Source organism: Tachypleus tridentatus, chromosome 9 (assembly GCF_004210375.1).
Source record: "Tachypleus tridentatus isolate NWPU-2018 chromosome 9, ASM421037v1, whole genome shotgun sequence".
NCBI lineage: Eukaryota > Metazoa > Arthropoda > Merostomata > Xiphosura > Limulidae > Tachypleus > Tachypleus tridentatus.
The window spans coordinates 34,052,154-34,174,049 of NC_134833.1; the positions used below are offsets into that span (position 1 = coordinate 34,052,154).

General features: G+C 35.0%; 1 protein-coding gene across 1 annotated transcript; it reads right to left on the reverse strand.

Annotated features, from left to right (window-relative positions):
* Positions 1–1,464: 1,464 nt before the first annotated feature.
* On the reverse strand, positions 1,465–121,514 carry LOC143225036 (glutamate-gated chloride channel-like). Its single transcript, XM_076453698.1, has 9 exons — positions 120,916–121,514; positions 16,230–16,335; positions 14,480–14,559; positions 13,446–13,510; positions 12,103–12,323; positions 9,983–10,065; positions 9,369–9,509; positions 7,316–7,725; positions 1,465–2,367 (listed from the first exon to the last, which is right to left on the reverse strand). The coding sequence occupies exons 2-9, from the start codon at positions 16,325–16,327 to the stop codon at positions 2,056–2,058; spliced, it is 1,410 nt and encodes a 469-aa protein (XP_076309813.1). The 5' UTR covers positions 16,328–16,335; positions 120,916–121,514; the 3' UTR covers positions 1,465–2,055.
* Between the last annotated feature and the right edge of the window lie 382 nt (positions 121,515–121,896).

Below are 121,896 nucleotides of genomic sequence, written 5' to 3' on the forward strand. Positions count from 1 at the left end.
TTGTAGGTTTACAACACTTACATGAATTTCAAAATTCACATTTAGTATTTTAACAGCATAAATAAACATGGCGTCATCACTTTATTATGTTCCTATACGTTCACTGTTATTCATCAGATACACTTAGCTTCTTATACAGAAGCACTTTAATTATAATAATTAAATCACTGATTTCTTCTGGGTTGTAAAGTAAACGTAACAGGCCCTGAAACTATAATCAACACATACGCTTTTACGATTCTTAGTCCTCGCTTTTCATCTGTCTGAAAGTTGGACATACGTTGCCTATTGTCAACAACTAACTTTACCTCCCTATCCTTTGACGTTTCCCAACAACTATTTCCATTTTACTACAAAACTGTCTTTTCCTTAACTCTTTCCAGAAACTAGTTTTATCTGGATGAAAGTTAATTTTCACGTGACTTTTACAAAAACAAAACACAATAAAACAAGGACTTTTTCTTATGTAGCTTAGGGCTGCTTTTTTTTTATCCTTGTCAATAACGACCTTAATTTGAATAAAAGCTGACTATATTTTAACCTTTACCAACAGTGATCTTTAATTGGCTAAAGGATGGCTATACTTTAACCTTTACCAACAGTTTTTATCTGGCTTAAAGTTGGATTGATTGTAACTTTTTCAATAATCATTATCTCTCTAAAAGCTGTTTATCATTTCACCCTTGCCAATAGTAAACTTTATCTTGCCAAAAGTTGGTTATTCATTGGCTCCAACGAATAATAATCTTTATCTGGTTAAGAGTAGGCTATTCTATGATCTTCACTAACAACGGCCTTTTAGATTATTTGGCTATTCTTTGCTAGTTATCATTTTGATCATTGCCATCAACAGCCTAGAAAATAGTCGGTTTGATTATTTTCCAAAATTGTCATCTTTTGGTTAAATGCTGGATATCTTTCTAGCATTGCCAACAAGAATACAAGAAATCTTTCACTCTAAAACTATTTTTAGTAACATTTTTTAAAGAGGGTTGTTTCAACAATCTTGTCAGATATTACATTATTCTAATTATAGTTGCTAGGAGCCTATTCACGTCAGTTTATAGTATATGAGTTGGAGTTCGTGTTATGAAAATCACTCATAATATAATTTAACAAATCACTAGCTAATAAACCTGAAATACAAAAGAGGTATTATATTTATCATTATGTGTATGTTCTGCATGCAACAGATGAACATTTTTTATTTTATATCGTTATTTACTGTTATTTCAGAAACAACGCTGCCAAGTTACATATACATAGATATATTTAGAGAGCAATAGAGTTTCAATTCATTCTGATACCTTAAATATAAAAACAGCAACAAAAAACACGATAATTAAATAAATCAGTTCAATTATACTTGCAACATGCGGACCTTTTAAAAATATATACATTCAATAATATACATGATGAAACTGTAATAAAATAAGCTAATCTTCTCTGACAATTATGATTATCTCGGGGGAATTATATAAGAAAAATAAATAACTAAAATTATTTAAGTTCATAATATATAGGTAATTTTTGTCGTTGAATAATTTTAAGGGTTTGAAGTGTTTCTTGTGAAATTGTTTTTCAGTGCTTAACGTTTAATTGCTAGACAATATCTTCTTTAGTTACATTGTGAACCACGCGTATGTTATTTAGAAACTATGGTTAATAGTGCTTTACGAATAATAAATAAATAGCTGATTTAGTAAGTGAATATTATACATGGTCACCTAGTACAAGCTAATATGCGATTGAATGCAATGTATAGGCACCTGATGAATAATAATGCATAACTCTAAGTCATAGCAGTCCTAGAGCAGGGAAGCAATGACTGCTCCTAACAGGAACATCACAGATCCTGCACTATTGAAGTGACTTAATCTTTGAGTAAGTGACCGGGAATGAAGAAAGAATAAACCTCGGTGAGTTCAGTCACTGTCAAGAGGAACGCGCTAATTAGAATGCCAGTTGATTTACATAAAGTTGAAAGGCCTAGCATTTATCTGCCAGTAACATAACATTTTCCATATCACAAGATGTAGACGCCAAACCTGTATACTATTGAGTGAGAGTCCAGTTTTCTTCTTGCATTGGTTCAATCACGGCGTACGTTAAGAAGAAACAGAAGGCAAAAGAGAAGAACAAGAGCGGAAACACTACTTTGGAAATGTTGTCTATCTTCTTGGCAAGTTTTGGACACGTTCCCATTTCTGACTCTAACGTTTGAGGTCGACGCAACCAGGCAAAGATAGAAGCGGCAGCTCTGGCCTTCACTCCATCAAGTCGATTATTGTCAAATGTGGGAACCTCTGGATGCGTGTTGTTAGTTTCGTGTCTGTTTTCTTCACGTTCAACTTTGTGAGCGCTGCCCTGTTTACAATAAAATATGATCAACGGCGAAACAAGAAAACTTTAAAAAATGCAGATAGCGATGAAAAATGACCAGAGGTATACTGTTCATATAAACTGGACCATGATCAACGATAACAAAATAACAATAATAAAAATAACAGAAACTGATATCATAAAATTAATTACTAGTGGACTTAGACCTATTGTTGTGCCAACATCTAAAGTTTTGTTCAAAAAATACCGTATGAAATTAAATATTATAATTGAAAGGTTTCATAAAGAATGTCGTAAGATGATATGAATTCGAACACTATAACTAATACGAAAAAACATTCTCCAGAGGTTCATTTGTAAACTTGAGGGCTTGTAACGCTATAATTTGATATTCGAGAAACATAACTGATAAAGAGCTTATAGCTCCATTATGTAGCTTTACGTTAAAATAAAACAAAAGAGACCATAAACCGAAACCTAGTAAGATATTAAGTTCTTAGCTCAAGATTTGAGTGTTTTCTATTGTATGTTAGTAATAAGGGGAATATTTGGTTATTTATACAGTCTACCAAGATGGACTGGCATAAGTTAGTGGTGTTTAAAACTGTAATTTATAACATGGTATTGGTTATCCAGTACGATCAAGTATATTTCACGTTACAGTCTGCACCTTCACAAATAATGAATACAACTGCCTATTAAGTCTAAAGTTTTAAATTTGAAGGGATACTTAGATAAGTTTGCATCGCTAAATAAGTTAGCAGCTTGTATGAAACCTAGAAGAATTGTGTAAATTACAATCGCTTTGTTTTGTAGCGATAAAGTGCTATAATTGTATCCATAGTATAAAAGTAACATGTAATAATAAACGATAATTACATATAACGCCCTATCGTGACCATTGGTTAATATAGACGACTGGAGATGCGAGGTTCTCAGCATTGGTTAACACACGAGACTGGGGATCCAAGGTTCAAGATGTGGACATATCAAAATATAGGATATTAAAATCACTTTAAAGGGTGATTGCGTTATGAACGCGACAGTCAATCTCGTTATTCGGTTTAGATCAGCCTCTAGAAACAACTGGTTGGATATTACTTTGAACCGCAGCTAAAAGTTGGCCATAGCTATACCTGAACCGTAGGGGATCTCTTAATTGGTCGTTTAGCCAATTTTGTGTAAAATATATCGTTCAGGTGAAGAACAAATTATTACACATGGTTTACAGCTTTCTATGTTGGCAAATATAGCTACACTAGTAAGTTGAGAAAAAGTTATGGATGTCAATATCTGACTTAGTATACTAAGAGACAGTGGAGGATGTTAGTAACCGAATTTATATTTTGAGAAATTGTATGGGATGTTAATACCTGACGATTTGTTGAGAAGCAGTTGAAATAAAAGAATCTATTTTGATATGTTGAGAAGTGGGGATATTAATAGCTATCTTGATATGTTGAGAAGTGGAGATATTAATAGCTATCTTGATATGTTGAGAAGTGGGGATATTAATAGCTATCTTGATATGTTGGGAAGTGGGAATATTAATAGCTATCTTGATATGTTGTTAAGTCGAGATATTAATAGCTATCTTGATATGTTGTTAAGTGGAGATATTAATAGCTATCTTGATATGTTGAAAAGTGGAGATATTAATAGCTATCTTGATATGTTGAGAAGTGGGGATATTAATAGCTATCTTGATATGTTGGGAAGTGGGAATATTAATAGCTATCTTGATATGTTGTTAAGTCGAGATATTAATAGCTATCTTGATATGTTGAGAAGTGGGAATATTAATAGCTATCTTGATATGTTGTTAAGTCGAGATATTAATAGCTATCTTGATATGTTGAGAAGTGGGAATATTAATAGCTATCTTGATATGTTGAGAAGTGGGAATATTAATAGCTATCTTGATATGTTGAGAAGTGGGGATATTAATAGCTATCTTGATATGATGAGAAGTGGAGATATTAATAGCTATCTTGATATGTTGTTAAGTGGAGATATTAATAGCTATCTTGATATGTTGAGAAGTGGAGATATTAATAGCTATCTTGATATGTTGAGAAGTGGGGATATTAATAGCTATCTCGATAAGTTGTATAACATGTCTATTTTTTAAAATTGAGAAAAAATGCGGATGCTCACAGCTGTAATGATACTAATCCAGATATGTGTGTTTTCTTATAGCAAAACCACATCGGGCTATCTGATGAGTCTACCAATGGAAATCGAACCCCTGATTTTAACGTTGTAAATCCATAGATTTACCGCTGACATTCAGTTCTATTAAAACAGAGTGAGAGTTTTTTTTCCTGGCAATGTTATACATTAAGTGACTTGTGGGAAACGAGAAGAGTTATGGAAGGTTTTGAAGACGTGGTAACTGAAGACAGGGGTGTCATATTTGTTTTCTTTATTATGTTGATATCCATGGTATCAGATATATTCAAAATACTTCACATTACATGATTTTCATTTTTTTACAAAAATTCTTTCACATAACACTATTGTTTCTTAATTAATTTTAATTAAAGATTCCAGTAAAATACACTAAGAGTGTGGACAATATTTTTTATTATTATGAACCCTTTTCTGCCGGCCTATTAACTTATGAATATTACGTTATTCATATTTTAACATCAGACACTAAAATATAAAATGGATTAGACAGCGAACGTAAATTAACTATCTGTCGGATTAGGTGTGGTTTTAGTTGAATTTATTGATATATCTTATATCTGTTAGGAACTGTAATTTGCAGATCAGAACGTACAGATTTAAAAAAAACTAACGCAAAATTTGTCGGAGTTTTGTACAATATGTTTCAAATACATTACGTTTACTGAAGTTTCGTGGTTATTTTGTATAAGTTACATACTAGGACATTACTAAGGTTTGCCACTTTCAGTTATGTTTCATACGAGTAGGAACACAAGGAAGAGGAGAATGTTAAATGCCAGTCATTTTGTTTTCTGTTTCAACTCGTACAACATGGACACGAAATATGATTCATTTACAGAAATTGCTTTTACTCGAATATTTCAAATCTGGATTATTGAACTTTAAAAGTTTGAATATAGAAGTGACAAATTATTCAAAATAGTATTTTTTTCTCTCAGTCGCTGTAGACAAAGACATACGTAGGTTCTGTATCAAAATAAAACGAACCACTGATAGCTTGGAATAATCTAGATTTAGTTTACGAGAATAAAGTACTTTGAGAAATTGCCGGATTCCCTTCTAAACCGTCTTTAGATAATCACTTCTTTTAATGTTCGTCCTTCGTAATGGTAGATTAATTTGACACTTTACAGTGTGATCTTGAAGTGACGTCACATCATAATAATAGATTAATTTGACAGCTTACAATGTGACCTCTAAGTGACGTCTCATCATAATGGTAGATGTAATTGGACAGCAGCTTACAATGTAATCTCTAAATGACGTCTCATCATAATGGTAGATGTAATTGGACAGTTTACAACGTAACCTCTAAGTGACGTCGCATTATAATGGTAGGTGTAATTTGAAAGTTTACAATGTGATCTCTAAGTGACGTCGTGTTACAATGGTAGATGTAATTGGACAGCTTACAATGTGGCTTCTAAATGATGTCGCATTATAATGATAGATGTAATTGGACAGTTTACAATGTGATCTCTATGTAACGTCGCATCATAATAGTACATTAATTGGAAGTGCACAGAACTACACAGTGAGCTATCTGTGTTATGGCCGTCACAGGTATCGAAACCTGGATTTTAGCGTTATAAGTCTGGAGTCTTACATTGGTTTAGTGGTTAGCGTGTTGGGCTGCGGACATAAAAGTACATGGTTCGAGTCTTGATATGTCTCTGGATACTTTTCACACTTTCAGCTATAGAAGTGTTACGATTTTAAAGAAACTTCGTCTACGTAGTTTAAAGTGTCCACAGATGCTGCTAGTTGTTTCGTCTCCCTCTGATGAGCAGTTATAAATTATGGACAATTGTGGTGTGTAACCTGACTGTTTATTTGCCCATGTTTCATGTAAAGTGCCATTCAGATTACTTGATGTCTTGTGATTAAAAGCTGTTACGTTGCCGCTTTGAGAAGTGACATAGTAATTCAGAAGAATATATGTCGTGTGTAAAAGAATCTTCAAAAATACAAATCAGTTACGTTTACAAATACATTCCAAAAATTTCCCACCGTTTCGAACCCTCCTTGTTTTGAAAGTACCTCAGGCTATTTGTTTTATAAACCTCTAATCATTTTTATCTTTATAAACACAGAGCTGTTGTACAAACATCAGTGACTGAACTCCTAATTTTAGCATTATAAGCCGTCAATTTTATTACTTGGAGAGCTAAACACACAGGAAGATATATGTTGGTATGATTAAGTTAAATGTATTTTTGACTGTACACTAAATGGATTAAAAGCCTGGTGGAAACTGTGTGTTAAGAAGAGTCTTAAGAATATGAACTCAGTACAATGCATAGGAGTCAGTCTCTGGTACAGCAGTAAGTCTACGGATTTACAACACTAAAATTAGGAATTCGATTCCCCTAGGTGGACACAGCAGATAGCCCGGTGTGGCTTTGCTATTAAAAGCACAAACCAACAAAGGAGAACATTTCAAACAGAACGATTGTCTAAGACTTGAGCTTTAAATACCACAATCACTCAGTTCATTTATGTTAAAGCTGTAAATGAAAAATGTATAAGTTAAAAATGTTTTAAAGAGGAGTAAATAGCGTTAATCAACAAAACGCTATGGAATAAAGTGTAAAGAAAAAAAACACTTTAAGATTATCTGATAAACACATTATTGAATATGAAGGGTAGATGAAGCTTCATAAATCAGCACATCTATATTGCATGCAAGATTTTCATGTTTCACGCCCTGCAGCACACACATAAACCCCAAATGAAGTTAAAATCGTACCACCTCATATTTCCCAAATTTGCAACTTACTTGGGCCAATGCAGAATTGCCTCGATTCGACTCCGACACCAGCTGGGTACCTGCTGAACTAGGATGACTCGTTGCCGACTGATGACTGGGCCGTTTTCTGTGGAGATAGTTCACAGTTATGAACTCTAGCATGGAGGCATAGATAAAAAACATGCACACTCCGTCCCACATGTTCATGGCAGTTATACTGGACACGACTGGTAAAGTTGACCGGAAGCTGTTAGTGGTGGTGCAGAAGTTCAACATGGTTGTCACACCGATCATAACGCGGGCAGGGACAGCGTTGATGTCCAACCAGAAACTGATGAAGGAACTGGAAACCAGGATGATCCCTGGGACAAAGACGGTGCTGAAGTAAAACGACTTGTCTCGGGTAAAGACAAGCAACACCTTTAAGCAGCTGTATTCATCTACGGAGATTCAAAACAGTTGGCATAATGGAACATCTCCATTCAGAATGTACATTATATCTTGCACTGATCTGATGAAAATACCCACCATAGACCCACATCTGATTGCTCCATAACAGCGGGATAACCACATGATGAGAGAAAACACTTTGGTATTCCAGTTCGTTACATTTTAGTCAATCTTGTTAACTGAAATTAAAACTAGAAGCGACATAGAAAATAAATTTTATGAACATTCAAAGCATTCTAGGTACTCAATAAACTCCACTTAAGAGTATAATATTGTGACTTTACCTGTCTCCAGTATTGCAACAGCCAAACACTAAGGTGCTATAGATCACATACTAAACGCTTTGTTTTATAAATATGTAAGTAAACGTAAGTACTCTAATGTTATAACTGAGTATGAAAAATGCTTATACGTTTCAGTGTTATCTCTTTATGTAAGACAAATATTAAGATATCTTGGCGTTATATCACTAATATTACACAATAATGTATTTTTTAAATGATTCAACTTTACAGTTCACTTTCTCAATTCATAGCTGTTGTTATTTTGAATTAAGCACAAAGCTACTCAATGGATTATCTGTGCTCTGCTCACCACGGGTATCGAAATCCGGTTTTTAGCGTTGTAAGTCCGCAGACATATCGCTGAGCCACTGGGGGGCCAATTCATAGCTAAAAATTTGTTCTCCATAAAGTTAACTGAACTGTTAGTACAACTGGTCTTGAAATATAACTAAAATGCCACAATAAATCATATTTAAACATAAACTTCACAAATCAATCAATCACTGACATGAAATTACTTTGTAAGATCAAAACACAAAGTATCTCGTCATCCACTCTATTCAAAACATTTTATGTTAAAATGAGTGGTTGTAATTTATTCAAACGCGACGCCTTGTTAGTCTGTTAGTTCTTTTCCAGCTCTAAGATCTCGAATTTTTTCAGCAAAGGACAATTAAGTTTAACCGGCATAATTTAAAAAAAGTAAAAGTTTGGTTTGTTTTTGAGTTTCGCGCGAAGCTACACGAGGGTTATCTGCGCTAACCGTCCCTAATTTAGTAGTGTAAGACTAGAGGAAAGGCAGCTAGTCATCACCACCCACCATCAGGGTTATCTGCACTAGCTGTCCCTAATTTAGCAGTGTAAGACTAGAGGAAAGGCAGCTTGTCATCACCACCCACATCCACATGCCCCCGCAGTTGAAAGGGCGAGCATGTTTGGTGTGACGGGGATTCAAACCTGCGACCCTCGGATTACGGGTCGAGTGCCTTAACCACCTGGTCATGCCGGACTTAAAAGTAAAAGTACAATCTAAATTTGTTGAGTAACGAAGAATTCGTTAATTTAGTTATTGCAATGTTAACAAACATCAAAGGTTAATTTAATAGGCCAGAACATCTAACACTAAGAATGAAGGTTTACAAAACAATATGCTAAAAATTAGATATAAGTTATTTTTTTCTAAAAAACATGAATGTCTGTATGAACTTCGTTCCATTTATTAGATTACACGACCAACAAGCGTGACGTGTTAACTTTTTGTATTTGGCAGCATTATGTATTTGATTTACTGTAGTGTTGCATTGGTCAAATATATCCTGTCGTTTCTATAAACGAATGTTATTACTCACCTCTCCAAGTGTATTTTCTATCACAGTCTCCAGTGTCGTTCTTTACTAGGTAGGCATTATGTTGTCTCAGGGAACTTGCATTGATTATATTTTGTTCTGAAGGGGACCACTGTAATCTTACTTGTGTCTTTTCACTGGACACTAATATCAAGATACAAAACCTGTAAGTTTCACGTATTTCTTACGTCCTCAATATTGAGAAAATATACTAGCCCGTCCTCAGAGAGGAACCTTTGTTATAATTTGAAAAAAAAACTCGTTTTAAAAATTGTTGCGATAAATGTGGAATTAACCAAAAAAAAACGTAAACAAGTAGCTCCATCTAGACCAAAATACATATAGTTACTTATTGAAATGTATACAAATAGCTTTAATTATACTGAAATATGAATCTTTAAAACACTGATATAATGGATATTTTTTTTTGTTTTACCTGCACACGAAGGAATAAAGAGTTAAAACAAAAAATAATATCGGGTCTTAAATTCTGGAGTTAATCATTTGCTGGTTTACAAAATTTCACTTTTATTTTAGCATGTTATGAAACGCAAATTACGAATGAAGATAACTAAAACGCATTGACTACGAATATTAATAAATAATGCTATACTTGCCACTTTCATAGGCAAAAGGACACTTTGGGTTGTCAAATGGGAATATTCTCAGGTTTCCTTGACAGTTTATAACCATCTCTCTTCTACAAGAAAAATTAGGAACGTTCAGCCATAAAACGATATCCAAGTACAAAAGTCTATGTATTGAAACACAGCAAATGAGACATAAAGATATGGTAAAGTATCGGTATTCTATAACAAAATATCAATAGTTTAGACTCAATTATAGAATTTCTCAAATGTCCGTGACAGTTTTTCTCATATACATGTTCTGTGTGTAATTTGGCTGAGTACAGAAATTTTAGGAAAACTACAATTCATTGTTCTGTATTACAAAACCAAATGGACTCATAATTTGGTACATATAGAATGATGACTTCAAACAGTGTTGTCAAACTCATATTAAAGTGAAGTACAATGTTTAAGTCCAAGTTACCTGGTAAATTGGCTCATTGCTGCATTATATTTGGTTTGGTTTGTTTTGAATTTCGCGCAAAAATACTCGAGGGTTATCTGCGCTAGCCGTCCCTAATTTAGCAGTGTAAGACTAGAGGGAAGACAGCTAGTCATCACCACCCACCGCCAACTCTTGGGATGCTCTTTTACCAATCAATAGTGGGATTGACCGTCACATTATAACGACCGCACGGCTGAAAGGGCTAGCATGTTTTGTGTGAGGGCGATTCGAACCCGAGACCCACAGAGTACGAGTCGAGCACCTTAACAACCTGGCTATGCCGGGCCATCAGATAACTGGTAAACGAGAAAATTAATACATGTGGTCACGATTCACAAGATTCTTCTGTTAGTGAGTGATCACGAGTTAAAAGATCCCTCTTTTAGTGAGTGGTCACGATTCACGAGATCTCTCTTTTAATGAGTGGTCACGATTCACAAGATCCCTCTTTCAGTGAGTGGTCACGATTTACAAGATCCCTCTTTTAATGAGTGGTCACGATTCACAACATCCCTCTTTTAGTGAGTGGTCACAATTCACAAGGCCCCTCTTTTAATGAGTGGTCACGATTCACAAGATCCCTCTTTTAGTGAGTGGTCACAATTCACAAGGTCCCTCTTTTAGTGAGTGGTCACAATTCACAAGGTCCCTCTTTTAATGAGTGGTCACGATTCACAAGATCCCATTTTTAGTGAGTGGTCACAATTCACAAGGTCCCTCTTTTAGTGAGTGGTCACAATTCACAAGGTGCCTCTTTTAATGAGTGGTCACGATTCACAAGATCCCTCTTTTAGTGAGTGGTCACGATTCACAAGATCTCTCTTTTAGTGAGTGGTCACTATTCACGAGATCTCTCTTTTAATGAGTGGTCACGATTCACAACATCCCTCTTTCAGTGAGTAGTCACGATTTACAAGATCCCTCTTTTAATGAGTGGTCACGATTCACAACATCCCTCTTTTAGTGAGTGGTCACAATTCACAAGGCCCCTCTTTTAATGAGTGGTCACGATTCACAAGATCCCTCTTTTAGTGAGTGGTCACAATTCACAAGGTCCCTCTTTTAGTGAGTGGTCACAATTCACAAGGTCCCTCTTTTAATGAGTGGTCACGATTCACAAGATCCCATTTTTAGTGAGTGGTCACAATTCACAAGGTCCCTCTTTTAGTGAGTGGTCACAATTCACAAGGTGCCTCTTTTAATGAGTGGTCACGATTCACAAGATCCCTCTTTTAGTGAGTGGTCACGATTCACAAGATCTCTCTTTTAGTGAGTGGTCACTATTCACAAGACCCCTCTTTTAATGAGTGGTCACGATTCACAAGATCCCTCTTTTAGTGAGAAAAGCAGATATTGGAAGGTGATGAATATTTTTACTCTCCTTCATGCTTTCCCGATGAGTTTATCCAGTTTACTAAATACCACATACCCTCAAGACTTTCAGCAAAGGACAATTAAGTTTAACCTGAATAATTCTGAAAAAGTAAAAGTACAAGTCAAATTTTGTTGAGCAACAAAGAAATCGTTTATAATAAACAGAAAAATCAACTAATATTCCTTATCATTTTTCCTTGTTGTCTGTGTGTATTTTAGAATGTTAACATCAATAATGAAAAAAAAAAATGTATTTTTACTAAGATTCTAATTGAAAGGAGGCTTATACCTTTGGGTGTAATGGACAAAGCCTTCTGGAGTCACACGGAGAGTTATATGGACGGGAACTAGCGGGTACTTGAAATCGCCATGTTTTATAAAATACGTCTCTGGTAACCAGACCTTCCCAGCATGCGTTAGTGCATTCAGATATCTATGCCTACCTCCGTCATTATATATTAAACGAGGGTCCTCCCAAACTTGGTGTAATAGAAACTCCACCTCGTATCTCTGCCAGAAACAACAATAAAATGATGATAAATTCAGCATAATAATAAAGTAAAATATTCGCAAGCATTTCGTACAGAAAGGTTTAAATGATTTAAATGAGATACTTTCAATGGTTTATATTGATGCCTCTTGAAAAAGTTTAAGTCATGCGTAAAAAATATCGTTTACGTTTCAGTACCTTGTTTTTTTCTGTCTCTTTTAAATGCAGTTGAATACTTGTCAAAGAGGAATAGATGAGTGCATTTTAGAATATTTCTTGTTAGGTTAGACAGACATATTCCCTCACAGTAGGACTAGTGATTATATCCACCGCCCACCACCAATAGATCTTTTTTGCTATTTTTCTCGCAGTTACCATAAATGCCAATTATCTCCTTATTTCAAAACCGTAAAAATATATTAATTAAGCTATGCTCCCCATCTTAGAACATCCATCATGATTATGGTATGTGAATTAATTTTATTCATTAATTTTAGGCACAGGGTAACAACGAAACAAACCAATAATCGCTGGTTTGTCAAAATGTATCAGATTCAAATTCCATGGATACCATTGGAAAATAATTCCAGTCCGGTTCAGGAAAAATATGTGCACGTAATTCATATTATTAGAAAATGGGATCCTAGCCAGCGACTGTGTGAATTCAACAAATTGTCTCTATTCAAAATTATTTTTTAAAAATATTCGAATTAATTTTTTGGATATAGTTTGTAAAACAAGTTATTGGTTGTTGTTATGAAAGATTTGTATTCGCTTCTTTAAAAAATATCGATTTTAAAATTTTATCCCTAACGCCAATCAAGTTCATTCTTTTACTGTGAACATGTCTGTGTACCTAAATTGTTCAAAACACATTGTTTTATGACGTCAGTCCGCGTATTTTTTTGAACAGCCCTCGTATTTCATACTTTTCAGAATTATTATATTTGTATCATATTTGAATATTAAGATAGCAAATGCACGAACTCATGTGACAAATATAATCAACAGTTTTCTGTTGGTTTTTATGTATAAAACTGTTGGCAACTGACTGATTCTTGATCATCGCAGGTAAAATCTATAAATAATTTGAGGCAATAAGAAATAGTTTTAAATATTGACCTCTTAAATAGATTACATACCAAACTAGATTCATCTGGGGACGAGAGTGTTAGAATTGTTACTGTGACGTTCACGATCGTTTGGTCTAGATTGAAAGAAGAAAACGAAATAATGAAATGATTTTAATACATTTATAATGAAAAGAAATTGATAATATAATAATGGGTACGGAACAAATTATAATTACCTTATTTATCTAGTGGATATCTAAAACTGTTTGTATGTTCTAGAAGTTATAGTTGGCTGCAAGGTGTAAACTAAATACAAGAACATATTAAATGGACTTCTAATCAAATCAGGCGTCTTTTCAAATATTTCTGTTTAATTTTAGTGTTACAAGGAGAAAAGATCGTTCTATTACTATTGAAAGTATTGCAAACAATAATTTTTCGAATAAAACGGATCACCAAGGTGCGTGTCTTTTTGATATTTTTAATCGCATGAACTAAACAATCTAGTCAAATACCAAAATATTTAATTAAGCCTAACCATCCTTAAATTAGAACTAGAAAGAAAGTTTGTTTGTTTGTTTTTTGGAATTTCGCACAAAGCTACTCGAGGGCTATCTGTGCTAGCCGTCCCTAATTTAGCAGTGTAAGACTAGAGGGAAGGCAGCTAGTCATCACCACCCACCGCCAACTCTTGGGCTACTCTTTTACCAACGAATAGTGGGATTGACCTAACATTATAACGCCCCCGCAGTTGAAAGGGCGAACATGTTTGGTATGATGGAGATTCGAACCTGCGACCCTCGGATTACGAGTCGAGTGCCTTAACCATCTGGTCATGGCAGGCCGTCTTCTTAATAATGAAAACACTTTCTAGTCAACAGAACACTTATAATGCCTAAGAGGTTTTTGAACTATTCTTGGATGTTTTGGAACACAAATTAACCAGTAATCACTAAACAATCTCGTTCGTGTAACTGACGATTATATTCCATCATAGCAGTCATTCGATATATTCTATGACTGAAATACAGCAATACGTACCAAAATACCCTAGTGTCTGTACAATAATTAAATCAGCATTCGAGCTCATAAGTACACCTCACCTTTTGGTCTCATTCTTAAGTCATACCTAGTGGGTTCTAACAGATAGTCCAGAATAGATTTATCAGAAGCGTTTTGGAACCTGGAAAAGGAAAACCAAAAAGTCAGAAATAAATAGTTGTATTTGAAACTGGAACTTACAAGCTTACAAGAGATGAATTATATTACATATTCTGAGTATATAAACACTAGAAAACATGAAATTTAGTAAACGTAACAAGCGTGGGGAGACATTATTTCCAAACACTCAAGACAGGCTGAACTAACCAAACTAATTACATTCTGACATTAATTCTAATTAGAATATTACGTACTAATTAGAGTATATTAAGTCATAAAATATTTCTGTCCATTACACACAGTTGGAAGTGAAATACATCGTCAAAATCAGAAGTTTTTTAAAGCAACAAAACGTTTTTTTAAACTTTTAATCGTAACTTTAAGACTGATGTAATTTCAACTTTCTTCTGTTGAAAAGAGCAAGTCACTAATACGTGGCGCCATCTACGTTATCTATAAGCTCTCAGTCTACAAATTCATCAAAGTTTTACTGTAATTATAAAGAAGAAATTTGATATTCCTAACATAACGTAAGTTACCGAAATGATGGTGTAACTTATTTAATTCTCAGATGATTTAAAGTAGGCTCACTATCAAAAAATAATGTTACTATTTCCTCGACAATGTGATGACCTATCTAATCAACAACAAATAAAAATATAAAATATACTATTGAATAATTATCTTAAGTTATTCATCAGTGTTAAAATGCGTGGCAAATGTGGATATATGTAAAATTATATTTTTTATCATGACAGTTAGAAGAAAGTTAAAATTGGAATTTCATCAAGATAAATTTGATTCAGCGCTTTCAGCGAGTACTGTTGGGCGGACTGAATATACGATTTTCTGTTACAGCAAACCAAATTATTTCTTAAATATAGTCGTTACTGTTATATATATATATATACTAAAAAATAATGTTTTGTTTTTATGATTCTAAGAAATAGATTTTATCATGATTTCTAATCATATTGTGTTTTTACCCGTTAGGCATTTTAACTGTTGGCTTGAATATTATATACCGCATTGTATATTGCCTGACCAGGCATGGCCAGGTGTTTAAGACGCACGACTCGTAATCCGAGGATCGCGGGTTACGAACACGCGTCACACCATTTCAGTCATGGGTCGTTATAATGTGACAGTCCGTCCCACTATTTGTTGGTAAAACTGTAGCCCAAGAGTTGACGGTGGGTTGTGATGACTAGCTGCCTTCCCTCTATTCTTACATTGCTGAATTAGTGATGGCCATGGGAAATAGCCCGCGTGTCGCTTTGCGCAAAATTTAAAACAAACAAACAGACAAAAACTGCTAACACATATATCCAATTTAAAATGCTGTCGGGCCCGGCATGGCCAGGTGGTTAAGGTACTCGACTTATAATCCGATGGTCCTGGATTCGAATCCCCATCACACCAAACATGTTCGCCCTTTCAGCCGTGGGGGCGTTATTACGTTATCGTCAATCCCACTATTGGTTTATAAAAAAGTAGCTTAAGAGTTGGCGGTGGGTGGTTATGATTAACTGCCTTCCCTCTAGTCGTACACTGCAAAATTAGGGACGGCTAGCGCAGATAGCCCTCGAGTAGCTTAGCGCGAAATTCAAAACAAATACATAAAATGTTATCGATATTGAATAACTAATTACAGTTTGTGACCAAATATCATGATGAAAGCTGATAACTTACTTCAGTAGGTTTTGATCAGTGAAGGCACCTCCAATCAGTTTTAGACTGATCGTGAACAATGTCACGAGAGGAAAAATATCTTTAACTTTGTGGCTCATTTTGGTACCTGAAATACATAAAAAGGTAAGAGAAAATAAACGAAAAAAATATAATATTCAAGCAAAATTTTCATGCCACATATTTTCAACTTAAACTAATAAAATTTTATCTAACAAATAACCGCCGGGTTCAGTGGACAAATCGCCCGGGCGAAGCATTTGTTATTTGCATGTTTAGTATAAAGTTGCCGTTAAAGAAGTACATCTAAAGAAACACATTATCACCTTTACAAGGAAAGATGTTTGTGTTCTGAATGTTTCCAATGGTATTGGAAACGGTTGTTAAAGTGGATAACTGAAAGTTAAATAGCCAAAGTGTTCATCTTTCTTTTTTATTTTCCCACTTGAGCCAAAAACGTGCGAATGTTTTACAATGACTTTAGTATGACAGTGCAAAAAAGTCACGAAACAATTAATAAAAAAATGTGTACCTGTAGAATGACTTCAGCGCCAAAAAAATTCATATGTAAGTATAACACAGCTATACGTTTGCCATATGTTATTTCTATACTGTAGGTTCATCGACAGCAAGTCCATAGAAGCCAAGATTATGAACAGTAATGATTAATAATCTATTGTAGCCAATTATGTGTTATAATCTTAATATCCGAGGTTGTTCTGCAAGTGCAATGAAGAAACTGGTATGATATTAACAATATGCCATTGTACTAAAACAATAAAACGAATGTTTTTTATGAATCTACTTCAATGAAACTATTTAAAAATAGAGAGTAAACTAGTAATAAAACATTTTGGAGAAACTAATTATGATGTACGTGTGGTAATGCCATAAACTACAGAAACGAGGTAGGGTTTAATGCACAAAACCATACAAACATCACCAGGTAAAGAGCCAAATCTTTCCAATAATGCCTTTCATTTACAAATAAATGTTGAATTAGTGTTAGTTGTATGGATTCAGTGACTAATAACCATAAGTTTGTAAGACTGATTCAGTCCTTACTGGCTACTTATGTAGGGATTTTAGTATTGTTTGATGTATTCATTCTTACCTTATTTCTGTACTTTTTGGGCTTGTCGTTCCCACTTTATACTTATTGTTTGTTGTAATCATTCTTACCTTATTTCTGTATTTTTTGGGCTTGTCGTCCCCACCTTATACTTATTGTATGATGTATTCATTCTTACCTTATTTCTGTACTTTTTGGGCTTGTCATCACAACTTTATACTTATTGTTTGATGTAATTATTCTTACCTTATATCTGTACTTTATGGATTTGTCGTCCCCACTTTATACTTATTGTTTGACATATTTATTCTTACCTTATTTCTGTACTTTTTGGGCTTGTCGTCCCCACTTTATACTTATTGTATGATGTATTCATTCTTACCTTATTTCTGTACTTTTTGGGCTTGTCATCACAACTTTATACTTATTGTTTGATGTAATTATTCTTACCTTATATCTGTACTTTATGGATTTGTCGTCCCCACTTTATACTTATTGTTTGACATATTTATTCTTACCTTATTTCTGTACTTTTTGGGCTTGTCGTCCCCACTTTATACTTATTGTATGATGTATTCATTCTTACCTTATTTCTGTATTTTTTGGGCTTGTCGTCCCCACCTTATACTTATTGTATGATGTATTCATTCTTACCTTATTTCTGTACTTTTTGGGCTTGTCATCACAACTTTATACTTATTGTTTGATGTAATTATTCTTACCTTATATCTGTACTTTATGGATTTGTCGTCCCCACTTTATACTTATTGTTTGACATATTTATTCTTACCTTATTTCTGTACTTTTTGGGCTTGTCGTCCCCACTTTATACTTATTGTATGATGTATTCATTCTTACCTTATTTCTGTACTTTTTGGGCTTGTCATCACAACTTTATACTTATTGTATGATGTATTCATTCTTACCTTATTTCTGTACTTTTTGGGCTTGTCGTCCCCACTTTATACTTATTGTTTGATGTAATCATTCTTACCTTATTTCTGTACTTTATGGATTTGTCGTCCCCACTTTATACTTATTGTTTGTTGTAATCATTCTTATCTTATTTCTGTACTTTTTGGGCTTGTCGTCCCCACTTTATACTTATTGTATGATGTATTCATTCTTACCTTATTTCTGTACTTTTTGGGCTTGTCGTCCCCACTTTATACTTATTGTATGATGTATTCATTCTTACCTTATTTCTGTACTTTTTGAACTTGTCGTCCCCACTTTATACTTATTGTTTGACATATTCATTCTTACCTTATTTCTGCACTTTTTGGGCTTGTCGTCCCCACTTTATACTTATTGTATGATGTATTCATTCTTACCTTATTTCTGCACTTTTTGGGCTTGTCGTCCCCACTTTATACTTATTGTATGATGTATTCATTCTTACCTTATTTCTGTACTTTTTGGGCTTGTCGTCCCCACTTTATACTTATTGTTTGATGTAATCATTCTTACCTTATTTCTGTACTTTTTGGGCTTGTCATCACAACTTTATACTTATTGTTTGATGTAATCATTCTTACCTTATTTCTGTACTTTTTTGGGCTTGTCATCACAACTTTATACTTATTGTTTGATGTAATTATTCTTACCTTATTTCTGTACTTTTGGGTTTGTCATCACAACTTTATACTTATTGTTTGATGTAATCATTCTTACCTTATTTCTGTACTTTTTGGGCTTGTCATCACAACTTTATACTTATTGTTTGATGTAATTATTCTTACCTTATTTCTGTACTTTTTGGGCTTGTCATCACAACTTTATACTTATTGTTTGATGTAATTATTCTTACCTTATTTCTGTACTTTTTGGACTTGTCATCCCAACTTTATACTCATTTGTTTGCACATGTTTTGTATAACTTGCTAATGACAGGATAAATAAACAAAGACTTCAAGCTCAGGTAAGTTCACAAATCAATGTGCAGAAGTTAGCAACAACACCTCAAAATCAAAGTGATGAAATTGCCAACAGCACTTTAAATCAACGTACACAAATTTTACAAAACACATCAAATTCAACGTGCCCCAAAAAACCCAGAAGAAAACTGGAAAGAAAAATATTCCACAAGACCAACATTACGTAATCTTGGTCGCACAAGTTGGAATGAATACGACAACAATGAAAGAGATGGTTCTATGAAAAGCACACAACAGATACCGTGCTTTCAAAGTATTACTCGTTCTGAGAAAGCAAATCACACTCGTCTTTGTATTTATTTTTCTTACGAAATATAAAACAAACATAGTTACTAAGCCATACTAACAGCTTAAAAACAGAGTACTTCTTCCGCAATGGAAACCAATCATTATGTTAAAAATACAGGTCAGTTAATTACAGGACAAATTCTGCTATTTTAAAACAGAAATGTAAATTTTATATAAAAGGCAATGAAATGTTTGTAGATGGTTAATATCACAGTATACATCGCGTATTGGACACATGTAAAGAAGTATTCAGTTTCAAAAGTATTTAATGACAGAAAACATTTACAGGACCGATTTTCAATAAAAATATAGTTCCAAATGAATTCAAAATTAGGAACGTTTATTCGTAGATTTGCTCGAAAATTCTAAAAACAGACAAATACACAATTTTTCTTTTTATTATCTCCCCTTTCGATGCTTCAACAATACTTATTGCAAAATAAGGCTGAAGATATTATGTCTTTAATTAACATTATAGACGCATTCGTTTTTATTACAATCTTTTCTACACTTACTTCTTAATGAAAAATTAATTAAAAATACGTTTTTATTTCTGTAGACAAACAATTTTATGTCAAAAATAGCTAAACAAACGCTTTCCAGCAACTGATATGACGTAGCAGAACAATCCAATTTTAATGCCACGAGATCTCCTACATATTATTTCCTTCTTCCATTACGTGCAGGATGAATGGAACGATTTCGTGTTATTCTTAGTACATAAGTCACTCTTAGAAATGTAAACCTTCACCCATAAAGTTTTGAAACAAATTTCGATAAAGAGACGTAGACTTTCTTCAGAAGAAGTTTCAAAAAGAGATTAATCGAGAAACAACTCCACCATTTATGTTTGTAAGAGGAACAGGAGAGTTATTGATTTTCCCTGACGTAGTTTGGTCGAAGTAGAGCACGCTGTATTTAACGAGCAGGCTCGTAGACAAACGGACGATAACTGAACGTGGGGAACTTAAAATACTGAGTGGCCCTGACTTCAATATTTGGCCTGGCATGGCCAAGCGTGTTAAGGCGTTCGACTCGTAATCCGAGAGTCGTGGGTTTGCGTTCCAGTAGCACTAAACATGCTCACCCTTTCAGCCGTGGGGGCGTTATAATGTGACGGTCAATCCCACTATTCGTTGGTAAAAGAGTAGCCCAAGAGTTGGCGATGGGTGGTGATGACTAGCTGCCTTCCCTCTAGTCTTACACTGCTAAATTAGGGACGGCTAGCGCAGATAGCCCTCGAGCAGCTTTGCGCGAAATTCAAAAGAAACAAGACTTCAATATTAACATTCTGTAGATGTTGAAATATGTATTTAGTTTGAATTAATTTGAAACTAAAGCAATGTAACTGACAGAGAACTTTGAAACTCAAAATATGTTAATAAAAACCAATACACGATAAAATATCTGAAAGACGACACAGGAACATAAAAACGGTCATAATGTGGGTTCACATGTGCTTCCACACAATTCGCCACTTATCCTTGTGTAAAATGTGTGTGATATTTGATAATTACATTTATTTATTTAAATATATATTATTCAATATAATTACAATATAATTTAATTATAATATAAATATATTTATTTATTTAAATTTAAGTTTTTTTTTCCCTGGAAAATACAGCTAATACGGTGAGAAAAGTGGTTTTACGGTTTTCAGTTTGTTAATACATCGTATTTAGAAGAATCAAACCTAAATCTATATAATATAGTAAATACACATTTGAAGAATGTATGAAAGTAAAAACTGAGTTCTTGTGCTTTATGAGAATAAAGGTGAATTAGGTGAATCTCAGTGACTTACGAACGCTAGTAAAGTATATGTGAGTGTTATTTAATTGACGATATAACTAACGAGTTGACATACTTAAAAACAAATAACCTCATGCATTCAGATTTGCTTTCTGAATATCGGTATTTTCAAATCAATACTTTTTGAAGGGGAAAACTAGTGCACAGTTAATTGTTATTTTTGTACGTAATTAAATCACCAGGTTCAGTACGAAATCTAAGTGAAAACAAAATGTGAATAAGTTACATGTAGCATACAATGGTCATAATTTAACTTACAATATTAATATCAAAAACCAGAATATGCGAAAATTTCACAAGTGTATATCGTTATAAGAGACTTTGTAAAGCAATTGTTTGTTTGTAGCTAAGCGCAGAGCTACACAATGAATTATCTGTGCTCTGATCATCACGGATATCGAAACTCGGTTTTTAGCGTTGTAAGTCCGCAAACACTGGTGGGTTTGTGAGGCGAGAGATTTTGTTAATCCCGCTATTCGTTGGTAAAAGAGTAGCCCAAGAATTGGAGGTGAATGGTGATGACTAGCCGCCTTCCCTCTAGTTTTACACTGCTAAATTAGGGACGGCTAGGGCAGATAGCCCTCGAGTAGCTTTGCGCGAAATTCTAAAACAAACAAACAAACCAACAAATACTTATTGGGCGTCAGTTTAGGAGTTAGTTTGATATTAAACGGGGATTCAAGGACAGGTTCTAGGGTTACGATACAATAATAGGATTGGAGATAATCCATTTTTACCTGAAGTCTATTATTCGTAGGGGTATTATGTGAAAAGGTTAATATTTATTTACACTCAAACTTAGATAATAAGTGATCTTTGATGATTGCTAAAACTTAAAATTAATTTAGATTTTTAGTAGCATTTTACGATGAATATTTATAAATAGCACCTCTATATTAAAAAATAACAAGATAAATGCAGGATCAAAGTATCGAAACTCATTTTATCATTATAGCCCCTCATACTTGCCACTGAACCACCTCTATTAATAAATGATGCAGATATACATCACTGACATCACTGATGCAGGTGTACGTTAAACATTAATATCTGTGTTTTCTTTTAGCAAAGCCACATGGGGCTATTTAGTGAGTCCACCGAGGGGGATCGAAACCCTAATTTTAACGTATTAAATCCGTAGACTTCCCGCTACACTAGTGTTATAAAAGTTGCATCATTAGGGACAGTCGTAATGTTACTAGGTTCTGATGGTGCAAAAAACTATTGTGATCTGTTTTGTAAGAAGTAAAGTATAAGTAAAGCCACGTGACACATAAGGACAAACAAGCAGTAAACATCCATGTCACAACTGAAAACCAATTTATGTCATAATAACAAGTCATATGCAGCCTGTTTGATTGCTACTCAAACTTTATCTTATTTCTGCGTCTCACCCGGTGACACATAAGCGTTATCACTGACAAAATAAAATGTCTGATGATCGAGTTTCTCTTGAACATTTTCTTTTTATTTTAGCTGTTGCTGTCTCAACAGCAAGTCTGAGGCTTATAATGCTAAAAACAATTGGGTTGCGGTGGACAGAGCACAGGGAGCCCAATGTGTAGTTTTGTGCTTAACTACAAACGAAAATTATTTTTTTGAGTAATACTGTACATAATCATCACACTCTAATGGAGTTCATGATAACCTGACTTGGTTTTGTTTGTTTTGGAATTTCGTCAGTTTGATATAAATGACTGTTTACACGTGTTTGTGGGAAGATTTGTTTGTTTGTTTTTATTTTCGTACAAAGCTACACGAGGGCTATCTTCGCTAGCCGTCCCTAATTTAGCAGTGTAAGACTAGAGAGAAGACAGCTAGTCATCACCACCCACCGCCAACTCTTCGGCTACTGTTTTACCAAAGAATAGTGGAATTTACCGTCTCATTATAACACCCTCACGGTTGAAAACCTGATTTGGAAATTCGATCAAACTATAATACTTCCTTGAAAGGAAAGGATTCGATCATTGCGCGAAAATTACACCCTAGGAAACATGACCAAATGTCGACCACGAGAAGTTATTTGTTGAATGTCTCGAGAAACCGTAATTGACTTTCGTTACACATAACATCTAATGTTATTTCATATATTGAAAAACTTGGTTCTATACTAAATATTCTGAAATGACTTGTAGATATTTCAAAATACGGAAAAAGTAATTCTCTCGACTGATCATAATAAGACTTGTTCTCTGTCACGTTACGAAACATACGTTAATACATGACGATCAAGTCACGTTCAATATACTCCACCGTTTCTCTGCATACTATTGGTTAAGAAACTTACGTTAATACATGACGATCAAGTCACGTTCAATATACTCCACCGTTTCTCTGCATACTATTGGTTAAGAAACTTACGTTAATACATGACGATCAAGTCACGTTCAATATACTCCACCGTTTCTCTGCATACTATTGGTTCAAAATTCGACGCAAATTTCTTCTTTTTGTCTTTGGGGAAGAAAGAGGAAACTAAGAGAACTAAGTAACTTTGTAACCACACTATGTAACCACATAGTTACACGTTTACTTCACTGATTATAAATTTATATCCAACGAGGTAACGAGAAAGGTCACTAGGAAAAACCTCGCTTCTTTCTGGCCTAAAACGTCCATACACATGTTACTAAATATGAAGACAAAGGCGTGCGAGGAGCAGCTTGGGTTACCTTAAATTGATATCAAGAATGACTGTCAGTTTATAAACGGGTCCGGTATGGCGAGGTGGTCAAGACGCTCGACTCGCAGTCTGAGAGTCGTGAGTTCCCCTCACCCGAACATACGCGCCATTTTTATGGCCCAGCATGACCAGGTGTTTATGGCACTCGATTCCTAATCCGAGGGTCGCGGGTTTAAATCCCCGTCACACCAAAACATGCTCACCCTTTCAGCATTATAATGTGACGATCAATCTCACTATTCAATGTAAAAGAGTAGTCCAACAGTTGGTGGCAGGTTATGATGCTAGTTGTCTTACACTGATAAATTAGGGACGGCTAGCACGAAACTTAAAAAAACAACAACATTTTATAACACCTTTACGATTGAAAAGACGAACATGCTCAGTACATTAAACCAATCATTTATATAGTTATCAATATCATTATAAATAACACACTGTAGGTAATGAATTATTTCAAATCTTCTAACTAGTACAAACAATGAATAAGCCAGACACTGTTAAGGTAATTAATGAGAGATCACGTTATAGTAACTAAGGCGATCTCCCTAGGGCATGTAAATATTTTAGATAAAAGCTCAAAGTATTCGTGTGTTTGTTTTATAGCAAAGCCACAATGGGCTATCTGTTGAGCCCACCAAGGGGAATCGAACCCCTAATTTTAGCGTTGTATATCCATAGACTTACCGCTGTACGAATTCGTTGTGTATTATTTCTGGGGATTGAAACGTGTTCATACGTTTTATTGTGTTGAGATGCTAATATTTAAATAAGAATTATACTTCAAAAACGTTAGGTGTCCCCAATTTAGCAGTGTAAGACTAGAGGGTAGATATCTAGCTGGTCATCACCACACACCGCCAGCTCTTGGACTACTCTTTTACCAAAGAATAGTGAGATTGACAGTCACATTATAACACCACCACTGTTGAAAGGGAGGGCATGTTCTGTGTGATGTGAATTCGAACCCGCGACCCTCAGATTACAAGTCGAGTGCCTTAACCACCTGGCCGTGCCGAGCATTTAATAGGATACCATAAAAAAGTAGTCAAGATACTGTATATACAGTGAATAAAGCAATTTGTCAAAAAAAACAAGAAATATACAACTGTTTAAGTTTGCTAGTGGTATTGCATGATAAGAAGTTTATGAATCAAGATAGAAATATTGATTTACTCATACATCTTGTGTGATAGAGTAATACACTATTTACATCCCAATTATTCTTTATTCTTGCAAAAATAAAATTATTATGTTACGTTTCGAATCATGATTTTTGGGGCCAACTTCAGTTCCATTATTTTGTTTGTATTTGTGTATGTTGTGGCTAAAGGGGGATCCACTAGGGGTGTAAGTGGAATTAGAACTCAGTGTATTGGTACACGAAACATGGGATGACAAAATGATGGGAATTTTTATTATTTTCACTTCATTCCAAACAAAAATCTAAAATATTCGAAAAAGTATGATAAAACGAAAGAGTTTGAGATTATAACTCTTGTAATGTTTGTAATAAGTATGATAAAACTAAAGAGCTTGACAATGTAACTCTTGTAATGTTTGTAATAAGTATGATAAAACTAAAGAGCTTGAGATTGTAACTCTTGTAATGTTTGTAATAAGTATGATAAAACTAAAGAGCTTGAGATTATAACTCTTGTAGTGTTTGTAATAAGTATGATAAAACTAAAGAGCTTGAGAATGTAACTCTTGTAATGTTTGTAATAAGTATGATAAAACTAAAGAGCTTGAGATTATAACTCTTGTAATGTTTGTAATAAGTATGATAAAACTAAAGAGCTTGAGAATGTAACTCTTGCAACGTTTGTAATAAGTATGATAAAACTAGAGCTTGAGATTATAACTCTTGTAATGTTTGTAATAAGTATGATAAAACTAAAGGGCTTGAGATTATAACTCTTGTAATGTTTGTAATAAGTATGATAAAACTAAAGAGCTTGAGATTATAACTCTTGTAATGTTTGTAATAAGTATGATAAAACTAAAGAGCTTGAGATTATAACTCTTGTAATGTTTGTAATAAGTATGATAAAACTAAAGAGCTTGACAATGTAACTCTTGTAATGTTTGTAATATAGTAATGTTTGTAATAAGTATGATAAACTAAAGAGCTTGAGATTATAACTCTTGTAATGTTTGTAATAATTATGATAAAACTAGAGCTTGTTATATCTTGTAATGTTTGTAATAAGTATGATAAAACTAAAGAGCTTGAGATTGTAACTCTTGTAATGTTTGTAATAAGTATGATAAAACTAAAGAGCTTGAGATTATAACTCTTGTAATGTTTGTAATAAGTGTGATAAAACTAAAGAGCTTGAGATTATAACTCTTGTAATGTTTGTAATAAGTATGATAAAACTAGAGCTTGAGATTATAACTCTTGTAATGTTTGTAATAAGTATGATAAAACTAAAGAGCTTGAGATTGTAACTCTTGTAATGTTTGTAACAAGTATGATAAAACTAAAGAGCTTGAGATTATAACTCTTGTAATGTTTGTAATAAGTATGATAAAACTAAAGAGCTTGAGATTAAAACTCTTGTAATGTTTGTAATAAGTATGATAAAACTAAAGAGCTTGAGATTATAACTCTTGTAATGTTTGTAATAAGTATGATAAAACTAAAGAGCTTGAGATTATAACTCTTGTAATGTTTGTAATAAGTATGATAAAACTAAAGGGCTTGAGATTATAACTCTTGTAATGTTTGTAATAAGTATGATAAAACTAGAGCTTGAGATTATAACTCTTGTAATGTTTGTAATAAGTATGATAAAACTAAAGGGCTTGAGATTATAACTCTTGTAATGTTTGTAATAAGTATGATAAAACTAAAGGGCTTGAGATTATAACTCTTGTAATGTTTGTAATAAGTATGATAAAACTAAAGAGCTTGAGATTATAACTCTTGTAATGTTTGTAATAAGTATGATAAAACTAGAGCTTGAGATTATAACTCTTGTAATGTTTGTAATAAGTATGATAAAACTAAAGGGCTTGAGATTATAACTCTTGTAATGTTTGTAATAAGTATGATAAAACTAAAGAGCTTGAGATTATAACTCTTGTAATGTTTGTAATAAGTATGATAAAACTGGAGAGCTTGAGATTATAACTTTTGTAATGTTTGTAATAAGTATGATAAAACTAAAGAGCTTGAGATTATAACTCTTGTAATGTTTGTAATAAGTATGATAAAACTAAAGGGCTTGAGATTATAACTCTTGTAATGTTTGTAATAAGTTTGATAAAGCTGGAGAGTTTGAGAATGTAACTTTTGTAATGTTTGTAATAAGTGTGATAAAACTCGAGAGCTTGAGAATGTAACTTTGTAATGTTTGTAATAAGTTTGATAAAGCTGGAGAGTTTGAGAATGTAACTTGAGAATGTAACTTTTGTAATGTTTGTAATAAGTTTGATAAAGCTGGAGAGCTCGAGAATGTAACTTTTGTAATGTTTGTAATACGTTTGATAAAGCTGGAGAGCTTGAGATTATAACTCTTGTAATGTTTGTAATAATTTTAATAAAACTAAAGAGCTTGAGAATGTAACTTTTGTAATGTTTGTAATAAGTTTGATAAAGCTGGAGAGCTCGAGAATGGAACTTTTGTAATGTTTGTAATAAGTTTGATAAAGCTGGAGAGCTTGATAATGTAACTTTAGTCATTCTTTTGCTTCTCCTCAACGTATCTTAATACATTTTACTGCTTGAAACGTGCGGAGTCTGGCTTCCACTTCCTACACAGCTGAAAGTTGTTTCTCAAAAGATGGCTCAGAAATAGATACACGTAGAAAAAGATTAGAAAATAGTAATATGTGGTGAGATACTTTGATTCTCAGAGTTGCAATTCGTTGTTCCTAGTTTGGGCGACGTTTAACTAATTTAATGTATTTCAGCTCTGCACGTACATTCCAGGAACAGCAGTGCTGTCAGTATTTTGAGAAGTGATTAAGCGTCATACACGCTGCTGAGGTTTTATTGTAGCTTACTTAAACAAATTTTTAGTGTGAAAAGAACATGTAATTTACATGTTTTTTCGTTTCTGTGTGACTTCACAAGGGTTCGAATCCCGGTCGCTCCAAACATGCTCGCCCTTTCAGCTGTGGGGGCGTTGTAATCCCACTATTTGTTGGTAAAAGAGTAGCCCAAGACTTGGCGGTGGGTGGTGATGACTGGCTGTCTTACACTGCTAAATTAGGGACATTAGCACAGATAGCCCTCGATTAGCTTTGCGCGAAATTAATAAAATCTAAAAGTATGGACCAATAGCCATCTTCCATCTGAGTTACACACTTTTATTAAAATAATAATGTTAAAAATTGTTTTTCTTTTAGAGTAATAAAGTTACCGGTTGACTTGGCGAAAATCGAAACGCATTTCGTTCCTTGTTATGTTGATACAGTATATTTTTACTGACTAATTTCAAATAAACGATATGTTAAGTTTTTATTTTACTCTTAACAAGACAGTGTGATTTGGAAAACAACCAGTGTAAACTGCAGATATTTTATTTTTCTGTTTCTCTGAAAATCTGCTATCAGCGAAAGCAGCTGGTAAACTCTAATCAAATAGTGGAATTTGATCGCCACTTTTATAACGCATCTACGCTTATGCAGCAACAGAACGCACACCACGTTCACATGCCCGGCACTTTAACCACTTTGTTTATTTGTTTTGAATTTAGCGCAAAGCTACTCGAGGGCTATCTGCGCTAGCCGTCCTTAATTTAGCATTGTAAGACTAGCGGGAAGGCAGCTAGTCATCATCACCTACCGCCAACTCTTGGGCTACTCTTTTACCAACGAATAGTGGGATTGACCGTCACATTATTATGCCTCCATGGTTGAAAGGGCGAACTTGTTTAGCGTTACAGGGATTCGAACCCGCGACCCTCAGACTACGAGTTGAGTGCCTTAACCACCTGGCCACGCCAGGTCTAACAATTTTGTCAAATCAGCCCCAGTTATTTCAATACTCTCCATTTAATGTACGTATTGAAAATAACAAAATCAATTACCACGTTGAGAGAGTTAAAGCTCTTGCAAGAGGTGTTTTTTTATAAATGCCGTTAATACTTCAAAGTTCTGAATTTTTGTTCTTAAGCCATGGAAGGAATGCTATGAAATAGCTGAGTGAGCGATGAGTAATTTCTCACGAGGGCAATGGAAATAACTAACTCTTCTCTCTAATATATGAACGATATTTATCGGTCAGCTGTCATATTAATGTGTTTCTGAGAGGCTCTGCTACCGCCAACATAATTATGAAAGCGCTAGCGATCCAAAAGGAAGAGAAGTAATAATTTTAAGGATTATTACGTTATCAACATCAATGAATTATGATAAAAATTGTTTGTTTACGACAAGAACCTCGCCTTAGAAGTTTTCTTACTATTGTTTAATTACGCATCGTATGTAACCTGATTCAATTACAGGCCATTACGTTCAGTTATGTATAATTCTAAGTCTACAATTAAGAACTAAAACATTTTCACTTACACAATCTAAGCATAAAGCTGTATCATTAATATTATTCAGATTACGCAGGTAAGATATACTGGAAGACATACTGCTGGTAACGGATAATTTCAATGTGAGTGGCATCTTATGCTCTACATGGGATAAATGACAAGATACCTTAAGACTCACACATGATCATCCCATATATAGAGCTAATGACCAATAGCCATCCTTCATCTTAAACTACTAACCAATAGCCATTCTTCGTCTAGAAATAATGACCAATAATCTTCCCCATTTAGAATAAATGATCAATAGCTATTCTCCATCTATAACTATGGACAAATAGCTACACCCCATCTAGTATTACTGATCAACAACTTAACTGAACAGCTGAATTTGCTTTCAGAATTATAGCCGAGTTGAAGATATTGGGAGAGTTTAATGACATTTTGTGGCTCGAATCTTGAGAATTTTGACCTGAAGCCTGAATCACTACTCATATATGACATAAAATGGATATTTTAATCAGTAATAATCACTAACTGTCTTAGGACAACTGTTAATAAATAATTTTATACTCTTTTCTATAATTAATGTAAAAGGTCTTAACCACTAAAATCAACGTTGTGTGAAAGAGTATGTGTTACAATTGAACACATCGGGTTAAAGTCACTTAAACGACATACAAGTTCTGATGTTGTAGTATGAGGTAAAATGATAAGAATAGAAAATACCCAATTGTCCAAATTAACTTCACTCATGATGCAATTTACCTTCGTAGGTGAAATGAAATTCAAATACCTATTGTATCAGAGGGTAAACACCCTCATCTCTAGCATTAAGCATTTTTCTTAATGTAATTTCCGGATGCCTTTTATACGAAACGAAGAAAACACTAGATGGTTTACTATGTAGAAACTAAATACTTCCAATTCTTATAAGCCATATTTCTATTGGCGTACAAAGTTGATTAAATCTCAGAATATTGCGGTTGGAGGAAAAAGTTCATATTTTTAAAGAGATGCTAAAAGGACATATTTCTGTTGCTTCAAATCTTTCTACCAAGGCGACCAAGTTATTGGTTCAATACAGGAATAGTTTTAGAGAGTAAAGGTTTCAATAATTTAAATATTTGTATTACAAACGTGGGAGAAACTGATACGTGGCTATTTATACTATGTTTTAAATCTTTATGTTAAAAACGTTTTTATACTAAACCCAACGCAAAAAGAACGCACATACACACACACAGAGGAAGGGTCCGGCATGGCCAGTTGGTTAGGGCGCTTGACTCACAGTGTGAGAGTCCTGGGCTCGAATCCCTGTCACACTAAACATTCTCGCCTTTTCACCCGGGGGGTGTTGTTGTTTTGGTAAGATTAGCTCAACAGTTGGCGGCAGGTGGTGATGATCAGCTGCCTTCCTTTTTAATCTTACATTGTTCAAATTAGGGACGACTAGCGCAAATAGCTCTTGCGTCGCTTTGTGTGAAATTCAAAAACAAACAAACAAACAATAACCTCACAGAAATACATTCAGAAATTCATTATTAAGCATATTTTTATGTTTTGTAGAAATGATTTCAATAAATTCTTACAAATATTCGTATAAAATATATTAGGACAGAAGAGTTTATTAGACTTTATGGGTTTAAACCAAATCTCTGATAGATGTTTTATTTGTTTTGTGTTTTTGAATTTCGCGCAAAGCTACTCGAGAGCTATCTGCGCTAGCCGTCCGTAATTTAGCAGTGTAAGACTACAGGGAAGGCAGCTAGTCATCACCACCCACCGCCAACTCTTGGGCTACTCTTTTACCAACGAATAGTGGGATTGACCGTCACATTATAACGCACCCACGGCTGAAAGGGCGAGCATGTTTGATGCGACCGGGATTCGAACCCACAAAACTCAGATGACGAGTAAAACGCCTCAACACGCTTGGCCTTGCCGGGCCATCTCTGAAAGACGAATCCCTTGCGGCAATAGATTAAAAAAAACTCAACACATGGAAAAATAAATGGTGTAGAAGAAAGCTTGCTCTAAAATAGACAAAACTGTCTAAACTTTAAAAGAAAACCGGTTTTCACAGAAAATGAAATAAGTTTTCAACCCAGTGTTAATGTTTGCTTTGCTTCTGGGCCTGGCATGGCCAAGTGTGTTAAGGCGTTCGACTCGTAATCCTAGGGTCGCGGGTTTGAATCCCGGTCGCACCAAACATGCTCGCCCTTTCAGCTGGGAGGCGTTATAATGTGACGGTCAATCCCACTATTCGTTGGTAAAAGAGTAGCCCAAGAGTTGGCGGTGGGTTGTGATGACTAGCTGCCTTCCCTCTAGTCTTACACCGCTAAATTAGGGACGGCTAGCGCAGATAGCCCTCTAGTAGCTTTGCGCGAAATTAAAAAAAACAAAATCAAACAAGCTTTGCTTCCCGTTAAGTGCTGCTCTCCACTAGTACAGCGGTAAGTCTACGGATTTACAGCGCTAAAATCAGGGGTTCGATTTACTTCGGTGGGCTCAGCACATAGCTCGATGTCGCTTTGCTATAAGAAAAATACAAATACAAAATACACGTTTAGTGTTGGTATCGGTCAGGAGGCACATCTGAGACTGAACAAATATAAGTATTTTTTAAAGTATTGCAGCAGACGATAATGGTATGAGAAATGGCTTTCTTATAAGAAATGTTAAAACAGCGTTAAAGTACAGAACACATACACGAAAAAAACGGAAAGTTTTTATTTTAGAAATAAAATAAATATCAGACTAGTCAGTAGTACTTTCACGGTAAGAAAGTTTCTATTCTTCCTCTTACAGACAGTCTGAATGAGAAATATTCAGTGCATTTCTTTCTATTTTAAAGTAAATATTCGAAATATACGCAAATTTTATTCTATTTTGCAACTGATATGCCTGTCATTGTTGATGAAAATAGTCAAAAATGGTAACTTACATTAAACTATAACATATCATTAATAATAACATTAGAGATCAAAGTGAAAATACAAAAACAAATAACACATTCTCTTGTAAAAAAGAAAAAAAAAACAATATTGAACTTGGGAAAATAGTAGTCTAAAAATCCAATATTTGTTTAAACAATACATGGGTCCCATGTTTAATATGTGAATAGTTTTCCTAAGGCTAATAAGGCACGAATGATAAAGTGTTGTAACTTCTTTCTTTGAAATACAGTTATATTAAAAACAAAAACTCTCTCTAAATAACTCTTACAAATTATGCCAATATGAAGTTAACCCCATCCAAGAGACTTCTATGCGTATATCTAGGCACGAATGGGAACATGATCTCCTTTGCAGATAAATGACGCTTTAAGACATACGTGCCTTCAACCTTCAACAAATAAAATATAGATTAGAAAATAAATTACGTTCGCCATGTTGTCATCGCGTGGCTTCGAGTGAGGTATTACCGCACTTGTTCGTATTGGAGAAGAACTTGAATTTAAAATCACTATAATAGATGACCACATGTTTACTGAAATAAAGTTATCGACGAATTTATTACTTTTTAACCAAGGGAATAAAGATTTTAATAAAGGTAAGGCGTATTCTAGATTTAGTTTTGGCGCAAAGTCATATTGGGTTACTTGCTGTATACACTACCCGAAATCGAACTCCGAATTTTAGCGTAGTAAGTTAATAAATTTACCGTTTTTGCCACCAGGGGATTCATATCGTAGAGAAAACTTTCACTCATATGGAAAGATACCCTTGCCTTTAATTCATGAACCATGTATGTAAGCACAGATAAAGACGATAATTAAAAGGTAATCGGTATTTATAAGTATGGCCAATTGAACCGACTTGTTATATGATCTGAAATGTATGATTGATTATTTAGCCCATACTTGTAAACTACGATATTTGGCTGATACATCTTTCCCGCTCATGATATTTCACTTGAGTATTGAGTGTGGCCACCATGAATAGAAATCGGGTTTTGATACCCTTGGTAAGCAGAGCGCAGATAGTCCATTGTTTAGCCTAACTACAAGGAAACTAAAACTATGAATAGCTAGGCCATTCTAACAACGATGTTGTATGCCAAAAATCAGAGCGTTGATAAAGTTCTGAGGCATTCTTGACTACTCTCTGAAAGAGTTGCTTCAAGGGGGTAGACGCATTTTTAATGTTTAAATCAACTTCTGCAGGATGCCATGCATCTCACTGAAAGCGTTTTATACAAGATCATTGAGCTTGAAGTTTAGCAAGTGTATAGGTAGTGACGAAACTAGAACGATGGGGAACGTAGAGCAAAATCACTCCTCAAGCTAGGCCTAAACCTTTGTTGTTATATTATTGTAAGGATATAAAAGAAACATATAAGGGGGTTCAGGGGTCTAGTAGGCTTAACAAGATAAATAATTGTACCAAACTTCTACACTTAGTTAACCCCATCTTGTTCAAAGAATATGTCGGTTTGTTTAAACGAGTTGAGAATGGGTGTTATTATCTGTTAAACAGAAGATTTAGATGGTTGTTCAGCTATAACAGCATAAAGGCCCTAGAAAATTGCTCTTATGTATGGCACTGATGGTGCCATTCTCCACCAGGCATAAGCAGCTGTTTTCACAAATTCCTTTTTTCCGTCCACATCACACTTTCACCATCGCCTCATACCTTGGGTTTCTGTAAAGGAATAGCGTCAGATCAGAAGCTTTAAAAAAGAAGAAATAAAATGTTAGGTTGCAGTAATTGTAACAGAAGCACACATACAGATAGAGAAACCTACAATGTAAGCAAAGAAAATTAAGAGTTAATCACTGCAAATCTACACTAGAAGGAACCATCACCAGACCAGTGGCCACTGCCTATTGTGTATACAATGTTTTAATGCTTGTATATAAAATAGGTTTTAACAATCCAAATGGATTTTATATCATAATGTATTGTTGCATGCACAATACTTAGTTATTATTAATGCATATTAAACTTACATAAATGCTGTTTCCATTTCTACTTTAGTTTTTAAAGAATGCAAGATTTTATGCAAAAAATAATTCACTTTTATTAACGTTGAAAGAGCGAAAGCCTGCATTGCGAAATGATTTGTTATAGTGCTGCCATCTGTACTTTGTATGTAATGATAATTAGGATTGATTTTTTCTTAATTATTTTGACAGTAAATAAATTATTAACACAGGAACTTTATATCTGACGTTTTCCAAGTTTGGCTACACTTTTTATTATACAACTTTTGATTCGGGACAAACATGTCTGATTCTTTTCTTTCTCTATTTTTCAATCTACTTATTAAACGCATTTTTTATTTTATTTTAACTGTAATGAACGTAAAACTAAACTATTAACGTTGAATTTTTACGTCGTAACGTCGCAGTTTTATGTAACATGGTATATATTTCTTTTATGATGCTTCTGTATTAAAATCGTACCCCCCAGTGGTTTAGCAGTATGTATGTGGACTATTACATATTACTATAACAAAATCGTAATGAGCATTATTTTTTAAGATGATTAAAATCTTTGCATTTACATTGTAGGAACAATTTGTTTTGTTCTAAATTTCGCTCAAAGCTACACGAGAGCTATTTCCTCTAGTATTCCCTAATTTAGTAGTGTAAGACTAGAGGGAAGGCAGCGAGTCATCACCACCTACCCTCAACACTTGGGCTACTCTTTTACCGATGAATAGTGCGATTGATCGTAACATTACAACGGCCCCACGGTTGAAATGGCGAACATGTTTGGATGTGACAGGAATTCGAACTCGCGACCCTCCGATTACGAGTCGAGTACCTTAACCACCTGACCATGCTGAGCCTATTGTAAACTGTATTGCGGAGTGTTGTCCATCAAGATGGTTCATGACTTTTTCAATTTTATCTGTTTCATATATCAGATTATTAACGTATAAACGTTTCTGAGCCAAGTCTTGGAACATCGAGTGGTTTTTGTTAGAACGTTAACTTCAAAATATTCGACGTAAAGTGACAGTGGTGAGATAAAGTGACAGGGGTAAGGTATAGTGACAGGGGTGAGTTCGGTACAGTGATAGGAGTGAGGTAAAGGCTATGCTTGTTTGTTCCTGATAAAATTTGTCTTCATATTAGAAGTAGGATGCATTGACAAAGGAGGCTGTGAGTTATATTATTATGGATATTGTCATTTGAGCGTGTTTCTTGTGTGGATTTCAAATAACTGAAGATATAGAACGACCGACAAAGGTTTGAAATCAGGAATATAACAGACATACAGCACATAGAAGCTAGGTTGGTTGGGTTACTCCTATCAATGATTGAAGTTCTAATGGGTGAGAAGTAGAGATTTCAGTTGAGTGGATAACGTACCAGAGCTAGAACGCAGAAAACCCAAAATGAAATCAGAAGAATTAGCAACAGGAGTAGTCCTTCTCAGACTGATCTGAGGAAGCAGCAGATTAGGAGCCGAGACATAGAATAAAACTAATCAGTAATTATCACTTAGTTAAAAACGATTACTAATTTTATGAGCCACTAACTACAACAACGATTGAAATTCAATCACTACAAACATATCGCAAATACTTAATACTGTTTGATTGTTGTAGTACAAAGTTACAGAAATATACACAAAATACATTAATAGAAAATGATCAGTTTCTATGCCTAAATACCGACAAAGACAGCAATATAAGTACTTATTAAATTAGTAATAGTTGCAAACGAACAAAGGAATGAGCAGCTGTTTTGTAATCAAATGTATAGAAAAAAAAGCAGATCGATAGACGTAATTAATTGGATAATTGAAAGACACAAATAAAGAGACATAAAAGTAGCACACCTTAACTCTGATATTAGTTAGATTAATAATGAAACAGACAAGTATGGATGATGGAAATACAAAATTATAAACTGGCAGTCATATATATATAGACACAGATAGATAATTAGTATATATGACGTGAGTATTGGACTCTTTTAAGTTTTGTTTTTTGTTTCTGAGTTAATTGTGTATAACGAAATCAGCACGAAACAGTTGTGTGAGAATAAGGTAATTGCTTGTTTGAGTAATACATCATAAGGGCTCTGTTTCTCACAGTGAAGTTACAGTCTGAAGCGTAGAAAAACAACAATAGAAACTATTGTACTATTTTGTAAACGTTCCTTTTGAAATCAGTTTGAGTAATCCACAGCATGTATGCGATTCTCAGGGAACTAAAATAAATGGTTTATTTTTGCTAAAATAATTCGATAGCTAAAATAAATGAACTCCTTTGTAATTGTTTATGTGTCTGTGTTTTCTTACAGCAAAGCCACATCGGGATATCTGCTGAGTCCACCGAGGAGGAATCGAACCTTAGTTACTCTACATGTACAGGTTTATCTTCCCAATTTCGTAAAAGAACCAACAGTAAGAAACCATGTAATCGTAGGTGGTAGCACTCAGTATTTTAGTTTGATTCCGCGTATGTGTGTTTGTTGGTTTTAGCGCAAAGTTACATTTAACTATTTGTTATTTTCAGAGCGGAGTATTGAACCCTGGATTTAACATTAGATAAATTGTGCATTGATATTTGAGGTTAAGAAGAGCTACGTTTTTAATTTAAGCGTATCTTTATAACGTATTAGCGTAAAGCCCGACATAACTACCACCCTATAGCATACCCTGACCTCACATTTCAGAGCTAACTGAAGTAAATACGTTTTAGCATACCCTATAGCATACCCTAACCTCACATTTCAGAGCTAACTGAAGTAAATACGTTTTGCAAAATCAAGTTTGACTGATAACGAGACAGAAAAGTGCAGTCTAGGCAGTCAAACATCAGTAAATTCCTTTTGAGTCAATCAAAATTAAGATCATTCATAACATAAATTTGTGGGGTACTCACAGAATGATCATTGGTATGAATCAATTAGATTAACAAATTCTGACATATAGAAAATCCATTGCGTCTTGGTGACAGTACGTTCCAACAACTGTTTTTATGTTATGTTGCTTTGCAACAAAACTATAACCTACATTGTTGTTAGTCTATGTGTTAAAAGTATAAAATGAAATGTATACACAACAAAACTGGAAAAAACTTGTTTATTTCTTAATTTAGAGTCTCAGTCCATTAAAGATGTCTGTTTTTACTGAAAGCGTTGGTGATCTAACAAAAACTAGTCTAAATCAGAAAAAAAAATCAGTTTAAAATATAATAGGTTTTTTTTATCTTTCACTGTAAGTTTTACATACTTGGCTATAGGCTAGTTGATTCCACACTACGTTCGTACTTTAGGTATATTATATTAGCACTTACTACACTTATAAGGTTTCATGACACTTTCACACTCACTGCTCCCTTACATTCTTGCCACTGAAATAGTAATAGATAAACAGTAATAGAACAATTCTATCACGATAAATGCATTTTGACTTTTATAATTCCTCCGATTTAGATAAATCAAGAGTGACGTGACACACACTGACTTTTATATACAGGTTAGATTTTCTAGAGTACCCCATGACTAACCGCCTTCCCCGTAGTCTATCAGTTGAAAACCATGGATTGTCAGCACAGAAAACTCTTGTGCTACCTTAAAGGTATGACAAAAGAACAAACAAATAAACTCTGCGGTTATAAATGTGTATATTAAACTTTGGAAGATGAGGCTAGTTATTAGTTACGAGGCTAGTTATTAGATGTTATTAGTTTTGCGGAATCATCTTTATTTACAAATATCCTTAATTATGACATTAACACGACTAAAAGTTTTTTTTTTTTAATTTCGCGCAAAGCTACTCGAAGGCTATCTGCACTAGCCGTCCATAATTTAACAGTGTAAGACTAGAGAGAAGGCAGCTAGTCATCACCACTCACCGCCAACTCTTGGGCTACTCTTTTACCAACGAGTAGTGGGATTAATCGTCACATTATAACACTTGTACGGCTGAAAGGGCGAACATATTTTGTGCGACGTGGATTGGAACCCAAGACCCTCAGATTACGAGTCGAAGGCCTTAACCCACCTAACCATGTCGGGCCCGGCTGAAAGTAAACACAGACTTAACTTAAAACACAATATTTTTTTCATTAAAAGTTTATATGTTACATGAATTTTGAACTGACTAAGCATGAAAATCTGTTTATATAAAGTGGACTGTGTGTTAACTAAACCCGTAAAGGTTTTCTAGTAAGCAATCTTGATAAAGCATTTTACTATAATTTATTCGGAATCGACATCATGTAATGGTGCAACTAAAGATTTTAACGCCTCTTCCTGGTGGCACAGCGGTATGTTTGCGGACTTACATTGCTAGAATATGGGTTTCGATACTCGTAGTGAGCAGAACACAGATAGTCCATTGTGAAGCTTTGTGCTTAATTAACAATAAACAAAGATTTTAACGGAGTTGGATTATAATACGTTTCTTCTATAACAATCCAAGTTTGCAATACTTGCGTGTGGAACTGAACTGTATACCTCTTGTACACCAGGAGATTGCACGAACAAAATATTTAATTAACAACAGCTAATAAGGCACTTATTTAACAAAGAACTACCGTACCCTCCCAAATTATTCCGTTATTAATGTGTATAACCAGAACAACAAAAATGCACACAGCTGGAGATATTAATAAGTTGTGTAATATGTTTGATTGCGGGGTACCAAAAGTTCAAGTCCTGAAAAGTAATTAGATTAACTCTCGCCAACAACAGCATAATTGCAACTCTAATAGATAAATTCGAAGTTAGAAAGTAGGTTTAAAGAAGTTTATAATCTATTCTTGATATAATTTAATGATTTTACGCAATTTGTTACTATAATCAAAGCTCGACATAGCCAGGTAGTTAGGGCATTCGACTCAGAATATGAGTGTCGCTGGTTCGAATCCCCGTCATACCAAACTTACTTGCCCTTTCAGACGTGTGGGCATTATTATGTGCGGTCAATCTCATTAATCGTTGGCAAAAGGGTAGCTCATAAGTTGGCGGTGGATGGTGTTAACTAAACGTCTTCCCTCTAGTCTTATATTGCTAAATTAAGGATGGCTAACGCAGTTAGCCCTCGTGTAGCTTTGCCCGAAATTTAGATGAAACAAACAATATTGTAATCGTTTTATGGTTTAAACAAAACCTGATTGTTTTACATACCTCCGAAACTTATAGTTAATTGTTTAAAATTATCAGAATAAAGAAAAACTGTTCAGTATGGCTTTAGTTACTTTGTATTAAAATCAATAATCAATGAGCCGGAACACAAATCATCTTTGTCTTTGAGCTAATGGTGCAGAACTCTGCTGGCGAACCAAGTAAGCCTCACGGACCACCAATGAGCGTCAGAACAGATTAATCGGATTTGCTAAAATATTTGAACGCACTTTGGACTGGAAATAAAAAAAACAACCTATTGAAGTCTAGGTTTAAAAATTTCTAGAGTTTGCAGTTAAGAAGCTTTATACAAGCTCACGCATTTTTAAAGCCCGTGCAAATTAGGTACCATCGATCTGTTTACATTTTATGTCTAGTTTTGTGAAAGTGAAAAAACAATCTACGACATATATAACAGTGTTTGAAGTGTTTGTGTTTTCGTTTTAGTAGAGACTTACCGAGACAAACTATAAATAATGTTTCTCTCTAAGTGTGAGGCCCCGGTATGGCCAGGTGGTTGAGGCACTGGACTTGTAATCTGAGAGTCGCGGGTTCAAATTCCCGTTACCCCAAACATGCTTGCTCTTTCGGCCGTGGGGGTGTTATAATGTGACGGTCCATCCCACTATTCGTTGGTAAAAGAGCAGTCCAAGAGTTGATGGTGGGTGGTGATGACTAGCTGCATTTCCTCTAGTCTTACACTGCTAAATTAGGGACGGTTAGCGCAGATACCCTACATGTAGTTTTGCGCGAAATTCAACAAACAAACTTTAAGTGTATGTTAGCTCAGTAAATGTAATATTTTAGTAAAATGTTTGTTTCGTCATAAGGCAAAGGGCAAGATACAAATAATTACAGTGAAAATCCTAATATCAGTTAAGGAAGCAGGTAAACATTTCATAAAAATATCGAGCGGTAAATTTACGGATTCATAACACTAAAATTTGGGGTTTGATTTCGTGCGGTGGACAAAGAGCAGTTAGCCCATTATGTAACTTTACACAAAATACAATTAACCAAAACAAGCAGCGAACAAAAGCATCTAGTTATCAGCGAAAGCGAAACACTTTAATTACGAGGCTCTGTGATTTTTAAGTTTTGGAGAAAATAATTAAATTTGAAAATTAATTACTTCTCAATATGCCATGTCATGTTCTTCCAATTTATTCTAATCACCACGTTGTTCTGCAAATGAATAAGAGAATCTTACAATATGAAACTTTTCAAATTCAAGAGAGAACATTAGCGGTAAAAATAAACAAAGGAAAATGATTCACAGACCGTTCAGCGCCAGTCGCTGTACTTCACTTCACGAGACGCCGACTTTAGGGCACCAAATCGTCTGTAGGTTTGTGACATTTTACGTTTCTTATTTTTGTTCACAAATTTCGATCTTAGACTAAACATGGAGCAACCGAGTCCATCTTTCGCACTGTAATACTTCACTTTTCGTCTTCCGTAGACAACAACGAACGCAGTTTATACATACCCTGATAAATTAGGCATTATAATTAACTATTCGTTTGAATGAAGTTCTTTCACTTTTACAGTGCACTTTGCTGCAAAGTATTATATTTTTGGCAGATATGACTGTTAGAATTTTGACTTTTGAAAATAGACTAAATAGATTATGATGTTACTGCATTTATGTGAAATCAACGATCGAGACATTTTATGTTTTCGAATTTTGCGTAAAGATACAAAAGGGCTATCTGCGCTAGCCATCCCTAATTTAGCAGTGCAAGGCTAAAGGGAAGGCAGCTAGTCATCACTGCCCACCGCAAACTGTTAGACTATTCTTTTATCAACAAATAGTGGGATTAACGGTTACATTATAACGGCCCCTACGGCTGAAAGAGCGAGCATATTTGGTGCAAAAAGGATTCGAACCCGCGACCCTCAGAGTCTAGTGCCTTAAGCACTTGTCCATGCTGGGCGCAAATCGAGACGTGAAATAATTTAATCATATGAATTTTTTTTTGTAAAGATGGTCACTTAGAAAATTTTCTGGCTGAGTTATTAATGAAATCAATAAAGTTAGAAAACTAGGAGTTTCTTTATGTTTATTATAAATCACAAATGTTCTTTTACGGTATGTGAACAAATTTTAATCACGTAAAAATATTATTAAACGGATTAAGATTTTCTTCTCTCCACAACCGAAACGTGAAGAATTCTTCTGAATGTATTGTTTGTTTGTTTGTTTTGAATTTCGCATAAAGCTACATGAGGGCTATCTGTGCTAGCCGTCCCTAATTTAACAGTGTAAGACTAGAGGAAAAGCAGATAGTCATCATCACCCACCGCTAACTCTTGGGCTACTCTTTTACCAACAAATAGTGGGGAATTGACCGTAACATTATAACGTCCCCAAGGCTATAATGGCGAGCATGTTTGTCGCGACGTGGATGCAAACCCGCCACCCTCAGATTACGAGTCGCACGCCTTAACACGCTTGGCCATGCCGGGCCGCTTCTGAATGGAATTGAAATTTTTAATACGAGTTACATCTTATACGCAGCTTGACCATAGATCTTAGAATTCAAATGTAACAGAACCTAAATCTGAACTATTAACTATAGGAAAACAGAGGGCAAACAGCGCCCAAAAAGGATAGAACAGAGGGACTGACCGTCAGTTTATAACGAGTTCCACATGTTATGCCTCGGACCTTTCGATAAGCAACTCGACACGAGAAGTCACATCGGTCTTCGAAAAAAATCGAAAACTGAATGCTTGCAAACGCATAAAAAATAACGGACAGTAGAGGGATAAATACAGTAGTGAAATATTACATACTGACTTTTAAAGAAAATAAGAACAGATTTAGATACTCAATAAAGTATCATAAGCACATTGACATGGACTTACTATAACTTATTTTTTAATGTCTATATATCCAACGGAAAGTGTGTATTGTAATTGAACTTACAGTTTAATAGAAAGCACTGCTATTCATACAACTTAATAATTACTCAAAGTATTTAGTATTTGGAATACGAAACTATTATATTGAATAAACTAGCTCAATGGAATAAAATTCTTACATGGAAAAGTAGGCCAGTTCTTAGCAGGTTATAATGTTGTAACCGGAAAGAGAACTCTAGAGTAAAACAATATATATTTTAGTAGGTAATATTCAATACACATCGCAGCTCGTTGTTAATGGTTCAAAAATCCACTATTCTCTGTCTTTCCTAAAAAAAATTCGAGCATCCAGTTGTTTGTTAATGATTGTTTAAAATATGCAGAATCAAAACAATGGGTTAAAAACGTGAACAAATCGTTATTTCTAAATCTGATTTGCTTGATGTTTACTCATGTGTTATAAATTAAGAACATCTTAAAATTCTTGTTTCTTCTTTGGTCAGTATCTCAAGATTAAGGATGGCCAGTTATGAACTCAAGGAGTCTCTACCTTACCCATAGCCCAAGCGGTCATGAAGTTCAGTTTGTTTTGAATTTCGCACAAAGCTACACAAGGGCTATTTGCGCTAGCCGTCCCTATTTTAGCAGTATAAAACTAGAGGGAAGGTGACTAGTCATCACCACTCACCGCCAACTTTTGGGCTACTCTTTTACTAACGAATAGTGGGATTGAGAGTCACATTATAACGCCCCATGGCTGAAATGAGGATCATGTTTGGTGTGACGGGGATTCGGTCATAAAGTGCCGTTTTACTTGAAAATAACAATACAACAGTTTTTACTTCGTTCATTATTTGTATTACTTTCTAATAAACATTTAAGTTAGTTGAGAAGTAAAAGAAGCCCCAGCATGACGTTAGGGCGTTCGACTCGTAATCCGAGGGTCGCAGGTTTGAATCCCCGTCGCACCAAACATGCTCGCCCTTTCAGCCGTGTGGGGCGTTATAACGTGACGGTCAATTCCACTATTCGTTAGTAAAAGAGTATTCCAAGAGTTGGCGGTGGGTGATGATGACTAACTGCCTTCCTTCTAGACATACACTGCTGAATTAGGGACGTCTAGCGCAGATAGCTCTCGTGTAGCTTTGCGCGAAATTGAAAAAAAAAGTGAAACATAAAAGTAAATGTATAAACAACCTGAGAAGATTAAAAAATCTAATTATTTTGATAACAAAAAAGCTTAAATTTAATGACAATTAATAGTTATGTTAAATATTTTGCAAGAATAGTTCGTTGAAAAACACATTATAGAATTTAAATGTAAAGACAAGTCGATAGTGCAGAAAGCATAATCACGTAATGATATTGTTGTTGCTGTGTGATTTTATTTAAAAAGGAAGTTATTATTGTAATTGATATGAATTTCCTGCGATAAAAGAAACTTCGTCACCTGCTACAGATTTACAACGCTAAAATCACAGGTTAGATTCTCCTCGGTGGACACAACAGATAATAGCCCTATGTGGCTTTGTAGAAAAAACAACACAAAAACGTTTATCGTGGTATTTTTATTAAACGTTCGTTCTGCGGTGAAGCTCTGGATTTCAGAGTTGCTAACTAAATTCGAATCCATGTGATGCCACAAAATATCCTTCCCCTTCAATAACTTTAAGTTATGGGTACGTTATAAGTGTGACCGTCAATGTCAATGGATATTGGGTGAAAGATTGATGTACTTGGTCAGTAATTCAAAATTACGACGAGATAGTCCTAACTTTTTTATAAATTTAAAATACAAATTAATAAACGTATTTTATTTTTCATAGTATTTCGTAGATTTAATGAAAAACATTTTTTTTGGTAAATTATTTTTGTTCTTGGCTTGATTTTGCAAGAATTTTTGGATATCCTCCACCTATACGCCTATTACACTTTTTTAGTGTATTTTAAATCTGGAGGGTTTTTGTAGTGGGTGCCTGCCCAGTGACACAGCAGTACACCTGCGGACTTGTAACGCTAGAAACAAGGTTTAGATACTCGTATAAGAAGAGCACAGATAGCCCATTGTGTAACTTTGTGCTCAAACAATCTCGTAAGAGAAGTAGCCACCTAGTGGTGGATACAGAAACACCTTAAGAGCACCTGTAATATATTTTATTCGAAGATAGTATTTGAATTTTTAAATACAGGTATTCGATCCTTATACCTAAAAAAAATAATATAATCTAAACTCAGGCTTAAAGACGTATCTCAATTTAACACATAGGTATTCACTATGGTATAACTTATAAAAATGTATTAAAGAAAATGAAGATGTTTAGGAAGACATATCTTTCAAATAGTCATAAATAACATGATTTATAGCATGAATTTATAGCACAAATAATATGATGTATAGCATGAATATATAGCACAAATAATATGATGTATATCATGAATTTATAGCACAAATAGTATGATGTATATCATGAATTTATAGCACAAATAGTATGATGTATATCATAGAATGAATTTATAACACAAATAGTATGATGTATAGAATGAATTTATAGCACAAATAATATGATGTATAGCATGAATTTATAGCACAAATAGTATGATGTATAGCATGAATTTATAGCACAAATACTATGATGTATATCATGAATTTATAGCACAAATAATATGATGTATAGAATGAATTTATAACACAAATAGTATGATGTATATCATGAATTTATAGCCCAAATAATATGATGTATAGCATGAATTTATAGCAAAGAGAACATGATTTATAGCACAGATAACATGATTTATAGTATAGATAACATGATTTATAGTTTAAATAACATAATTTATAGTATAGATACATGATTTATAACGATTTGACAAAAAATGTATATGTATCTTCTAAACATCAGTACAGGGTAAAATTCCAGCAATTTGGACTGGCTGTGACTGAAGCGTATTTCTGTTTCTCCCATCAATGACTACGAGTTGATCTCCCACTTCATTAGCCATGTTGACAAACAGAGTCACAGTTACTGACATTCCCGAAACGGAATATCCATATATTTTCTGTTACCCAGATTTAGTGCCTCATAATGAAGACATACGAAGGTAAGACTTTGTAAGAAGCTGGGAGAACAGTGTTAGACAGTAGAAAACTTACATGTCACTCTTCGTAATCTACCAACTGGTACAAAAACTATTAAACTGGACTTAAATGAGTTCTAATTAATTATCTTTATTTCATTAACAGTATTTCACGTGTGCTGGCGATTGATATCGCTTTAACTTAAAAGAGAATCGACTTGTTTTTGGGGTGGTTTTATAACGTTGTTTAGGTTTAGTCTTAGGCTTACAATATAGGTTTACTTGCTTTGGACATAACGCATGGATTTTAACATTATATCTACTTATTATAAGACCCTATACTAGTAAAACTTTTGAGGTACCTTTCCATCCAGATGTTCACATTTTTCACGAAGCAACCTCTACAAAGCATTAGTTACAGTCTCCTAATTATGCTTATGGTTTCTGATAATTTATTAATGTGTATGTGGAGATATATGTAATTAACAGCGGTTTAACGTGTTAAAATGACTCAATAGTGAAACGTTAGAACAAATACGGCTCTGAAATGATCAGGAATTCACACATTAAAAGAAACGTCAATGCATTTGTACTGTATTTCAGGTACTAGCCTATATATCTAATCATAATTGGAGTGTGTGATGGAGTACTATATTAGGTAGGCTTAGCTTGGTATGTATCGGAGAATAGCTGTTATAGTGCTGATACATGTGTATAATATTTCCATAGCCTGAAAGACAATACATTTAATATACTACGAATACGTTTGTAAGTATGGCATTCGCAACAACTGTCCGACAGCCCTTACAGTGTACGGGTCGTAGTTCAACTGGAGGCCCAGATCTTGATTGCGCACTGCACGTGTGTAGCAGGAATAGGAAAGTGTTGTTCCCGTCTAACAATCGCATCATTCTACAAGATGGGCATGGGTTAACCTTGTATGTTGTACAACCAACAGCAGCACAATCAATTGGCATTATTACACGGTTCTGGCCCGGCATGGCCAGGTGCGTTTAGGCGTTCTACTCGTAACCTGAGGGCAACGGGTTCGAATCCCCGTCGTACCAAACATGCTCGCCCTTTCAGCTGTAGGGGCGTTATAATGCGACGGTCAATCCCACTATTCGTTGGTAAAAGAGTAGCCCAAGAGTTGGTGGTGGGTGGTGATGACTAGCTGCTTTCCCTCTAGTCTTACAGTGCTAAATGAGGGACGGCTAGCACAGATAGCCCTCGAGTAGCTTTGCGCGAAATTCGAAAACAAACAAACAAACACTTATTGGGCGTCGGTTTAGGAATTAGTTTGGTATTAAACGGGGATTTACAAAAAAAAACAAAAACAATACACGGCTCAATTCTAAGTATTTAATTGCTCGGCTCATTGTTGTTTCACCAATTTGTTTTTAGATCCAATATGACGGAATAAACCTGTCCGGTGCAGTGCATGACGTCACGTGCATAATAAGATTAAAGTTTTTTTTTGTTTTATTATTTTGCCACTTTATACATTTGTTATGTCATGTGTCTGAGAATAGCAATAATAATTTTAATAACCATAAACATTATTTGACAAGCAACTTTCTAAATGTACAGGCAGCGTTATTATTATTATTATAATTATTTTCCTACGCGCTGAGTTAAAAAAAATACTCGTGTGGTTTTCGTTAGCAGAAAGATATGTAATGAATCATATGTGTATAAATCTGATTTTGAACTTTATAAACCCTCAGACGTACCGCTGAACCACGACTGAAGAGGGTATTATTTTTTAATTAAATATAACAATAAGATTTTCTTGATAAATCATGAAGAAAGATACATTACTTTCTTACTGCAGTGCTATAGATATTGTTCACACGCTATTTAATAGTTCTCTAATAATGTGTATGATCCATCATCTCTGTTGCTGACAGTAAGAAAGTTCGTATCCATAGTGTTGATGTTAGTTTAGTTGATTGAAGAAATTCCTTATTAATGTGTGTATATATATAGATTAAACATCAACTGAACTAAATTATCACATTTTTATTTTTTCTACCAATCTTTCGATAGAACAGATGATTGGCTTGAGAAGTATTTGCTGATTACAAGTGCTTCCTGTACAGCTAGAAAAACTAGCCTTGCAAACTCGTTGGCCGTCAGTGGCACAGCGGTGTGTCTACGGACACACACCACTAGAAATCGGGTTTCGATACCCCTGATGGGCAAAACACCTATAGCCGATTGTGAAGCTTTGTGCTTAATTAGAAACAAACAAAGCAAGAACAACTAGTCTCGCAAAATTCGTTGCCGTCTTCTCGGGCTCTTGGAACTGGTACTCCGGATTTGAATCCGAGTGAAACTACAAAAAATTACCCGTCCTTTAAGGTGCGGGTGCTTTATATGAAAGACAGTCATTCCTTTAGTTTTAATGATAGGTGATGAGATGGTTCTGACTGGTTTCTTTGTTTCTCTGGGCTGTAGTTTTTTTTTTTTTTTTAATTAAGGACAGTAACAGATAGTCTTAGAAATTTTAACATGGATTCAAAATACAAGTAAATAATTATTTTTAATTTTTTCAAAATTAATGTGCTCACCATTTTAACATTAAGCACACTTTTCTGAACGTAAGAATTAAAGCTCTAATGATTAAATGTATATTGGAATGCATTAGAAATACTTAACACCCATAACATCATAAAACTACCATCCCCACCTTTAAATATAACAATATAGCTAACTTATTCTGAAGAATAAATGTGGTGAAGTATCGTTTTTAAGTAGTAGACCACCTTGTGAATGTCTTAAAAAGTTGTTTAACCTGTTTAGTGCCGCAGACGAGATAACTCGTCCAAGCAGGTCGGTAACACAGTGCCACGGACGAGTTAATTCGTTATCAATAATACCTAGCTTCAACGCTAGATGTCAGAACCATACATGCATTTGACCAACTTACATATTATTTCACTTTCGATCCAAAATGACGTCACGAAAAAGGTTACAAAATGAAGAAGCATTAGAGCTGTATTTTGAACTTGGTTTGGAGTTGCCGTAGCAGCTGAAATACTTGGCAGTCAACAGGTTAATAGTAACTTTCATGAGAAATTCCTGAATTTCATTGAGAACAATAGCTCTCTAGTATGTCATTTTTATTGTCGTGTATGATTCTAAAACCTCCTATTCAATAATAAAATCATCTGAGACTATAGTATTTAACAGTATTTTCAGTTATGATTGTAATACGTCCTAATTAAGAAAATAATCTGAGGTGATAATATTTTTACAATTCCATTATAAAAACGGTATTCTAAATCTTATCGTGGCTCGGCATGGCCAAGCGCGTTAAGGCTTGCGTGCGACTCGTAATCTGAGGGTCGCGGGTTCGCATTTGCGTCGCGCCAAACATGCTCGCCCTCCCAGCCGTAGGGGCGTTATAATGTGACGGTCAATCCCATTATTCGTTGGTAAAAGAGTAGCCCAAGAGTCGGCGGTGGGTGGTGATGACAAGCTGACTTCCCTCTAGTCTTACACTGCTAAATTAGGGACGGCTAGCACAGATAGCCCTCGAGTAGCTTTGTGCGAAATTCCAAAACAAACAAAACAAACAAACAAACTAAATCTCATCGTTTTGAAAGTATCGTTTAATAACAGTCTCTTCCATTTTTATTTCCATCGCTTAAGAAAAGGGTGGTGTTACAATGATCTCGAAGGAATGCGCCCATGTCAAAGCCTTAAAAGATATACATCTATCAGTTTAACGAGTTGAGTAGAGAGGCGTTACTAACAAAATAACTCTTTTGTCTTGTTTTTGAGCCTTACGATATATTCAGAGAACTGTTAAACAAATAAATATAACAAAACAACAACACAAAACTGGCATACTATTGTTTTTCACTTTGTTGTTAAGTTACCATGACTGTCGCTTGTCGCGTTGCTGACGCTGAAAAGATATTTGAAAGTGTTCGGTCTAATGGTGTTTTTCACAGAATAACATGATAAAATCTCTCTTCAAGAGACTCGTAAACTATCTTTACCACCTTGTAGTATGGTGCTATCGCAAGTAATAACAAATCACAGAATACTTATATCATGTTGTTAAGCCTACTAGATATTATGATTTACGGGCGACTAATATCTTAATGTTTAGCAAGGCTTGAAATTCCAGCAGTAAATGAAATCAAAATAATTCGAAGAGTGATACAATAGGAAAGTAAAAGAAAAATCAGTTTTAAACCAAATCAAACCATGCTATGTAATTTATTTGACAAAAAAAAATGTCTACTCTCTCTATCTTCCACCCACTGGATCAGTGGTAAATCTTAGGGATCGTACAAGTAAAAATCGTGTTTTGATACCAGTGGTGGGTGCAGTAAGATAACTCATTGTGTAGCTTTGTATTCAACAACGGACTTTAATAACCTTCTGGGGAAATTTTTTCTCCACGTTTGCTTTTACATTTGAGCAGTTTAGGTTAGTTTCTAACATTTTAGTTCAACAAATGATCTCAGAGTAAATACCGTGTGAATCCCACATACAGTATGGATACCTTTACCCGCTGTATATTATGACACAACCTATTTAGATTTAAAAGTACATGGTTTTAATAAGTAAAAATTGTTATACAAATATAATCTGATATAAAGGTCAGATAGGGGCAATAAAAGGTAATTTAGGGGCCAATTTTTCCATCGTTATCAAATTAAAGTAACACATTAGCAAAGTTTGTGAGTGAATATTAAATACGTTAAAATATGTACAGAGGACGTTTATATGTTACCAAAGGCAACAAGATGACATATAAAGTCATTCAGTAGTCAAATATAATAAAATATTAAAAATTACATTCAGAGATGTCAAATTCAAGGTATCAAAAGTTACAAACTGCCTTCCCTCTAGTGGCACAGCGATTTTTCTGCGGACTTTTAACGCTAGTGACCGTGTTTCGACACCCGTGGTGGAGAGAGCAAGGGTAGCCCTTTGTGTAGCTGTGTGCATCATTTCAAACAAAATTACAAAAAAAATATTCATATGCATTGAGATGTTAGTCAATGTCATTTGAAGAACACAAAGGGTCATTTTGAGGTCATTTATAAAAGATGCTCTACGATAATATGAGCCTCAAAATTATCTTGTTGTTATACACTGCTGGCCAAAATCTTAAGGCAAATGAACGTGAAAAAAAATGCATTTTGCGTTATGAGACTCAACCAGTGATTTGAGTGGAGCTTCGAAAGATGAAAATAAAAAAGGGAAAATGAAAATAAAAACTTTTTTAGCATTTAATAGGGAAAATGTGAACACTATAAAATTAGCCTAAATACTAGCTGGTCAAAAGTTTAAGACCATACTGAAACGAAGCGTTAATCGGTAAACACGTAACAAAATTTAGTCATTTGTGTTCAAGCATTAGCGTTGTCAACATCTCCCACTGACATCTCCTGTGTGATATTTGGTAAAGACATGGAAAAAGCTAAAAAGGTTGACAGAGTTTGAACGTTGCAGAATTGTCGAGCTGCAAAAGCAAAGTCTCTCTCAACGTGCCATCGCTGGTGAGATTGAGTGTAGTAAAACTGCTGTTGCAAATTTATTAAAAGACCCTGAGGGATACGTAACGAGAATTTCAATTGGTCGGCTCAAGAAACTTTCGCCAGCGTCGAGCAGGAAGATTCACGGGTTGTCTGTCCCTAATTAGGACACCAGCCGATCGTCGAACCAGATTAAGGCCCTTACGGACGCAGAATGCAGTTCAAGAACAATAAGACGGCATCTACGAGAGAAATACTTTAAAAACCGTAAACGTCTTCAAAGGCCACGCCTCCTTTCAGAACACAAGACAGCTCGGTTAAACTTTTTTGAGAAGCACCAAACATGAGACGTAGAAAAGTGGACGAAGGTTTTGTTCTCTGATGAGAAAAAAATGAATCTGGATGGTTCAAATGTCTTCCAGCGTTACTGGCACGATAAGGATATCCCACCGGAGACATTTTCTACACGACACAGTGGAGGAGGTTTCATCATGATCTAGGTGCTTTCTTCTTCCATGGAAAAATGGAGCTTCAGGTTATACAGGGGCGTCAAACAGCAGCTGGCAATATTGGCATGTTGGAGAGAGCATCCTTATTGACTGAAGGCCCCCGCTTGTGTGGAATTGACTGGATCTTTCAGCTGGACAACGCTGCAATCCACAATGTCCGCAGGATAAAGGACATTTTCATGGCGAATAACGTGATTCTTTTGGACCATCCAGCGTGTTCGTTCGAACTTAACTCCATTGAAAATGTTTGGGGGTGGATGGCAAGGAAAGTCTATAGAAATGGACGTCAATTCCAAACAGTGCACGATCTTCGTGAAGCCATCTTCACCACTTGAAATAACATTCCAGTCATCCTTCTGCAAACGCTTATATCATGCCAAAGCGAATGTTTGCAGTTATTCGCAATGACGACCGTGCAATTCACTACTGTGACCTCTTGTTGGGCATTTCCTACCCTGTTTAGGACTTCTTTTTGGTATGGTCTTAACCTTTTGACCAGTTAGTATTTAGGCTAATTTCATAGTGTTCACATTTTTCCTATTAAATGCTAAAAAAGTTTTTTTATTTTTCCTTTTCTTATTTTCATCTTTCGAAACTCTACTCAAATAAGTGGTTGAGTTTAACAAGGCAAAATGCATATTTTTTATGTGTGTGTGTATGTGTTTCCTTTTAGCAAAGCCACATCGAGCAATCTGTTGAGCCCACCGAGGGGAATCTAACCCCTGAATTTAGCGTTGTAAATCCGTAGACTTACCGCTGTACTAGCGTGGGGCATTTTTTTCTTTATGTTCACTGGCCTTAAGATTTTGGCCAGCAGTTTATAACACAAGTTTGGTTTAAATTTCGGGTAGAGCAACACAAGATCTATTTGCACTAGCTGTCCCTAATTTTGTAGTGTAAGACTAGAGGAAAGACAGCTAGTCATAACTACCCACAGCGAACTCTTGGTTGTCTTTTGCCAACGAATAGTTCGATTGACCACCCATTATATTTAACGGGCGAACATGTGTGGTGTGATGGGGATTCGAATCCACGACCCTCAGATTACGAGTTGAGTGCCTTAACCACCTGGCCATGCTGGCCGTATAACCTAACTCTATGGCTGACATTTCCTATTTTAAATATATTTTGATCTCCTAGCAGGTAGATTTGGAATGAACTTCGATTTTTAGAGTTATAAGCTCTTAAGCTTACCGCTGGGTCACTGTGTTCAAATAAAGTCTGGTAGCTTAAAGCTGTGTTGTAAAAAAAAATGTTGAATGATGCGTAATTCAAACTAAAAATGTAGTAGAAACTATTACTGTTTTGTTTGTTTGTTTTGAATTTCGCGCAAAGCTACTCGAGGGCTATCTGTGCTAGCCGTCCCTAATTTAGCAGTGTAAGACTAGAGGGAAGGCAGCTAGTCATCACCACCCACCGCTAACTCTTGGGCTACTCTTTTACCAACGAATAATGGGATTGACTGTAACATTATAACGCCCCCACGGCTGAAAGGGCGAGCATGTTTAGCGCGACGGGGATGCGAACCCGCGACCCTCGGATTAGGAGTCGAACGCCTTAACACACTTGGCCGTGCCGGGCCAGAAACTTAAGTAAGAACGATATAGCGGATTATACAGAAACTTAAATGACGACCGAAGTTTCAGACCACACACACTTTTAACACGGTATTTGATATAAAAGATTGAAACTAGAGGGGCACTCAGTAGAGCGCTTACTTCCGTCACGAAGCGTTTATCATATTCAGCTCGCAAAAAGTTTCTGTATGTCCGTCGTTATCAAAAGATAGGACAGTTTTTGGCAGGATAACATTCTACGTATGTAAGTCCATTAAGTTTAATCAAAATCCGATAATCCGAGTTATAGAGAGAAAAAAAGTCTGAAAAACAATCCCCATGTTAACAGATAGGGGTTATTTATATTATATCCAACCTCACTGTAACCTTGACCCTTCCAAAAGTAATCGCTTCTAAGTTGTTTCCTGGTCCATCTTTCGTACAAAACCATCAAGTCTTTTTGAGAAATCTTACTGATGACACACAAACAGGGGTGAAAACAAAACCTCTGTCAGCCTTCGGTGGGGCCCGGCGTGGCCAGGTAGTTAAGGCACTTGACTCGTAACTGGAGATTCGCTAGTTCGAATCTCCGTCACACCAAACATGCTCGCTTTTTCAGCCGTGAGGGCGTTGTAATGTAATGGTCAATCCAACTATTCGTTGGTGAAAGAGTAGCCCAAGAGTTGGCGGTGGGTGGTGATGAGTAGCTGCCTCCCCTCATGTAGCTTTGCGCAAAATTCAACAAACAAATAACCAAGCCTTCGTTGGCGGAGTTAATGAACACGTACATTTATATTAAGTAAAATAGATACTACAACATTTGAATTGAAGGATGAGAATAGAATCAGCTATCAGAATGTTGTACTGATTAGAATCCTTAACTAACTCCCATAGAGGGTGTGAAACGTTTAAAGATTCTATTCACTCCTGCACAAAATCTTTATTACTAAATATCATAAAATATGAAACACATTTATAGCATGCAGAATATTCGAAAAAAAACGTAATTATTTTCCAGAGTTCAAAAGTGTGCAGAGCGGCATTAAGCACGTGAGAAACAACAAAAGTGTGCAAAGTGACAATAAGCATGTGAGAAACAATGAAAGTGTGCAAAGTGACATTAAGCATGTCAGAAACAACAAGAGTGTGCAGAGCAGCATTAAGCACGTCAGAAACAACGAAAGTGTGCAAAGTGGCATTAAGCATGTCAGAAACAAAAAAGTATGCAAAGTGACATTAAGCACGTGAGAAACAATGAAAGTGTGCAAAGTGACATTAAGCATGTCAGAAACAACAAGAGTGTGCAGAGCAGCATTAAGCACGTGAGAAACAATGAAAGTGTGCAAAGTGACATTAAGCACGTGAGAAACAATGAAAGTGTGCAAAGTGACATTAAGCATGTCAGAAACAACAAGAGTGTGCAGAGCAGCATTAAGCACGTGAGAAACAATGAAAGTGTGCAAAGTGACATTAAGCATGTCAGAAACAACAAGAGTGTGCAGAGCAGCATTAAGCACGTGAGAAACAACAAGAGTGTGCAGAGTGGCATTAAGCACGTGAGAAACAACAAAAGCCAATGTGATAATTTTTGCAGCTTCATAGGTTCGGTACATCAACATCAAATCACTTAAATAGTTAAGTGTTCCGTTTGTGTGGAACATAAAATGGATTTCAATTCAGTGGAATGTTTTGAAAAACACATAAACAGTGGAACGTTTTGAAAAACACATAAAGAGCAAAGAAATAAAACCTTTAAAGAAACTGGTTATTCCAGAACTTTCGTTAAAACACACGTGTCGACGTAAGTAAGAAGTATTACATCGCGCTTGATAAAGTAAACATTGTTGTCTTTTTGACAATTCATTAAATTATAAACCAAATTTTTTCAAGTTTTGTGCTTACAATACTCAGCCGATAGAAATAGTGTGGTTACCGTTTTGCTGTTATCGAAGTATCAATGTAAAACTAACGAATTGTGTGTGAGGTTTTTTATAGTAAAGCCATATTGGACTATTTACTTTGTTCATCGAAGGGAACCGAACCCTTAATCTACCATTGTAAATCCGAAGACTTATCGCTCTTCCTTCGGGGAAATGATGAATTGTTACTTTACCCAAAATAAGGTTCCCAGTTTAAACATTTCAAATATTAATGCTTGTTCCTTAACAGTTTATTAAACATATACGTTATAAGTACGGATTCATGTTTTACAAGTGTACGAATCCACAGTTGATATGTTGTACCTTATACTTGATTATTGTTTGACAAGTTGAGAACGTTGAACTGTAATTGACCTTTGTGGAAATGCACACGACCAACGTACAACTTAATGTATTTTGTAACGAACTTACTGTTGTACACTTTTATTTTAATATCTGCATTCGTTTCAGTTTGAAGCATGTGACGTATATTATTGGATGTATTTGCGCAAGTCCTGCTGTCTAAATTTATAGAAGATTCTCGAGAGTAAGAGTGAACAATATATGTTTTACGAAAACACTAGTGTATCTTCAAACATTGTTGGACTTTCGATAATCTCGCCTAAAGAGTATATAAAAGCAAGACATCACTAGACGTCAGTAGACAGTTACAGAATATTTATATGCAAAAACGGCTCGTTTGGGTTGAGAAAATATTTTACATAGAAGAGCGAACAACGTTTCGACCTTCTTCGGTCATCGTCAGGTCATCGTCAGTAAAATATTTTCTCAACCCAAACGAGCCGTTTTTGCATATAAATTTCTCAACAAGTGGGTTTCTCGACATCACTGAGTTACAGAATATTGTTTAGTTGTTGCAGTCAGTATACTAAAAGTCTTGGATAAATTGTGATAAACGCTTATTAGTCAGAACACTACAGATATTTGACCAAGAACATTTATAGATTTCGAATATTACGAACCGTTCAACTTCAGAGAATTCATTTCTAAATTCAAATTTCCGGATTTTTGAAGTCGTTGTATGTAACGTACGTGACACAATAAATCGAAGACTCGTCTGAGATAAATTATAATTCGTAACATAATAACCTGGGGCTCGTCCGAAATAAATTATAATACGTAACATAACAACATGGGGCTCGTCCGAGATAAATCATAATACGTAACGTAATAAACTGGGCCCCTTGGGGATAAATTATAATGCGTGACAATTTCAATAGTTTTATAGTTTTAATCTCGTTTTTTTAAATGTTGTTTTACGACATTTTAAAATATGACTCAAGAATGATCTTTATTTGATTTCCAGTTGACTCAGACTAGGTTTTACACTGTTATTATTTTCGCAAGTTAAGCTATATTTGTTTGTTTTGAACTTCGCGCAAAGCTACTCAAGGGGTATCTGCGCTAGTCGTCCCTAATTTATCAGTGTAAGACTAGAGGGAAGGCAGTTACTCATCACCGCCAACTCTCGGGCTACTCTTTTACCAACGAATAATGGGATTGAACGTAACATTATAACACCCCCACGGCTGAAAAGGCGAGTATGGTTGGCGTGACGGGGATTCGAACCCACGACCCTTAGATTACGAGTCGAACGCCTTAACCCACCTGGCCATGCTGGGCGCTTAGAGCTATTTAAGTTTAACCCTAGGTATGAAAGATTTTTTTATACCGTAGATACAAATAACTTAAACCATGAGGCCTTTATCTTTCAGATTTGCTTTTTATTTATAATAGCAAAAACGCCACTCGAGAGGCGGCGTTTTTGCTAGTAATTACTGATTTTACTATTCATATCTGATTGAAAATAAAATGAGAAAAAGGGAATATTTTCTAAAAAAAGAAATTTCCTGGAAAGTAATGCACTGGAAAACTGTCCAGATTGTGCTGATATAAACTGGAATGTTTTTAGCTGTTGTTTTATAAATAACTTCATATTATAGTAATAACACTATATTTACGAATAACATTGATAAAGTCGTTATGAAGACTGTGTTCTCGTTGTGGGAGGACATTTTCATTTAAAATCGTTTCTGTGATAACGAAATGGTTGTTGCCTGAATATTGAATACTTAAAATATGAAATTGATTATAGATTTGTATTTGTAGTATCATGCAATAGATGGCGGCACATTCAGTATGTTATTTTGATCGCAGAAGGATAAAAGATTTGTATACATGTTACGCTCATTATAGTTAGATATGTAGGCAAATTCTGACGCCAGGGCACGAATTACAGACCACTGATGATGATGATAAATAAATTTATCTCGTGAAGTTGTTATTCAAGTTCTCATTATAATTAAAATATAATACTAAAAGAAAACAACTGTAATAGAATTTCTATATAGTCAATTTAGTATTTTGTACATAAGTATGATCTTTATATGTAAACAACATCATGACATGCAATTACAAGTTACCGAATTTAACTTTGGATCTGAAGGTCGTTTGTTGTATTGGCTCAGATGTGAATTAAAGTCTGGAGTGAGGCAGACGTAGTAACCAGTAAGATGAAATGACAAATGTACTTAAAATTTATTGACCCGGCATAGCCAGGTGGGTTAAGGCGTCCGACTCGTAATCTAAAGGGCCCTGGTTCGAATCCCCCGTCACACCAAACATGCTCACCCTTTCAGCCGTGAAGGCGTTATAATGTGACGCTCAATCTCATTATTTGTTAGTATAAGGGTAGTCCAAGAGTTAGCGGTGAATGGTGATGACTAGCTGCCTTCCCTCTAGTCTTATACTGCTAAATTAGGGACAGCCAGCGCAGATCGCCCTCATGTAGCTTTGCACGAAATTCAAAAACAAACTTAAAATTATTTTTAAAAATTATGTAGTTGAAAACCAGTAAATCATAGTCTTGAAACTAAAAGGTCCTCATTAGAAAAATACATTCTTACTTGTTGAAATTTGATGATATCGAAATAACTGGACTACACGAGGACTGTCTGCGCAAACCGTCCCTAATTTAGCAGTGTAAGAGTAGAGAGAAGGCAACTAGTCATTACCACCCAACGCCAACTCTTGGGCTACTCTTTTACAAACGAATAGTGAGATTAACCATCACATTATAACACCCACACGGCTGAAAGGGTAAGTATGTTTGGTGTGACGGGGATTCGAACCCGCGATCCTCGGATTACGGGTCGAGTGTTTTAGCCACCTGGCCATGCCGAGCCCGAAATAAAAGTAAAATTATACATTTTTTTTGTAAAAGAAAATCAAGAATGATGTCATTAGGAAAGGAAAACTTTATAGCTGTAAGTTTAGTTATGTTACAAACATAAGCATTTGTAACACACACAAATAAGTGTATTGTGCCTCGAGAAGAAAAAGTGCACCATTGAATTAAAAATATGTAGAAACCAATTTTTAGTCGTTTTTATATCCATCAAAAATGACAAACTATGGATATATTATACAAAATATTATATATTAGACTTTATTTTATATATGAAGTTAATAAAAACAAATACGTTTTGTCTTCAGTCATTAGTTTTTGGGAATTTGTAGTTTTTTTCTTTCTTGGCAGGTATAACACTCGCAGCTTCCTGGAAGGAAGTCATAATAGGTTACAGTAAAGTAGCGTTAATTTGACTTTGTAACGTGATTAAAACTGTTGTTTTATTGACTTGTAGTCAATTACTGGGATTGATCGTCAGGTTATAATGACCCACATGTGCAGGGACGAAATTAGAACATACGACTTTCAGAACTCAAGTCAAGTGCCCTAACTATCGTGTAATTATAGTCACTATTTATACTTCATTGTTTTACTCAGTGCTTCACGAGTACGTTTGCAGATGTAAAACATTATAAAACAGGGTTTGAATATCCGTACTGGGTAAAGCACAGACAGCTCATTGTACAGCGTTGCGTTTAACAAAAACCAGAACCAGAAAAAAAGCAAACAACTGAAACACTTATTAATAATTACATATTTTGACACTTCGGTAAATTAAAATAAGTATGTTGTGATATTACTTTTTAATTATTCTCGTCCATTAAAATACAGCTTCATTGTAGTTACATTACGTGATTAGTGCACAAAAACTGAAAGTTAAAAAAACCTTTTTCCACAATTTCCATTGTAAAACAGTGACGAAATATTTTACAATTTTATGGTAACAAATATTAGACTTAATATCAAAAGAATAAATAAATTATATACAAGTTATTGTTTTGTTTGTTTGTTTTAAAATTTCGCACAAAGCTATTCGAGGGCTATCTGTGCTAGCCGTCCCTAATTTAGCAGGGTAAGACTAGAGGGAAGGCAGCTAGTCATCACCACCCACCGCCAACTTTTGGGCTACTCTTTTACCAACGAATAGTGGGATTGACCGTTACATTATAACGTCCCCACAGCTGAAAGGGGCGAGCATGTTTGGCGCGACTCGGGTGCGAACCCGCGACCCTCAGATTACGAAGCGCACGCCTTAACGCGCTAGGCCATGCCAGGCCAAAGAAGTTACTAACAAATATTAAAGATTAATATTAAAATAGATTAGTCGACCAATGAATTTAAATTATCAGGAGATACACCGGTGTCATTACTCTATATAAATGGTCTGGAATGGCCAGGTGGTTAAGGCACTCTACTCGTGATAAGAGTTTCCGTCACACCAAACATACTTGCCCTTTCAGCCGTAGGGGCGTTATAATGTGACGGGCAATCCCACTATTCGTTGGTAAAAGAGTAGCCCAAGAGTTGGCGGTGGGTGGTGATGACTAGCTGCCTTTCCTCTAGTCTTACACTGCTAAATTAGGGACGACTAGCACGGATAGTCCTCGTGTAGCTTTGCGCGAAATGAAATCACAAACAAACTACATAAATAATCCATACGTGTGAGTCAGCAATAACATATTTCATTTAGTGCTGGTTGAGTCGATTACTTTAATATTTTATATGGTAAATAGAGACTGTCTGACTGTACACTAGGGCTATTTTGTTTTAGGATTCTTACCCGAGAAGAGAAATAAAAAAGTTTTTATGAGGCACATTTACATTTTTTTAGAATAGACCTTTGGCTTTGAATTTAAAGGCATAAAAGTTAATCAGTTAATTGAGTCACTTATTACTTTCTTTAAAACAGAGTATGTAATTTGCATCTCATTAACTGGTTAAGGATTTAATAACAAAAGGAAAAAAGACAGTACCTAGCACTGTCTTTATCACTATCTTGACTTATACCATCAGCTAGATGTTATAAATTGTTTGAAATATCTAGCTAATGTGACATAATTGTACTTCTGTTTTTGTTTCGAAATCATGAATGTCATGCTAACCATTGAACAATAAATAAGTTGTGCTTAACTAGAAGGATTAAATTTTCACAATGCTTTATAATTAATTTTCAGAACATCAGTGAGCACACAAACACATGAACAATAAATAAGTTGTGCTTGACTAGAAGGATTAATTTTTCACAATGCTTTATAATTAATTTTCAGAACATCAGTGAGCACACAAACACATGAACAATAAATAAGTTGTGCTTAACTAGAAGGATTAATTTTTCACAATGCTTTATAATTAATTTCCAGAACATCAGTGAGCACACAAACACATGAACAATAAATAAGTTGTGCTTAACTAGAAGGATTAATTTTTCACAATGCTTTACAATTAATTTCCAGAACATCAGTGAGCACACAAACACACACACACATATATAAGAGTTAATAAAAGCGGTAACTCTAATTTCAAACAAGATTTAAAAATGAAGTTGCTGATAACTGTTATAATATTCCTCATGAAATCAGTTTAAACGTATCACATGAACATTTTAAACGTAAGAGTATTAGCAAATCCCATACACACGCCTTAAAAATCAAATTTTACTTTGTTCTATCAAATTTATATGCAAATGTAAATTGTTTTATTTTTAATACAATATATTTTCTTTTTTTTCAAATTAAAAGTAAATTTTCATCTGAACATTTTAATGATATGCTTGGATTTTTCCTTCATTTTTATAGTCAACTCCAAAATATGAAAACGACCATTACCAATATATTTGCAGGGTTAGCTATTTATATGATTTGTTGAATTACACCTTAATTTTTATAGTTATCAATTTGAGGCTTAAAGGTAATTTTATTGCTACATAATTGTTGAAATGCATTAGAAGCATTTATATCCGAAGGCCATAGAAGAAGAGCAGATGATTATAAAAATTTGAGAATTATTCCTGATGAACAGTGGTAAATTTAAGGACTTATAACGCTAAAATTCGAGGTCTGATTATCCGCGGTAGACACAGAAGATAGCTCTTTGTGGTTTTGTTTCAAAGATGAAACAAACACGTATCTTCGAAAGCCATGAATTTAAAGTTCTAAACAATTCCTAGCTATTTTTTTTATGCTAATATTATAAACATAGTACCAAACTTAAAACCAATATAATCTGTAATGGAAAGTCCACTGGAGTTTCTTTAAAAACAGAATATGGAAACCATCTTAATTCAGTAACGTTCTTATGACATAAGTGTCTAACAACACTCGTTCACAAATCAAGTTCAAAAAAAGAACTAATTGTAAATAAAAGAAGTAATTATATTTATAAACTAGGAAATGGATTACAAAAATAGTGATGTCGATCTTAAGGGCCTATAAAATAATATTTAAATCTACAAAATGAGAAATTTGATTAAAATATTCCACATTATAATTATCACAGTTGCTTTCTTATTCCACAGAATACCCATCCAATCAAGACAATAGCTTCAATATTCCCATGTGTTTAGAATCACAAAACAATTTTACTTATGAATGTTCTAAATACTCTGTTCTGTTTCTTTTCATCACTGACACAAAGTTCCATAATGGGCTATCTTACTTGTGCCAATCGCGGTTAACAAAATACAATTTGTTTCGTCATAAGCCCTGAAAACTTGCCGCTGAGCAACCGGGAGAAAAGAAAGGGTATTTTTCCATTTGCTTTACTTCACTATTTATTTTGTTGAATTACAAAATCATAAATCACCGAGATTTACTACTCTAAATGAAAGCTTGGAGTCTTGAAGGAGCTGTAACTATTTTTGGGACTTACATCTATCAAATGTAATTACTGTCAGTGATTACCCACTTACATTCCACCGTGTTTAAAATACGTACAACTTAAAAATCCATAGAACTTAGGGAAACATCTAGCTAAGTAGTTTAATTAACTACCAAAGTTTGTAGTATTTCATAAATCAGATACAAAGAAGATTGTGATGTGTAGCAACAATAAATACTTTAATAAAAACGGTACACAACGGTAAAAACAGTGACAGACATACCCGATTGCACCTGAAAATCGTCACATTAATGAAGTACAATACTTTGAGGTCATATGTTCAACATACGTGGACTTTTCCAACTTAGCGTACAACTTACCTAGACTATTCCAACTTAATGTACAACTTACTTAGACTATTCCAACTTAACGTACAACTTACCTAGACTATTCCAACTTAATGTACAACTTACCTAGACTATTCCAACTTAATGTACAACTTACTTAGACTATTCCAACTTAATGTACAACTTACTTAGACTATTCCAACTTAACGTACAACTTACTTAGACTATTCCAACTTAATGTACAACTTACCTAGACTATTCCAACTTAATGTACAACTTACTTAGACTATTCCAACTTAACGTACAACTTACCTAGACTATTCCAACTTAATGTACAACTTACTTAGACTATTCCAACTTAATGTACAACTTACTTAGACTATTCCAACTTAACGTACAACTTACTGAGACTATTCCAACTTAATGTACAACTTACTTAGACTATTCCAACTTAACGTACAACTTACTTAGACTATTCCAACTTAACGTACAACTTACTTAGACTATTCCAACTTAATGTACAACTTACTTAGACTATTCCAACTTAACGTACAACTTACCTAGACTATTCCAACTTAATGTACAACTTACTTAGACTATTCCAACTTAACGTACAACTTACCTAGACTATTCCAACTTAATGTACAACTTACTTAGACTATTCCAACTTAATGTACAACTTACTTAGACTATTCCAAACTTAACGTACAACTTACTTAGACTATTCCAACTTAACGTACAACTTACCTAGACTATTCCAACTCAATGTACAACTTACTTAGACTATTCCAACTTAACGTACAACTTACCTAGACTATTCCAACTTAATGTACAACTTACTTAGACTATTCCAACTTAATGTACAACTTACTTAGACTATTCCAACTTAACGTACAACTTACTGAGACTATTCCAACTTAATGTACAACTTACTTAGACTATTCCAACTTAATGTACAACTTACTTAGACTATTCCAACTTAACGTACAACTTACTGAGACTATTCCAACTTAATGTACAACTTACTTAGACTATTCCAACTTAACGTACAACTTACTTAGACTATTCCAACTTAACGTACAACTTACTTAGACTATTCCAACTTAATGTACAACTTACTTAGACTATTCCAACTTAGCGTACAACTTACCTAGACTATTCCAACTTAATGTACAACTTACTTAGACTATTCCAACTTAACGTACAACTTACCTAGACTATTCCAACTTAATGTACAACTTACCTAGACTATTCCAACTTAATGTACAACTTACTTAGACTATTCCAACTTAATGTACAACTTACTTAGACTATTCCAACTTAACGTACAACTTACTTAGACTATTCCAACTTAATGTACAACTTACCTAGACTATTCCAACTTAATGTACAACTTACTTAGACTATTCCAACTTAACGTACAACTTACCTAGACTATTCCAACTTAATGTACAACTTACTTAGACTATTCCAACTTAATGTACAACTTACTTAGACTATTCCAACTTAACGTACAACTTACTGAGACTATTCCAACTTAATGTACAACTTACTTAGACTATTCCAACTTAACGTACAACTTACTTAGACTATTCCAACTTAACGTACAACTTACTTAGACTATTCCAACTTAATGTACAACTTACTTAGACTATTCCAACTTAACGTACAACTTACCTAGACTATTCCAACTTAATGTACAACTTACTTAGACTATTCCAACTTAACGTACAACTTACCTAGACTATTCCAACTTAATGTACAACTTACTTAGACTATTCCAACTTAATGTACAACTTACTTAGACTATTCCAACTTAACGTACAACTTACTTAGACTATTCCAACTTAATGTACAACTTACCTAGACTATTCCAACTCAATGTACAACTTACTTAGACTATTCCAACTTAACGTACAACTTACCTAGACTATTCCAACTTAATGTACAACTTACTTAGACTATTCCAACTTAATGTACAACTTACTTAGACTATTCCAACTTAACGTACAACTTACTGAGACTATTCCAACTTAATGTACAACTTACTTAGACTATTCCAACTTAACGTACAACTTACTTAGACTATTCCAACTTAACGTACAACTTACTTAGACTATTCCAACTTAATGTACAACTTACTTAAGCTATTCCAACTTAATGTACAACTTACTTAAGCTATTCCAACTTAATGTACAACTTACTTAGACTATTCCAACTTAACGTACAACTTACTTAGGCTATTCCAACTTAATGTACAACTTACCTAAACTATTCCAACTTAATGTACAACTTACTTAGACTATTCCAACTTAACGTACAACTTACTTAGACTATTTCAACTTAATGTACAACTTACTTAAGCTATTCCAACTTAATGTACAACTTACCTAGACTATTCCAACTTAATGTACAACTTACTTAGACTATTCCAACTTAATGTACAACTTACTTAGACTATTCCAACTTAACGTACAACTTACTTAGACTATTCCAACTTAATGTACAACTTACCTAGACTATTCCAACTTAATGTACAACTTACTTAGACTATTCCAACTTAACGTACAACTTACCTAGACTATTCCAACTTAATGTACAACTTACTTAGACTATTCCAACTTAATGTACAACTTACTTAGACTATTCCAACTTAACGTACAACTTACTGAGACTATTCCAACTTAATGTACAACTTACTTAGACTATTCCAACTTAACGTACAACTTACTTAGACTATTCCAACTTAACGTACAACTTACTTAGACTATTCCAACTTAATGTACAACTTACTTAGACTATTCCAACTTAACGTACAACTTACCTAGACTATTCCAACTTAATGTACAACTTACTTAGACTATTCCAACTTAACGTACAACTTACCTAGACTATTCCAACTTAATGTACAACTTACTTAGACTATTCCAACTTAACGTACAACTTACCTAGACTATTCCAACTTAATGTACAACTTACTTAGACTATTCCAACTTAATGTACAACTTACTTAGACTATTCCAACTTAACGTACAACTTACTGAGACTATTCCAACTTAATGTACAACTTACTTAGACTATTCCAACTTAACGTACAACTTACTTAGACTATTCCAACTTAACGTACAACTTACTTAGACTATTCCAACTTAATGTACAACTTACTTAAGCTATTCCAACTTAATGTACAACTTACTTAAGCTATTCCAACTTAATGTACAACTTACTTAGACTATTCCAACTTAACGTACAACTTACTTAGACTATTCCAACTTAATGTACAACTTACCTAAACTATTCCAACTTAATGTACAACTTACTTAGACTATTCCAACTTAACGTACAACTTACTTAGACTATTTCAACTTAATGTACAACTTACTTAAGCTATTCCAACTTAATGTACAACTTACTTAAGCTATTCCAACTTATTGTACAACTTACTTAGACTATTCCAACTTAACGTACAACTTACTTAAGCTATTCCAGCTTAATGTACAACTTACTTAGACTATTCCAACTTAACGTACAACTTACCTAGACTATTCCAACTTAACGTACAACTTACTTAGACTATTCCAACTTAACGTACAACTTATTTAGACTATTCCAACTTAACGTACAACTTACTTAGACTATTCGAACTTAATGTACAACTTACTTAAGCTATTCCAACTTAACGTACAACTTACTAAGCTATTCCAACTTAACGTACAACTTACTTAGACTATTCCAACTTAACGTACAACTTACTTAGACTATTCCAACTTAACGTACAACTTACTTAGACTATTACAACTTAATGTACAACTTACTTAGACTATTCCAACTTAACGTACAACTTACTTAAGCTATTCCAACTTAACGTACAACTTACTTAAGCTATTCCAACTTAATGTATAACTTACTTAGACTATTCCAACTTAATGTACAACTTACTTAGACTATTCCAACTTAACCTACAACTTACTTAGACTATTCCAACTTAACATACGACTCACCTAGACTATTCCAACTTAACTAACTTTATAAACAAAGTTTATTTAATCAATATATTAAGATGTGTATGGTAAACGTGTTTAATCTTTAAGTACTGAAAATTATAAATATGAACAGTTCTAGTGTTGGGCCAAAAAATCAAATTAGTGTTGTGCAGGTCAACTGTTGTTATTTGATATAAATACATTAGAATATTTAGCTGGTTTTAACTACTATTGTATGTATCTGTAAGAGAACATTCTCTTGTCATATAAATGTTCACTCTTCAGTTTTCAGTAAGAATGCGTTTTGAAAGTTTGTTTCTCCGTTCGTTAAACCTCTTTGCACAAAGCTACAAAAAAGTTTCTATGTTTGTTAAGCACATAACTACACAATGGTTTATCTGTACTGCAGCCACACTGGGTATTCAAATTTGGTTTCTAGCATTATAAGTCTTTAGGTTTAGTGATAAACTATTAAAAGGGTGCGTGAAACAAAAGATGAGCCTTATGAATATTTCACTTAAAAACGGTACCCAGAAGACAGTAGACTTACTGTTTTTTACACCCAGAAGACAGTAGCCTTACTGGTTTTTACACCCAAAAGACAGTAGACTTACTGGTTTTTACACCCAGAAGACAGTAGACTTACTGTTTTTTACACCCAGAAGACAGTAGACTTACTGGTTTTTACACCCAGAAGACAGTAGCCTTACTGGTTTTTACACCCAGAAGACAGTAGACTTACTGTTTTTTACACCCAGAAGAGAGTAGACTTACTGTTTTTTACACCCAGAAGACAGTAGACTTACTGTTTTTACACCCAGAAGACAGTAGACTTACTGTTTTTACACCCAGAAGACAGTAGCCGTACTGGTTTTTACACCCAGAAGACAGTAGACTTACTGTTTTTTACACCCAGAAGACAGTAGCCTTACTGGTTTTTACACCCAGAAGACAGTAGACTTACTGTTTTTTACACCCAGAAGAGAGTAGACTTACTGTTTTTTACACCCAGAAGAGAGTAGACTTACTGTTTTTTACACCCAGAAGACAGTAGACTTACTGTTTTTTACACACACTGCCGATTCTTGAGGTTTATCTGTCACTTGAACAAAGTACCAAAAGGCAGAGTACAGTTCGGCAGTGAAGGACTTCCAATATTCAGATTTATAGTCTACGCTCGCGCTAGCTACTAGACTCAGGCTTAGGCTGTGCATAGAACGTTTTATAATATTGTTATTCACTAGCAGAAATACCTGCCATCCGCCTTTGTTTAAAGACTATAACACATAGCACATCGTAAAACATGAACAAAGGATTTTATTACAATTATACGTACAATTTACATGAAATACTGTTTCTCCCTAAGGCTCTTTAATGCATTTTTCTTCACTTATGTATCCTTTTGACGTAAGTTACAACTGTTTGTTATAGTTAAAAAAAACACAGTGTAACTTAAAGAAACTGCACATTGAATATTTTAAGTAATTTATCTTTTTTACCGTCTAAATAAACCATGGAATTGTTTTTATTGTTTCCTCAGCTAAACAATATCCATTTTTAGCTTAGCAAAATCTAGTTTACAAAACTAACTTTATTGTGTAATATAGAACTGCTTAGGTAAGGCATTAAGTTATAAAACATTCTACTGTGTTATCATAATACGTGCAATAGAAGATTAATAAATATCGAAAAATAATTTTATTTTCCAGATGTTCTCTGTGATTTTGACCTGCTTCTTCAGAGTGACTTTGAATTTACGAAATCGGTGAGAATTAATGAATAGTCGATCTGTCTTTCGGTTATTCCAGTGGCACTGCTGTACGTTTGTGGACTTACAACGTAAGAAACCGGGTTTCGTTGGTTATATTGGGTAGAGAATAAACAACCTTTTGTGTAGTTTTTGTCTACCACAAACAAACCGTCTTGTCGGAATATTTGAAAACCAATCAATTATTTAAAAATCATGCATATAGATGGCACTGATAGATGATGTTTACGTATTTTACATATCACGTGACTTCACACAGCTGCAATGGTCAGAGTTTATTTTAAAGTGTCATAAACTGAAACTTTTAATGATCCTTTTTTGGACATCGTTACACGAATCGATATTACACTTTTAGATCGTAATTCGTCTATCGTAGTTGGAATAGTCTAAGTAAGTTGTACGTTAAGTTGGAATAGTCTAAGTAAGTTGTACGTTAAGTTGGAATAGTCTAAGTAAGTTGTACGCTGAGTTGGAAAAGTCTAGGTATGTTGAACATATGACCTCAAAGTATTGTACTTCATTAACGTGACGATATTTCAGGTGCAATCGGGTATGTCTGTCACTGTTTTTACCGTTGTGTACAGTAATTACATTTGATAGATTAAGTCCCAAAAATAGTTACAGCTCCTTCAAGACTACAAGCTTTTATTTCGAGTAGTAAATCTCGGTGATTTATGATTTTATAATTCAACAAAGTAAATAGCGAAGTAAAGCAACTGGAAAAATACCCTCTCTCTTCTCCCGGTTGCTCAGCGGCAAGTTTTTAGGGCTTATGACGAAACAAGTTGTATTTTGTTAACCGCGATTGGCACAAGTAAGATAGCCCATTATGGAACTTTGTGTCAGTGATAAAAAGAAACAGAACAGAGTATTTAGAGCATCAATAAGTAAAATGTTTCCTACTTAGAAAGAAAATTAATCTATTTTAAAGAATCAGAAAAGTACGTATTTTAAAAAAATTAAAGCTTTAAATTACTCAGAAGTTACTTGTACATCGCTATACGTTATGTTCTACAAAAGTATCTTTTATACATAGATTCAGCGAAAAACGTATTAATATTAGGGTTTATAATAGTAAATTAGCCACCAACTAATAATATGTAAGAAACGTTCTATCACACCTGCACAGAAGTTTTGGTTGTCATTCAACCAATAAGACAGTGACACATCAGTATAATGGATAATGATTATGAAAGTACAGGAAGCCACACGATGAATAATGCATTCCTGCCTCTCAGAACACAAATGCTAAACGACAAGCAATCGAAATAAAAAAAAGATAGACCTGAAAGCAAATTCATAATTCGATTTCACTCTTTCTATCCAGGCTTTGTATAATGGTGGAATGTATTTTATATGTACGGTATTTTGGGATGTATTTCACTCTTCACGATGATCATATACTGGTATGAGATTTTAAGAAATACATAGCACTGATACTAATGATTTATTTTTCACAAGACCCCAGTGACTCAACTTCATGTCTGCGAACGTACAACATTAAAAATGTGTCTCGACACTTGTAGTGCTTATGGAACAGACAGCCCAATTGTGTAGCTCCATGTTTAATTACAAACAAAGAAACTGTTGTTTCACATTTAGTTTTAAGTCTTTAAATTCCTTGGCGGTTGAATAATACACAAAAATAAATGAGTGAGACACGCTAAATAAATATAATAGATTCCAAAGTTTCGTTAATGAAGTTTACTCCAAGCAACAGACTGAGAACATTCCCTGTTTTATTAAGAACTGTATGGAAAAATCTGAAGTGAGTATGTGAACGAGTACAGTTGACAACAGAAGCGGTGAAATTGTTAAGTAACTCATAGAATGTTATTTAGACGATAACGATAATCCAGTAGCGATATTTTCAGTCGCCTTGATGTAACCAGCGTTTCGTAACAAAGGCTAAAATGGGCATCAGCCTTAGAACAACCAAATGATTAAAGCTGGAGAGGTGGGTTGTTGTTTGTAGGTTAACCGAATCCCAATAGTTTAACGATAATTTTTTCGATGTTGGAGATGAACGGTGCCACGTTCAATGTACCATATCTACCAGGATACAAGTATGTAAGTGTGAGCTGTATCTTAGCCAATGCTGTTGGAGATCTACACAAAAATGATGGCACCTTGACTTCTGACAGGTACAAGTAGATTATCATTCATGACGTCATTCCTTGAAGAATAAGATCTATTAAACAGAGATTTATTTTCTAGAGAACAAGTGAAAGAATGACTAGAACGAAAAAGCGGCTGAAGGAAGTTTCGCAGCCCACGGCTTATCTTGCACAAAGTCCCAAAACAAATATATATTCTTAAAGTTGTATGGGGGGGTTGTAAGAAAACGGAGCGCATCAGACGGCAACCAAACAAACTCGACTGTGAGGAATAATTCAAGACATTTAAACAACCTTTCACACTCATACGCTGATAATTTTATATTAACACGCAAATAAGCTGTACTAATCCCGTTGAAACAAATACAAAAGAATAATGCGTTGTACATATTATTAATTTATATTCTCTGTAACAACATATTGTACTAATAATAAAGAGACCATTTAGCTGAAATTACTCATTACTTTTGATTAATGTGTGAAGACCACCCGAGTGTATACTTAGTTATTTCAAGCACTGTTCGTAGCTTACAAAATTATTTCAAGTTCTTTGCATTGGTTACATAATTGCTACACGTTCTGTGCATAGTTTATATACACAGACGTGATTCAGTTATAACTGCTCAACTATCGGATCTGCGTGTGAAAAGGACCATACCTTAAAGAAATAAGAGTGTGGAAAAAATCGATAACTAGTAGGTAAACCTTAAACTAATTTCATTCGAGTTCAATCGTTATTTCCTCCAGACAGTCATAATTAACTTTAGTAAATTTCAGTTTCAAGTAAAGAAGGTAACTTCATCAAAGATGCACTCGAATCACACATACACTCTTAAAAGAACACGTGCAGAACAATTCGTGGAAAAGTACTTTAAGTAAGCATGCTAAAATTAAACCGGTTAAATTTGGAAATGCTAATATTTTGTCTTGAAACGAAACGTGGATCTCAGTATTGTAGTTCCATACTATTGTCACTCACCGGATTCTATAGCAGGATGATAGTAGTTAAGTACAATTCTCAAACAAAATAACTGTTTTGTTGTTAATTACAAAGCTACAAAATGGGTTAATTGTGTTTTGCTCACCGCAGGCATCGAAATATGACTTTTAGCTTTATAAGCCTGCAGACTTAGCATATGCTTCACGCCAATATGGCTGACGTGCACCAGTAGTGTTCCTTCGAGCACTTGAAACAAAAATACTGTTGAAATTCGTATGAAAAACAAATCAGACCGTGTATTTGGTATTACAATGTTTTCTAAGTTGACTATACTGACTATACTTCAAGTTTGGAAGAGAAAGCAGCAAAAGATAACAGTTTCCTTAATTTAATAGATGATATTAAATTCATCTATTCGGAACGAACTTGAATTTCGTTTTAGGATCTTTGTTTTCCTATTCTGTGTTACGTCTGGTTTGTTTTGCACGTCTCCCGATTCCTGTGACGGTCTCTAATTTGATATTTTCTCGGAGCTCTGTTTCTTTCTGTTAAATTCCGTGCAAAGCTACACGAGGGCTATCTGCGCTAGCCATTCGTAATTTAGTAGTGTAAGACAAGAGGAAAGGCAGCTAGTCACCACCACCCACCGCCAAATCTTCGGCTACTATTTTACCAACGAATAGCGGGATTGACTGTAATTTTATAACGCACTCATCTCTGAAAGAGCAAAAATGTCTACTGTGACAATGATTGGAACCTGAGTCCTTTGCGTTGAGAGTCGAGCGCCTTAACCACCTGGCCATGCGGAGCCCTTCCTTGTAGAACTACGTGTGTTTGTGAAATAGTATAAAAAAACCATAAAAGCACTGAGACTTTTAAGCCATTTTTCTTAAAATATACGATGACGAAAGTAAAATTAATAAGTATATTTGTTCCTGACAGTTCTTCATTTCCGTCGGAACTGAGATCCGGAACTTCGTTCTAAATTTAAATGTACAAACATTAATTAATGACAAGACTGTTTCGACTGTACTGTCGATTGTTAGCGACAAAATGTAGTCAAATACATTTCTCCTTCCAGTCCCTTTCTAAATAACAAAAACCTCAAAACCTTTATATTATTATCTTCTAAGACTTAACTCTCATCTATCTGTCGACAGAGATTCGTTTTCTCTTTTCTTTTTTTATTCTAGAAGTTAAACACTGACACGATAAAGGGAAACTAATTTTTATATATTATCACAATGTCTGTAATGTATACTTTAACTTTGAAATGATTTGAATGTGTTTGTTTTAGGATTTTCGTGCAAAACTACACAAGAAATATTTCCGCAATGGCATCCATAACTTCGATTTGATGGACTACAGGGAAGAAAGTTAATAAATAATTCCCACTGCCAACTCTCGAACTACTAGTGTTTGACTAAATAATGGGATTTCACCGTTATTCTTATTAGACATTTACTGTCAAAATGTGGAGCGCATTTTTTTTACAACTATACTACAAAACCTCGGATTTACAGTCCGGGTACGCGAACCATTAGGTCACGCCGAGTTCTTTGTTTTAGATACGTGATGAATTTTGCGCAAAGCTGCACGAGGGCTATCTGAGTTAGCCGTCTTTAAGTTAGCAGTGTAAGACTAGGAGGAAGGCAACTAGTCATCACCACTCACCGCCAACTCTTGGGCTACTCTTTTACAAACGAATAGTGGGATTGATCGTAATTTTATAACGCCCTTATGCCTGAAAGGGCGAGCCTGTCTGCTGTGACGGAGATTCATACCCCGATCCTCAGATTACAAGTCAAGCACCCCAACAACCTGGCATCAGACACAAAACTCACACATAACTCATTGATCGGAAATAACTTTTGATTTAATTAACTCATAGTTACGTAATATTCGACTGTATCATATATGTAAACACATAGAAACAATAATTTATTTCTGAGTTGTTTTTTGTTTACTAGCTGTCGGAAATGAGTGTGAAAAATACACTTGTATAATTTCCAGCTACTCGGCCGTAGACAAGAATCATCGTACAATATGATAGATAAAGTAGCTGAGACATTTCAGATTAAGTGAATTATCACATTATTAGAAGTCATGTTTACTTTTTATTTCAATTGTCTTCTTATTCAAATACGTTTTACCAATAACGTCACAAGAGCCAGTTGTAGACTTTGAGGAGACATTAAGATGTAGCATGTCATTGGTTTGAACGTCACCAGAGCCAGTTGTAGACTTTGAGGAGACATTAAGATGTAGCATGTCATTGGTTTGAACGTCACTAGGGCTAGTTGTAGATGTTGAAGGGATAGTTAAGATGGAGGACATTGTTAGCAATAGCACTCTACCATTTCCACATTTAATTTTAAGTACTAAATATGTTTATCGAGCGAGGCCTGCATGTGGAAGAGTTGTTATCAATAATCAGTGTGTGAGAGGCGTTAGTTTTCCTTTCCTTTATTTGTAGACTTTGCTGAATGTATAAACATTATTTGTTTTAGGTCCAGTTACTGAAGTAGTAGTAGTCGAAGATATCATTGAATATTACAATCTATTTTATATAGTACCCTTAATATAATTGATGTGTTTTCTTTAACCAAATATATGTATATATTAAACATATAAAACACTTGAAAAAAGTTAATTGAGGGTTATGGAAATACTAACATACATAAATAATAAAAAAATATTTTTAATTTGATGTTGTTCCATCCAATAAGGAGTCGATATTTTTAAATTTGATGTTGTTTCATCCAATAAGGAGTCGATATTTCACAATAAAAGAAGTTGGTTTGGTTTGTTTACACTTTTTATGGTTTCTAAATAACACGAAGCTATTGTTGTTATTTAAAAATTTAAAATTTGATGGAAATATTTGTTATTATATCTTAAATTATTCAGTATTTTATCGTAACTATAAATCTATATTAAATAAATTTGGCATTAATAGTTTACTTAATGCGATCCTGAGTGTTTAAAAAAAACACAATATTATTTAAAAATTATGGAGCTCTAAATTCTCTAGGCTCTCTGATGTTCCAGAAAGCGTCTAGGGTGCGTGATACATTAGTTTGTTTACTGTCCGACAGGAAATGAACTTGCAAGGCTTATATATCTAATATGACTCCTAACTGTGAAAAGTGATTTAATATACACCTGCTTGTATTCAGTACACTCATTCACAAACTTGATTGTGGCTTTATTCTATATAATACTGTTTCTACATATCTAGTACACTCATTCACAAACCTAATTGTGGCTGTATTCTATATAATACTGTCTCTACGTATCTAGCACACTTATTCACAAACTTGACTGTATTCTATATAATACTGTCTCTACGTATCTAGCACACTTATTCACAAACGTGACTGTATTCTATATAATACTGTCTCTACGTATCTAGCACACTTATTCACAAACTTGATTGTATTCTATATAATACTGTCTCTACGTATCTGGCACACTTATTCACAAACTTGACTGTATTCTATATAATACTGTCTCTACGTATCTGGCACACTTATTCACAAACGTGACTGTATTCTACATAATATTGTTTCCAGGTACCTAGTACATAATCTTCATATTATTCAACAGTCAGTTTTATAAATACCATACATTTCACTCCTAGTAATGTATAACTTACAACTTCCAATGATCCTTCAGGGTAACTCATTAATTCCATTTTTCTCTATTGTGTGTAAAGGTTCTAATTTACGTTTACAAGAACATTTTCTCTTCTTTTCTCTTTGGAATCTTGTGTGATGTGTTTTCTTCTCCTTGGCTCATTACAGATGTTTATAAGATGAGTCGTCTATTGACTGTTTGCCTCATAAAAGCATGTTTAAAATAAGCAAGTATTTGCACTTAACCGTGTCTAAGTTTGATCAGAAAATCTTGAGGTATTCTTTTCTGATCGAAGAGTGGGTTTTGGTCGACATTTCTATGGCACTCAGTGATGTGCTTTAGAGGCAACGGGACGCGAATTCACAGTCGGTGAGCGCAAATGTATATGCAACGTTTCGATCGATCAAACTGTAAGGATACTGAAGAAAAGCATCATAACTTGGCTGTATAGTGGAAACTGGATCACAACTTAAAACTCCCAAAATTTCTCCAGAGTCGTCAAAAAGTTCAAATTGTTAAACCATCTTGTCACTTCTCTACAGATTTGAAATTAATGTCATACACGTATCATGGTTGACACGGCATAAGTTAAAGACTACTTTAATGTCATAAATGTTTATCTTTAATATTGCTATGGTCGAAATAATTATTATTATATAAAACTAGCTTCACCTCATGAACAACAAATAGGATTTAGTAGCAACACAAATTAGAATGGTGTTCACACATAACATCAGTCTATTTATCTAACGTCAGTATAAAAAGCAGCAAATCCAAAGAAAGGCGATTTTGTTGTGAGATAAACTTTGTATAGAAAGTCTTAAACAATCCTGTATAATTAACGAGTTTTTTTTAATAGATGGCTTAATTAACTTAACAACTAAAGCACTAAGTCTCTGAATTGGGCGTTTTTGTTGTTCTACAAACATAAAATTTAATGGATTACTGAAATAATTATATATGTATGTGTGTGTAAGTTATTGAATAAAAAATCAAATCGTGGTTATAATTGAAGCCAATTAATTAGATTTTGCATTCACATCTTTTACAAAAAGAACGAAATTGTAAAACACCAAATTGTAAATATTCACCAGTCTGATATTCAGTGTCTAGAAGATTATTCTTATCCTTCAGAGAATCCCATATAAAAAAAGCCAGAATTACCTTTAAGAAGGTTTGATCATTTGAAACAACATCTGCTATAGTATTAGCCTGTGTATACCTTCTATAGCATTAGTTTGTATATATTTTTTATAACATTAGCCTGTGTACATCTTGTATAACATTAACCTGTATATACCTTATACAACATGAGCCTACGTATACCTTCTATAGCATTAATCTGTATATATCTTCTATAGCATTAGACTTTTATAGCTTCTGTATGTACAGTCACGTGAAAACGTTAGGACACCCTATGAAAGCCTGTGTATTTTTGTAACATTTTTGAATATATAGATATTTAATCCCAATTTCAACAATATTGAAAGATTATAGAAATATAACTAATAATTAAAGCTGAAGAAAAGACTTTTCAAGATCTTCTGTAAATTTAATTCTACAAAAATGCATATTCTAACTGAGGGAAAATTAAGACACCCTACCCCTAATAGCTAGTGTTACCCCCTTTGGCTGAAATAACTGCAGTGAGACGCTTTTTGTAGCCATCTACCAGTCTCTGACATCGGTGTGAAGATAGTTTGCCCCACTCCTCAATACAGAATTCTTTCAGCTGTGAGATGTTTGTGGGGTTTCTTGCATGTACAGTCCGTTTCAAGTCACCCCACAGCATCTCAATGGGATTGAGATCTGGGTTTTGACTTGGCCATTCCAGGACTCTCCATTTCTTAGTTTTTAGCCAGTCCTTGGTGGATTTACTGGTACGTTTTGGGTCATTGTCGTCTTGCAGGGTCCAGTTCTGCTTCAGCTTTAATTTTCTTACAGATGGTCTCATATGATCCTCGAGCACCCTCTGATACACAATAGAATTCACGGTGGATTCTATGATTGTGAGCTGTCCAGGTCCTGCTGTAGCAAAGCAGCCCCAAACCATAACACTTCCACCTCCATGCTTCACAGCTGGTATGAGGTTCTTTTCCTGGAATGCTGCATTTAGTTTACGCCAAACATGTCCTCTGTTCTGGTGTCAAAATAATTCAATTTTGGACTCATCTGTACAAAGAACATTATTCCAGATATCTTGGTCTTTGTTTACATTCTCTCTGGCAAACTTCAGTCTGGCCTTGATGTTTCTCTTAGAGAGCAAAGGTTTCCTCCTTGCACACCTCCCATACAAGTTAAACTTGTGCAGTCTCTTTCTGATTGTAGAGGCATGCACTTTCACATCAACAGTAGCCAGAGCCTGTTGTAGGTCCCGTGATGACATGTTAGGAAGTTTAGAGACCTCTTTTAACATCTTGCGGTCTGCTCTTGGTGTGAACTTGCTTGGACGACCAGACCTGGACATGTTTGCAGTTGTTTTGAAAGCCCTCCACTTGTTGACCATTTTCTGGATAGTGGAATGGCTAATTTCAAAATCTTTTGGGATCTTTTGAAATCCCTTACCAGACTCATAAGCTGATACAATTTTCTTTCTGAAGGCCTCAGACAGCTCTTTTGCTCTCACCATGGTGCTCACTCTCACTTCAACAGTCAGGATAACACCAAACTAAATGTCTGAGGTTTAAATAGGACAAGCCTCATTCAAAATGGTGAGTAACTATCTTCTAATCATGTGCACCTGGTGTGATACACCTGTGTGTGAGTTGAGCCATTTTAAGTGGGAATAAATGTGGGGTGTCCTAACTTTTTTTCAGTTAGAATATGCATTTTGGTAGAATTACATTTACAGAAGATTTTGAAAAGTCTTTCCTTCAGTTTTAATTGTTTAGTTATATTCCTATCATCTCTCAGTATTGTTAAAATTGAGATTAAATATCTATGTATCCAAAAATTTTACACAAATACACAGGCTTTCATAGGGTGTTCTAACTTTTAATGACTGTATATATATATATACATATACATATGTATATTTCATGGCAATTCAGCACGTATATATCTGTAGATAACCATTGTATAAGTTTTAAAATATTTCTCTATTTTATATGTAATATTTTAATCAGATTTAGTTTAACTAAATTGAGGTAAAGTGAAATGGGTGGCATATATAGTAAAATTATTAGTTTTCTATATAATGTTTGATTGTAATATGGTTTACGTGTATTGAAGTTAACTGAAACAGCGGGGATAGGTAATTCAGTTACTAGTAATTACATTTATGTCTTCAGGAGGCATTACAATAGCGTTACATCAACTTAACTTGTTTTCTATGTCTAGACATAAAACACCCTTATATAAACTATCTATCCACTTACAAAGATCTCTCCTAAGCTCGTAGGCAGTTAGTCAGTTAGCAGGCTTTCCTGGGTACAGAAATATTACTCACTGTCACCTGCCTCCCAGTGGTACAGCGATATGTCTGAGGCTTTTCAAGGCTTTAAAGCGGGTTTTGATACCATTGGTGAGCAGAACACAGATAAGCCATTGTGTAATTTTGTATTTAATTCGAAGCAAATAAATAAAACACTGTCACTTACCAAAGAGTCGTATTTTCTTGTTTGAAGTTAGGGACTGAAGAGTAGTTACTAAACTGAGAGAGTTAATTTCTGAATATTATATGCTACAATATTTTTATTCGTTTTTCGGAAATTTTCTATCTGTTTCCAATAGAAATTCAATAAATTTTGAATAAAAACAAAAAAATTCAATATTGTAACGACAAAAAGCACTTAGAAATGAGCAGGTGCTTTGTGGGAATGTCTCAACGCTGACTTTCCCAACCGTTTCAAGTGTCGTTTCATTAGCACCTAGGAATTTACTAGAGAAATGTTTGTTTCTGAATTTCGCGCAAAGCTACACGAGGACTATCCGCACTAGCCGTCCCTAATTTTCAGTTTAAGATTACAGGGAAGGCAGCTATTCATCACCACCTGCCGTCAACTGTTGGGCTACTCTTTTGCCAATGCATAATGGAATTGACTGACATATCATAACGTCCCTACGGCTAGAAAGTCGAGCCTTTGATATGAGGGGGATGCGAATCCGCGAGCCACGGATTATGAGACAAACGTCTCAACCACATGGCCATTCTGGGCCTGGTAGAGAAATTTAGCCATACATCTTTACACAGTCGATTGTACAGTGTGTACTTAATCATTTGCTTAGCTAACTTTTCCCTTAATAAATAGCATCAAATTAGATATTGTGAAATTTCAAGGTTAAGCTTCTTAAAATTATTGTATTAAATGTTCTACAAACTAGGATGTGTCTTGCGTGTTCATCCACAATCTTCCAACATTATGAAATAGTTATTTGTTATATTGAATTTCGCGCAAAGCTACTCAAGGACTATCTGCACTAGCCGTTCCTAATTTAGCAGCATAAGACTAGAGGGAGGGCAGCTAGTCATCACCACCCACCGCCAACTCTCGGGCTACTCTTTTACCAACGAATAGTGGGATTGACCGTCACATAATAACGCACCCAAGGCTGGAAGGGCGAGCATGTTTGGTTCGACCGGGATTTGAACTCGCAACCCTCGGATTACGAGTCAAACACCTTAACCCATCCGGCCATGCTGGGCCATGTGAAATATACTCTTCAAAAAAAGAAACGCAAAAGGCAAAATTTAAGACATATTGTTAACAAGTTTATTCCGGGTACTTCTGTATGACATGTGTGAAACTTTGCACATTCACTGATGAACATCCAAAGTCTGCAAAGGCGAAGTCCACGCTCACTAGTTGAAGTTTAACGTCACTCAACGTCAATAACAAGTATGCCCCCCGTGAGCATCAATAACTGCTTGGCATCTCCTGCCCATGGAAGCGATGAGATGACGAATCCCATTCTGCGGAATGGCTGTCCATTCAGCTTGCAAAACTGCTGCAAGCTGAGGTAGAGTCTGCTGTTGAGGTTGTCGCCGTCGCAGACGTCGGTCCAACTCGTCCCAAAGATGTTTGATGGGGTTTAAATCTGGTGATCTGGAGGGCCAGGGAAGAATGTTGATGTTGTGGTGTCTCAAGAAGACAGTGGTGAGTCGGGCTGTGTGAGGACGGGCGTTGTCATGTTGAAAAACGTTGTTGACGTTCACCATGATGGGTTGCACATGGGGCCTAAGAATCTCGTCGACGGTTGCGTACGGTCTGATCAGAAATCCTACGCAGCCCTGGTATGGTTAAGGCAGTAGACGTCGCAGTGGTGGTCCTATCCCGAAGGTGACGTAACCGGATGTAGCGATCTTGTGCGGGCGTGGTCACACGAGGTCTGCCAGATCGTGGACGGTCACAAGTTGATCCATGTTGTTGGTGACGATTCCATAGCCTTGTGATGGTGCTTGGGTGGACATTCACAGCTCTGGCAACATCTGATCGAGAGTCGCCTGCTTCCAAGCAACCAATGGCGTTGTTGCATTGTGCTTCAGTCAGTCTTGGCGTAACTGTATTGCGTGTAGGTGGCTTAACACTGAGCTATGGAAACCGAGAACCCGTCACTTTTATAGGTATTTTGCACATGTTGCACTTACAAAACATACAGATCTCTCAAACAAATTTATTGGACACGAATGCGTTTTGGCGAAAAATCCGATGTTTTCTTCCGTTTTCAAAGTTCACAACTTTTATTGTCATTTTGGTCTGACAATCAGTGTCTTAACACGTGTAACATCAATTACTCTGAGCTTGTAACGTTTTTACATATATTTCTCTTTAAAATAACAAAAATATCCCTTTTGCGTTTCTTTTTTTGAAGAGTATAGTTAAATCTTGTTTTCTACGTCATAGTGAATGTCCGAAATGTTTAAAGTTCTATAAGTTTTTTTTTACATGAATTAAATTGTCATATTTTTGTTTTGTGTTCAGAAATTTGTTTTTTGTTTTATTCGTATGTCTTTTGTATTTTCCAATCATTTCTGGAAAAAAAAAAATAGTTTCTTATATTCGACTGAAAAATGTGTTTGACAATTGTTTATTGGAATGGGATCATTTCTTTGTAATGAGATGGCAATTGTGTGTTATAAAGTGCAGAATATTTGTAACAATGTATAATTTCTCATCTAGAAAAATACGAGCTATAATCACCGAACTTAATTATATTTTCACTTTGAAACAAACAAACATTCAATATGTCCTCAAAGAGTGATAAACATAAATAAAAAGATGGACTGTCCAAAAGATATTTGGGTGAGACGTTGTTCGTATAACCGGCATACGTTCCAAAAAATATGTGAGGGAGTCATCGTGGTGATATTTTTTCCAAGAGCCCTGTTCTGTTGTACGCTAGAATCATTTTACTAGAATCCACATGTTTCATTATACCAAACGGAGCTATGAATAGTAACTTTTAATTTTAAGATATAATACGTTTTAACATTACACACTTATCTGATTCTTCAAAATATTACTACCTAAAAATATCATCAAAAACAATAACACAGAACGAATGAAAGGAATATGAAACATTAAACTTTATATAAGATACAAACTTGTGTTTAAAGAGTTGAAATACATTTATAAATACATTACTTAAAAAACGCTCAAAATTGTTTTAAATAATAACAAAATCACCCTCCGCTAACTCTTTTACCAACAAATAACGGGATTGACCGTTATATAGTGACAACCTCCCACGGCTGAAAGGGAGAGCACGTTTGGTGACAGAGTTTGAACCCGCTACCCACAGATTACGAGTCGCTCGCCTTAACGCGCTTGGCCATGCCGGGCCTTTAAAATCACCAAGGGGAATCGAACCCCTGATGTTAGCGTTGTAAATCCGGAGACATACCGCTGTACTTGCAGGGGAAAACATTAAGAGATTAGTGTTACGAATCGTAATAAAATTTGTTCTACTTCATTAGTTGTGCAGGGCGTTGTCTAGGAATGGAGGTGGCCAGTCTGTGAATGCAAGGATTTTATAATTCGTGTGACCCGTCATTACAAAAGTGTGCGCTTTTATATTGCGTTACAAGAGTGACGACTAAATTCCTCTGTTCGGCTAAGTAAGATTTCCCACAAATTGTTGGGGGCTAACTGCTCTAGCGTATTAGTTCAATATTAGGGGTAGCTATGTGGAAATAACCCATATCTAGCTTTGCGTGAAATTCCTAAGCAAACAAAATTCTTTAAATTGAATGTTCCGAGTGTAAGAAATGCAATAGGTATTTGCCCTGGAAGATTGAAAGATATATTTAATTTTCTGAAAAACAGTGACTGAAAAAGGCTTTCGCATTTTTCAATTTTCTATTAAAAAACAATATTCTGTTTTTCTTAGGTGTGTGTGGATGTACGTAGACATGTAAAAATAAAAATTGTAATGTAATATTCGTTTGATAAATGTTTATCAATTTTCTTTAAAAACACAACAACAAATAAAACTGGAAAACGTGTGTTTCTTAAATGTATGTGATTGTGTTAAATATATAAACACAATATAATATTATGCACTAACTCCTATCAATAATATATCATTGTTTTTGTAAACATAATAAACAGAGATATTTTCTTCATGCTATTTCTTTTACACACAATATGTGCACTTATAATAGCTTCCAAACTGTGCTATACGGGATCATAACTTTGTGATTACACACGACTTTTGCCGTTATTATTATATAATTGGGTTTCAATTATTACAGGGATCAGTTACCTCTCAGAAGTTGAAGTGTCCATTTGACATCTTTTATCGTGATATATTTGTGCACATATAACATTCCCAAAAGTACCCCAGTAGCACAGCATTATGTGTACGGATTTACAACGCTATAAACCGTATTTCGATATCTGTAGTAGGCAGATATATATCCTTTACATACATACATGTATCTAACATTATATAGACACAAAAATGACTGGTAAGATTGACCAATTTTGCTGTAAAAGTGGATAATACTTCACTTATGGACTGTTATGTATATGTTTTACTTTGCTTCTATGCAGAAACATCCATAAAGCACGTGTGACGGCTTTCAAGCAGATCAGTGGGTTTATTTATTTTTTACCCATGACTGCACCAAGTAGGGTTTATTTAAAGATGTCTCGTGCGAGTAAAACATACTGGATTATACCATTAACATTTTTTTTTTTTACATAAACACGCTAAAACGCAGGCTCTAAAGAACTTCCAACGTGATTCGAACAAATTCATGACACTCATAATGAGTTCTATTAATAAATGTCTTACAAAAAGACAGAGCCAGTCTTAAAACAAACGAGTACTTGACATTCGTGCCGTTTCTACACCATTCGCTGTCAATGAAAATGTATTTCACTTCTTATAAACGTCCTTACTGAAGAGTAGATTAGATGGTCATTTCGAAAGACTGTTACTTAAAAAACACAGCTAATACCGCCAGTGATTTGTGATTATGGTGGTTTGTTGTGTCTGTGTACATACAGTTAACACTAATCGTGACAACTGAATCCCCTATTGTAAATAATAATAATAAGGACTTACATAAGAGGGAAATAGAAGAACAGGTGTAAGATCATACAAAAATACTACATTTTATGTGCTTAGAAGTAACAGACATTTATGTCTCGGTGTCTGTAAACAGTGGAGTGCACATTGTCCGCGTTGCGCGTGGCCACCTCTGAGTAAATAGTACAACTGGGAACATTTAAGTGTCTGAATTAGAAGAGTTCAAGACATTCCCTGAAAAACATGTAGACGTAATTGTCTGACATTATGAGCTATACTCTAAATATATTTTCTAACAAAAATTCTACAAAACAGCAGGCATGTCTTGATGGTTGGAGAACTCAACTCGTGATCTGTGGGCCACGGATTCGAATTCCGTTCCTAAAAATACCCAATCTTTCAGCTCTATGGACATTATGATCTGACGGTCAATCCCATTGTTCGTTGTAAAGGAGTAGTTAGCTCTCCAATAGCGAAATTCAAGAAACAGAAGGCCAAAAATGTGTATTACTGGTAATAATATTCAAGTGTTATTTGAAAACAACGACAATATCAAATAAGTGTATATAGTCACGTTGTAAGTTTGTTACGTATTTATTGAACAATATCTCAACTATGAATAGTTTAATGACAAACTGTCCAGAATGGTACGTTTAGACACACAAGTTTCGTGTATTAACAACGATCCACATATAAAGAATATGCAATATTAACTTTTATACTAATGTTATCGCTGTTTTACAACTGACTTTGATAAAATATGGTATTGTTACAAAAAGTGCTTATTATTAATTATGGAAACGTTTCATAGAATATGCTGCTTATTATTTGATGTTAGGGTTAGAAAAGCTAGTTTAATATCAAAAATACTTTTTCGTTTGTTTGAAAATGTTCACACAAAGCTACACAAAATGCTAGCTGTGTGGTAGTTGTCCCTTATTTTGAACTGATAAATTAGAACTGTACTCATTGTCAACTCTTAAGCTGCTCTTGTAAGACCAAATAATTGAGTTCAATTACTGCTCTTTATGGCTTCCAAACTCAGAAGCGAGCTTCTGCAGCAACAGGCCTCGAAGCTGGATCCTTCAGATTCACAGACCTAGCACACTAACTATTCGGTTACAAAGACCCAAACAACATTAGGGTAAGTACTTACGTAGGTACGTTTATCCACTTTAAATAGGATCAAATAAATTTTGCGTTGACTATTTTCACCCTATGGGGGCCTGACATGGCCTGGCGCGTTAAGGCGTGCGCTTCGTAATCTGAGGGTCGCGGGTTCGCGCCCGAATCGCGCCAAACATGCTCGCCCTCCCAGCCGTGGGGGCTTTATAATGTAACGGTCAATCCCACTTTTCGTTGGTAAAAGAGTAGCCCAAGAGTTGGCGGTGGGTGGTGATGACTAGCTGCCTTTCCTCTAGTCTTACACTGCTAAATTAGGGACGGCTAGCGCAGATAGCCCTCGAGTAGCTTTGTGCGAAATTCCAAAACAAACAAACAAAATTCACCCTGTGGTTGCTCTACAAACAAGTTAAGATAATCATTTTACTATTCTTACCTAATTAACGTTGAACACATTCATGTATAAAGGTAGGTCCATACTTTTTAGTGTACAGATATTTAAAGTAGATCCGTGCCTTTAAGCCTACAAAAGTTTAGAGGTAGATCTGTACATTTGCAATATATCTTAGTATGATTTCTCCACTGTAATCCGTATACGTCACAAATTTATAATACTTCAATTTTAGTTTGTTTTGTTAGTAATTAACAGAAGATTTGGCTTTAATTGGAAATACTCTTTTGTTTTACGTTTTAACTGTCGAAAAATGTTCCTGCATTTCTGTGCAACATATTGTTAATATATTATTGTATGAGCTGAAGACAAACACTGGCATCAGGAACTAGTATTTTGTTTTCCGGAAAGTAAAGTTTAGGGCCTGATAGACTTAATGCTGTATACATATTAAATGTGATTAGAATAACAGATGAGTGCTTAATGCTATTCTAAACATATGATTTTAAGTAACTGTAGAATTTTTTGATATCACAGGGTCTATGTTAAGACAACATTGGTTTGAGCATTATTACAACAAACCTAAAACATGACAACATTGGTCTGAGCATTATTACAACAAACCTAAAACATGACAACATTGGTCTGAGCATTATTACAACAAACCTAAAACATGACAACATTGGTTTGAGCATCATTACAACAAACCTAAAACATGACAACATTGGTCTGAGCATTATTACAACAAACCTAAAACATGACAACATTGGTCTGAGCATTATTACAACAAACCTAAAACGTGACAACATTGGTCTGAGCATTATTACAACAAACCTAAAACATGACAACATCGGTTTGAGCATTATTACAACAAACCTAAAACATGACAACATTGGTCTGAGCATTATTACAACAAACCTAAAACATGACAACATTGGTCTGAGCATTATAACGACATACCTAAAATGATCCTAAAACTAGTCTGTGTCAAATAAAGGTTAGAAGCTTTCAAATAATTAAAAATAATAATGTGTAAACATCCTTAAGATAAAGTGAACTAAGCCAACATTTAGTAATTATCCCATATACATAAGAAAAACCACCATCAAAGCTGGTACGTATATCTATTTACAAGCACTATAATGAACAAAAGTACTTGTTCTGTGACGCATAAATAAAACAAGTCTGCTCTTTCAACGCCGTAAGCTTGAACTACAACGGAGAGGAAATTATTTTTGAAAACTTGGAGAAGTGTAGAAATTTTACAACAATTTCATTCAACGTATTTTCCATTGAAATCCCTGCATACACTTAGTCATGCCTTCACAATGTTTATCTTACACGATCAATACTGCGTTTGACAGCTCATCCGAATAAAGCTAACGTACCGTGTATCGACCATCTCCATGTCAGCCAGGGGCTAAGGGTTCTTAAGAAAACAGTGATGGTCCGTATAATCGACACGAATCCCAACTAACTTGATTACAACTCTACTTTTCCCATGTGGTTTGCATCTTCTGCAGGTTTGTGTGTGTGTGTTTATGCCGCAGTAATACCAGGTTTGTGTGTGTGTGTTTATGCCGCAGTAATACCAGGTTTGTGTGTGTGTGTTTATACCTCAAGCAGTTCAATTTCTTTTCTACCCTATGCTCCTTTTTCTTCAAACCCACTGACGAAATCATCTTAAAATAAAGCTTACAAAGCAGACTTATCCACCAACCAGAGAGGTAATCACGTAGAAGATTTAATAACCTTTTGGAAATGTACGGTACCTCTGGCTACTAAGGCTAGTGGCTAGGACGCTGAGCTGTAGATCAGAATGTTCAAGATTCGACCCTTCGATATGCCTCTGAAGTTGTTTGCTGAAAGTGACAGCCAATTCAGTTATTTTTCTGAGAGTTTTAAATCATGGGAAGGTAGTCTCTTATCTAGCTGTTTAGTGTAACATAAGATGCTGCTCAGCTTGAAACTAGCAACCAGTCATTGTGTTTTATGTTGATCTGTTTTCTATAGGTTCAGTTTGAGCTGATTCTTTTACGTTTATACGTATATTAAAGCACTGAAGTGAATATATGATATACTACTCACAAAAACATAGAGAATAACGATATCCTGATGTGTATTTTTTTATTTAAAGCTGGAAAAGAAATGTTAAATGTTGACATGAAATTACCAAGGAAGAGTAAACATTCTTTAACAAATAACAAAATAGCAAGATCAACGAGAAATGCCAATATTTAGCTCCACACATATCAAAGAAAAATAGCTTATAATAATGAGTCATTAGAAACTTCTAGATCCTCCTTTGTTGTTATGACTTCTTTATACCAAGACCAATCAGACAAAACATCTGCAACAAGTCGTATCCCAAGCTTGGTGAGCGAAGTGTAGCGTCTTATAACAGGTAAAAACACACAAATACAGAAATTGTTTACAGTAGTTTTTAGTAGCTGGTAGGTCCTCCTCTGTTATGGCTTCTTTGCATCTGTTTATCATACCGCTAGTGATATTTCAAATGATTTACTGGAGCAGCACAGTCTACTCCGATTTGAGGGCAGCTTTGAGATCCTGGACTTTTGTATGAGCAGATTGTTTCTAACTGTCCTCCTAGCAGTGCTCACGCATGCTCTATTGGATTTAGGTCCAGTGACTTAGCAGATCAATCCAGTACTCCTATGTCTTCATCTTGAAAAGACTATTGTATATCTCAGCTCTGTGTTACAGATGTTGTCCTGCTGATACACAATCGTATTTCCAACACACCAGTAGAAAGCTGGACAGTAATTAGCAGGATCTCATCTATGTGACGTCATAAAATCCTCCATCCACTACATAGAGGTCTATACTCTCACGCATGAAGATACCAAAAGACATCATGGTGAACAACATCACTGTTGAATATCACTTTCCTTCATGTCTCAAGATTCTCATGATCCTCTATTATAAGTATGCTAAATTTGTGAAATATTGTTAACACAGAAATAAATAAATTTAAACAAACCTTAGAAGCCTCTATTTTTTATGAGATGTCTAGCTTTTGGTGTATTACAGTAACATTTTCCCCCTAAAGGTTGTTTTATTACATACATTTAGAAGTTAACTTCTCTATGTTGGCTTTCATAGTCGCAGGTCAGGCCACGGGTCTGGTTCAGCGATCTGGACCTAAATATAATGCCAAATTTCTTTTTTGTTTGTCTTACTAAAACAACCAAAGTATTTCTAGAATGACTCTTTTGTTTTTAAATCCTCATCAAGATACCGGTCTTGCTCGTGCGGCAGGTATTAAACAGGTCATTCAGTGCAATATTTTATACTCAACAATAGCTTGTGATGGTTCGAAATCAGTTTAATAGAGACCATTTTGGGATTGAAGATTTGTTATACATATCCATTATGAAGTGAATCCACCCACTTGTAAAACACAGACAGACATATAGACACACACACACACACATATATATATATATACTCTTGTTCATCCTCTGTTGTTGATTTTGTAACATATAAGTTTTTTATGGAACTTATAATTTCCCTTGAGGTACTTCTTTAAATAGTTATGCATACATATAAGTAGAACATCAGAAAAAAAGTAGCTCACACTTATATATTATTAAGACGTTGTGCAGAAAACTATGGGATTACCATTTGTTGTTTTTTAATGTAGTGTTTTCTCAACAAGCAGTTTTGCTATTCTTTTTCTTTCATTAGAAAACCCTGATCTCTATTATATAAAACACATGGGACAGAAGAAAAAAGACATAACGAGTTTTAAATGGAGCGATATAACAATTACTTCTTTTAGTATATATTTTTGTTTTCACTTTTTATAATTAGCTGGAAAACCTGGTTCGTATAAAACAATGTATAAATTGACACATTGTTGCCGTTTAAAAAATATTCATTTTAAATATCATTAATTGAACACTATCATAAAAATACGGGATATTGACTATTTTATACTAAAATGGTTTTGAATAAATAAATCATCAAACTCGTGACAGCCACATCCGATATAAGTGAAACGAAATATATTAGAACTACGTTTAGATATTGTTTGACGTTCTTAGGTTGTGTGATGCTTTTGAAAATTGGTCGTTTTTTCGAAGGATATATACAGCATTTTCCGACACAAGATATTCATACACTCAAGTTATAAATATATGTTTAAATGAAGGATTTGTAATTTTCAAAACATAGTTAATGACATTTGTAAATAACAGTATATGGATCAACTAGGCAACCAAGACCAACCAGAAAAAGACCTGCAACAAGTCGTATCCTAGGCTTGGTGAGCAAAGTCAGTGTCTTATAACATGAGAGAATTTACAAATACAGAAGTTAATGGCGAAATACGTTCACATGTTTCAAGTAACACCACTCAACACAATGAAGAAAGATATTCGTATGGACAAGCAACTGGAGTTACGTATACACAAGCTGCTTCCACGACATATATCTGTGCAATCATCGCATACCTCAAACAGCTGAAGAATGAAGCAGTATTCAGAATATTCCATATAAATTCTAAGAACTAGTGAGTGAAAGTTAACATAATAATAATGTATAACAATATGCCAATTACACTGTATCTGCTATAAATCCAGCCTTCGCCCAATGGCAAGACACATTAGGCCAGTTAGGATACTACAGATACAATAGTGATTTGTAATGGTGAGTCGCTGCACGCAGTGTTAAATGTCATGAACGAAAACCATTGTGGTTTGCAGTAGATTAAGTTTGTTAAATATGTTTTTATCAATTTTGTATACGAGCAAGTTACAGAACTCAGCTTTGATGAATTTCTCTGTGATCGCATATGTGACACAGATGCTGGGAAACAGTCGTCTTCGTTTCACTACATAAATTATGGAAAGCATGCAGGGAGTAGTAGAGTGTTCTGGCAGGACAGTCGTATTACGAAGTCTTTTGGAAAGGAAACTACGTTGTATAACTATTGTCGAGGCGCAAGATCTCCGTATAATTGCTTTATATAAAATTTATTCGTATATTCTTAGAAAATGTCTTCTAGATTAAATCTCGAATTTTATTTATTTTACTGCAACATGGATGCATGAAAATGTCTCGAAGATTTAGTAATCTAGAAAAAAACTTATTCACTAGGCCTAAAAATCACATTTGCCTACAAATTATCTCTCGAAATTTATCTCAGTTAGTTCCTTAATTGGATAATAAACTTTATCTTATTTAAATGACAGTATTAAATCACTGATAGAGCAAAAATTCAGAGGGTTGATTGAGGGCGGGTCTTGTTTCGCCTTTAAATTATTTCCTTCATCGTCTGTCGCTATAAGTTTACTGGCGATGATTATATTAATTTCTAGAGTCGCACAAGCTTTTGTAAAGAATGGTGAGTTTAGTCACTCTTCACTGCATACGTGAGCCTAAAATCACTTTGAAATTTCACTGGAAGACTTGTCAAATATGTGACCAAATAAGAGAGCTGTGGATCCACTTTTTCGATCTACTTTAAAAAAAAAAAGTCGTTGATTTTGAGCTGCGGACTGGAAGATTGTGAGCTATAGGCTTGTGATTCTTTGTCAGTTTCAGATCTCTGTTTATTAGTGACACTATGATATACACTCACATTTATCACAATGTTGTTGTTTTTTAGTCAAAATATCTTATTTGATATTCACGGCAGTTACTTTGTAGATTAAGGCGTTGCTTATGATTGACTTGTGAGCTGGTTTTGAATTTCGCGCAAGGCTACACGAGGGCTATCTGCGCTAGCCGTCCCTAATTTAGCAGTGTAAGACTAGAGGGAAGGCAGCTAGTCATCATCACCCACCGCCAACTCTTGGGCTACTCTTTTACCAACGAATAGTGGGATTGACAGTCACATGTAACGTCCCTACAGTTGAAAGGGCGAGCATGTTTGGTGCGACGGGAATTCGAACCCGCGACCCTCGGATTACGAGTCTACTGCCTTAACCACCTGGCCATGCCGGGCCTACTCATTAGTATCCAAACTGCTATGCAATGCAAGTTTTTTCGCTTCCAGATTGAATATTGGTGACTCTTTCCTTTCATATTGCGGTTCTTTTCGTTTAACACAAATCGTCGTCTGCCTACTTTACTTCGAAAAGCTATGATATATAAGAAATTAGGAAATTGACCGTGAAGTAAACGTGTCACTTTTGGCCTGTGGTAATTTTACGGCGACAAGCAGTTCTATAGCATACAGAAGTTTGTTCTTTTAAAGTAGAACCAAATCTCCATATTTCGTAAGTTCAATGTTTATTCACTTATGTTAAATAAAAACAGCACGTTGCATACTGGTGTGTATAAATGTACATATATCAATATAATTTAAATATCTCGGAATTTCTTTTAGCTAGATTTAGCGAACTACAATAACACTTACAGTATTCTTAAAAATGATAATAAACTTTAAACATAGTAGTTATCGCTCTAGAAACTTTTGGAGACAGAAAACTTTAAATTGGACTACAATAAAACCCACCAAAATGAAACAAACAAAACAAAACGCAAATGATCTGAACTAGCTGGGTTTCTTGAATGGATCTGCAATTGTCTATTTGAAATGTTTCTCACACGCTCATGGGCTTATATTTAATTTTTATACCTAAATATGTTATGTAATTTTTAGGTTTGATTCTCGATTTTTGCCAGAGATACTTAAAAATGTTCAAGTCTGGGTCTTATCAGAATACCTCATCAAAATTTCATTCATCGTTTATATAAGATTATACTTGATATATGTCTCATACTTAACTGTTCGAAGGCCTGGCATGGCCTAGCGCGTTAAGACGTGTGCTTCGTAATCTGAGGGTAGCGGGTTCGCGCCCGAGTCGCGCCAAACATGCTCGTCCTCTCAGCCGTGGGGGCGTTATAATGGTACGGTCACTCCCACTATTCGTTGGTAAAAGAGTAGCCCAAGAGTTGGCGGTGGGTGGTGATGACTAGTTGCCTTTCCTCTAGTCTTACACTGCTAAATTAGGGACGGCTAGCACAGATAGCCCTCGAGTAGCTTTGTGCGAAATTCAAAAACCAAATAACTGTTCGAAATTAAATAGCACCTCCTGTTCATATAGCTAATGCCACGTGATTTGTTTCATATTCATAACGTATTAGATTACTAGTTTACCAAAGACGGAATGGTGTAGGAGATTTAAACATTTGTTTAGAGTTTAAGTATAGGTTAACTATACAGATAGTTATAAGAAAGCAACTGTGTAGGTCCTTATGTAAGAAGAAAACTGTGAAAGACACACACACACGAATATATATATTTATTAGGACTGGAGGAAAAGGGAAGAGTGGGAGATTTTGTATACAAAATGCTCGAAACATTTATCAGGGCTAGAGACTAGGAAAGAAGGGAAGATTTTACATACGAAATGTTTGAAACACTTATCAGGTCTAGAGAATAGGAAAGAAGGGAAGATTTTACATACGAAATGTTTGAAACATTTATCAGAACTGAAAGATAGGTAAAAGGGGAAATATTGTATACGAAATGTTTGAAACGTTTATTAGGACTGCACGAGATGTTGAATTTATGCTTCCACCCAAATAAAGAATCTGAACAATTCATTTATGAAACTGTTTCTTCTGTAGTATATAAATACGGATGAAAACTCTGGTAGCAACATTTGTGTATGAGAACTGTAAGCAGGTTCTTTCCTCCTTGATTACGAGAAACCCGCTTGAAATAAAAATGTATCTCAGAACGGCTGGTGTGGGTATTCACACTTTTATTTATAAACGGAGAACAACGTTTTGACCTTTCTAGGTCGTCTTCAGGTTAACAAAGGAAGATCGAAACCCTGTTCTCTGTTTATCAATAAAAGTGTTAATACCCATTCCAGCCATTCTGAGATAAAGGCCCTTCCTCTGTTCTCTGTGATGGACGTGTTTCTGTACCAGGGAGAAATATATTAGCAGGTACGATGGTTCTTGTAATTATTACGTCAGTTTGAATAAAAAAGACGCTATTTCCCAGCTGGACAACCTTTAATTTTCTTTTAACGCTTACTAGAATTTACATTTTGTATGCTCTTAATCATTTTACAAAAGAGCTTGGCGAAGGTCATGAGACACATGTACAAAAAGAGTCCACGCAACAGTGTTTGTAAATACGCGTGTCAATTGCAATTCTTCAGCTCGAGTTAAGACACGTGTCACTTATTTCCTGGTGATTCATCGCCAATACTTTTTAATATCTTAAAACGCGCATGTCGTTAAAATTCCTCTGTAATCTTCACAGCGCGTATTGTGACGTATTCAGCTTTGATTTACCATATTCTTTTTGATACTCAACTATTCAGAGGAAATTTAACTGTATATGATTTAAGAATTAGTTTAGAATGATTGTCATTACCTTCTCACTTTCAAAGGAGTGAAACTGCTCTGTTTAATTGTGGCCGGGTACCTCATAAACCATTATCCTGTTGGGTTGTGAAATAAAAGGACCAAGGTTCGAGCTCGCAATGTACTGCTTAAAACGCTACACACTTTCATTTGTAGGCATCTTATAACACCAACAGTTTATTCCTCTGTTCTTTTAATATAACCCCTTCGGTGGTGCGTGCTGCAGGCTGGCTGACCTCGTTCTGGTCAGTCATCTTTGAGTCATCTTAGTCTCTAACCTGGTCGTAAGTTAAAAATGCCAAACACTCTAGCGAAAAAGAAACGTTAACTTATTTCACTTGTATATTCTAACCAGTGTATACTTTCAAAAATAAAAACGTTAGAAAATAGGAATGGGAGCTCCGAAATCTAAGGAACAAATTACAAATGGGTTAAATAACATTACAGCATTTAGGTGGTTTCTGTCACGGTGCAGTGCAACCTCCAATCGAATGTGCCATCGTTTTGTCTAATCCTACTTCGTGTGTTTTTTGTAACTTGGTAATTGCTTAAAATAAATGAAAGGTGCTTATAGCTAAATTACTCTGTTGTAAACTTTGTTTCAGCAACCAAGTACAGATGCATGTATGTAATCATATTACGTGACTCTACCAAAATCTGTTTTTTTTGTTTGTTTTTTGGAATTTCGCACAAAGCTACTCGAGGGCTATCTGTGCTAGCCGTCCCTAATTTAGCAGTGTAAGACTAGAGGAAAGGCAACTAGTCATCACCACCCACCGCCAACTCTTGGGCTACTCTTTTACCAACGAAAAGTGGGATTGACCGTCACATTATAACGCCCCCACGGCTGGGAGGGCGAGCATGTTTGGCGCGACTCAGGCGCGAACCCGCGATCCTTAGATTACGAGTCGCACGTCTTAACACGCTTGGCCATGCCAGGCCCTAACAAAATCAATGACATTACAAGAAGGGGGAGCGTTTGATGTCGAAAGTGAAAAAGGAAGCTCCAATAGTTATACTTCACTCACGTGAGACATTATTACTATCTGACTGGAATTTTGTTCGGTATTTAAGAATAATTAGCAACTGATAAAACCCAATTCAAGTGTAAAATTGGATGGAAGTTTAAAGTAAAATATGAAGTAGAAATGAGTGGAACGATGATTACACGCACTTTTTAAAGTTGCACGGTGTTAACAACCACCAGGTGTAGTAATGTTATCTCCCCCATTCCTTCCTTGTTTCCTTGTTTTTTGGTGCTTCTGCTTCTACTTCATAATTTTTATATTTAAAGATTTTATCCAAATTCCATATAATTTTTTTATATTAAAACTCGAGAATGACTGGTCTCTCGGCCTAGCATTCTCGTAGCTAGTTTTAGAGTTTTCTCTCGACATTTTCTGGCTTTTACTGATCTATCTTTGCTACAGTTTTTCTCCCGTGTAGCCAGAGTGATAGCATTTTGTTTGGCTAGATTAATGGTAAAGGCTTGTTTCGTATGCTCAGTGTTACGTTTTCTAACCTTACCCCTATTCTTCAAGTAATACTCTCTTCACTTAGACAAAGGATTTTCAAAGTTATCAATAGAAGATTTTCTTCAGCTCTTTCCCTTGAAAGACATATTTTAAAAATCGCACTGTTTCAAGTACATCCTTAGGTATCAATACGTTTACCGGCATGTGATACGATGGCGGGTTGTTATTTGAAAACTCACAGAGCTTGGGTGTAACCATAGAATATGGCTACTCTTGTCCTGTCAGCTCGTAGTAGTATTGCAAAATGGTCATTGTTGTAAGTATGTTGTAATATGTTGTAAATGGTCAGGTTGTAAGTAAAACGATTTTGGCTAATGTAGCGTAATTTAATCATGTTATTTTATATTTGCATTAGGTGAAAGAAAGAGAGAGATACTGTGCCTTTGCAACAACATTATTCAGTCAGATTCACAAATTTGTGGTTTTGTATTTTTATTTACTCTACTGACTTTCTCAAGATATTTGTCTGTTTGTTATTCTGCAGCTACGTTTTTACAAGTTAACACAGAGTGTAAAGTGTTTAGAAAGTTCCGTTTACATGCTGTTTGCAGTGTGTTTAAAATTTTAATTTGCATTACACATATTGCAATTCTTGCCCAATCCTACTACCATACTTATAAAACATAGTCCGCTTAAAAATACTTATTGGTCCGGCATGGCCTAGCGCGTTAAGGCGTGCGACTCGTAATCTGAGGGTCGCGGGTTCGCATCCGCGTCGCGCCAAACATGCTCGCCCTCCCAGCTGTGGGGGCGTTAAAATGTGTTACGATCAATCCCACTATTCGTTGGTAAAAGAGTAGCCCAAGAGTTGGCGGTGAGTGGTGATGACTAGTTGCCTTCCCTCTAGTCTTACACTGCTAAATTAGGGACGGCTAGCACAGATAGCCCTCGAGTAGCTTTGTGCGAAATTCCAAAACAAAAGAATACTTATTTAGCTGAAAAATATACAATCTATTTACAGAGTTTATATGTTTGAAATATTTAAATATTATCAAATAACACCAACGTCAGCCATATTATTTCGCTTCTACAATGGAAAACAGTCTACTTAATTAAACACACACACGTATATACATTTATTAAATATTGAGATTTTTCAAACTACATAAACCTAATTACGCTTTTATATCTGGAAGTGTAGTTATTTTAACCTGCATCTGAAAAGCTTGGGGTTTACAAAGAAACATAAACAGAAATTATTTTGCTATATAAATACAGAAATATAATATTTTACATGTATTTTAAACATTTGAAATATTTAGAGTTTATTCACTTGATGGTCGCCGTGCCTGGACACTGAATCCGAGAATTCAAGGTCCATGACTCGCTATTGCAAAGCTTTTATGGTCGTGATTTTAATTTAAGAGTTACCAATATTTGAGCATTAAAAAAACTGGCGGAAGGCACTGTTTATTAGCTAATATCCCTCTAATATTTAATCTCAGAATCAAAGCCGGCCATGGGCAGACAACCCTCGTGTAGATTTGCGTGAAAATTATAAAGCAAACAAACAATTAATTGATGTTTCGTCATGCACTCGAGTGTACAAACGCTAAGACAGATAAACTAAAATTACAGTTGTCCGTGGGTGTTGTTGCTACTACGTATACAAACTTTTACTTTCAAACTGGCTGATCTATTCATGTCAAATATACCATTTAACTGAGCACATGGAAACGTCGCTGGTCTGTTCTTTGCCCATTTGTTTACCGAACTTAGAAACTTTATTTGTAATCTATGTACACAGAGTCATTTATATTTGAACTGTCGTTTTGTTTACGAGTTACCAATTGCTTTTCTCGAAACGTTGGTGGCATTGAAAACTATTTTAAGGCGTAAGATTGTGACGATGTTATAAATAGTTGGCGGCTCAGCGTGGCCAGGTGGTTAAGGGCGCTCGACTTGTATTCTGAGAGTAGGTTCAGCGTGGCCAGATGGTTAAGGACGCTCAACTCGTAATCTCAGAGTCGTGAGCTCGAATCCCTCCAACACACCAAACATTCTTGCTATATCATATATGTAAAAACGGCTCGTTTCGGTTGAGAATTTTTTTCTTAAATATATATTTTTCTCTACGCGTGAGCTTTCTCGACATCACTGATGCCTGCCCTATCATTCGTTGGGGCATTATTATGCGGTTGTCAGTTCAACTATCTGTTGGTAAAAGAGTAGCCAAAAAGTTGGTGGTGGGTGGTGTTGACTAGCTGCCTTCTCTCTGGTCTTACAATGCTGAAGCTCACGTGTAACTTTGCACAACATTAAAAACAAACAAGTAATTATCATTATTTAACTTTGTTATCAGAAAAAAACTCTCATATTAATGAGCTGGTATTCTCGTCTTCGGAGAGGGAAAAACAGCTAGAGTGTTAACCGGGGAAAGCACACAGTTATTCTAAAACATATTAGTAAAGATAAGTAAAAATATGTAATAATATGTCAATAACTCCGAGGTTCGATTCCTCGTGGACCATCATGTAGTTTTAAATAATGACGAAATCTTATTAAGAAAACATTCTTAAAAGAAATGTAAAACATATAATCAAATCGTATTTCTTTCTTTTTTCAAAACAAAACAAACATAAGAAAACAAAATATACAAATATGAGCGTTTCTGTTTAAGTTCATTATCATAAACACGTTTTTGTTGTTTACTTCCTTTTACACGATAACACGATAGACGATCACATAACGAAGTAATAAAATATTACACTGCATGAAATGTAAACATTAAAACACAAATTATACCATCTGTGGCTCAAGGTATCTTAGGATTTACCTATATGATAAATATTCCTGTTGACTGGATATATTTATAGTATTTTGCGCCGGTTTTTATCGCAGTTTTAAAGAAAGTTATATTCACAATTTAAAACTTTTATTCCGAAACCGTCAACGACCCTCCCTACCCCCCAGTGACACAGAGGGTATTTCTGCAGAGTTACAACACCAGAAACCGAATATCGATACACGTGGTGGGCAGAGCACAGATAGCCCATTTCAGGCTTTATGTTTAACTACAAACAAACAAGCAAACCGTCTAGCGTCTCAAAACAGCTATGTACATGTTTCGACATTCACGCGTCATATTCACGTGTGTCAACTCAAAAACACGACGTCTGTTTTTTTTTTTCAGCGACCGCCAACGGTTTCACGATAAAGTATTTATTAAACCGAGTACCTAAAATGTTTCATCGTTCGAGTGTTTGGTTGTTTATTTACACACGTACCTTGAAGGTTTAGCCTTTTAACTGTGTAACATGTTATAATGTAATAAAACATAGGAATTTCAGTTCGAATTTAACTTGGATTTGAGTTTTATTAATTGCCAAGGGTTCTTTTATCCTAAGGTTTTGTGATTTGTGTTTTTTGATCGGCAGAGTTTCTGTTATTCTCAAATCTTATTTAATTTTTCAGTCACTAGAGTTTTGTTTTTATTCTATCTTGTTAGATTTTGACAATCACTGGAGTTTCTATTATTCTAAGATTTTGTTTGATTTTTAGTCACCAGAATTTCTTTCATTCTAATATCTTGTTGTATGAATTTTTTTAATCCTAGTTTCTTCTATTGTAACGTCTTAATGTTGTAATGTCTTAAAGTTTATTGCCTAGCAGTTTCATTACATTCTTGATCTAAGTGTCCGTAGATGTTTGAACAATCGCCAAAATTAGATTTCAAATGCCCTCTGAGCGTTGTTCGATATGACGCGAGGTTGATCACACGTAATCTCGTTCTCATCGAGAGCATGCGTGTTGTTAAAAAACCGGAGGATTGTCAAAGTTTGTTACATATTTCCCAACCAGTCACGGAAACGTATATAATAGTTATAATTACGTTTATACAATAGCTTTACTTCTAAAGTGTAGACAGTAGATATCTGGGCATATGACTAACCATTTTCAACGGTTGTTTTAGAGTCATGTCCCTTCTTTTGAACATGAAAATGAAAATAATATTTTGATTAATAATTTGGTGGCAATGCCTCGAGTTAGTTGATTTATTGAGTAACGAATAATCATCACTGAATACTCTTATCCACGATATAACATGTAAACGTAACTACTGCAATGTTTGTTAACTGTGTGTAGTGATAACAAGCGATACAGCATCGAAGTCAATGAGGATTGTCGTACTTCATAAGAAAGGTGTTCCAGGTTCAGTGTTTGTTGCACGTGGAACCGCTTCCTTCGTCCTCACCCGTGACGTGTTTAATGGAAATAATTATCCACTTATAGCCTTACAGTTTCTATCGTAGCAAACTTCTGTGAGGTCAGTCTTTGTTCATATGTTTTGAAAAATATTTACAGACCTTCCACTATACCCGGACTTCAGCTTTTCATACCTAGCTTGAAGAAACCAAATGCACAGAGCGACATTGGAGATACTACAGGGAACTAGACAGGTAGATAGTTGAGCGGTGCTGCTATCCCGAAGATACTACAGGGGACTAGACATGTAAATAGTTGAATAGTACAGCTATCATGAAGATACTACAGAGGACAAGATAGATAAATGGTTGAATGGTACAGCTATCATGAAGATACTACAGGGGACTAGACAGATAAATGGTTGAATGGTACAGCTATCATGAAAATAGTACAGGGGACTAGACAGATAAATGGTTGAATGGTACAGCTATCATGAAGATACTAGAGGGGACTATACAGATAAATTGTTGAATGGTACAGCTATCATGAAGATACTACAGAGGACTATACAGATAAATTGTTGAATGGTACAGCTATCATGAAGATACTACAGAGGACAAGATAGATAAATGGTTGAATTGTACAGCTATCATGAAGATACTACAGGGGACTAGACAGATAAATGGTTGAATGGTACAGCTATCATGAAAATAATACAGGAAACTAGACAGATAAATGGTTGAATGGTACAGCTATCATGAAGATACTAGAGGGGACTATACAGATAAATTGTTGAATGGTACAGCTATCATGAAGATACTACAGGGGACTATACAGATAAATTGTTGAATGGTACAGCTATCATGAAGATACTACAGGGGACTAGACAGATAAATGGTTGAATGGTACAGCTATCATGAAAATAATACAGGGAACTAGACAGATAAATGGTTGAATGGTACAGCTATCATGAAGATACTAGAGGGGACTATACAGATAAATTGTTGAATGGTACAGCTATCATGAAGATACTATAGGGGACTAGACAGATAAATGGTTGAATGGTACAGCTATCATTAAGATACTAGAGAGGACTATACAGATAAATGTTTGAATGGTACAGCTATCATGAAGATACTACAGGAGACTAGACAGATAAATGGTTGAATGGTACAGCTATCATGAAAATAATACAGGGAACTAGACAGATAAATGGTTGAATGGTACAGCTATCATGAAGATACTACAGGGGACTAGACAGATAAATTGTTGAATGGTACAGCTATCATGAAGATACTACAGGGGACTAGACAGATAATTGATTGAATGGTACAGCTATCATGAAGATATAACAGGGGACTGGACAGATAAACGGTTGAATGGTACAACTATCATGAAGATACTACAGGGGTCTATAAAGATAAATGGTTGAATGGTACAACTATCATGAAGATACTAGAGAGGACTATACAGATAAATGGTTGAATGGTACAGCTATCATGAAGATACTACAGGGAACTGGACAGATGAATGGTTGAATGGTACAACTATCATGAAGATACTACAGGGGTCTATAAAGATAAATGGTTGAATGGTACAACTATCATGAAGATACTAGAGAGGACTATACAGATAAATGGTTGAATGGTACAGCTATCATGAAAATAGTACAGGGGACTAGACAGATAAATGGTTGAATGGTACAGCTATCATGAAGATACTAGAGGGGACTATACAGATAAATTGTTGAATGGTACAGCTATCATGAAGATACTATAGGGGACTAGACAGATAAATGGTTGAATGGTACAGCTATCATTAAGATACTAGAGAGGACTATACAGATAAATGTTTGAATGGTACAGCTATCATGAAGATACTACAGGAAACTAGACAGATAAATGGTTGAATGGTACAGCTATCATTAAGATACTACAGGAGACTAGACAGATAAATGGTTGAACGGTACAGCTATCATGAAAATAATACAGGGAACTAGACAGATAAATGGTTGAATGGTACAGCTATCATGAAGATACTACAGGGGACTAGACAGATAATTGATTGAATGGTACAGCTATCATGAAGATATAACAGGGGATTGGACAGATAAATGGTTGAATGGTACAACTATCATGAAGATACTACAGGGGTCTATAAAGATAAATGGTTGAATGGTACAACTATCATGAAGATACTAGAGAGGACTATACAGATAAATGGTTGAATGGTACAGCTATCATGAAGATACTACAGGGAACTGGACAGATGAATGGTTGAATGGTACAACTATCATGAAGATACTACAGGGGTCTATAAAGATAAATGGTTGAATGGTACAACTATCATGAAGATACTAGAGAGGACTATACAGATAAATGGTTGAATGGTACAGCTATCATGAAAATAGTACAGGGGACTAGACAGATAAATGGTTGAATGGTACAGCTATCATAAAGATACTACAGTGGACTAGACAGATAAATGGTTGAATGGTACAGCTATCATAAAGATACTACAGTGGACTAGACAGATGAATGGTTGAATGGTACAGCTATCATAAAGATACTACAGGGGACTATACAGATAAATTGTTGAATGGTACAGCTATCATGAAGATACTACAGGGGACTATACAGATAAATGGTTGAATGGTACAGCTATCATTAAGATACTACAGAGGACCAGACAGATAAATGGTTGAATAGTACCGCAGTAAGATTTTCTTTGGCTATCTTTTTCAACTATTAACTTCGATATTTACCTAGAAATTTATGAGCCTTCGTTAAATTCACAATATTTATTGTTTTCTGTTGACAGTACCAGGAGATATACCCAGCGTCAACGCAAATAACTTTCACTTCAGATAAAAGCATTGCTAGGAAATAGTGCTGTTTGGGTCCCGTTGCTCTGTAGTTTTGCCACCTTCATAGAGAATAGTGAAAAAAACAAACCAAACATTCTTATGATGTGTCTTTTGGTTGTAATTAAATAAAAAAATCTCGCTCTATGAATGAATATGTTTGGAAAGAATGTTTTTTCAACAATAACATTGTGCCGTTCAATAGTTGAGAGTCAAGTATGTAACTTCGAAATATATTGCTTATGTCGCCCATGGCGCCATGACTTACATCTGTTTAGACTCGTAACTGCACTAGCGAAAAATCGTTTTAACAGAATGTAGTTAAAACTATGAACGTTCTCAAAGAAAAGATGAGAAAGTTTTTAGCCTAATGATATTTGACGAATGATAATTCTTGAGGACGAGAAACCCATTTGAAATAAAAATGTATCTCAGAACGGATGGTAGGGGTATTAACACTTTTATTGATAAGCAGAGAACAACGTTTCGATCTTCCTCGGTTATCTTCAGGTTAATAAAAAGAGTTTGCAGCTGACCGTTGCCAAACACATGTCTTGGGACGAGAGTATAAACGGGCACGGGATTGTAGGAGGCGTTGCAATTGGATGTTTAAACAATGGAAGTCAGTTTTTTACTTGTTATTTTGAATTTCTCGCAAAGCTACTCAAGGGGTATCTGCGCTAGCCGTCCCTAATTTAGCAGTGTAAGACTAGAGGGAAGGCAGCCAGTCATCACCACCCACCGCCAACTCTTGGGCTACTCTTTTACCAGCACCCCGCTAGTACAGCGGTAAGTCTACAAATTTACAACGCTAAAATTAGGGGTTCGATTCCCCTCGGTGGGCTCAGCAGATAGCCCGATGTGGCTTTGCTAAACGCAACACACACACACTCTTTCACCAACGAATAGTAGGAACTGCAAATAAACATAATATAACCATTAAAATCTCCCATATACTAAGTTGGGAAACAACGCAAAATCAAAGAAGCTCTACTTATGCAGCAACTAAAACCAAAATTAAACCAATATAAAGGAATACCTTTATTCCATGGGCTAATTAATAACCTAACATCACCTAACCATCACCGCCCACCGCCAACTCCTAGGCTATTCTTTTACCAACTAATAGTGGATTTGAGCGTTACATCATAACGCCCCTAACAGATGGAAGGGCGAGCATGTTTGGTGTGATGGAGATGCGAACCCTCGACCATCAGATTACGAGTCTAGCGCCTTAACCACCTGGCCATGCCGGGCCGTCATTAAAAAAAACGTTAATAAGTACTCATTCAAAAGGCGATAACACAAACGTTAATAAGTACTCATTCAAAAGGTGATAACACAAACGTTAATAAGTACTCATTCAAGAGGTGATAACACAAACGTTAATAAGTACTCATTCAAGAGGTGATAACACAAACGTTAATAAGAGGTGATAACACAAACGTTAATAAGTACTCATTCAAAAGGTGATAACACAAACGTTAATAAGAGGTGCTAACACAAACGTTAATAAGAGGTGATAACACATTGCTCTCTGTACGTTAAAAGAAAAAGAAATGTAATTTTTTTACCCATACTTTAATTACCTCTTAACATGTGCATACAACATGAAAAGTCTTTAAATAGAACCAAGCGAAAATATTTAAAATACAGATCCGCTGTGAGGCTTACTTGATACCTAATGCTCTTGTTTAGTTGTTTGTAGATAACATTGCACAACATTTTTTTTTTTTTAAGTTTTTGCTGATTGTAACAGGTGTCTGGTGGATATGCACAAATATAGATTTGGTTTTGCTTCATCACGTAGGAACTCTGAGAAATAGACAGTTAACTGTTTACCGGCAATAACGTATTTAATTGCGTTTATGTTTCTAATATGTTATTATGTTTAACATAATTAAAAGTGTTTTGCTCCTGATTTTCGTTTGTATTCAATGTCCTGTGCATCACGTTGCAGTGGCCAACAGTAGTCAGCAAGCATTGACGGATTCCAGTTGCCCTGATATCGTTTTTCCGTTGTAGCAATGTCCTGGTGAAACTGAAGATTTCGATGAAACAGTACGTGATGGGCAAATTTGGATGTGATTTTTGTGATCAGCAGCCAACAATCTATAAGGAACACCCAACAGTGTTCAAGAAGCAAAAACTTTGTTGTGCAGCAGAACTTGCATACCGTATTATTGCCCATCTAGTGGCTCACTGGTGAGATATACTGCAGTTAGACTAATCTATTGCTTTGACCTAACAGACACAAACAAATATTTAACATTTTGAATTCTGTACATCTAACAAATTGTTAGATGTATATTAAACGCACTTTATTTTATTTCACATCTTATAAGTTTAAATGATGGCTTCACAACATTTTCTTCAGGCTTAGGGAACTTTCAGCAGGCACCTTCAGACTTAATACATTCCATATTGAATGTTTAGATTCAGAGAGCTTTGAATCTGAGTCTCCAGACATGGAAATTTGAATATCAATTTTCAGACTAAGGTAAACTTATGGAACTTCCAACCTAAACACGCCTATGCACACATGGGCTCAAGGTCAGGTAATGTTTTTCGTTTGAAAGAATATATTTTAACAGTATTTGTAGTTAACGAGTCTCCTGTTGAGACAGTTTGATTGCAATTAAGCACAAGTCTACACAATGAGCTATCTGTGTTCTGTCAAACAAGGGTATCGAATCCCGGATTCTAGCGTTGCAAGTCCGCAGACATGCTGCTGTGCCACTGGGGGGCGTTGAGTCAGCGCTAGGTATACAAACTTACAAACAACTCTGAAATTTAGGGTTAAATTCCCGACGTTGGACAGAGCCCATATAACTCATTGTATAGTTTTTCTTTAACAAACAAGCAAACAAACAGTTAAGCGCAGAATTTGATCTCAAAACATTAACTAAAGGCGTCGTTTTCTTTCACTTCATAGCGTGTCGTTTTTATTGAACATTCGCAAACCAACAGCAAGGTAAGTTTAAATTCGTGCATGTATGTAAACATGTTTACTATTTCTTATGTGCGGTATATTTTAACTTAATATCATAATATGCAAATAGAAAATACAACTTCACAAACAATACTTTGAAAATTGCACTTTCTATTTTTTTGTTTCCCTTCTTATTAGCACAGATTCAGTAAAAAGTACATGCTCTATCAATGCGAAAATTATTGGATAAAACTTGATACAAAATACGAAAATCACGAGTTACGTCATTACATGTTTTAACATGAAACATTGTATGTATCTTTCATGCATCTAAGGAAATAAACATAGGGAATGCAAATTGTCTGCATTAGGCTAGCTCGAACAGGATCACCAATAAACATTCCCTTAAGCCTATTTCTTTCAACATCCACGCCCATATATCACTTACATGAATAGGTTAATCGCGGAAGAAACTCATTTCTAGATTACGCGTATTCATGTGTGCGTTTTCTTTGTTACTTTATCTACGGTTGGAAAGAAGCGTTGCTATAGTAACGGACTAGCAATAAGCCACCACAGTTAACAAACGTATGTTTTCTCTCCTAAGCACCGTGTATGGTTATTACAGTTTTCATAGCGTAAGTTGTTTACGTAATTCAACGTCAGCATAGCTCCGGCCACTCTTACCGTTTATTGTTTGGAATGTTTTGTTCTAATTACCAGTTACGAAATTCCAGGCCATAAATACAATACAAATATAATTCAATTTTTTTTTCTTTCCATTATAATTGCATTCAAAGCTCTGGGCCAGGATGATCATCTGATAGCAACTATTGATGCATCTAATATTTAGTTACAGTATCGTAAATCCTCATGCTTATAAATATTTTGTTTTCCTCCTTCTTTCACTTCAAAAATTCCTCGAAGTAAAATCCTGCATTTATTTCAAGTTACATTTCTTCTGTAGTAATATAAACATAACATAAATAGGCGACCTAATTAAAAGGCTAGTCAGAGTGGATGTTATAGAAAATAGTATAACTTTATACAAAATATTTGCATACTGTTCTATGTTGATGTTTTTGTCTACATTCACGGAGTAGTTATTTTGTAAATACGTACTAGTTGTTATTTTGTTTTCGTGATGACGAGAAACCCACTTCAAGTAAAAATGTATTCTCAAGACGGCTGGTATGGGTATTAGCACTTTAATTAAAATAAAGAACAGAACAACGTTTCGATCTTCTTGAGTCATTTTCAGGTTTTTTTTCCTTTGTTAACCTGAAGATGATCTAAGAAGGTCGAAACGTTGTTCTGTATTTTATTTTAATCAAAGTTTTAATACTCGTATCAGCCGTCTTGAGAATACGTTATTCTGGTTTGTTTGTTCGTTTTTCCACGAGGGCTATCTGCGCCAGTCATCCTCGATTTAGCAGCGTAAGTCTTAGCGAAAGGCTAAGTATTAGTGGAAGGATACGTCTTAGCGGAAAGCAGCTTGTCATCAGCATCCAATGCCAACATTTGGGCTACTTTTTTACAAACGAAAAGTGGGATTGACTGTAAATTTATAACGCCCACTATTGCGAGTCGATTGTCCTAAGCACTTGGCTACGCCAGGCATGTAATTCTGATCTGTATAAGTGTTTTGAGCGTATTTTTGCCAAAATACTCATACACACCTGTTTAATACAAAAGCATGCGTCTTTAGTATAGTATTTTTCGAAACAGGTCAACGCTTTGTTCACACTATTCTTCTGTAAGTGGCCTTGTCACGTGCCAGAAGTAATGGGGTGTTAAATTGTTCGATTGTCCAGAAATAATTTGAAGCAAACTGACATTGTCAGAAAAGTATGGTAACCACAATGTAATATATCCAGAATTCTGAAACGTTATCGGATTACAAGAAACGTTTTTTCAGGAAAGTCTATTGGTAGACGCCGGAAAATTACTTACCGAGACGATCTTTTTTGATCAGGTTAACATGTCAGGATTGAAAGAAGTCTTGCAACACCTTACGACAGGAAAGACATTAATTCCAGGGCCTTAATGAACAATGGCTAGTGGATTGACCCAAAAAGATTATTTTGCAAGAATGGCTATCTGCCAACAATATTAACAAGAATTCACCACTGTCACTGTGCCACTTGGATAAGACAGCACGTCCATTTATAGTTAGGATACTAACAACATGTCATCTTTTCAGATGAGTCCTGTTTCCGAGTTGCTAAAACTAATGATAGGATTCGCTTTTGTCGTTTGCCTGGAAGACAAAAGAGAGAATACCGTCATTTCCACAGAGAATGCACAGGAGGTGGTACAGTACATGTTTGGGCCGCTGTTCATCATGGTGGAAAATCACTGCTCTTCATATTCTCCAGCAATGCATCAATGACGCCTCTGCCATATGCTAGTGTAATGCTTGACAATAAATCCACGTTCTAAGATGGCATTGCCACTGCCCATGTTTCGCTTATTTTATAGCATTATCTAAAACAGAACGATGTTACAAAATTGCTTTTGCCAGCAAGGTCTTCAAATTGTAATCCAATTGAGAACTGTTGGACAGAAATGAATCAGAAAATTGCTAACCACCACACAAAACCAGCTATTGTAGCTAAGTTCCAGCGCCTTCTGGGGACGAATGGGGATGAAATTATGGATTTTACGAATAACCTCATCGACAGCATGTTACGTCGTCTTGCGGAGGTTATTAGAATATTAATAGGGCCAACCAAGAAGTGAATATTTAATACGAATTGATAAAAGGTTACAGACGCTATTTATAATAATTAAATGTTATATTTTTTTATTACAAACGTTTCTGTAAGGTCCTGTTGCTATAGGTGAAATGATGAATCGTACATCTTTCTACAGGTATCTCATAAAATATGTTTCTGTTCTCATAAATCGTTCATGGTGTCCATAGAACGTGCCTCATTATACAACTTACATATATAGATGTTTAATACAATGTACATTTCTCGGTTTGACAGCAGTAAGTGTATTTCTATTCAATCATAATAAGAATCATCTCATTTCTTACAAAATATGCAACATTTTGGCCAGGACTGTATAAGTGCTTTTCCCGAAAGCAGAATAATGTACATATATACTCATAGAACTACTTTCATAGTACATAAAAGTGAAAAAATATACTTAAAATATTACTACCATAATGCGTAACAATGAAAGTTATACATAAAATGATGATCATTACCACAATATATAGCAATGAAAAATACTCTAGGAGTGGATTACCACTACAGTAATTACGTTTACTTGGAATAGAGGTTAATATTACAATGACAAACACTATTGTAATTGGAATTGCTACTATTGTAAATAACAGCTAACATTTAAGAAAAGGATAAGACAAGCTACTTTATTATTATTCTTTGCCTTCGTACATCTGTTAGCAGCATATAATCCTTTATGGTCTTAAGCGAAACCTTAACACTCCTACGAAAAGACGTTTCTAGTCCTGATTTCTCCAAGCCCGTTTCCCTGGCTGTGGTTTCGCTAGATAGTAGATAGGGACAGTGGGAATCTCGTTAATCCATTCATTAATGGATTTAAATGGCAATTTCATTTAAATACAAAATTATTAGCCTAATATTAATAACCTTTCAAGTTGCTCTGGGGCCTATTAAGCCCCACTTTTCGTAGGAGTGTTAAAATAACATCTCAGTAACATCTCAAGTTAATAGGGCGGTTGTATGTCTTCGTTACGTATCTGTGTGTTCAGTTTTTCAAAAGAGATGTGTAAAATGGAATTAACTCCACGCTGTACTCCATGATATTGAGTTAGTTATAAACTGACATAGGTTGTGATTAGTTTCTCTAGTCAAGTATATGGACATTAACCATATATTAATTTTTATCGTATTTACATTTATCGTTCTGTATTGTTTGTCATGGTCGTTTGTCGTTCATTTTTACAGGTTACTCTGTATCATGGTTCCCTAACGTCAAAAGTTAAACTTTAATTGTATTCATGTTAAAATGACAGTAAAGGAAAATTGAACATATCTTTATTTGTTACATATTTTAGCCCTTTTTGTAAACATCCACTGCACATTTTATTTACATTGACAATTTTACCTGTCCTATAACACGTTGGTTTGAAACTGGTACAGCAAAGATAGGTGTAAACTTATAACGATTTATTTTTCTTAAAAAATGCAAGAGGAACCACCCTGAACATTTTTTTTGAAATACGTATGTGTTTTCTTATAACAAAGCCACATCAGACTATTTAGTGAGCTCACCGAGGGGAATCGAAGCCCTGATTGGGGTGTTGTAAATTAGGAGACTTACAGCTGTACTAGCGGGGTACTTTCTAAACCTCACTTTTATAACAAGTACATGAAATATCGTCTTTTAAATGACACATTGATGTTGCAAGCATAGTAGTTTGTGGGAAATTGGTGGTACTTACGTAGATAGGGAAAGAAAAACGTGTTTTGAACGTAGACTTCAGTGAGGTATATCAACATTTGTCACGAGGGTAACTCGTAAACAGTAATTGCGGGTACATTTTCTGGGACATACATCATTTTTAACGCTACCTTCGAAAGTACTGTATCTTCTCGTAAAATTAACATAATTTTGTGACGAAAATTGTGACGATATATTAAAGTCAATACTGGGGAAGTGTTGTGTACATATGTTTACATACAGATCGTTGTTAGGAAAGAGATGTTTACATAAAACGTAACGTCGAGGAAGTGTTGTGTTCACGCATGTTTACATAGAGATCAATGTTGAGGAAGCGTTGTTCACGCATGCTTATACAAGGATCGTCGCTGACAAAATGTTATAAACAAATGTTTACAAAGAGGTTTTAACTATTATAAGTTGTTGGATAAATTTAAAAACACAACAAAGATAAAAGTATGACAATGGACGTTAGTTAAACTTAAATATACGTTAATATCTTACTCTCGTTCAAGAATAGCTTGATAAAAGAGGTAGAAATGTTCTAGAACATTCCTCTGTTATGCCTAAAAGAAATCAAGAACAATTTTAGAAAACAACAACAACAGCAAACAAACCGAAACGGGGATATCTCATCGTTTGTTGATCAGAGCCAGGATATTTCAGAACAGCTGGGCTGAACCTGACTTACTTTGAATGACAATGGATTTCTAAAAATATAACTTAGCTTGGAAAGGCAAGTGTTACAAATATTCCAGACTCCCAATATACTGGTTGCTATGACAGTTAAAAACGTGTCGGTCATTGATATGTCTTTCAGCAAGTTCATTGTGATTATTTTTAAAGTAAAAACGCCACACACAATGTGATAAAATAATTCATATTACAAAAATTAAATAACTTACAAAAATAACTTTCTTAACGAAAACAACAATTATGAAGATAGAAGCATAATTGTTTGGTTTCTTGTTGTCGAAGAAATCTTTCTGATTACTTCTGTTAGGTGACTTACGACCTCACTTTTTAAGTTGATGTAAGTATGCGTTTAAATTATTTTGTATGATGAAGCTTGATATATTTAAAAAAAGGAACGACCTTTAATTATCAATAATAAGGTAGCGCAGGCTATAGTGATAATCATTTAAAAAAACACATTTTTCTTATATTAACGTGTTCAATTCAACACAACATTACAGAAGCGTGTATATATTTTAAAGAAAAGAAAGATGTTTTCAGCACATGCACATAGAGGGAATGATTGTTTTGTTTTTGGAATTTCGCACAAAGCTACTCGAGGGCTATCTGTGCTAGCCGTCCCTAATTTAGTAGTGTAAGACTAGAGGGAAGGCAGCTAGTCATCACCACCCACCGCTAACTCTTCGGCTACTCTTTTACCAACGAATAGTGGGATTGACCGTCACATTATAACGCCCCCGCGGCTGGGAGGGCGAGCATGTTTGGCGCGACTCGGGCGTGAACCCGCGACCCTCAGATTACGAAGGGCACGCCTTAACGCGCTAGGCCATGCCGGGCCTTAGAAGGAATGATACTCTCTGTGTTTTTGATAATATTTAGAAAACCTCTTCAATACAAGAAGCATTATATTTAACTTCTCATTGTTTGTGTAAATCTCAAGAAACGTTTTATCAGGTTAGTATTTAATATAGATGAATATATATATATACATATATACATACATATATACCCCACTCAGTCTAGTTTTAAGGTATATATTCCCATTTAGTCCTGGTTTGACATATATTCATATATTGAGGATTACGAAATACACCCTCACTCAGTAGAGGTTTAAGATATGTGTCGAGGTTTAACCTGTTCAGTGCCGAAAACAAGATAACTTGTCCAAGCCGATCGGTAACACAGTGCCACGGACAAGTTAATTCGTTCTCAATACTGTGTTTTCAATGTGTTTTTATAAACATGCATTTGACCTACTTACAAATTGTTTCACTTTCGATCCAAAATGGTGTCACGAAAAAAGTTACAAAATGAAGAAGCATTTGAGTTGTATTGTAGAGCTGAAATACTTGGCAGTCAACAGGTTACTATATATTCCCACTAGTTCACATTTAACGTATATACCTCTGAATCAGTCCAGGTTTAAGATACATACTTCACAGTTAGTCGAAGATTAAGATATATACCAATCAATCAGTCGAGATTTAAGAAACATACCCCCACTCAGTCGAGGTTTAAGATAATGGACGTGTGTAGACGAAAAAGTATAAAATATATCCTGATATAATTCTACATTTGTTACTGTTTTCCCGTAAATAACTCCCCAAAGTGATAGTGACAAGTTTAGGAAACGTAACGTTAAAATTCTGAAATCGATTCCTTGCCTTGAACATAACAGACAGCTCAGTGTGGTTTTTTATAAACAAAACTAACTTTTTGTCTTCAATTAAAGAGAAGTGAGAATTTAGCAAACTCATTAATTTTCTCCTTGGTCTTGTATCCGGTCTTTAATATGATGACCGGATGGAAATAATTATCATGGTTATTAACCTATACGATCTCTAGTTTCTAATTATTAGTTAGTTTCCAGTTTTATTTTCATACTAGAAAACAATTACTAATTATAGTCTGTATCCGACCTTTCAGCTGTTAATATGCTGCTGTCTGGAGGGAAGTCCTGAAAAGAATTGTGCTTGTGATGGTAGTGACAGGGATTCGATCCTGGGTCCTCTTGATAGAAAGGGTGGCATATTATCGAGTTGTCTGGGGATATGCTGTTCTAAGGTTTTGAATCAGCTAATTGTCTGAATAATTTCATGAAAGGTGTAATTACTCTTCTAGATTAAATGAGGGTATTGTTATTGATGTTGTTATACAGAGTGTTTGAACACTCTGGAACCGCAAGCACTTCTACAGTTTTTACAGAATGTGTTCCACATACATTCCTTGTAATTCGAAACAAGCTTAGTTTAAAAGCATGATTTGCTCAACCCTTTCTTACTTCTACATAATCAGTCACGTATCTGAAACTAAAGACAGCTGCATGTCGTCCATGGCTCTACAAATTTTTGGACATCTCCTAGAATATAAATATCTCTCTGAATATAAAAAAATTAATTATGAACCTTACTTCGTGGGGTATATCCTCAAATATAGTAAAGATATGCTATTAAATGTATTGTCGTTTACACATATTTCATTTACTTTTGAAACCGTATTCCTTCACTAAAATCATCAAATGTTTCTTTAACATTTACTTGTATTTATTGCCAGCACTGTTACATTGGATAGAATAAAATAAAACCATAAATGCAGACAAAGGAACGTGCAAATTTAAGGTTTGCGAACAGTTAAATCGGACTGGAACACGCCCTAGATTAATGTGACTCAAACTAATCTTAACAAGAAGTAATGGCAAATAGATCCTTTGTATAAAAGAGAGCTTACTGATACGTAAGCTGAGGCCAGAGATTAATCAAATAGATCATGCATAATATTATTATATTCCTTAAATGTCTTAGTTTCTCTTCCAATGCTTACATCTACGACGATGATCAGAGGTTCATGGTAGTCAGTAAATTGTAACCACTGCAGTAGAGTATTGCATCAGATTATCTGTAGCAAGTGCTGGGGGTAGTGTTAACCAAATACCATTTATAAACTCTAATTCGTTTACATTTAATGGCATACACTACGTTAAACAGAACTAAAACTAAAAACAGCAAAAATTAAACAATAATAAGCCAGAAAAAATATTTAAAGATCAATGGATCAAATCAGGACTTGTCGCTCTTCTATGTAAAATATTTTCTCAACCCAAACGAGCCGTTTTTACATATATATTTCTCTACAAGTGGGTTTTCTCGACATCACTGATTACAGATTAGGCCTCACATCAGTATTTCGGAAAAATAAATTAGTAGCACAAGTGTTATTTATCCTTTTAATCCTAAATAAATACAGAATCACTGTGTAGGGCAAAACACAATTATAAACTATATGTATACAAATACTCTGAGCAACACACGTCCATAAGGAGAGGTAGTGTCTCTTATCTGTTCATCTGTTGTCGAGGCTATTCACTATGTCACCCTACCGCAACATTAATCACATACTATTTATCTATGTTGACAAAGGAAATACTAATAACAAAAATTACCTACTGGTGGTAAAGGGTAGTGTTGGTGGCGTGAATATTTTAATAAACACAATATCAATATTTAAATGTGCACATGTGTGGGTATTCACACTTAACTGTGGCAGTTTACCTCAAACAAACTGTGGTGACCACTTTCTGCATGATTTCACCTGTCTTCAAATGTCTATGGTTATAAGTACACATTTATTAAGAAATAAGCCTTAAAATGTACGTGTAGCTCGCAAGTGGCCAATTGGACACCATTATGTCCTAAAGTTGTACATAATTCTTAACTTTCTATTCGAGCCTACTGCGACTCATACGTCTTTTTATAAGATATGTTACAACTCGCTGGGTTGTTAGAGGTTACCACAGAGATTCTCCTCCGTGAAGAAAATATCAAAATACATTTTAGAAATCCTCATTAAAAGTCAAGGTTCCAACGTATTCAGAAGATGTGCTTTCGTGTAATATAGTTTACTGCACTGTCGCCTTTAAAAATAATTGGATATTCTATAAATTTTCATTTTGAAGTGTCAGTAAATAGCCTTTTGCTTAGTCGAATCAATCATGTATGAGTCCAGAAATCAGTTAATTTCCACAAAAGTGATCATTCTGTTTCAAAATATCGATTTCTTGGCCCTCTGTTGTAAGAAGTTATGGCGCTCGACTCGTAATTTGTAGGTTCGAATTTCTCCTTGACAAACACGTTGGCCTTTTCAGGCGTGGGCGTGTTTATAATATAACAATCAATGTCACTATTTATTGATAACAGCGTAGCCCAGGTGTTGGCGGTTGGTGGTTTTGACTAGCTGGTTTTTCTTTAGTATTTCACTGGAGGAGGAGATGGGTGTAGCTGCCTGAGAGTCATCGATAATGTAATTAGCATATAATGAGTCCCAACGGTCGCAAAAGGCCTCGAGACTAAAAAAACCGACAAAAGTTATAAGAAGTAAAAGTGTTAGGATTTCAAAAAGACTTAGTGTAATATGTTGGTCAATAATCAGCATGATTAATTACACTTAACTAAACGATTTTAAACCAGAATGTGGTATTTAAAAAAAACAGCATATTCACCTAAGGTACCAATATTCCATTATTATATTGGAATATTGTATGTATCTCCCATTATCTGCGCCTTTTTAGCATAGATCATTCCTTGTCCACGAAATACTTGTTACAGCGGATCGAGAGTTTGTGCAATAACGAACGAAACTTATAACATTCACTTTGGTGAATTCAAAGGTCAATATCTTAATCAGAAATTCTTAAAAACGCAAGGATGTTGAAATGTATGAAACAATATGTGCACGCTAAACGGAGGTATTACCGAGGCTGAAGAAACCTGAGGTTCATGACCATAAAGTAAACTATAGACTGAGTTTAAAGACCATAAAGTAAACTGTAGACTGTTTAATGATCTTAAAATAAAGTAACAAAATACAGACAGCGCGTAGTGACGATAAAGTAAAGTAAAATATAGAGTGAGCTTAGTGACTATAAAGTAAAATATAGAGCATGCGTGGTGACCATGAAGCAAAATATAGACTGTGCCTTGTGACTATAAAGTAAAATATAGACTGTGCTCAGTAATTATAAAGTAAAATATAGACTGATCTTATTGATCACAAAATAAAATATATACTTTACTTAACGACCGTAAAAAAAAGTAAAATATAAAAGTAAAAGATAGAATAATATATACACTGCTGGCCAAAAACTTAAGGCCAATGAACATAAAGAAAAAATATGCATTTTGCTTTGTCAGACTCAACCATTTATTTGAGTAGAGTTTCGAAATATGAAAATAAGAAAAGGGAAAATAAAAATAAAAAACTTTTTAGCATTTAATAGAGAAAATGTGAATACTATGAAATTAGCCTAAATACTGGCTGGTCAAAAGTTTAAAACCATACTGAAACGAAGCGTTAATCGGTAAACACGTAACGAAATTTAGTCATTTTTGTTCAAGCATTAGCGTTGCCAACATCTTCCACTGACATCTCCTGTGTTACATTGGGTAAAAACATGGCAAAGGCTAAAAAGTTGACAGAGTTTGAACGTGGCAGAATTGTCGAGCTGCAAAAGCAAAGTCTCTCTCAACGAGTCATTGCTGGTGAGATTGGGGGTAGTAAAACTGCTGTTGCAAGTTTCTTAAAAGGCCGGATACGGAACGAGAATTTCAAGTGGTCGGCCCAATAAATTTTCTCCGGCGTTGAGCAGGAGGATTCGATAGGGTGTCTGGCAAGACACCAGCCGATCGTCGAACCAGATTCAGGCCCTTACGGATGCAGAATGCAGCTCAAGAACAACAAGACGGCATCTACGAGAGAAAGGTTTGAAAACCGTAAATGTCTTCAAAGGTCACACCTCCTTCGACACTACGAAACAGCTTGGTCAAACTTTGCTGAGAAACACCAAACATGGGACGAAGAAAAGTGGACAAAGGTTTTGTTCTCTGATGAGAAAAAAAAATTTAATCTGGGTGGTCCAGATGGCTTCCAACGTTACTGGCACAATAAGGATAACCCACTGGAAACATATTGTACATGACACAGTGGAGGAGGTTTTATCATGATCTGGGATGCTTTCTCTTTCCATGGAATAATGGAGCTTCAGGTTATATGGGGGCGTCAAACAGCAGCTGGCTACATTTGGCATGTTGGAGAGAGCATCCATACAGCAGGAAAACAAAGGACTTTTTTATGGTGAATAACGTGATTCTTTTGGACCCTCCAGCGTGTTCGCTCGAACTAAACCCCATTGAAAATGTTTGGGAGTGGATAGCAAGGGAAATCTATAGAAATGGATGTCAATTCCAAACAGTGCAAGATCTTCGTGAAGCCATCTTCACCACTTGGAATAACATCCAGCCAACCTTCTTCAAACGCTTATATCGACTATGCCAAAGCGAATGTTTGAAGTTATTCGTAATGACGGCCGTGCAACTCACTACTGAGACCTCTTGTTGGGCAGTTCCTACTCTGTTTAGGACTTCTTTTTGGTACGGTTTTAAACTTTTGACCAGCTGGTATTTAGACTAATTTCCCTATTAAATGCTAAAAAGTTTTTAATTTTTATTTTCCCTTTTCTTATTTTCATCTTTTAAAGCTCTACTCAGATAAGTGGTTGAGTCTAACAACGCAAAATGCATATATTTTCTTTATGTTCATTGGCCTTAAGATTTTGGCCAGCAGTGTATATGTATATATTAAAAACACCCTTCGTAAAATCTCTTTACTTTTGACAGGATACGTGTTTATATTGTATGGCTTACAATAACCTTTTACACACGTGCATAAATCGATGCATCATCTCATGCTCTATCAGTAACATGTAATTAGACTATTAGTATGCTGTATATATGTTGACCACATCTAATAATTCTTTCGATTTTGATCTCGCGAGACTAAAATATCCTGAAAGCTATTTAGTTCTGTATTACTACAGCATAACAATTACCTCTTTATTGTAAGCCTTTCACTAGAGTTTTTTTTTTAAATTTCTCGTGAAACTACATAAAGGCTATGTGCGTTAGCTGTCCCTAATTTAGTAGTGTAAGACTAGAGGGAAGGCAGTTAGTCGTCACCACCCACCACCAACTCTTGGGCTACTCTTTTACCAACGAATAGTGGGATTGATGGCCACATTATAATGCCCTCATGGCTGAAAGGGCGAGCACGTTTTGTGTGACGGGGATTTAAACTCGCAACCTTCGAGTTCTACAATTTCTTTAGCTTTTTATCTGGAACAAAACTGGATACGAATAGATGGATCGAAATGTTTTGGAAACTCATAATATTTGGATAACTACACTTATTGGAAGGTCCTCGATGGAATATTGAATTCAAGTAACTCGTGGTAGAGAGTATTCTTTTTCATCAGTCTCAGCACCATGGGGCTCCATATAACCTCACTGATGATCAGCCTATTATTAACAATAGTTTTTTTGTTGTGATAATCCTCATCATTTCTATCTGTATAACCGCTAGCCGTTCGTAATTTATAAGTGATAGATTTGAGGCAAGGCAGCTAGGCAACTCCACCCACTATACAAACGAAAAGTGGGATTGATCATCACATTATAACGCTCACAAGACCAAAATGCAGAGCTAATTAGGCGAATTATGAGTTGAGCGTTCAAACCACTAGACCATTATATGCCTCCTTCTTCATGACGAGAAACCCACTTGAATTAAAAATGTAAGTCAGAACAACTGGTATGGATATTAACACTTTTATTGATGAGGAAAGAGCAACGTTTCGACCTTTCCAGCTGAGTTACAAAGTACAGAGCACATACGAATATTAAATAGGATTAAACGTGTAAAATAATAGCATATACAAATCACAATTGATAAGTTAATGAATGCTGATAGGTTAAATGAATATCGAGATAAAAAAAATAGATAAACCGACGGTTTGCTAGCGTATATCTTATAAAAACCGAGTTTATCAAATGAATAATGTAAATACCTTCATAGTCTGATGATTATTTACTTGTAGTTAAGCACAACATTACACAATGAGCTACGTGTGCTCGGTCCATCACGGATATCAAAACCCAGTTTTAACGTTGTGCGCCTACAGACACTCCACTGAGGGAATTGACAATTATATTCAGCATTTGGATATCCTTATTGTCCTGGTTCTCTTATTTATTCTTGACAAGTTCAGCTCGTGTCACAACAAGGAGAAACGGAACAGAGGTGCTTTTGTGACATAAAAGGATACATCATCTTATTTATATATATGTATGTATGTTAAGTGTTTGGGTGTATTTTTCTGACAGAAATCCACGTATTCTGTTTTCGATAATCATTCAAGGAGTTTGTTTGTTTGTTTTTGAATTTCGCACAAAGCTACTCGAGGGCTATCTGTGCTAGCCGTTCCTAATTTAGTAGTGTAAGACTAGAGGAAAGGCAACTAGTCATCACTACCTACCGCCAACTCTTGGGCTATTCTTTTACCAACGAATAGTGGGATTGACCGTACATTATAACACCCCCACTATAATTGGAGTTGGGAAGAAGGGAAAGAATAAGTGCTTGCATTCTGGTCAGTTGCTTAAAATGACAGGCGTTTAATGGCTGGAATAGACCTAAATAATAACCGTTTTAACAGTGTCATAAATACGAGATAATTAAAACCAAATAAACCTTTATAATTTAATAGACAACTAACATATAAATATATATATATGTATATATACATTTCTCCAATTTTGGAAAAAGATATTTACTGATAGAGCTCAGAAAGTTTTGTGGTTTATAAAGAGACAACTGTGTAATCTGTACTTGTTTAACAGACTTATCTTGCAGGTAGATTAGAGTAGATGAAGATATGACTGTTTAACCTGCCTTTGTTTAACAAACGTATCTAGCAGGTAGATTAGAGTAGATGAAAATATGACTGTTTAATCTGCCTTTGTTTAACAGATTTACCTTGCAGGTAGATTAGAGTAGATTAAGATATGACTGTTTAATCTGCCTTATTTTTGAAAGGCAGGATGGACTACCGGCCTTTGTTTTTGAACACCGCTAAAGGACAAAAATCTCAAACTTCTAAATATTTCTAAATTTAGGGTTGTTATTTAAGCCGAATAGATAATCTAAACGATATATGTGCACCAATGGTTAGAACCGTTAGCATTAGAGTCCAGCTTTGTTTGTTTGTTGAATTTTGAGTAAAATTACTCAAAGATTATGTGTTCTAGGCGTCCCTAACTTTGGAATTATAGACTAGATGTAGAACAGTCGGTCAGTATCCTCCACCGCCAACCTTTGGGCTATTCTTTGACCACCACGCAATTATAGAAAATGGTAAAATATTATTATATTGGATCTTCTGAAAATACACAATCATAGGCAAGTAATAAACTTATCATAATTAAATAAAGATAAAGAAAACCTAATCAATTGAAAATCAAATATCAAGTACACCATTTGAAATAAGGTAAAACGTCATTGATTGAGTAAAGTATTAAAGTTAATTTAAAATATCTGGAAGATAAATGAATAAAATTAACGATGTAATTTGCAGGCTGCAATTGCAGTCTGTATTTTAACACAAAATAATTTTTCTCTTACAGTGGGCACTTAATGCATAACGTATTTCAACCTCAGCTTTAATATTTGTCAGGTAAGATCATTGTAATAGTAATTTTCAATACCCTGTATTTTGGTGTGGTTTGAATTTGGTTTGGTGTGTTTATTTTTACTAAACCACCCAGTATGAAAAAAGGTGTTCTTTTTCCAATTTTTTTTAGATGAACTCTTGTTTGCTACGTTATCTTCAATATTATATTATTTAAATATTGCTCAATACAAAGGTGTGTTTTTGTGTGTGTTTTTCTTTTAGCAAAGCCACAAAGGCTATCTGCTCAGCCCACCGAGGGGAATCGAACCCCTGATTTTAGCGTTGTAAATCCGGAGACATAATGAATAAGCGAAGGGGGCACCCGGCAATACAAAGGAAAACAAAGTTGCGGACAGACAATTAGAATTACTATCCTATGTGAAACTTTGTTCGCCAATTTAAACGTTACACAAACAAGGTAAATGAGTGTTATAAACAGTTAGTTTGTGGGATTGTTTCAGATGAAATTTTGTTCGCCACATCATTTGTGATACAAAGTTCACTTATTCTAGCCCTAAGCCACACCAAGGTGTAATTAACAACAACTATAACAAAAACAGAAAAGTTAACTAAGCCTAAATTATTCCCAAACACGAAACAGATATTTAAGCAGATATACTGGCGAACGTTGCTGGTGTCTAGGAATTTTTTTGGTTTTCTCTTGATGTTGATAACATGTTAGAAGAGGCGTATAATATTTATAAAAAAGCTTGTTACGCACCAGAATACGGTTACCTCACCCATATGATACTTATTGACGGTTTGAAAATACCTATCGGATTAGCATTAACTCATGTTCTAAGCTTATTGTTATTTTAAAGATTTACGAATTCAGTAATATTATCTAAATTATCATTTTGGTAAGAGAAATTAATAAAGAACCTGTAGTCTCTAGATAACAACAACAGCAGTGACAAAACCTTTTCACAACAAACAGGTCTTGTACCTCTAGCCTTAATTAAGCTGCAGTGTTTGTCTGTCTAGAATTAAGTACAAAGCTACACAGTGCTACATTTGTGCTCGGTCCATCACGGATATCAAAACTCGGCTTATGATCTACAGACATATCGCTGTGCCACTTTGGGCGCAATGGTTGAAATAAGTTTATTTTCTCATAATTGCCACTTCAGTAAAAGTTATATTTTTACAATATCATAAAATATCTAAGTCCACTTATACGATCGTATTTATTTCCGATTACAACTGACGAACTGCTGGATGGATTGTCACGAAACCTTTAAAACTAACCGAAGAGTAACACTGATGTCATCTTTGTTACGCCTAATGGACATACAATGTCTCTCTCGCGCATTAAACGGGCATGCCAGCTAATACTTATTTAAACTAACAACTAACTTAAGGAAAACCCCCACCGTACTTTAAATATTTATTATTTAAACACAGAACTTCGAATACCAATAAATGCTCAGAGTTTTTTGTTTTATTTTTAGAAAATAATATATTGAGTAAATCTGAAAACAGCTGACGTGATCAAAAGTTAAACAACATACTCGTGTTAAAAAAGCAAATCCAGTGAAATACTCACCATTGGTGTTCGAATCGAAACGTTTTAACAACGCAAAATAAAACTAGATCTTGACATAGCTGCACAGGTTTCTTTCACCTACATAAACTTCCAGACACAAACAACCTTCCTCGGAAAACAAAATTAGTACGTGTAGAAGTACCCTACTGATGTATTTCTGTACTTCTGTACTCCTCTGAGAATGTGTCTCAGCGTCAGCCTTTATGAGAAAATCGTGCTACTCTAGTATTATTTATTTAATGCGTTTCGTATGTCTTTGGCAAATTCTTGTCAAGCACATTGTATTAGATCAGGAGCATACAGTTTGTTTTTTTTATACTGCAGTTTTCTTACACTTTACACTTTCAAACCTTAGATCTGGTTCGTAAACATACTTCTGCAGCAATTCTGTGAAAAACAATAGGTTTCAATGATATTCTTAACATTTAACACAATATCATCAGAGAAGCTAACCCTATGACTGGAGCTGCACAAATATCGTATAATTTGAACTGTTATGAGAAGCAGGTTTTGCTTCAGTTGTATATTCAGTAGCAGTTTCTCAAATCCAATGGAGTCAATCGAGAAGACTTGCCTTCATCTGAAACCTGCTCACAGTGAATCTCTCTGGACGCACCTCTGTGCAGCGTACGTGGTTCGAAATTCTTGGCAGCTGGTAGGATAGAGACACATCTGTACGATCATGCGCACTGGTGTCTGAAGACAGATCGAGAAATGTGCTGCGGGTATTTTACACACCTCTTTACCTTTTAGTTGTCTATTTAAGAATAACGTTTGAGATGGAGAAAGGTGTTGGATTTTTTAATTTGTAAGACCCCTAAACACAAAAAACAGTGCTCAAACTAAGTTTTATTAGAGACGTTTAAAACACTATTTTACACTTTATTTAAAACACGTGTTTCAATTTAACGGCCCCCAGTGGCTCAGCTGAATGTCTGCAGACTTACAATGCTAAAAACCGGCTTTCGATACCAGTGGTGG

What these genes read in the sequence shown, in the direction of transcription:
- LOC143225036 (XM_076453698.1), bottom strand. Translation starts at nt 16,327, where the DNA reads ATGAGCCACAAAGTTAAAGATATTTTTCCTCTCGTGACATTGTTCACG. An exon ending in ACTGATCAAAACCTACTGAA is followed by an intron (nt 14,560 to 16,229) that starts GTAAGTTATCAG and finishes TTCCTTTTCCAG; the next exon opens with GTTCCAAAACGCTTCTGATA. An exon ending in CCCCAGATGAATCTAGTTTG is followed by an intron (nt 12,324 to 13,445) that starts GTATGTAATCTA and finishes TGTTTCTGGCAG; the next exon opens with AGATACGAGGTGGAGTTTCT.